At 43.5% G+C, this 144,179-nt stretch overlaps 2 protein-coding genes across 3 annotated transcripts; one reads left to right on the forward strand and one right to left on the reverse strand.

Annotated features, from left to right (window-relative positions):
• Window positions 1-3,288: 3,288 nt before the first annotated feature.
• On the reverse strand, window positions 3,289-98,975 carry TTC26 (tetratricopeptide repeat domain 26). 2 transcript variants are annotated; one of them, XM_044301857.1, is made up of 18 exons: window positions 98,861-98,975; window positions 68,963-69,100; window positions 68,165-68,257; window positions 56,690-56,804; window positions 47,075-47,124; window positions 43,255-43,400; window positions 42,866-43,037; window positions 37,584-37,658; window positions 37,389-37,491; window positions 21,424-21,479; window positions 18,496-18,549; window positions 15,318-15,381; window positions 13,939-14,027; window positions 11,735-11,818; window positions 9,366-9,435; window positions 7,275-7,381; window positions 6,566-6,699; window positions 3,289-4,405 (listed from the first exon to the last, which is right to left on the reverse strand). In XM_044301857.1, exons 1-18 carry the CDS (start codon window positions 98,861-98,863, stop codon window positions 4,294-4,296), a joined length of 1,665 nt encoding a protein of 554 aa, XP_044157792.1. In that variant the 5' UTR covers window positions 98,864-98,975; the 3' UTR covers window positions 3,289-4,293. The 2 variants fall into 2 exon arrangements, with proteins under 2 accessions (XP_044157792.1, XP_044157793.1); XM_044301858.1 differs by lacking the exons at window positions 56,690-56,804; window positions 68,165-68,257; window positions 68,963-69,100; window positions 98,861-98,975 and adding an exon at window positions 47,281-47,285.
• A 257-nt stretch (window positions 98,976-99,232) lies between these two features.
• SHLD2 (shieldin complex subunit 2) lies at window positions 99,233-101,694 on the forward strand. The gene has a single exon (XM_044301855.1). The coding sequence runs from the start codon at window positions 99,258-99,260 to the stop codon at window positions 101,583-101,585; it is 2,328 nt and encodes a 775-aa protein (XP_044157790.1). The 5' UTR covers window positions 99,233-99,257; the 3' UTR covers window positions 101,586-101,694.
• Window positions 101,695-144,179: the final 42,485 nt, after the last annotated feature.

The following is a 144,179-nucleotide window of genomic DNA, read 5'->3' on the forward strand; positions in this document are numbered from 1 at the left end:
ACTACATTTATCAAATAACTAAATTTTTATTACTGTTATTAATGACCTATAATACAAAAAATAATACAAATTTGCCACTGTACAAACCCAATCACAAAAATAAGAATGTAATTGGAAATATAATTCCAATTTCAATTTAAAGTAATTTCCACCGTTTGGCATCAATTTACAGTTTACACATACATCTGTAAGCAACCTAAAAGTACATTACTTAAAAACAAAATAAATACATTAACCCCTTAAAGGTCACAGCCTAGTTTGGTACGTAAATTGTAACATAGTTTTAGAGCGCCTCACAAATTAACTTCTGCTTTTGCTGGGGACAGTTTGAGGATCCATTCCAGCCTTGACTTCTAGCTGCCCCAGTATGCTGCTCCTGTATCCAGCAGTTCTTCTCATGCCTGGAGTTGTGTCCTAATACAGGCAGTCTGGCAGTACTATACTGGTCTAGACTTCCTTTTCTATACTTCTAGGCAAATTGGTGAGTCCTAGTCTAAATCCCTGCACTATTCTCAACGTACATGGTGTGTAACAGTTTATGCTCACAGCACAGAGGGGAAAGATCCAGATTATAAAAAATACTATTGATTATAGCAAAGATGGGCCAGGGATTATATAAACTAATGCAGAGTCAGTCCTGTGAGGGATGCTGACTAATAAGCAAATTAAAATCAACACATGCATAAATGAATTATATTATGATTTCAGTAACAAATGCACTTACTATGTACTGGAGGAAAGATATGGCTGTCATACACAGCAGTCTGAAATGCTGAGCACTCTGCAGTGTTCAAGCGCTGAGCCTTAGATGTGGTAGGGGCCTCTGCACTGAGCTCTGGAGCCAGTCAGTGAAGAAAGATACATCCACTTTGTACATTCATAGCTTCCCTTGTTGTTAAGGATGTGATTCACCTACTGTGTCCTTCTCCCCATACCATGTAGATTGTAGGCCCTCTCTCCTTCTGTACCAGTTTGTAACTCGTCTTTATGGTTAATGCAATTGTCTGTATTATGTATGTATACCCCTTTTCATATGTACAGCGCTATGTAATGAATGGCGCTTTAATAATAAATAATAATAAAATAACAATGAGTGGACAGCAACATTGATAGAATGGAGAACCCTAGTGACAGAGATTTAAAACGTTTTTTTTTTTTTTTTAGGGTGGATAACATGAACATTTTGAAGCAAAGCTATTTACAGATTTGTTCAGGATCACCTAAAGTGACCTTTGAAAAGAAGTACCGTATTTTTCGCTTTATGAGATGCACTTTTCACCCCTAAAAGTGGAGGGGAAAATGTCTGTGCGTCTTATAAAACGAATACTAGTGAGCGCTTCCTTTATGGAAGCGCTCACTAGAATGTATTATGAGAGGGGAGCGAAGCGCCGCAAGCGCAGGTAATATTACCCTCCCTGGTCTGCCCCGCAGCTCCTCTTCAGCTGTTGCGCTCTCATCTTCCCGGCCTGTGCTGCACTGTCCTGATTCCGTACAGTGTCAGGACGTAGTGCGCGCACTATGACCTGACGCTGCATGCAGTCATGTGACCGGGAAGATGGGAGCGCGACAGCTGAAGAGGAGCTGCGGCGCAGGACAGGTAAGATGATTTTTTTATTTTAGTCTGATGGGGGTACTGATGGGCTATTCTGAAGTCTGGGGGTACTGATGGGCTGGTCTGGGGGTGCTGATGGGCTAATCTGAGGTCTGGGGGTACTGATGGGCTAATCTGAGGTCTGATTGGGGTACTGATGGGCTAATCTGAGGTCTGATTGGGGTACTGATGGGCTAATCTGAGGTCTGATTGGGGGGGTACTGATGGGCTAATCTGGGGTCTGATGGGCTAATCTGAGGTCTGATAAGGCTCTGAGTGGGCTGATATGAGGTCTGATGGGGGCCTGAGTGGGCTGATATGAGGTCTGATGAAAAATATTTTTTTCTTATTTTCCTACTCTAAAATCTGGGGTGTGTCTAATCATCGAGTGCGCCTTATAAAGCGAAAAATACAGTCGTTTGAAATGTTAGTGGCCACTTAATGACACGATTGCCTTTTCCTGCTGGTCAATATGACTAGGGATATACCAAATTAATATACTTCTTGTTGAGTTTGCCTACTAAAATCACTAAACTTTCTTCTTTTTTTTTAAATTGCTTTGTGCCAACAAATTCTGACACCCATAACTTATTTTTCCACCAACAGAGCTGCGTGAGGGCTTGTCTTTTGTGGGACACACTCTAGTTTCTTTTGATACATGTGATACCAATTATGCTTATCTTTATATATATATATATATATATATATAATCGAAGAAACAGGACTGCACTCCAGATTGTGATGAAAAAATCAAAGTGGTTTTATTCACCCATATTAGGCATATCTTGCTTCATATGGGTGAATAAAACCACTTTGATTTTTTCATCACAATCTGGAGTGCAGTCCTGTTTCTTCGATTATATTATTGGGGATTGCCGTTATCCCCCTTGGATTTTGCACCCACTCTTCAGGCTGGTGCTCCCGCTGGACTTTTTTTCTTTATATATATATATATATATATATATATATATATATGTAGAGAGAGAGAGAGTGAGTGAGAGTGAGAGAGAAAAAGGATTTTTTTTATATGTTTAAAAATGTTATTCAACTATTTTCAAAGAAGCTATTTTTTTATTCTCTGAATGGTTAGAAAGGTAAATTATGTAAACTGAAGGTAATCTTCTTGCTATTGTCTGTATTTATGAGTTATAACCTCCCTTCTAATCCTCAGCTCTGTCATGTGACACTCTGATCTCCAAATAACATGGCATCTTGCAGGGGGCGGAAAGGAAGCCAGTATTTCTATGTATTCCTACGGGAGCCTCAATGTCGGTCTAAGGGTCCATTCACACGTCCGTTTTTTCTTTCCTGATCTGTTCCGTTTTTTCAGGAACAGATCAGGACCAGATCTGGACCCATTCATTTTCAATGGGTCCTGGAAAAAATCGGACAGCACAATGTGTGCTGTCCGTTTCCGTTGTTCCGTTCCGCATGTCCGTTTAAATATAAAACATGTCCTATTCTTGTCCTGAAAAATCGGATCCTGGTACAATACAAAGTCAATGGATCCGCAAAAAACGGATGACATTCGGATGTCATTCCGTATGTCATCCGTTTTTTGCGGATTCCGTTCCTGGAAACACATACATTTTTTTTATTTTTTTTTTTCTTTCTTCAATTTTTTTTCAAAGAAATCCAAACAACTATTTGATTATTGAAATGTATACATACGGAAACATTTTCAGGAACAACGGATCCGCAAAAAACGGACCGTTTTTCAGGATGAAAAAAAACAGGACGTGTGAATGGACCCTTAAAGAAATGAATACAGAAGTAACTGACTTCCCATACTGTGTCAGTTGGAGATCAGTGTTTACCTTTGTACAGTTTATATCACATACCTTTATAACCAGTCAGAGAGTGCTTCTTTTAAAAATAAAATAAAAAATTGTATACTTAGGGGACTTCAACCTTCGATAGCTTATACTATACCCTGTAATACTTCTGCATTACAGTGTATAGGGATTCTTCTAAGCAACCTACTACAAGCTACCATAAGCAAGGTGCAATAGGTGCTGTAACAGGGCAGACTTAGCACCCCATGATTGCATTTGCAGGGTGCCGACTGGAGGAAAGAGGAAGCTCCCTTCCGCAGCTACTGACTGCTACATCTGAGGGCTTAAAGGGGTTCTCAGGGAATAAGAACATTTTAGCAAGTGCTGTAGCCTTCCTCCCTAAGCTAAAAATTCATACTTACCTGTTCCCCAGCTGCTCCTGTCCTCAGCGGTGCCTAAGCTGTGTCCATTTTCCAGTTCCCGCAGTGTATACAGCCTTGTAAACTTTGTATGTTACCATGTTATACATCTGGCGCATCATGGGCAAGGTCACATGTTCCACTGCATCCAATGACTGGCTTCAGTGGTGATGTGCCCCTTGTGACAGCAGTAATTAGCTGTCCGGTGGTATTCGGAGAATAGTGGTGACCAGAGTGCTAGTGATGTTGAAATGACAGCGGTAACAGGTAAGTATTGGTTGTGTTTAAAGCTTTCATTTTTTATACTGTATACTGAACAACCCCTTTAATATATAATAGCGCTGCTATGAGGTGAATATATATGTTTCAATTAAGTAAACCTGTGAAATTTTTCATTCTTCAGTTTGTGGGTTGCATAAGAGAAATGGTGTCTTTAGTTCTTAACCTGAGAAAACATTTTACTAAATGTGAGATTTTGGTAAATTCAAATGGTGTTCGGCCAGAATGCTCAGACTGGTACACGATTGTCCTTGCCCCATTTTTTCATAATCCGGATGATGTATTCAACTTGTGTACTGCCAGTACTTCTCAGCAAATGAAGAACTTCTCTCAGAGTCTCTCTGTATTAAGAAAAAAACATAAGTTTTTTTGAGGACTAACAATTTTTTAAAGAAAAACATATTGATCTCCCCATGATAATGCCTCTTTAACTGCTTCCGGACCGCTCAGACTATAAACAGCTTTAGTGTGTATTGTCTGATGAAGGGACTAGTCCAGTCCTGAAACGTGTTGTCCTTTACACATTTAATAAATGGACTGAACTCGACATCAGTGCCTTTGAACTCCTACTGGGATTTCATTGCTTGTGCGAGTCAATTTTTGGCCTCTGACTATTTTCAGTTCCGTCTCTCTTTTCCAGCTGGATAACCATGCAGTAGCTTCCCACTATCTATGTCTCTGGAGCTTTGGGTTGGTGAGCAGTACTTACTCATACCCCTCTTCCAATGCACTAAAACATATTGCTCTATGTGCACTTTCTGTGTACTTTTACCAGACATTGTTTGAAGACTTGTAGAGTCTGTGGCCGCATAGACATTGTACCGCTGCTGGAGCAGGGATGTGGTTGTCAGTGTCAGCTGGGCCCCTCGCAGAGTTTATTATTGTCCCTGCCTTCCCCACTGCTGTATACACAGCACTCTATATGTGCTCTGTATACAAATCTGGAAGCAGCCATGATGCTTCTTTCTCCTGTCCCAGCAATCACTTGGCTAACTGCAGGAGCTGCAGACACAGATCGGCTCTGAAGGGGTGCATGCCCTGTCACTGGAGTTAATAACCCAGTTAAAGGAGAAATCAGCATTAAAAATAAAGGAATGGTTGGATCCAGGTTTCACAGCAACTGGAGTGCCGAAGGCTGCTGATCCCTGGGCTAGATTGTTCCCCCGGAGAAGGGGGCACAAACTGTAAAATAAAATAAATAATTACATAAATAAAGACAACAGAAAAAAAAAAAAAATAATAATAATAATATATATATATATATATATATATATATATCACGCTTAATGGGAAGGAGACAATTAAAAAAGTATTTTATTTGCACTTTGTGCTATTTAAAAAAAAAAAGGAAAAATGTAAACATTTTAAAGGGCTCTTTTTTTAACCACTTACCTTGTATATAAAAAAACTAGAACACAAACTGCATCAAAATAAAGTGCTAAATTATTTATAGCGCAATAAAAAAAGGTTATGGCTGTTGAAGCTACATGTGCCCTGATCCTGAAATGGTTAAAGGGGTTTTATCACTTCAGCAAGTGGCATTTATCAAGTAGAGAAAGTTAATACAAGACAATTACTATTGTGATTGTCCGTATTGCTTCCTTTGCTGGCTGGATTTATTTTTCCATCTCATTATACACTGCTCCTTTCCATGGTTACGACCACCCTGCAATCCATCAGCGGTGGTCGTGCTTGCACACTATAGGAAAAAATGCCAGCCTCTCTGGTCGCTGAGACCGTGGGAGTGTGCGTAGGCCACTGCTTTTTCCTATTGTGTACAAGCTCCACCACCACTGTTGGATTGCATAATATGATATAATATGATGAAAAATGAATCCAGCCAACAAAGGCGGCAATATGGACAATCACAATACATGAGTAAATTGCTTGTATTAACTTTCTCTACATAATATATGCTACTTGCTGAAGTAAGACAACCCCAGAGAGGACAAGCCCCCTGAAAAAGGACACGCATAATGAGCTAAATCTAGCGGAGTAATTAGAGCAACAAATGGGAGATCTCGGGGTCTGTGTGTGATACAGGGATGGTTCTAGCTTTGTTAGAAAGAAATTGTCATGTCCTATATGATGTCAGATTTTTTCATTAATCATGGGATAACCCCTTCAAGATTTCCTAATAAACTTTTTCCAGCATCAACGTTGTGCTCCAAATCGGTGCCCTGGAAGCCTTCTAGTCAATAAGCTTACTTACATGGTACATTTTCCCTAGCTGAGAGTTACAAACAAAAAAGCTGCTGCTGTAAATGCTGTACTATTGTGGTGAACCCAGTTCTAAATCATCTGACATAGTCATGGTAAGGTCTGTGACCTAAACGCAGAATGTAGTGATTGGAATGAACTGGAATACTCTTTTCTTAAATGAACTGCATATTTTAGGCACTTTTAAGGTGCATATAAGAGCCACTAAATTCTAACATCATTTACTTATAGCTAGAAACGCCAGTATTCCACATTTTAAGTTCACATCATGAGACACTTACTTGGGTTCTCGTCCTGCCAAAATCATCTGAAAAATACCAACACACGCTCCACGCTTTCCTTCCCAATATTCAGGACTTGGATCAAGTCTTTCCAATACATCAAATGCCTTGGCGGCATAGTAGAATTGACCCATCTATAGAAAAACAAGATTGAGTGTACTGAAAACTTACAGCGGAGGAAACAGTTTGGACAACCTAATTGCTTCCTTTACAAACATTATGACAATGGTGTATGTCTGTCAATGGATACACAAGGCAACCACAAAATAGAACTTTCTTTTTTTTAACTATTGCAAGTCAGTTGGCCATACGGCTAGCTCACCTAAACTTGACAAGAGGCGTACTGCTTGCCATCCCTTTGTTATGATCTTCTTAAAGGGAACCTGTTATAGTGCAGAAGGAACTGAGCGGATTGAGATATAATTTTGTGGGCAGAGATGCAATACAATCTCTGCTGCTTTGGAGTTGAGGGGTCACGTGGGTTGTCAGCTTTCTATATGCACACTCACCAGGGAAGACTGTCAATGACTGATAGAATGCCAACATAACTCCTTAGATTAGAATGCGCAGAGGTTTTATTATAGTACAAGTTTTACTGAATCTTTTCCCCCAATCTGCTCAGCTCCTGCTCTATTACTTTTCACTGCATTTTCATGATGACAATTTCCCTTTAAGCAAAAATACTACGGGTAAAAGAGAAAGTTCTTACTTTGTAACAGTCATTGGCAATAAGTTGCAGTAGGCTAAATGATTCACCAGATGTTTCCATTTTTAAATATAATTCCCATGCCAATCTTGGTTTCTTGTTCATGATATCTAAAAAATAAAAAGACAAAAATGTACTAAGAATATTATTCACCTTCCATCTCATCATGTAGCGGTATATAGCCATACATTTCTCCAAGTCCTAAAAGATATCCGAATTGTCTCACAAAGGTGGGTCCCAATTCTGCGACCTGCGCCGATCTCTAGGCTGCCCCTCAATCACTTCCACCCTGCTGCTGTAACCAGAGGTGTTGGGACTGCAGAAACGCTTTTTCTGTAACTTACATACAAGTTAAAGCTGTTTCCATAACTTGTGAGATGCGGAAACAGTGTAGTCTGTTGTGCTGCGCTATTTCCATAACTCTTATTAACTAATATGGCTGTTTCAGTTGGACTTGAAATTGCATTATTAAAGGGGTTTTCTGAGATTTTTTTAAGTGATGACCTATCCTATAGGTCATCAGTATCTGCTAAATGGGGTCTGTTTGAGAAGGCACTGGCGCTTGCAGTAGCGCTGAGGACTTCTCGCAGCTTTCACTAGACCAAGTGACATCACATTCATCGGTCACATAGCCCAGGCGCAGCCCCATTGAAGTGAATGGGGCTGATATGCGATATACAGCTCTCTTGCAGAAGTAGATTTAAAGGGATTTTGCCAGTTCAGCAAATAGCATTTATTATGCAGAGACAGTTTCCATGGTTACGACCACCCTGCAGTCCAACAGCATGGCTGTGCTTGTACACTATAGAAAAAAGCACCGGCATATGCGAGCTGCCACGGTCCCGGCCACCAGAGAGGCTGGCGTTTTTTCCTATAGTGTGCAAGCACTACCACCACTGCTAGATTATAGGGCCGTCGTAACCATGGAAACGAGCAGTGTATAATGTGAGGGAAAAATTAACCAAGCAATATGGACAATCACAGTACATTAGTAAGTGCCTTGTATGAACTTCCTCTACATGATAAATGGATGCGGACAGCACACATATGACATCCGTGTGCTTTCCACATTTTTTTGCGGCCCCATAGAAATGATTCTACCATCTGCATGAGGCCTAAGTGTGGATACATATGTACATAGCAGTCATAAAGGGGTTGTCTCACTTCAGCAAGTGGCCTTTATCATGTAGAAAAAGTTAATACAAGGCACTTATTAATGTATTGTTATTTTCCACATTGCCTCCTTTGCCAGCTTGGTTCATTTTTCTATCATATTGTACACTGCTCGTTTCCATGGTTACAACCACCCAGCAGCGGTGGCCGTGCTTGCACACTATAAGAAAAAACGCCAGCCTCTCTGGTGGCCAGGACTGTGGCAGCTCACATATGCCGGTGCTTTTTTCTATAGTGTACAAGCACAGCTACGCTGCTGGACTGCAGGGTGGTCGTTTAACTTTTTCTACATGATAAATGCCACTTGCTGAAGTGAGACAGCCCATTAAGACTGCCCCGGTCAACTACCAGTGACTGAGAGCTATCTACATACAGTCAGGTCCATAATATTGTGCAAGCAGTGGTGGTAGTGCTTGCACACTATAGGAAAAAACGCCAGCCTCTCTGGTGGCCGGGACCGTGGCAGCTCGCATATGCCGGTGCTTTTTTCTATAGTGTACAAGCACAGCCATGCTGTTGGACTACAGGGTGGTCGTAACCATGGAAACTGTCCTTGCATAATAAATGCTATTTGCTGAACTGGCAAAATCCCTTTAAGCCATGGCAAATGAGCCAGGCCTACTGGCCTGTCCTTTTCCCTGACTACACCATGCCCCCTTTTCTTGCCACTTCGGAAAGGTTGCATGAGCGGGGGAAAAAAAGTCACTGACTTTTCCCACAAAATCTGCAACTTTAATACGCCACTTTTGTAGAATATAGTCTTAAAACAATGATAGAATTATTGGAATTTGTTTACACATAGGATTTTTTCTCATTTTTCAGTACATTAAAAGTAAAAAGTTTTGAAAGGCCAGGAGGGAAAAAAAGGAGACACATTCGGAGGGAAGGGGCTAAATGTAGAATGGAGTTTCAGGTACTTACAACATCGTGCAAGCCAGCTCAGGTAAACATAATCATTTTTAATCTTCTCACTCTGAATTAATAAGAATACCTAAAATAGAAATGATCAAAAGTAAAATGGACAATACTTAGAGCTTTTGTATTTACGGTAAGTATGCATTTTATTTAATAGATTTTTTAGAAAATTGGGCATAAAATTGTTAGTGTTAATGTATGCTCAGCCTTTCCTGAAAACAAACTGACAATTTTTAGATATTGAAGAAAATGACGTATACTGTAACTGCAGACATATTTCTAAATGTCTCTGCAGAGTCTGCAGGAACTGGGTAGCTGACTTTATACATGGCACAGTCCACAAAGCAGCAATATGGTTTACTGCTGCAGTTACATGATGACCGGGTACCGGGAAGCTACATGAGGTTCTCAGCAGTCATTAGGCTGGATGACCCCTGTAACTGGGGCTAACATGATAGCCCAAGTTACAAGGGAAATTAGCAAAAAGCAAAGAACATCACCACTAGCATAAACTACCACACGGCTATAGCCCTGGCCTGCACAACCCAAAACTGTGAATGAATGGAAAGGGGGTCACAAATTAAACATGTATTTTAGTGGCACTTTGCACTATTAGTAAAAATCTGAGATGCAGATACTTATTTGGCTTTTTTTTAAATTTCCCCTGACATTACCATTTAAAAATCTAATCTAATAATATAAAAATGTCATGCAAATAACATGCAAATAAAACATTTTTTCCTATAGTTAGCCATAGAGTAATATGTAACGTTCTATGTTTAATTTATCCTTTCTCCGTGTTTTATTCTTATAAATTTATCTTTGTAAACCACTTGGGATTAAAGGTTATGAACAATGTGAGGGCATTTTTTATCATTGAATTTTACTCATTTTGGGATAAAAATCATGCTTTCAGTTAGTCTTTATTAAAAATGTGAACAGTTTTTGTTCTATAGCCTTCACGTTTAGTGTATTTGCAGACTCTCTTTTTTTTGTTTCACAGAGAATCTGTCAGTCAGCTGTCCTGACAGCTCCATGTGTAGCCCTTATTTCTGAACTCCTGACAACTCACGAACATTTACTTAAAGAAGGCCTGTCACCGCTCCTGACATGCCCGTTTTAATTCCCCATGTAATAGCAATTCTGGAACATCTATTCTTATGGCTCTATGTTGTGCCAATCCTTTATTATTTCTACTAGGAGTTATGAATGAATTGCTAGCAGTCTGCAGTAAGGGTACAGAGGGGAGATAACACAATTGGGGGGTGTACTTACTCAGTCTCACTCTATCCAATCAGTGCTGCTATTGTCAGACTGTGCAGGTACACCCCCCCCCCCCAACTGGTTACCTCCCCTCTGTACCTTTACTGAAGGCTGATAGCAATTCATTCATAACTTCTGTTAGGTAAAATAATACATGAATTGCACAACATAGAGCCATAAAAATAGTTGCTCCAGAATTGTTATTACATGGGGAATGCATGAAGCTATTAAAACAGGCATGTCAGGAGCGGTGACAGGTCCTCTTTAAACCATATTCCTATCAGTTTAATATACATTTAGCAATAATCAGTGTTTATGTTCTGTCAAAAGTTCAGAGATAAGGGCTATACATGGAGCGCTAAGAGCAAGTGCCTGACAGACAGGCTGCAGATACACTGAAAGTGAAGGCTGTAGAACAGATCTGCATCATTTTACATCTGAAATGAGTAAAATGCAATGATTTAAAAAGCAAAGGTTACAAATTGTGTGTAGTAGGTTTTATAGGATTTAAAAAAAATGCCCCGACTGCTAATGCAAGTTATTGGCCCTGAACAATTACATTGTGCAAGGTGCCAGTTGGTGGACAGAGGGAACCCATTCCCTCTGTCTAACCTCTCAGATGCTGTAGTTGCTATTTACAGTTGCATCTAAAGGGTTAAACATCCGGAACTGTTGTTGCCGGCCAATGTGGACAGTGTCATCTGTGTAATGCAGCCTACACCCACCGTGTATGGAGAAGGCACAGCCCAAGAATCTGCTAAACACAATCTCTGTCCACCTCGGCCATACAGTTACACCCAGGTGTGTAAAGAGGTTCATATGCAGTCTAATAAAGATGATAAATATTTGGGGGGTTTTGTTTGACTATGTGCAGGTTCATTTTTGGGTATAATTAACCCTATGCTCACGTGTTTGGTCAGAAGTCATTTGCAGCAGTTTAATAAGTATGTACCGTAATATTTTTTCTCTGTTTTATGTTGTACAAACCTGGGTGCATCCTAGAGTCAGAAGATGCTGCAATATTCTAAAGAGTCACAAAATGGCCTGCAGGTCATACAAGTTTTTTCACATCATACTGTATGAAAATGTAACAGGATTCCTTATGAACTCACCTCCTCAGCCTCCTTGTAATTTCCAGCTGCAGCCTTGGCTTGAGCGTAGTTAAAATTAAAGGTATCATCATTGTAGAAGTAACTCTGAATTAAAGATAAAAAATAAAAATACAATTTTTGTTACTATCTGGGAATTTTAACCCCTTAAGGACCCCCACTGTACATGTACGGCACTGTTGGACGTCACTTAAGGACCAGCACCGCACCTGTACGGCGGGTGGAACGGGCGGGTGCAGGAGCTGCGCCCGCCCGATCAGTGGCACGGAGCCGGCAGTCACTGACAGCCAGGCCCCTGCTGCATACGTCGGCATCAGTGAAAACACTGATGCCGGTATATTAAGCCCTTGTATGGTGCGGTCAAAGCTTACCTCGGCATCTCCATCGGGTCCCCACGCTGCAGTGGCAGGGACCAGATGGCAGAGAAGGCAAGCCCAATGCCTTCCATAGGCATCGGAGCTTGCCTTCTATGGAAGCCTGTGAGATCCAGCCCTTAGGCTGGGTCTCACAGTCAGGCTGTCAGCATAAAAGCTGACAGCCAATGCATTACAATACAGGTTGTATTGTAATGCATTGCAGAGGGGATCAGACCCCAGAAGTTGAAGTCCCATAGTGGGACAAAAAAAAAGTGTTTTTTATAATAAATAAAAAAATTAAGTTTCAATTAAAAAAACACATAAAATTGTAAAAGAAAATAGAACAAAAAAAATTAAAACTAGACATATTCGGTATTGCCACGTCCATAACGACCGGCTCTATAAAAAATTATCACATGATCCGCCCCCTCACCTGAACGCCGTAGAATAAAAAAAAAAAACTGTGCTAAAACTATTTTTTTTGTCACCTTACATCACAAAAAGTGTAATACCAAGCGATCAAAAAGTCATACGCACCCTAAAATAGTACCCAGTAGACCGTCATCTCATCCCGCAAAAAATGAGACTTAAGACAATCACCCAAAAACTATGTCTCTCTGAATATATGGAGAAACTGAAACATGATTTTTTTTGTTTCAAAAATGCTTTTCTTGTGTAAAGCTTAAATAAATGTTAAAAAAGTATACATATTAGGTATTGTCGCATCCGTAACAACCTGCTCTATAAAAATAGCACATGATCTAACCTGTCAGATGAACACTGTAAAAAACAATAAATGAAAATGGTGCGTTATTGTTTATTACCTTACCTCACAAAAAGTGTAATATAGAGCAACCAAAAATAATATGTACCCTAAAATAGTACCCAAAAAACTGCTACCTTATCCCAGAGTTTCTACTCTAGGGGTGCATCAGGGGGTCTTCAAATGTGACAAGGCAACTTAAAATTATCCCAGTGAAATCTGCCCTCCAAAAACCACCTGGCGCTCCTTTCCTTCTGCGCCCTGCCGTGTGCCTGTACAGCAGTTTACAATCACAAATGGGGTGTTTCTGTAAACTACAGAATCAGGGTAATAAATATTGAGTTTTGTTTGGCTGTAGTTTCTAAAACGGGGCCATTTATGGGTGGTTTCTATTATGTAAGCCCCACAAGGTGACTTCAGACGTGAACTGGTCCTTAAAGATTGGGTTTTGGAAATTTTCTTAAAAAAAGATTTGCTTCTAAACTTCTAAGCCTTCTAATGTTTCAAAAAAAGAAAAATGTAATTTACAAAATGATCCAAAGATGAAGTAGACATATGGGAAATGTAAAGTAAGAACTATTTTAGGAGATATCGCTATCTGTATTAAAAGCAGAGAAAGTGAAATGTAGAAAATTCTGAATTTTTCTAAATTCTTGGTAAATTTGGTATTTTTTATAAATAAAAATGAAATATTTTGACTCAAATTTACAACTGTCATGAAGTACAATATGTGACAAGAAAACAATCTTAAAATGGCTTGGATAAGTAAAAGCGTTTTAAAGTTATCACCACATAAAGTGACACATGTCAGATTTGCAAAAAATGGCCTGGTCCTTAAAGTGAAACATGGCAGGGTCCTGATTAATGACTTCTACAAATACATTTGGAAAACAATTCATATAAACATATACTTTGTGTGTACAGTATAATTCCATTAAACAAGAATCTGCATTGTCATCTGGGGAAAGAAACATTTACCGGTAACAACTGACCAAGCAAGGGGTTCTCCAAACATGTATTCAATGTGCTTGCATTTCATTAAAAATGCTCATCAATGATGTTTGCTAGGGAACCATAACTGAACTGACCTTGATGGAGTTAAGGTAAATCAGGACATCATCAAACTGACGGAGTAGAAAAAAGCAAGACGCCATACACTGTCTCCCGGGTATCGTATCTATGTATGAAATAATGATATTGTAATAATGAGATATTTCAAAGCTAGGTGTTCTGTACAACATTATTCCACAAGTGTATTTTAATTGAAAATTGTCATAAAATATTTTTGTTTGCGGCTAGGACTATCATTTTTATTGTTCCAAAGCACCCAAACAAAAAAATAGGAATCAGCTTTGCAAATAGTCTTGATTGAAAATATTATTTGGGATGCAACTTTTTTTTCTATACTGTAGCTTCTTTAGAGATGGTCTTTAAGGAGGCGAGAAGAGGGGGCAGGTGGAGTGGATTAACACAGGATGTCGGATCTGAACTGACAAAGGGGGCCCCTCCTCTGTGATCGGCACTGATCTCTGGGAACTTCTGCCACTATAACATTCTACAGCACTTTCTAGAAGATGCTATTTGTAGAGCCTAGGGCAATATATGGCCATCGATACCAATGTTATATGTTTTATTTAGATACTGTATGACAGCGTTATAGAGTAAGTGTATGGCAATATTTTTTAGTCACATACAGTGGTATTACTCAATCATTATTTGGTGACAGTATTAGTCAATCACTTCTGAGGCCATATCATTTTGCATTTTTATGGTGGCATTAAAAGGGTTTTCCAAGATTTTAATACTGATGACCTATCCTCTGGACCCCCACGATCAGCCGTTTGAGAAGACACTGTGCTACTCTGAGTGCTGCTGCCTTCTCAAACAGCTGATCGACAGAGGTCCCGGGTGTTGGACCCCCACCTATCGGATACTGATGACCTATCGGAATTAAAAACTGTGAAAACCTCTTTAACCTCCTGTTCTGCTAGAGTGCTCCAGCAGCAGGGGGAGGGGTGCTTTAGCTGCTCATATATCTGGATTGGTAGCAGATCGAGATATTCACTTTGTCTGGCTTGAAAGCTGGCATTATCACAGCATTATCCTCACTACATTGGAAGATATCATTGTTAAAAATTGGGATGGCAGTGTATGCAGCTGAAAGTGAAAGAAAATGCAGATTTTCCCTTATTTATTATCGACTCTATTTCTAACTATGTAGTGCTAATACTGTGATCCTGGTCTTGTATGAAAGCTTGGACTGCCAACAATCCTGAGATATGAGCAGCTAAAACAGACCCCCCCCCTCCGGCCCAAGCTATGGTCGGGCAGAACTGTTAGGTGGTTAAGGTATTGTAGACACTATTATCTACAGATCCAAGTATCTGTTATGGGATCTGGGTTATGTTGGTGTTTTACAGTTCTATTTTTCTGATATTGTGTAAAAGTTATAATGCACAAGACTTACCACATTCACTGGCTGATCCACCAACAAGCTGGAAGAACTGCTGCGCAATTTTGAGATGGTCTCTCTATACATAGATGAGAAACAATCATATAAGACAAAACATACAAAAAGAGATTCAGTGCTCATTACACATGCTTGTGTTGCAACTGAATTTGCCAATGGATGCATCAGCCACAAAAAAAAAAAATTATAATAGAAAATTAATTAGGGTATATTCACACGACAGGGAAAAATATGTCAGTTAAAAATGGATACACTGTAAAGTTTTTACGGCCATTTTGCATTAGTGAGTATATCCATTTTCTGCCAGTCTATGCATTTTTAATGACAGTTTTGCATCACTTTCTAACGGCCATTAAAAACGGATACATTTCATTGGCGTTTTTTTTTACATCCCAACCTCTGCAGTGCCCTCTGGACATTAAATGGCTTTCATAGTGCCCCCAGTATAAATAATGCCCCCATAATAACCCCAGTATAAATTATACCCCCCTTGCCCCCACCCAGCATATATAATTTACTCGCCTTAGTGCCCCCAATGTCTATATATATATATATATATATATATATATACACAGTACAGACCAAAAGTTTGGACACACCTTCTCATTCAAAGAGTTTTCTTTATTTTCATGACTATGAAAATTGTAGATTGACACTGAAGGCATCAAAACTATGAATTAACACATGTGGAATTATATACATAACAAAAAAGTGTGAAACAACTGAAAATATGTCATATTCTAGGTTCTTCAAAGTAGCCACCTTTTGCTTTGATTACTGCTTTGCACACTCTTGGCATTCTCTTGATGAGCTTCAAGAGGTAGTCACCTGAAATGGTCTTCCAACAGTCTTGAAGGAGTTCCCAGAGATGCTTAGCACTTGTTGGCCCTTTTGCCTTCACTCTGCGGTCCAGCTCACCCCAAACCATCTCGATTGGGTTCAGGTCCGGTGACTGTGGAGGCCAGGTCATCTGGCCCAGCACCCCATCACTCTCCTTCATGGTCAAATAGCCCTTACACAGCCCTGGAGGTGTGTTTAGGGTCATTGTCCTGTTGAAAAATAAATGATGGTCCAACTAAACGCAAACCAGATGGAATAGCATGCCGCTGCAAGATGCTGTGGTAGCCATGCTGGTTGAGTATGCCTTCAATTTTGAATAAATCCCCAACAGTGTCACCAGCAAAGCACCCCTGCACCATAACACCTCCTCCTCCATGCTTCACGGTGGGAACCAGGCATGTAGAGTCCATCCGTTCACCTTTTCTGCAGCGCACAAAGACACGGTGGTTGGAACCAAAGATCTCAAATTTGGACTCATCAGACCAAAGCACAGATTTCCACTGGTCTAATGTCCATTCCTTGTGTTCTTTAGCCCAAACAAGTCTCTTCTGCTTGTTGCCTGTCCTTAGCAGTGGTTTCCTAGCAGATATTCTACCATGAAGGCCTGATTCACACAGTCTCCTCTTAACAGTTGTTCTAGAGATGTGTCTGCTGCTAGAACTCTGTGTGGCATTGACCTGGTCTCTAATCTGAGCTGCTGTTAACCTGCGATTTCTGAAGCTGGTGACTCGGATGAACTTATCCTCCGCAGCAGAGGTGACTCTTGGTCTTCCTTTCCTGGGGCGGTCCGCATGCGAGCCAGTTTCTTTGTAGCGCTTGATGGTTTTTGTGACTGCACTTGGGGACACTTTCAAAGTTTTCCCAATTTTTCGGACTGACTGACCTTCATTTCTTAAAGTAATGATGGCCACTCGTTTTTCTTTACTTAGCTGCTTTTTTCTTGCCATAATACAAATTCTAACAGTCTATTCAGTAGGACTATCAGCTGTGTATCCACCTGACTTCTCCACAACACAACTGATGGTCCCAACCCCATTTATAAGGCAAGAAATCCCACTTATTAAACCTGACAGGGCACACCTGTGAAGTGAATGCCAAGAGTGTGCAAAGCAGTAATCAATGCAAAAGGTGGCTACTTTGAAGAACCTAGAATATGACATATTTTCAGTTGTTTCACACTTTTTTGTTATGTATATAATTCTACATGTGTTAATTCATAGTTTTGATGCCTTCAGTGTGAATCTACAATTTTCATAGTCATGAAAATAAAGAAAACTCTTTGAATGAGAAGGTGTGTCCAAACTTTTGGTCTGTACTGTATATATATATATATATATATATATATATATATACTCTCCATTGTGCCCCCAGGATATATAATGGTCCCCTTTCAGCCCCCCAACCCCATGTAGTGCCAACAGATGCTTAAAAAAAAAAAACTCACCTCATCCACCTGCACGTGAGGGAACATTGCTCTGCACTGGGGGCACCAGGATGTGATGCTGCAAAGGAACACTTAATCCCAGCTGACTCCAGTGCAGAGTAGGTGCTTCTTTGAATGCAAGTTGATGAGGTTTTTGTTTTTTTAAACCCCTGAAAGGCCTCCCCCCCCCACAGTTTACCTGTTTTTAATAGACGTTAATTCCAATGGGGCCCATCTGGCTGTGAAAATGCCAAAAATAGGACATATCCTATTTTATTTTACATCTGCTATTCATTGGATGTTCGAAAAACTGCCATGTGAATAGCCCATAGACTTTAATTGGTACTGAAACGGCTGTGTGTCATGTGAATGAGGCCTGAGTGACATAAAATTTCCTAATAAATAATTTACTGCTATTATTGGAATCTTTATCCCTTAGTGTAGAGTGCTGTTCGTGTCATCCGCGCAGGATACTCTGCACAAACTGTTGTACATGTACGCCATTCTGATTGTGCAGGGACATAAGCAAGATAATTTACTTGCTAAAAGTAAAAAAAAAAAACACACGTTATGGTTGTGATAGTAACAGCCCGAAGACCAAAGCTACCACTAGCTACCAATGTTTCATAATGCCATAATCATACCATGGGATAAAGGTGGCACATTATTTATACTACACAGTGAACACCACTGGATATAAAACACAAAAAAACAAGCACTCAAATAGCTGTGGACAAAACAATAAAAAAGTAGATGGGTTTGGAATGCAACAATAATAAAGTAGGCCTGGTTACTAAGTGGTTAAATGTGATGGCCTATGAAATAATTTAGGATGGCTTTAATTTTCTAGGAGACAAAAGAAAAAAAAGTGCAATGGACACAAAAGCTATAATGTACAAATGTTGAACTCACCGAGCCCAATTCTTGACCTAGTGCTGCATTCACAACACCCTTGAGGATATATTCCTGTATAATACAAACATAGTTGTAGGAATGATTCAAATTGCTTATTTTTATATTAGGTACCACTGCATGACAAAAACAAAAATGTTATCTGCTGCGTAACTCTAAGGCCTCTTTCACACAGGCGTCATGTTTTTGGCCCGGATAAGATGCGGGTGCGTAGCGGGAAAATGCATGATTTTTCTGCGCGAGTGCAAAACATTGCAATGCGTTTTGGATGCGCGTGAGAAAACTCGGCATGTTTGGTACCCAGACCCGAACCCGGACTTCTTCACAGAAGTTCGGGCTTGGGATTGGTGTTGTGTAGATTTTATTATTTTCGCTTATAACATGGTTATATGGGAAAATAATAGCATTCTTAAAGGGGTTGTCCGGGTTCAGAGCTGAACCCGGACATACCCTTATTTTCACCCCGGCAGCCCCCCTGAGCCTAGCATCGGAGCATCTCATGCTCCGATGCGCTCCAGTGCCCTGCGCTAGATCGCGCAGGGCACGGGCTCTTGTGTTTTCAATAACACACTGCCGGGCGGTAACTTCCGCCCAGCAGTGTGTTCGGTGACGTCACCGGCTCTGAGGGGCGGGCTTTAGCTCTGCCCTAGCCGTTTTACTGGCTAGGGCAGAGCCAAATCCCGCCCATCAGTGCCGGTGACGTCACCGGGCTGCCTGTCAGCCCCATAGAGAGCCCGGTATGTCACCGGAACTCAGAAAAATGCCTTTGCCCTGCGCGATTTAGCGCAGGGCAAAGGAGAGCATCGGAGCATGAACTGCTCCGCTGCTCATGTCAGGGGGGCTGCCGGGGTGAAAATGGAGGGATGTCCAGGTTCAGCTCTGAACCTGGACAACCCCTTTAATACACAATGCTTAGTACAATGGCTGGAGGGGTTAAAAAAAAAAAATTATATTTTTTTACTCGCGCAGCCCGGCTTCTTTTCTGTCTTCTTCTTTGAGGAATAGGACCTTTGATGGCGTCACTGCGCTCATCACATGGTCCATCACCATGTGACGGACATGTGATGACCGCAGTGAGTAAAAAAATAAATAAAAATTTAACCCCTCCAGCCCTATTGTACTATGCATTCAGTATGCTATTATTTCCCCTTATAACCATGTTATAAGGGAAAATAATAATGATCGGGTCTCCAACCCGATCGTCTCCTAACAATCGCACGTGAAAATCGCACCGCATCTGCACTTGCTTGCGGATGCTTGTGATTTTCACGCAGCCACATTCACTTCTATGGGGCCTGCGTTGCGTGGAAAACGCACAAAGAGGAGCATGCTGCCATTTTCACGCAAAGCACAAGTGATGCGTGAAAATCACTGCTCATGTTCACAGCCCAATAGAAGTGAATGGGTCCAGATTCAGTGCAGGTGCAATGTGTTCACCTGACGCATCGCACCCGCACGGAAATCTCGCCCGTGTGAAAGGGGCCTAACACTTCTTGAAGCCGGCACAATGATGGGCTAACTGATCAGTGAGGCCTCAACTTATCTTCATTACAACAGGAGTAGTGTCTGGTACTGTAGCTTATCTACACTGATAACATGGGGTTGAGTTGTGGCGGAATTGATGTACCAAACACATCTATACAGATGAGACGTCATTTTATCAGCTATTGCAATTAAACCTGGAAATCTTTATAACAATTTAATGTCAGATTGTTGCACATAGGGTACGACCACAAAGCATATTCGTGTTGTGGTTGCAATGCTGCTGTCCTGCGGTCGGGTATCATGTGGAAGTACATGCCACAGCAGGCTCTAGTTGTCTAATGAGGGCCGCACTCTTTAGACCGTCTGCGTTGTTAATGGCTGTGCAGCCTCCTAAATGCAGACCTCCTAAACAGTGCGATCCTCTTTAGTTTAACAGGAGACAGCTGCAGCTTGTACAGCAGCGTGGCCACATCGCCTCATGCACACGACCGTTGTTGTGTTCCGTTCCGCAAAATGGGGTTCCGTTGTTCTGTGATCCGTTTCCGTGTGTCTTCCTTTATTTTTGGAGGATCTCCAGATATGAAGGAAAGTAAAAAAAAAAATCTAAGTCAAGTTTGCCATGCAAATGATAGGAGAAAAACGGACGCGGATGACAATCTTGTGTGCCTCTGCGTTTTTTCAAGGTCCCCTTGACTTAAATGGGTCCGCGAACCGTTTTCCGTGAAAAAAATAGGACAGGTTATATTTTTTTTACGGACTGAAACCACGGATCATGGATGCGGATGACAAACGGTGCATTAGCTGAGTTTTCAACGGACCCATTAAAAGTCAATGGGTCTGCAGAAAATCACTAAAAGCTGAACAACGGACACGGAATGAAACAACGGTCGTGTGCATGAGGCCTAAAGGAGATGTGCAGTGAGTTACCAAATCAGAGTAAGGATGCAACTACTTGCTCTATATGGGCTGCGACCCCATTCACGTGACCACAAGATTCTGGTTTACAATAATGCGGCATGACGTCTTGTCTGCCAGTCATGTGATGTCCCTTCCCTGTTACCCTGCCATTGGAGACGATACATGCAGTCAAACTGTATTTTCTACCGCACTGGATCACTCCAATCAATGTTCATGACTATAGGGTGAAGAGGAGCGCCTATACATACAGTGTGCTCCTGCACTGAAGAAAACAAATGACTACATGCTAGAACAGCAAGGATAGGACATCACATGATCGGCCAATGGACGTCATGCTGCAGGACAGGTTCGCAGACCCAATAGAAAGCTGGGTGTAATTAGTAAGTAACTGTATTATGAGAACACTTTCATTACTGTGAAATAATGTTTCAGGTATCCGCAGAAGCAGCTGCACAATCACTTGTTAGGAAAATTACTTTTTCAGTCTTTATTCTCCAAAGGAAGTAGGAATTAACGTATTTATACCTGTGGGGTAGTCGGCTCCAGGTCTTTAATTAAGTTAAAAGCTTCCTGAACATCATCTAAAAATGAAGAAAATGATGCAATGTAACTCCTGTAATCTACCTAGCAGTATAGATTTCAATAAGAATTTAACAGCGATTAACCCCTTCCCATCATATACAATTTTTTTTTAATTTATTTTTTTACTTCTTGCCTTCCAAAAGCCATAAATGCTAAATTTTTCTATTCACGTAGCTATATTAGGGCTTGTTTGGACTGTGAATTTTTTTATTCGTATCACTATACTCTTCTGACACCCATAACTTGTTTGTATTTCTATCTATTGAGCTGTATAAGGGCTTGTTCACACGAACGCAATTTGCGGTGCCCAATGCACGGGGAACTTTTGTGTAGGCTCCAGGACGGATCCAGACCCATTTAACTTGAACGGGTCTGCATCCTTCCATTCCGCTAAAAGATAGAGCAAGTTCTATCTTTTTGCGGAATGAAAGTACGGAACGGAACCCCATGGAAGCACTCCGTAGTGCTTCCGTAGAGTTCCGCTCCATGCTTCTGGATTTGCGGACCCATTGAAGTGAATAAGTTTGCATATGTGATGTGGAATGCACACGGAACGGTGTCCGTGTATTGCGGATCCGCATATGCGGTCCGCAATACGGAAACGGAACACATATGTTTGTGTGAACAAGCCCTAAGGGCTCATTTTCTGCAGAGCAATCTATAGTTTTTATTGAGCATTTTGGGGATATGTATGACTTTTTGATCACTTTTTTTGCAAGGCTTTTTGGGAGGTGAAGCAACTAAAAGAAACCTGATTTGGCCATTTTTTTTTCTGTTACAGTGTTCACCATACAGGATAAATACTTTTGTATTTTAACCCCTTCCTGATGATCTGTAGTTTTTATTGATACCACTTGGAGTTTGTCTGACTTTTATCACTGTTTATTACGGGAGGGGAAGCATAAAAAAAAAAAAAAGGGAATTGGGCAGATTGATTTTTTTTTTTCCTGTTACACCATTTATATGGGATACTTTTTTTTATACATTTTAACATACTGTTATCCATACTGGATGTTTTCGCATGCAGCAATGCCTATGATGTTTATTTCTTATTGTTTATTTTTACTTTTTTTTTTGAGAAAAAGGGGGATGATTTGAATGTATATATATTTATATATAAAAATAAATGTTTTGCCTCTAACATGCAATCATTAGATTGCGATTTGTATAAAGTAATGGAATTTTATCAACTGCAGAATACAAAGATCGGTATATTCCAAATGCAGGGCTGCCACCTGCAGGCCTGAATTGGTATATATCAATAATAAGCTTATGTAACAGCAGCTGCTGTGCGCCGCTGTTCTCCTGCTTATCGCTGCGGTTCTGGGCGCCGTGTTCAGCGGTGATCTGCTGCCTGTGCTTCTCCATTCACCGCTGCAGTCCTGGGCTCTGTCCTTGCAGGTACTGTTTGTCATGGGATCTGCTCCACAGTTTCCTTTCAGCCCTGGCCACAGCATGCTTTCTGCTCGTTCCCGGCAGCACTTCTTTAATCCCTTAACCACTTCAGCCCCGCTAGGTGAAACCCCCTTCATGACCAGGCCACTTTTTACACTTCGGCACTACACTCCTTTCACCGTTTATCGCTCGGTCATGCAACTTACCACCCAAATGAATTTTACCTCCTTTTCTTCTCACTAATGGAGCTTTCATTTGGTGGTATTTTATTGCTGCTGACATTTTTACTTTTTTTGTTATTAATCAAAATATAACGATTTTTTTGCAAAAAAATGACATTTTTCACTTTCAGCTGTGAAATTTTGCAAAAAAAACGACATCCATATATAAATTTTTCGCTAAATTTATAGTTCTACATGTCTTTGATAAAAAAAAAATGTTTGGGCAAAAAAAAAATGGTTTGGGTAAAAGTTATAGCATTTACAAACTATGGTACAAAAATGTGAATTTCCGCTTTTTGAAACGGCTCTGATTTTCTGAGCACCTGTCATGTTTCCTGAGGTTCTACAATGCCCAAAATGTATAACTACCCCACAAATGACCCCATTTCGGAAAGTAGACACCCTAAGGTATTCGCTGATGGGCATAGTGAGTTCATAGAACTTTTTATTTTTTGTCACAAGTTAGCGGAAAATGATGATGTTTTTTTTTTTATTTTTTTTCTTACAAAGTCTCATTTTCCACTAACTTGTGACAAAAAATAAAAAATTCTAGGAACTCGCCATGCCCCTCACAGAATACCTTGGGGTGTCTTCTTTCCAAAATGGGGTCACTTGTGGGGTAGTTATACTGCCCTGGCAATTTAGGGGCCCAAATGTGTGAGAAGAACTTTGCAATCAAAATGTGTAAAAAATGACCGGTGAAATCCGAAAGGTGCACTTTGGAATATGCGCCCCTTTGCCCACCTTGGCAGCAAAAAAGTGTCACACATGTGGTATCGCCGTACTCAGGAGAAGTTGGGGAATGTGTTTTGGGGTGTCATTTTACATATACCCATGCTGGGTGAGAGAAATATCTTGGCAAAAGACAACTTTTCCCATTTTTTTATACAAAGTTGGCATTTGACCAAGATATTTTTCTCACCCAGCATGGGTATATGTAAAATGACCCCCCAAAACACATTCCCCAGCTTCTCCTGAGTACGGCGATACCAGATGTGTCACACTTTTTTGCTGCCAAGGTGGGCAAAGGGGCACATATTCCAAAGTGCACCTTTCGGATTTTGCAGGGCATTTTTTACACATTTTGATTGCAAGGTACTTCTCATACATTTGGGCCCCTAAATTGCCAGGGCAGTATAACTACGCCACAAGTGACCCCATTTTGGAAAGAAGACACCCCAAGGTATTCCGTGAGGGGCACGGCGAGTTCCTAGAATTTTTTATTTTTTGCCACAAGTTAGCGGAAAATGATGATTTTTTTTTTTTTCTCTTTTTTCCTTACAAAGTCTCATATTCCACTAACTTGCGACAAAAAATAAAAAATTCTAGGAACTCGCCATGCCCCTCACGGAATACCTTGGGGTGTCTTCTTTCCAAAATGGGGTCACTTGTGGCGTAGTTATACTGCCCTGGCAATTTAGGGGCCCAAATGTGTGAGAAGTACCTTGCAATCAAAATGTGTAAAAAATGACCGGTGAAATCCAAAAGGTGCACTTTGGAATATGCGCCCCTTTGCCCACCTTGGCATCAAAAAAGTGTCACACATCTGGTATCGCCGTACTCAGGAGAAGTTGGGGAATGTGTTTTGGGGTGTCATTTTACATATACCCATGCTGGGTGAGAGAAATATCTTGGCAAACGACAACTTTTCCCATTTTTTATACAAAGTTGGCATTTGACCAAGATATTTTTCTCACCCAGCATGGGTATATGTAAAATGACACCCCAAAACACATTCCCCAACTTCTCCTGAGTACGGCGATACCAGATGTGTCACACTTTTTTGCTGCCAAGGTGGGCAAAGGGGCACATATTCCAAAGTGCACCTTTCGGATTTTGCAGGGCATTTTTTACACATTTTGATTGCAAGGTACTTCTCACACATTTGGGCCCCTAAATTGCCAGGGCAGTATAACTACGCCACAAGTGACCCCATTTTGGAAAGAAGACACCCCAAGGTATTCCGTGAGGGGCATGGCGAGTTCCTAGAATTTTTTATTTTTTGCCGCAAGTTAGTGGAATATGAGACTTTGTAATGAAAAAAGAGAAAAAAAAAAAAATCATCATTTTCCGCTAACTTGTGACAAAAAATAAAAAATTCTAGGAACTCGCCGTGCCCCTCACGGAATACCTTGGGGTGTCTTCTTTCCAAAATGGGGTCACTTGTGGCGTAGTTATACTGCCCTGGCAATTTAGGGGCCCAAATGTGTGAGAAGTACCTTGCAATCAAAATGTGTAAAAAATGCCCTGCAAAATCCGAAAGGTGCACTTTGGAATATGTGCCCCTTTGCCCACCTTGGCAGCAAAAAAGTGTGACACATCTGGTATCGCCGTACTCAGGAGAAGTTGGGGAATGTGTTTTGGGGTGTCATTTTACATATACCCATGCTGGGTGAGAAAAATATCTTGGCAAACGACAACTTTTCCCATTTTTTTATACAAAGTTGGCATTTGACCAAGATATTTTTCTCACCCAGCATGGGTATATGTAAAATGACACCCCAAAACACATTCCCCAACTTCTCCTGAGTACGGCGATACCAGATGTGTCACACTTTTTTGCTGCCTAGATGCGCAAAGGGGCCCAAATTCCTTTTAGGAGGGCATTTTTAGACATTTGGATCCCAGACTTCTTCTCACGCTTTAGGGCCCCTAAAAAGCCAGGGCAGTATAAATACCCCACATGTGACCCCACTTTGGAAAGAAGACACCCCAAGGTATCCAATGAGGGGCCTGGCAAGTTCATAGAATTTTTTTTTTTTCGCATAAGTTAGCGGAAATTGATTTTTTTTTGTTTTTTCTCACAAAGTCTCACTTTCCGCTAACTTAGGACAAAAATTTCAATCTTTCATGGACTCAATATGCCCCTCAGCAAATACCTTGGGGTGTCTTCTTTCCAAAATGGGGTCAGTTGTGGGGTGTTTGTACTGCCCTGGCATTTGAGGGTCTCCGCAATCATTACATGTATGGCCAGCATTAGGAGTTTCTGCTATTCTCCTTATATTGAGCATACAGGTAATGAGATTTTTTTTTTCCGTTCAGCCTCTGGGCTGAAAGAAAAAAATGAACGGCACAGATTTCTTCATTCGCATTGATCAATGTGGATGAAAAAATCTCTGCCAAAAAAAAAAAATGGAGGGGAAAGGCGTCTGCCAGGACATAGGAGCTCCGCCCTACATCCATACCCACTTAGCTCGTATGCCCTGGCAAACCAGATTTCTCCATTCGCATCAATCGATGTGGATGAATAAATCATTGCCGGGATTTTTTTTTTTATATATATATATATATACATACAAAGTGCTTGCCAAAGCATAGGAACGCCGCCTCCTCCTCAGCTCGTATGCTTCGGCAAACGTATCTGTCACTGCAGAGGAGAAAATCCCGTCTTGCAGCGCCGCATACACCGACTTGCGTGTAATCTGACAGCAGCGCAATGCTTCTGTCAGAATGCACATCGGTGCTGCAGCTAGTTCATCGGTTGGTCCACCTGGAAGGTAAAAAGACAAAAAAAAAAAAAAAGAAAAAACCAGGCCGCAACGCAATAATTTTATTAACTTTGGAACAGAACATTTAACTTTAACTTTTGGAACTAAACATTAACCTGTTTGCTTACCTGTTTTTTTTTTTGTTTTTTTTTTTGTTTTTTTACCTTTATAGAACAAACCTCTCCTCCCCCATGGGTCAATGTGCAAAGCGCAAATCGCCCAAAGATGTGGCGAAGTGCGTTATGCACTTTGTCCCATGTGAAAGGAGACGTTTGCAGCAGCTGTGTGAGTGAATGGGCCCTAATAGCCCTGTGTGCCTATCCTGGTGAGATGATCCCTATGCTAGGTGTACCTGTGTGTGGTACTTTCGGAAACAATCCCCTAAGCATAGGGCAGGGTGGTCGGGACAGTCAGGACAGAAATACCGGGTGTCACGCCTTATTCCACTCCTGCTACAGACACGACATCTTTTTCGGGGTGACGGTTGGGTTGAGGTACCAGCAACGACATTGGGGAAATGTCGCTCGTGTAGACGGCTAACTACACTGGTGGATGGGGGCACGGAACCTTCTGGATACAGGAGGTTCTCAATGATCTCTTCCTGAAATTTGAGGAAGGATCCAGTTCTCCCAGCCTTACTGTAGAGAACAAAACTATTATACAGCGCCAATTGAATCAAATATACAGACACCTTCTTATACCAGCGTCTGGTTCTGCGGGAAACTAAATACGGAGACAACATCTGGTCATTGAAGTCGACCCCTCCCATGTGGAGGTTATAGTCGTGGACTGAGAGGGGCTTTTCAATGACACGGGTTGCTCGCTCAATTTGTATTGTCGTGTCTGCGTGAATGGAGGAGAGCATGTAAACGTCACGCTTGTCTCTCCATTTCACCGCGAGCAGTTCTTCGTTACACAGTGCGGCCCTCTGCCCCCTTGCAAGACGGGTGCTAACGAGCCGTTGGGGGAAGCCCGCGCGACTAGTTCGCGCGGTACCACAGGCGCCAATCCGTTCTAGAAACAAATGCCTAAAGAGGGCCACACTTGTGTAAAAATTGTCCACATAAAGATGGTACCCCTTGCCGAATAAGGGTGACACCAAGTCCCAAACTATCTTCCCACTGCTCCCCAGGTAGTCAGGGCAACCGACCGGCTCCAGGGTCTGATCTTTTCCCTCATAGACACGAAATTTGTGGGTATAGCCTGTGGCCCTTTCACAGAGCTTATACAATTTGACCCCATACCGGGCGCGCTTGCTTGGGATGTATTGCTTGAAGCCAAGGCGCCCGGTAAAATGTATTAGGGACTCGTCTACGCAGATGTTTTGCTCAGGGGTATACAAATCTGCAAATTTCTGGTTGAAATGGTCTATGAGGGGCCGAATTTTGTGGAGCCGGTCAAAAGCAGGGTGGCCTCTGGGACGGGAGGCGGTGTTGTCACTAAAGTGCAAGAAACGCAGGATGGTCTCAAATCGTGTCCTGGACATTGCACCAGAGAACATGGGCATGTGATGAATTGGGTTCGTGGACCAATATGACCGCAATTCATGTTTTTTTGTCAGGCCCATGTTGAGGAGGAGGCCCAGAAAAGTTTTAAATTCGGAAACTTGGACTGGTTTCCACCGGAAAGGCTGGGCATAAAAGCTTCCCGGGTTAGCGGTTATAAATTGTGTGGCATACCGGTTTGTCTCTGCCACGACTATGTCTAAGAGCTCCGCAGTCAAGAACAGCTCAAAAAATCCCAGGGCCGAACCGATCTGAGCCGTCTCAACCCGAACTCCAGACTGGGCGGTGAAAGGGGGAACTACAGGTGCGGCTGAAGTTGGGGGCTGCCAATCAGGGTTTGCCAGCACCTCTGGGATTCTAGGGGCTCTACGGGCACGTCTTTGCGGTGGCTGCGACGGGGTCACTACTGCTCGTGCCACCGTACCAGCTTCAACTGCCCTTCTGGTGCTCGCTACTTCACCAGGTTGTACGGCAGTGCTGGTACTAGGTCCAGGATGGGCTGGTCTGCTGGTGTATGCCTCACCACGTAATCCGGCAGCACCAGCCCCACTCTGATGCTCTTGAAGCGGATCCTGCGCAACCTGCGGTCTAGCAACACGGGGCCGGGTACGCCTGGTTCTATCAGGGACCTCAGCCTCCTCGTCCGAACTTTGGGTCAGAGAGCCGCTGCTTTCTACAGGTTCGTATTCTGACCCGCTGGATTCATCAGATGAGGGTTCCCACTCCTCATCCGACTGGGTCAGAAGCCTGTAGGCCTCTTCAGAGGAATACCCCCTGTTTGACATGGGGGCAACTAAATTTAGGGGTATTCCCTGAGACTACCCAGGTAAAAAAAGCAAGCCTGTCTTACAAAGGGGAGGCTAGCGAAGTACCGGAGGCCGCTGCGGTTGATAAAAAATATCAAAAGTGATTTTTTTATCGCCGCAGTGCGTGTAAAGTGGATGTGCAGCGATCAAAAAAAAATTTTTTTTTGTCACTGCGGTGGGGCGGGTGTGGGCGAACGCACGTGTGGGCGACCGATCAGGCCTGATCGGGCAAACACTGCGTTTTGGGTGGAGGGCGAACCTAAAGTGACACTAATACAGTTATAGATCTGACCGTGATCAGTTTTGATCACTTCCAGATACTATAAAAGTACAAATGCTGATTAGCGATACGCTAATCAGCGAATAACGGACTGCGGTGCGGTGGGCTGGGCGCTAACTGATCCCTAACTACCTAACCAAGGGACCTAAACTATACCTAAAACCTAACGGTCAATACCAGTGAAAAAAAAAAGTGACAGTTTGCACTGATCACTTTTTTTCCTTTCACTAGTGATTGACAGGGGCTAGAAGGGGTGATCAAAGGGTTAATAGGGGTTCAGGGGGGTGATCTGGGGCTAAGTATGTACTGTTGGTGTACTCACTGTGAAGCCTGCTCCTCTGCTGGATCCAACCGACGAAAAGAACCAGCAGAGGAGCAGGCAGCCATATAACAGATCATATTTACTAATATGATCTGCTATACTGCTCTGTGATTGGCTTTTTTGAAAATCAGCAACCTGCCAGCCAATGATCGCTGGCTGGCAGGTCCTGACGAAATGCTTCTCGAAGAAATGCCGGCCCGCGATGCGCATGTGCGGGCCGGCTGCGGCGAAATCTCGCGTCTCGCGAGATGACGCGCCGATGCGTCCAGGAGGAGAAAAGCAACCACCTTCCGGACGCATCGGCGCGTTAGGCGGTCCGGAGGTGGTTAAGGACCCTGCCATATTTCACCTTAAGGACTAGGCCATTTTTTACAAATCCGACATGTGTCACATGTGGTGACAACTTTAAAACGCTTTTTACTTATCCAGGCCATTCTGAAATAGTTTTCTCGTCGCATATTGTACTTCATGACAGTGGTAAAATGGAGTCATAAAAATATTTTTTATTTATAAAAAATACTAAATTTACAAATTTCAATACTTCTATAATACATAGTAATACCTCCTAAAATAGTTATTACTTTACATTACCCATATGTCTACTTCATGTTTGGATCATTTTGTGAATGCCATTTTATTTTTTGGGGACGTTAAAAGGCTTAGAAGTTTAGAAGCAAATCTTGAAATTTTTCTGAAAATTTCCAAAACCCACTTTTTAAGGACCAGTTCAGGTCTGAAGTCACTTTGTGAGGCTTAATAGAAACCACCCAAAAATGATTCCATTTTAGAAACTATACCCCTCGAGGTATTCAAAACGGATTTTACAAACTTTGTTAAACCTTTAGGTGTTACACAAGAATTAATGGAAAATGGAGATGAAATTTCCGAATTTCCCTTTTTTGGCAGATTTTCCATTTTAATATTTTTTTTCCCACTAACAAAGCAAGGGTTAACAGCCAAACAAACTCAATATTTATGGCCCTGAGTCTGTAGTTTACAGAAACACCCTATATGTGTTCGTAAACTGCTGTACGGGCACACAGCACGCGCAGAGGGAAAGGAACGCCCTATGGTTTTTGGAAAGCAGATTTCCCTGGGATAATTTTAAGTTGCCATGCCACACTTGAAGACCCCCTGATGCACCCCTAGAGTAGAAATTCCCAAAAAGTTACCCCATTTTAGAAACGACACCCCTCAATGTACACAAAACTGATTTTACAAACTTTGTTAACCCTTTCAGTGTTCCACAAGAATGAATGGAAAATGGAGATGAAATTTCAGAATTTCACTTTTTGGGCAGATTTTCCATTCAATCAATTTTTTCCCCCACTAACAAAGGAAGGGTTAACAGCCAAAGAAACACAATATTTATTGCCCTGATTCTGTAATTTACAGAAACACCCCATATGTGATCGTAAACTCCTGTACAGGCACAAGGCATATGGTTTTTGGAAGGCAGATTTTGCTGGACAGTTTTTTGGACATCATGTCCTATTTGAAGCCCCCCTGATGCACCCCTAGAGTAGAAACTCCCAAAAATTTACCCCATTTTGAAAACTACGGAATAAGGTGGCAGATTTATTGGTACTATTTTAGGGTACATATGATTTTTGGTTGCTCTATATTACACTTTTTGTGGTGCAAGGTGACAAAAAAATAGCTGTTTTGGCACCGTTTTAAATTTTTTTATTTTCAACATTCATCTGACAGGTTAGATCATGTGGTAGTTTTATAGAGCAGGTTGTTACGGACGCGACAATACCAAATGTGCCTACTTTTTTTGTTTGTTTGTTTCAGTTTTACATAACAAAGCATTTTAGCAAAAACTGCAGCATTCTGAAAGCCGTAGTTTTTATTAAATTTTTGGGCGACTGTCTTGTGTAGGGGCTAATTTTTTTGCGGGATGAGATGATGGTTTGATTGGTACTAATAAAGGGTGCATATGACTTTTTGATCGCTTGCTATTACACTTTTTGCGATGTAAGGTGACCCCCAAATTTTTTTTTACGGTATTTACCGGAGGGATTAGGTCATGAGATATTTTTATAGAGCAGGTTATTATAGACGTGGCGATACCTAATATGTCTACTTATTTTTATTTATGCAAGTTTTACACAATTATATCATTTTTTTAAACAAAAAAAATTATGTTTTAGTGTCTCAATAGTCTGAGAGCCATAGTTTTGAATTTTTGGGGCGATTGTCTTAGGTAGGGGCTCATTTTTTGTTGGATAAGGTGACAGTTAGATTGGTACTATTTTGTGGGGTATACGCCTTTTTGATCGCTTTTAGTGATGTAAAGTGACCACATTTTTTTTTATTTAGCACAGTTTTTATTTTTTATTTTTTTTGATGGTGTTCACCTGAGGGGTTAGGTCATGTGATATTTTTATAGAGCCGGTCGATACAGACGCGGCGATACCTAATATGTCTACTTTTCTTTTTTTCCCCTTTATTTTGGCAAAAGGATATACCATATAAACTAAATTTTTTTAACTTTTTTTTTTAACTTTACTTTTTTGTCCCACTCTGGTTCTTCAACTTTTGGGGGTCTGATCCCCTTTACAATGCATAACAATACTTCATTGGCTGTAAGTGTATTACACTGGATCTCACAGGCTCTCCCGGAAGGCAGCCACGATGCCTAAGAAAGGCATTGTGCTGCCTTCCATGCCATCGCGTCCCCATCACAGAAGCGCACGGATCCGATGTCAGCGCTGACCGTGGCTGTGCAGGGGTTAATGCGCCGGCATCAGTGATTTCACTGATGCCATTGCATGCAGCAGGTGTCCGGCTATCAGTGACTGCCGGAACCCTGCCACTGATCGGGCGGGCGCAGCTCCTGCACCCGCCCGATCACCATGACGTGCATGTACTTCTCTGGTCCTTAAGGCCCCTTTCACACGGGCGAGTATTCTGCGCGGGTGCAATGCGCGAGTTGAACGCATTGCACCCGCACTGAATCCTGACCCATTAATTTCTATGGGGCTGTGATTTTCATGCATCACTTGTGCGTTGCGTAAAAGTCGCAGCATGCTCTATATTCTGCGTTTTTCACGCAACGCAGGCCCCATAGAAGTGGGGCCGGGTGAAAATCGCAACCATGCACAAGCAAGTGCGGATGCGGTGCGATTTTCACGCATGGTTGCTAGGTGACGATCGGGCTGGGGACCCGATCTGTATTATTTTCCCTTATAACATGGTTATAAGGGAAAATAATAGCATTCTGAATACAGAATGCAAAGTAAAATAGTGATGGAGGGGTTAAAAAAATAATAATATTTAACTCACCGAGTCCACTTGATCGCGTAGTTGCGGATCTCTGTCTTCTTCTGTAATGTTGAGCTGCCGGCTAAGGACCTGTGGTGACATCACATCACATGATCCAATCACATGGTCCCTCACCATGGTGATGAACCATGTGATTGGACCATAGTGACGTCACCACAGGTCTTTTGCCAGGTCCTGAAGATAGAACAGAGAACGGCAGCTATAGAGCAGGTAAGCTAACTTTTTTATTTTTTATTTTTTATTTTTTAACCCCTCCATCCCTAATTTACTTTGCATTCTGTATTACGAATGCTATTATTTTCCCTTATAAAATCTACACAACACAAAACCCAAACCTGAACTTCAGTGATGAAGTCCGGGTTCGGGTGTGGGTACCAAAGATGGCGATTTTATTCACGTGCGTGCAAAACGCATTAAAACGTTTTGCACTCGCGCTGAAAAATCGCACATTTTACTGCAACGCACCCGCAACTTATCGGGCCCTCACACGCCACGCTCGTGTGAAAGAGGCCTAAGTCATGGCCAGAGATGACGTACATGTACCTCATGGGTCCTTAAGGGGTCAAGGGCAGGCGTGCGTCACTTCCTGTGCTTTATGAGTTAGATCCTATGACCTCGCTGACCAATCCCAGCCCTGCACGTATATAAGTTGCCGATCTGGATTGCCTGACCTGTACCTGTGCTGACTGCCCTGACTTATTGCTCGTTTGACTTTGTCTCTGCCTCATCCTTTAGTCCTGCACTGTTGCTCCTTGTTATGACTCGGCCTGCTGAGTATGTCTATACCTCTGGTACCTTGCTCAGGTACCTCCTGGACCAGCTGCCTCGCGTGCCAAACCTCCTCAAGAGGTTCCTCTTGGGAAAGCCTATCCCCACCATCAGGGGTACTGTGAAGAACGAGGGGTTCACTTAGACAACACCCTTAGAGGAGGTGGGACGCATGGCACAGTAGGTTCAGACCCGCTGGTTTGTGACAGCTTAGAAGCCTAGTACAGGCTCTGGCCTATTACTTCAATGGAACACCTTCGATGATCTCAGCTAGGGGGAGGAGTCCCTGCCTGGAAAATGCGCGTTTGCAGTTTTTTTGCCTTTCAGGTGCTGTGGTCACATTTGACCATGGCACCTGAGGGGTTAGATTTCCACGACTGGCATTACTGCCAATTGCAGACCTTAGCCCTGGGTTTCTGCTGTGCAACTCCAGAGCGGGCGCCATCTTTCAAGACATGTCATCCGCTCTAATAATATGGCGAATATTGGGACGGAGTTAATAGCTTGGGCAATTTTGGACATGGCGATACCAGATATCTTTGGTTTCTATTGTTTATATGCAATGTGGCAAGGGATTTGAAATTTTAACCCCTTCAGGACCCTGCAATTTTTCACCTTAACCACCTTCCTGTTCCGGCCCGGCGGTCATGTGATCGCCGGGACTGGAGAGTGCAGGAGCTGTGTGAGGTCTTTCAGAGACCTCGATCAGCCCTGCAGTGAGGCTGTACAGAGCTGTATTGCGCTGTACAGCCTCTCTGGGGGGTGCATTTCTCCTGTAACTGGGTCTACTATGTCAGCCCCAGTTATAGGAGAAATTAACAGTGCAAAAAAAAAAAAAGTGAAGTAAATGTCCCCCAGAGGTCTTGTATGACCTTATGGGGGACGGAAAGTGTAAAATAAAAAGAATAAAGTGTTAAAAATGAATAAAATAGACATATTTGGTATTGCCTCGTCCGTGACGGTCGGCTCTCTAAATTTATGACATGATCGACCCAGTCCGATAAACACCATAAAAAAATATATATACTGTGTCAAAAAAAGCCATTTTTGTCACCTTACATCACAAAACGTGCAACACCAAGTGATCAAAAAAGCGTATGTCCCACAAAATGGTACCAATAAAACCGTCACCTCATCCCATAAAAAATGAGCCCCTACATAAGAAAATCTCTCTCAAAAAAAAAATAATATAGCTCTCAGAACATGAAGACACTAAAACATCATTATTTTTGTTTCAAAAATGCTATTATTGTGTTAAAGTGAAATAAATAAAAAAAAGTAGACATATTAGGTATCGCCATGTCTGTAACAACCAGCTATATAAAAATATCACATGACCTAACCCCTCGGGTGAACAGCGTAAAAAAAAAAAAATGAAACTGTGTAAAAAAAAAATTTTTGGGTCACCTTACATCACGAAAAGTGCAACATTAAGTGATCAAAAAGGCGTATGTCCCACAAAATGGTACCAATAAAACCGTCACCTCATACCGCAAAAAATGAGCCCCTACACTAGAAAATCTCTCTCTCAAAAAAAATAAAAACTATAGCTCTCAGAACATGGACACATTAAAACATATTTTTGTTTCAAAAATGCTATTATTGTGCAAAACTTTAATAAATAAGAAAAAGTATACAGATTAGGTATCGCCACGTCCGTAACAATCTGCTCTATAAAAATGTCACTTGACTGAACCCCTCAAGTGAACGCTGTAAAAATAAATAAATAAAAACTGTGCTAAAACAACCAATTTTTTGGTCACCTTGCCCCATAAAGTGTTATAATGAATGATCAAAAAATCATGTACCCAAAAATAGTACCAATAAAACTGGCCTAGTTTCCAAAATGGGATCACTTCTTGGGAGTTTCTACTGTAAGGGTGCATCAGGGGGGCTTCAAATGGGACATGGGATCTAAAAACCATGTGGAGTTCCTTTTCTTCTGCGCCCTACCGTGTGCCCATACAGCAGTTTATGACCACATGTGGGGTGTTTCTGTAAACCGCAGAATCTGGGTAATAAATATTGAGTTTTGTTTGGCTGTTAACCATCAATGTGTTAAAGAAAAAATTGGATTAAAATGGAAAATCTGCCAAAAAAGTGAAATTTAAAAATTTGATCTCCATTTTCCTTTAATTCCTGTGGAACGCCTAAAGGGTTAACAAAGTTTGTAAAATCGGTTTTAAGTAACTTGAGGGGTGGAGTTTCTACAATGGGGTAATTTATGGGGGTATCCACTATGTAGGCCCCACAAGTGACTTCAGACCTGAACTGGTCCTTAAAAAGTGGGTTTTGGCAATTTTCTTAAAAATTTGAAGAATTGGTTCTAAACTTCTAAGCCGTCTAACGTCCTAAAAAACTAAAATGACATTTCCAAAATGATGCCAACATAAAGTAGACATATGGGGAATGTTAAGTAATAAATATTTTATGAGGTATCACTTGTGTCACGAGAAAATAATCTCTGAATGACTTGGATAAGTAAAAGCGTTCCAAAGTTATTAACACATAAAGTGAGATATGTCAGATTTGCAAAATTAGGTCTGGTCAGGAAGGAGGCAAATGTCCCAAATGGGAAGTGGTTAAGGACCAGGCCATTTTGTGCAAATCTGGATCCGTCTGACAAACGCATTGCAATACCGGATCCGTCTTTCCGGTTGTCATCCGGAAAAACGTATCTGGTATTTACTTTTTTCTCATTTTTTAAGGTCTGCGCATGCGCATTTCCAGAAAATCAAGGAAGACCCACGGACGAAAAAAATGGTCACGGATCACGGACCCCGTTTTTGCGGACCTTAAAAAAAACCGGTCGTGTGCATGAGGCCTAAAACTGATCAGTTTTTTTCCAGTATTGAGCCCCTAGGACAGAACTCAATACCAGAAAAGAAAAACAAGCCATTCTGAGATTGCTTTCTCATCACATATTGTATTTCATGACAGTGGTAAATTTGAGTCAAAATATTTCATTTTTATTTATAAAAAAAAAATACCAAATTTAACATGTGCATGAGGCCTTACACCTTTTTTTTTTTTTTTTTTTTTAAGGTGTTCACCTGAGGGGTTAGTCCATGTGATATTTTTATACAGCACATTGTTACGGATGCCACAATACTTAATATGCATACTTTTTTATTTTTACACAATAAAAGCATTTAAAAAAAATAAATCATGTTTTAGTGTCTCCATATTCTGAGAGCCATATTTTTTTTTTTTTGGACGATTGTCTTAGGTATATGAAAACCCCTTTATTTTTTTGTTAAGGTGTTCACCTGAGGGGTTAGTCCATGTGATATTTTTATACAGCACATTGTTACGGATGCCACAATACTTAATATGCATACTTTTTTATTTTTACACAATAAAAGCATTTAAAAAAAAAAAATCATGTTTTAGTGTCTCCATATTCTGAGAGCCATAGTTTTTTTTTTTTGGACGATTGTCTTAGGTATATGAAAACCCCTTTGTTTTTTTGTTATTTTTTTTTTTGTCCCACTATGGGACTTCAACCTCTGATCCCCTCTGCAATGCATTACAATACAACCTGTATTGTAATGCACTGGCTGTCAGCTTTTATGCTGACAGCCTGCCTGTGAGACCCAGCCTAAGGGCTGGATTTCACAGGCTTCCATAGAAGGCAAGCCCTGATGTCATCTGGTCCCCGCCACAGCAGCCCGGGGACCCGATTGGGTAGCGGAGGGCACCCGTCGCTGTGTGTAACCAGGAAGCCTATTAGTATTTCATTCTGCCCATGGATCGGGCAAGTGTTTTGCCCAGGATACCCATTGCTACTACACAGCAGAATAATAAACCAGAGTAGATTCACAAACTGTACCTTGTCTGAGATAATAGATAACCAAGTTCAGTCGCGCCTCTGGAATAACATCAACCAAGGGTGGAAGTACCTGCAAAGCACCCTCCCCAGCACGGAACACCACCTGACAAAATATATACAGATATATTTCTTTTTTATTATAGGACTTAAAAGTAAAAACACACACCATTACCAATTGTAATTAAAAGAACTTACAAGGTTGTGTTTAATTAGCTCCTTGGCAAATTCAAAGGAGGATAATGTATTGTCCATTAAACTTTTTAACTCTGCCTGTAAGAGAAATAAATGGAACATAAAAAGGCCAGTTACAGGTAAAACAATACAATAGTAGTAGCAGTAATATCAGCCACTGCCTCCTGAGCTGATCAACTCTAAATTCACTGGTAAATGTTGTCTTCAGAGAGGCAGAGAGAAGAGGGATAATCAGATCAATGTGGGAATCAGGTTACAGGTGCTGCCTATAGAAGTCTATGGTGAGTGGAAAACTGGCAATTAGAGATAGAGGCTGCACAGGTGAAAATGGCTGATAAACGCAGAAAATGCCAAATAATAATGTTATTCCTCATGTACATCTGAAAAGACAGGGATGTTTTAACCGTAGTTTTCAAGGAATACACTGATTGCCTAACTGTATTATAGGCCATGTAAAGTTGCCTGGTACTATTAGTTAGCAATATTCAGTCCCAGCGATCAGACTGATTACACACTTTTATACCCAGAGCTGAGTGATGGTCGCGAGCAACATTCAATGTGACCATTGTGTACATACTCTATTCTAATTAATAAGACCTGTGCATGGTACTTTTTATGTGTTGAACAGCCACCTCAGCAGCCGTCCCACCCATCGTGAGTCTCTCTGCGCCCCTCGTGGATTGGAAGGAAGAGAGCGGTACTAAAGGGGACATACAGGTAATTAGTGAAGCCACCACATTTCAACTAGAGGTGGAGATGGATGTATTACATAACATAACGTTCCTCTCTTTGGAAATCCTACATCCACACGTCCTTGTCATGTCCTTCAGTCTAAATGACAGGTTTCTGGATGGGCACATCAGTTCTGTAGCCCAGGAAGGGTGAGATGCTGAGGAGAAGGGCAGAACTATTTGTCTCCCTGATGCATGCACAGATGGGTTAGCCCATGCGCCAAGGTGAAGGATAGTTCTGGTCCCATTACCAGCACCTTCTCCACCCTGGGCTGGGGAAGTGATGTGCCCATCCATAAATCCAACTGGTAACCTGGTATTCCGACTGATGGACATGACATCATCAGGATTGCTGAGGAGAGGTTTTGTAAAATGATAAATATAACATATTACCTACAGTAGTCAGACTGCAAATGCCAGTGCTTTCAGTTTTAGCAGTTTTTTCTGCCTGCACATCTTGAGGCTCAGGATTAGGCTACATACACACGACCGTTGTGTGTTTTCCGGTCTACAAATTGCGGATCCGCAAAAAACGGATGGAGTCCGTGTGCGTTCCGCAATTTGCAGAACGGTGCGGACAGCCATTAATATAACTGCAAAACAGACAAGAATAGGACAGGTTATATTTTTTTGGGCGGGCCATGGAACTGCTGTATCCACCAGTCACATCTAATACATAAAGCTGAGTGTGTGTGTGTGTCCGCTAAAAGAATCCGCACCGTCGCATTTACAATCATGAAATTTGGCACACAGGTACATCAGGTGTTCGGGAAGGTTTTAGACCAGATCTCAGCTCTCTAGGACGTACCGTTCCTGAGATATTCCCAAAAAATGCATTAGCCAATAGAAGCTTGGTCACATGACCCTTATCAGCCAATAGAAGCTTGCAGGTCCTTCATTCTCCACATACACAGTTTTACTCAAGATTTCCATAACCACCCAGCCATTCATCTTCACTGCTGTAGGAGAGCTTTAAGGAAATCTGTCACCAGGATAATCGCTATTGCAGTAAAGCCATGGCCTAATAGCACTTAGTACCTTATTTCAAGATGTGCCTTTGTTCCAGCAATAGATGTTTTTATCCTCTGAAAATCCAGTTCATTTGGTATGCTAATGAGCCAGTATGGTGCCCAGAGCATCACTCTTGCAGGAAGGAGCCCAGACATGCCCCCCTGCCACAATGTGTCCACCCTCAAAAGACTTAAACCCCGCCCCCAGGTCCTGCTAAGCAACGCCCACTCCTGAGCCAACGGGGATTGAAAAAATGAAGGTAAAAATAAACTTCTGTCAGCTCCAGGGGTGGGAGGGTGGGTGACTTTCTCCCTGCAGCTTACATTTTAGAGTGATCTGTTCAAAAGGACATGCCCCCGATCCAGTTAGGCCATGCCCCCTCCCACTCCTCAGCCGACTGAGATTGAAAAAAATTACATTAAAAATCAACTTCTAGGTCCCTCTAAGCCACACCCTGATCTGGTTAGACCACGACCCCTCCCACTCCTCAGCCTACAGGGATTGAAAACATGAAGGTAAAAATCTACTTCTGTCAGCTGCAGAGGTGGGAGGGAGGGTGACTTTCTCCCTGAAGCTCACACTGAGACAGCAGTGCTGCTGTCTTAGAGTGAGCTGTTCAAAAGGACACGCCCTGGATCCAGTAAAGGCCACTGTTAAGGGGGCGGGCCCCTGTGGAGGTCACTGTCAAGGGGGTGGTATGCTGAGAAAGTCACTGTTAAAGGGGAAGGCTGCTGTAAAGGTCAGTGGTCACTATTTTGGGGGCAGGGTGCTGTAGATGTCACTATATAGATACAGATGTCACTAGATAGTGTTAATATCTTTTAACGACACACACAAACATTAAATGAAATAGATTAAATATACCCGAGCGAAGCCGGGTCCTTCAGCTAGTGTATTATAATGCTGTACATTATACTGCGGCTTCACTTCTCATATACAACAATGGATCTCCCACACAGTAGATTGTCCCCGTAGTAACTCGGCGCTCTGTCGGGTACCAGGCACCACTTTACTACTGCTGTATTCTGCTAGAACCTCATTTATTTAACATTTTATCTGGAAATCCGACATATCTGTGTCCTAGCTAGCAAGTCTCATGAGTAAGGCAGTACCCTATATACCTATATCTAATATTTGTTTCTAACTATCAATAGAATCTCATTTGTTTCATATTCCATCTGATAATCCGGCATGTCTACATCATTTGCATCTCTAATTTCACATACATACTGTTTCCACTCATAATATATCCTGCTATGCCCTAAACTATAAAATAGGCCTACTCAATCTGATAATTCGGGATCTTCTCGTATATTTTGTTAAATATAGTTCATTATAATCACGATGTCACCCCTATATATCTCAGTATCAACGCCATCATCCTAGACACCATTTTACTCAAATGTGAACTGCCTTGTACTCCATTTGATATTTACCATTACTCAAGACTTGCTAGGCAGGATGCAGATATGCTGAATTATCAGATAAAATATAAAATAAACAAGATTTGATTTATGAGGATATTAATTTATAAGAACTGTTATTTTATGATGCCAGAAATATGGGAATACCCAATCTGGGTTTACTATATGGTCTGAAGAGGTTATATATTATGTGCCAGACCTATAACCATAGATTCTACTTAAAGAGACTGCCCTGCCTGCCTGTTCATTCATAAAGTGAGATAAGCAGGCAGGTGGCGCATGAGGAGGAAGCTGTGGCAGGCAGGGCAGGCGGCGCATGACCAAAGGAGCTGCCGGTCTGCGCCACCTTAATGCTATACTTACGGTACTACAGTAAGTACCAAACAGTGCGGTATACATTTAGATATAGATCGGATTGAATGTATTTAACAGTTGCGGGGCCCGGTGTATTAGAGTAGAGTCACTGCACCGGGCCCCGCCATGAGTATCTCCGCCTCCTCCCTCCACACTGATGCATCTGATGGAGATCTGTAGATGACACTTATGGGGATCTGTGGATGACATAAGTGTCATCCACAGATCCCCCGTCAGTGTAATCCACAGATCCCCCGTCAGTGTAATCCACAGATCCCCCGTCAGTGTAATCCACAGATCCCCCGTCAGTGTAATCCACAGATCCCCCGTCAGTGTAATCCACAGATCCCCCATAACAGTGCGTCATCCACAAATCCCCCATAACAGTGCGTCATCCACAGATCCCCCATAACAGTGCGTCATCCACAGATCCCCCCCATAACAGTGCGTCATCCACAGATCCCCCCCATAACAGTGCGTCATCCACAGATCCCCCCCATAACAGTGCGTCATCCACAGATCCCCCCCATAACAGTGCGTCATCCACAGATCCCCCCATAACAGTGCGTCATCCACAGATCCCCCCATAACAGTGCGTCATCCACAGATCCCCCCATAACAGTGCGTCATCCACAGATCCCCCCATAACAGTGCGTCAGCCACAGATCCCCCCATAACAGTGCGTCAGCCACAGATCCCCCCATAACAGTGCGTCAGCCACAGATCCCCCCATAACAGTGTGTCATCCACAGATCCCCCATAACATTGCGTCATCCACAGATCCCCCCCATAACAGTGCGTCATCCACAGATCCCCCCCATAACAGTGCGTCATCCACAGATCCCCCCATAACAGTGCGTCATCCACAGATCCACCCATAACAGTGCGTCATCCACAGATCCCCCCATAACAGTGCATCATCCACAGATCCCCATAACAGTGCGTCATCCACAGATCCCCCCATAACAGCGTCATCCACAGATCCCCCATAACAGTGCGTCATCCACAGACCACCATTAGTTCAAAACCTACTAAAAGAACACCTTTTGGTTCAAAATATTTTTTTCCTGTTTTCCTCCTTAAAAACGTAGGTGCGTCTAATCACCTACGTAACGGTAATTACTATATTTATGAAATAGGGAGTGGTTATATGGTGGGATGCTATAACAAAGGACTACCGCTAGGGCCCAGAGAAGAGTTCTGTGAAAAATATTCCGGCCATTTGATTCATAATGGCACATTTGAATGGCACATGAACTTTGTACATTTTGATTTTAATTTCAGTTAGTTTTTATTCTGCCTATTCTGGTATTATTATATCCCTTAACTGTTTGACCTAGAGATCAGATCTAATTTATTCATTGTCATTTTAGATTCCCTGGAGGTGCCAAGGTTGATCTATACACTTGGTCATGCAGCTATTGGCATAGTTGAGCTGCCTACTTATTAAGTCTGATTTTATTCTACAATAACTGCAAAGTTAAAGGAGTATTCCCACCTACTGATCCACTGCACAAGTGGGGGCTCCAACTGCTGGGACCCTCACAGATCGATCACACATGCTTCCTTTAGTGCCATAAGCTTTGAATGGAGCAGCAACAGACAAGCATGAGTGTCGTTCCATTCAAGCACCTTTGTGCAGCTATGGGAGGATGGGGTGCCATCTCCAACAGTTGTGGGGGCCCCTGCGGTCAGACACATAGAAGGGTGCTGAATATCCATTTATTGTATATTCTACTAGACAGAAACCCATTTGCATCCTTACTTCAGCTGCTTTTCCATTGTAGAGACGAAAGTGATTACATGCTTTCAGATTGAGGGCGATCGTACTGTCAGGAACCTGTTGTAAATATACTGCAAGGACCTCTTGTGACACATCGTAATAATCAAGTTTATAGTAGCAAAGAGCAACATAGACATTCAATGCGAGGAAATCCCTGCAAAGGAAATAAAAATGAAATGCTTAATATACAGAAGCAAACAAGAATGTATGTCACCAGGACAATTAACCATGCTCATGCCACTGAAAAATGAAGCACACCATTATAAATCTGCAATACCTGCTAGTCCAAAGGGGTTCCAGGGTGGAAAAGACAAAGCTCGGAGTGGTGAAGTTATTATATACACAAGAAGCAATTGTGCTCCTGTTGTTACCTGTTTTCTAATAATATTCTCTTGTAGATATCTATTGCTTCCTGATAATGAGATCTCATGTAGTGTATGGAGGCCAGGCTCAGCTGATCCTCAATAATATCCTGCAAGTTCTGGTGAAAGACCATCAGCCTCTTCTCATCATTGAACTATTGGAAGAGAGAACATGTTTAGTTACAAAATAGACATGGAAGGAATTTGCTATAGCAATGGCTCATTTTCCAATCTGCAATACTGTTAAAAGTAGATCAATGTACACGAGGCTGGAATGACACAGACTTTGTATTTAGTATGATAAAAATACATGTACATGAAACACAATGGGAGAATTTATTAAGACTGGAGTAAAAATACGCCAAGTTTAGTGGCGCATCTCGTAATAATGTTGGCATATCTTGGGAGGTCCATGCATCAGAAACAGAAATCTACGCTAGCTATGAGTAATGTTAAATTGGTTACACCGTGTAGGAACGCCCACTCCGGCACCCTTTTTTAGACAGCATTAATAAATACTTGAAAGGCTTAAAGGCTATCTACAATTTTGGGGGCATTTTTATGATTGCATTTCACTCATTTTGGGCTAAAAATTTTTTTTTCAATTGGTCTTTATTAAAAATGTTCAGTTGTTTCTGAAAAACAAGAGTTAAAAAAAATATCAGTCTGTTTGCAAGCTTACTTTCTCTGTCGGCTCATGCAGAGCTCTTATCTCTGCCTTCATAACCTCATAAACACTCATTATAGATCACTGATAAGAATATGGCTATGGCTACTTTTTATATCTGCGTATTTGCTGGATCCGTCAGGCGATCAGCAAAAAATGCATCCGTTCAATAATACAGCCGTCTGCATCTGTTCAGAATGGATCCAGTTGTATGATTTCCAAAATCAACAAGACGGATGCATCACTAAAACCACTGTACGTCAATGGGGGACGGATCCAGTTTTTTTTTTGTGTCCGAAAAAAACTGATCCTTCTCCATTGACTTACATTGTGTTTCACAACGGATCCATCTTGCTCAGTATTCCATGACACACATAAAGACACTGCTTGCAGCATTTTTGTGTGTGCCATGGGAACGCAACAAAACTGAACGGAGTGCATTCTGATGCACTCCGTTCAAGTTCGTTCAGTTTTGTCCCCATTGAAAATGAATGGACAGAAAACGGAAGCGTTTTGTTGCGGTTTTGAGATCCTGTGACGGATCTCAAAATAGTTCAGCAAAACGCAGATGTGAAAGTAGCGTTAGGCTGAGTTCACATTACCGTTTAGCTTTCTGTTCTTCTGATCCATCCAAAAAAAGAGAGAGGAAAAAAATAAATAAACTGGATCCTGTAAAAAACGAAAAAAAAAAAAAAAAAAAAAACAGATCCTGTTGCATGCAGTACTTTTTTTCCCGTCTAAAAAAACGGATCTCAGGCAGAAATGCCTCAAAAGGAAGACAACTGATTCAACAGGATCAGTTTTTTTACAGGATCCTGTTGGGTCAGAACCCATTTAGTTTACCACAATACAAGATAGATACAGTGACTAGTGTGGTAAAGAAAAATGCTACAATGATGGACTGGTAATGGAAAAGGCAGCACATTGATGATAAACACCATGGGGTTGATTTTTCTGAGTAAAACAATACCTGTCTTATGATCCTTTGTTACGCTGTTTGTTTTACTAATAAACTGAGAGATGAAACGCAGAGTGTAAAAGTAAATACCTTATTAAAAGTGCCCTGTCTGACCCAGGAATAAGTGCAGCTTAAAAAGTCTTAAAAATATTAAAATAGACAAATCGCCGGAACCAGGTGGCATACACCCCCGTATCCTTAGAGAATTAAGTAATGTCATAGGCAGACCCTTATTTCTGATATTTAAAGGGGTTTTGCAACTTCAGCAATAGCATTTATTATACAGAGAATGTTTCCATGGTTATGACCACCCTGCAGTCCAGCAGCATGGCTTTACTTGCACACTATAGAAAAAAGTACCAGCCTACATGAGCTCCCACGGTCCCAGAGTTCAATTCACTTTTATGGGTCTGCTAGGCTCGGCTGAACAGTATAGAGTCATATGAATCTATACACAGATTGGAAAGCCAAGAAGAGTTGAGCAAAAGGGCACAGAGCTCAGCTGAGTGATTCTGCCCCTTCATTTTTAAAAATTGTGAGGATCTTAGCACCTGGACCCATACCGATAGGTACCCTTTCAAACAAGTGCATAGTGAGAAAGATTCTTAAAGGGGTTGTCCGGGTTCAGAGCTGAACCTGGACATACCCATATTTTCACCCATGCAGCCAGCCTTATCTTAGCATCGGAGCATCTCATACGATGATGCGCTCCCTTGCCCTGCACTAGATTGCACAGGACACGGGCTCTTTTGTATACAATGACACACTGCCGGATGGAGGCTTCCGCCCGGCAGTGTGTTCGGTGACGTCACCGGCTCTAATGGGCGTGCTTTAGCGCTGCCCTAGCCGTTTTAAGGAAACCCCTTTATGGTGTAAATGTTGTTTATTTTTAATATTGTGTAGGGATACGGATGCTAAACATTTTTGTAAGGTACTTTATTAGGGAAAGATGTTTCTTTCTACTAGAAAACATGGTGTAAAAAGTCTTCTTAGCAAAGCTCGAACAGCATTGCTAAGGAGAATCTTTAGACGGCTGTGTGTAACATGTAGAGGCTTCCAGCCACGTCGTCACTACCTCAGTCCCTGACTGTGGACATATGACATATCTATCACTGCCTATCACCCTGACTTGCTACACACAGGTGTCTTTAGTGCCAAGTAAAACGCTGAAGACAGACTCTTAAGGCTACTTTCACATCTGCGTTTTCACTGGATCCGTTATGGTTCAGCAAAAACGCTTCAGTCATGATAATACAACCGTCTGCATTATCCGGTTGTATTATGTCTAAAATGGCCATGACTGGTCAGTTACAAAATAAGTCAATGGGGAACAGATTTGCTTTCTTTTGTATCAGAGAAAACGGATCCGGCAACATTGACTTACATTATGTGTCATTACGGAGCCGTGTTGCGCCGCATCCCATGCCTGACAGAAAAACGATGCTTGCAGCGGTTTACTGTCTGTCATGTGTGGCAATGTGAATAGTGATGGGTGCAGTAAAGTCCCAGGGAAGCATAAAAAAAAGTGTGTTTGCTCCAGGAGCGTGTCACCAAGGGGCCCTGCCTTGGTGGAGTAAAGGCCCTAGATATAGGTGGCCACCAAGACAGTTAGCTTAGCTGGCTCCAGCTAGTCCAGGGTGGGCTTTTACTGAGAACAGGCAATGTGTTGGGTGGGTGCCTGTTCCCCATGCTCCAGTCTGGGGACAAACTGAAGCGTTTCCTCCGGTATTGAGATCCTCTGCCGGATCTCAATACTAGAAAGGAGAAACACAGATGTGAAAGTAAACTTAGTAATGTTCAGTCACAGCTTTGATAGGAAGCTCTTTAAACCGAAACAACAGATTCCCTTTAAAGCATCTTATGCCTGACAAAATGTAACAAAAAGGACGTATGATCTGTGTCCCAGAATTCTTAATGTAGGTGTGCAAGAAACAGTATATTAATGAGAAATGGTGCATTTTTAAGAATGGGTTGGAACAGGTGTAAACAATACACTGACAGAGTTTATCATACCAAAACGAAATCCTCACAAATTGTCACATCTATTTTTACACTTCCTAATTTCACACCATTTTTAAGAATCTCCCTTAGTATGTCCAGGTTGTGTGTGTGTATACCAGACTGTCACAATTGTAGATCACAACAAAAGAACAGCTATGATACATTCTGCATCTGTTAAGACAAAATAACATTAGATTTTATACCTTGTGAGCCAAGTGGAAAAGCAAGCGATTCTGCAGGTGGCTTTTTGGAGCTGAAAAACAATTGCGCACAAAAATTTCAATGGATTACGGTAATAGAACAAAATAAAATTACAAACATTATAAGTTACACTTGATAACATTCCTATTTTCATAAACACCATAAACTATTAAATGGTCTACTATGTGATGTTCTACAGAACAGGGACCTCTATTGGCATTTCTCCAAATAAACTCAGGCGCATACGGTTTCCTGCTACAGATACATAAGTAATATTTGGACATTTGGATTCCATGACCCACGCTAAACCACAACACACGTTTTATTTCACAGATATACAGTGAGGTCCATAAATATTGGGACATCGACACAATTCTAACATTTTTGGCTCTATACACCACCACAATGGATTTGAAATGAATGCTTTAACTGCAGACTGCCAGCTTTAATTTGAGGGTATTTACATCCAAATCAGGTGAACGGTGTAGGAATTACAGCAGTTTCCATATGTGCCTCCCACTTGTTAAGGAACAAAAAGCAATGGGACAGAATAATAATCATAAATCAAACTTTCCCTTTTTAATACTTGGTTGCAAATCCTTTGCAGTCAATTACAGCCTGAAGTCTGGAACGCATAGACATCACCAGATGCTGGGTTTCATCCCTGGTGATGCTCTGCCAGGTCTCTACTGCAACTGTCTTCAGTTCCTGCTTGTTCTTGGGGCATTTTCCCTTCAGTTTTGTCTTCAGCAAGTGAAATACATGCTCAATCGGATTCAGGTCAGGTGATTGACTTGGCCATTGCATAACATTCCACTTCTTTCCTTTAAAAAACTCTTTGGTTGCTTTTGCAGTATGCTTCGGGTCATTGTCCATCTGCACTGTGAAGCGCCGTCCATTGAGTTCTGAAGCATTTGGATGAATATGAGCAGATAATATTGTGCCCGAAACACTTCAGAATTCATCCTGCTGCTTTTGTCAGCAGTCACATCATCAATAAATACAAGAGAACCAGTTCCATTGGCAGCCATACATGCCCAAGACCATGACACTATCACCACCATGCTTCACTGATCAGGTGGTATGCTTAGGCTACTTTCACACCTGCGTTTAGGTGCGGATCCGTCTGGTATCTGCACAGACGGATCCGCACCCATAATGCAAACCCTTGTATCCGTTCAGAACGGATCTGTTTGCATTACCATGAAAAAAAAATAATTGAGAGGCGGATCCGTTTCCAAATGCACCATATTGTGTCAGTAAAAACGGATTCGTCCCCATTGACTTACATCAGTTCGGCTCAGTTTCGTAAGACAGACATCAAAACTCTGCAAGCAGCGTTTTGGTGTCCGCCTCCAGAGCGGAATGGAGGCTGAACGGAGGCAAACTGATACATTCTGAACGATCCTTATGCATTCAGAATGCATTGGGGCTGAACTGATCCGTTTTGGGCCGCTTGTGAGAGCCTTCACAGGCAAACACAGAAACGGCAGTGTGAAAGTAGCCTTAGGATCATGAGCAGTTCCTTTCCTTCTACATACCCTTCTCTTCCCATCTCTCTGGTACAAGTTGATCTTGGTCTCACATGTCCATAGGATGTTGTTCCAGAACTGTGAAGGCTTTTGTAGAAGTTTGGCAAACTCTAATCTGGCCTTTATGTTTTTGAGGCTCACCAATGGTTTACATCTTGTGGTGAACCCTCTGTAGTCACTCTGGTGAAGTCTTCTCTTGATTGTTGACTTTGTCACACATACACCTACCTCCTGGAGAGTGTTCTTGATTTGGACAACTGTTGTGAAGGGTGTTTTCTTCACCAGGGAAATAATTCTTCGGTCATCCACCACAGTTGTTTTCCGCGGTCTTCCGGGTCTTTTGGTGTTGCTGAGCTCACCGGTGCGTTCCTTCTTTTTAAGAATGTTCCAAAGAGTTGTTTTGGCCACACCTAATGTTTTTGCTATCTCTCTGATGGGTTTGTTGTGTTTTTTTCAGCCTAATGATGGCTTGCTTCAATGATAGTGACAGCTCTTTGGATCTCATCTTGAGAGTTGACAGCAACAGATTCCAAATACAAATAACACACTTGAAATGAACTCTGGACCTTTTATCTGCTCATTGTAATTGGGATAATGAGGTAATAACACACACCTGGCCATGGAACAGCTGGGAAGCCAATTGTCCCATTACTTTTGCTATGGTTCTATATATAAAAGAATTGTAAAAAAAATGTTTATAAAGTTTTTACAAATAAAAAAATATATAAAAGTTCAAATCACCCCCCACTTTCTCCAAAATGAGAATAAAAAAATGTAAAATAATACAAAGCATAGGTATCGCTGCGTGAGTAAATGCTCGAACTATCAAAATATCAAAGTATTAATCCTGTACAGAAAAAGCGAAATGAAAAAAAGGCAATTTTTTGGGTTCACTCCTCTTCCCACAATTTTTTATTTATTTTATAAAAAGTGATCAAAAAGCTGTACACATCCCAGAATGGTATCATTGAAAAGTACACATCGCCCCACAAAAAATGAGCCCTCATACAGCTCCGCACACATAACTACAAAAAACTGGCAAAATTTTATTTATTTTCCAATTCCACCAACTTTTTAATTTTTTTTCCCACTTCCCACTACATACTATGCAATATTAAATGGTGGCATTGGAAAGTACAACTTTTCCTGCAAAAAATAAGCCCTCATATGACTATGTTAAAAAAAAAAAAAAAGTTATGACTGGGAAGGCGGGGAGCGAAAACTGAAACCGCAAATGCAAAAAAACCTACAGGGTAGAAAGGGTTAAATAGGCTCTATCACCTAGCTCAACCCTACCCTACCAGGAATATAGCCTGGTAGGGTTGATGACGCTTATTAAAACTATACCCCTCTTATGTCTGTCAGTGGTATTGTTGCAGAGACAAATTAACTTTTTACATTATGCAAATTAACTACTGGAACACCAGGAGGCAGGCTTATGCGGTTCGAGCACCGCGGGTGCTCCTTAATGACGTCCCTCTGCTTTTCATCATGCCCTCCCCCCCTCCCCCGCCTTTAGATTGACAGTACTAGATCGCACTCATGTCCAGAACGGCGCATGCACACAACATCTTCGCTTGCCAGGATGAAGCTGAAGATGTTGTGCGCAGGGGCGTAGCTAAAAACTCATGGGCCCTGGTGTAAGAGTTCATCTTGAGCCTCCATCCCTCAGTGCTTGTTGGCAAGGGGCAGCGGAGCACATAGCCTTCCTGCTGCCTGAGGCAAACATTGAAAGGGCACCCCCTCATGCCAAATTCTTAGCCTAACCCCTTCCCTCCAGCCAGAGGTGTAAATTGACCAGTATGCACTTTCTATAATGCCAGTGTCTTTGGGAACCCTCAGGCTCCTGGACCCGGTAGCGACTGCTACCTCTGCACCCCTATAGCTACGCCCCTGGTTGTGCGCATGCAGCTACCTCTGTATCTGTGGTCATGCAGGAAGGGATGTTAGATGCAGCCTAAGAATAGAAAGAGCAGGGATTTAACCTTCCTGCGCTGGAGCATCCATTTCACATTATTTGGTTTTGCTGCTTTGCCATAGACGGCAGCAGTGAACATGAAGAGAGAAGGGAGACTGCACGTTCGCACTGCGCATGGCGTCTCCTCATACAGCTTATCGGAGAGCCTGGAGAACCTCTTTAATATTGTATATGATGTACAAAATAAATTCTAAATGGAGTGGAATTGGGGGAAAAAAAACACAATTCAGCCATAGTTTTATGGGTCTTGTTTTTATGGGGTTCCCTGTGTTGTAAAATTGACCTGTTACCTTTATTTTGTGGGTCAGTACAATTACAGCAATATCACTCTTTTAGTTTTTCTTGTGTTTGTCTTTAAAAAAAAAATAATAATAATTTGCACCTCCATATTCTGGATAGATCATCAGTATCTGATTGGTGAGGGTCCGACACCCGAGAACCCCCACCGATCAGTTGTTTGAGAAGCCACCAGCCCTCGCAGTTTTCTCTCTGTAAACCAAGAACAGTGCCGTACATTGTATAGCGGTTGTGCTTAGTATCGCAGTTCAGTCGCATTCACTTTAATATAAGTGACAGAAGGATAAGTACTGAGCAGACTATTGTTTTTCACAACAGCCCTTGTAGACTGTAAGCCCTCGCGGGCAGTGTCCTATCTCCTTCTGTACCGGTTTGTCTCGTCTTTTATCATGTATATATCCCCTTTTTCATATGTACAGCGCCATGGAGTAAATGGCGCTATAATAATAAGTAATAATTAAACATAACCTCCTTAAGTCGCCACATTCAGAGACCTATACGTTTTATTTTTAACTTTTCCACCAGTCTAGAAAAATCAGGATGAGTTGTATTCTTCTGTCACACCATTCTGGGTGCACATAAAACGGATTCATTTTTATCAACTTTCTTGGGGGAAAAAATGCAATTCTGATTTATACAGTTTTTAATTTATATCTTTCACACAGCAACATAAATATGCTTTAGATTTTTTCTCTGAGCTTTACGATTAGGGTGATACCAAATATGTGTATTTTATGTTTTACTACTTTTGCACCGTGATAGCAGTAACAATAGTTTTTATGTTACTTCATTCCAAGTGCCCTAACTTTTTTACCGTTTAGGACTCATGCACACGACCGTGCCGTTTTTTTGCGGTACGCAAACAATGGATCTGCAAAAAACGGAAGGCGCCCGGGTTGCCTTCCGCAATTTGCAGAACGAAACGGGCTTCGGCAATATAAATACCTATTCTTGCCCGCAAAACGCGAACAAGAATAGGACATGTTATATTTTTTTTGTGTGGGGCCGCGGAACAGAGCCACGTATGCGGACAGCACACGGAGTGCTGTGCGCATCTTTTGCGGCTCCATTGAAATGAATGGGTCCGCATACGAGCCACCAAAACGGCGGCTCGGATGCGGACCCAAACAACGGCCGTGTGCATGAAATCAATGTGGTTGTATGCAGCCTTGGTTTTGCAGAGTAAGGCCTCATGCACACGACCGTTGCTTGGGTCCGCATCCAAACTGCCATTTTGGCGGCTTGGATGCGAACCAATTCACTTCAATGGGGCCGCAAACGATGCGGACAGCACTCTGTGTGTCACCTCCATGGCTCCGTTCCGCGGCCCCGTTAAAAAAATATAACATGTCCTATTCTTGTCTGCACTTTGCATTTATATAGCTGGCACCAGTTCCATTCCGCAAATTGCGGAAGGCAACACGGGCGGCTTCCGTTTTTTTGCGGATCCGCGGACCGCAAAAAAACGGCACGGCCGTGTGCATGAGGCCTAAGTCATATCTTTTAAACTGTTCACTAACGCCTTGCGTATATATAAAAATAAATATGGCACCCGCTCGTGTGTGCAGCGGGTGCCATAACCGTTGGGTCCTGCTGTTTTAAATAGCAGGCACCCGGGGCTAGTATATGTGATTGACGATAACATTGATTGTACACATTTAACCCTTCAGATGCCGTGATCAAATGTGACCATGGGATCTGGGAAGATAAAACCCGGAAGCACGTGCTCTATCCCTGCGCCACAGTGTGTGTCGTACTGACTCTGAAAATGAAAATAACAGGGCAGTTTTACCACATATGAAACACTGTAAAAACCAAACCCATAAAACTATGGCGGAAGGGTGTTTATTTAACTTTTTTATAATTCCACCACATTTGCAATTTTATTTACGCTTCTCACTACATTGTATGCACCCTTAAATGGTGCCTATATACGTCTATTAAAAGGAAAAATTGCATTTTATATTTTTTCCTCAAAACAGTTTTTAAATTCTTTTTTACTGGATTTTTTTTACTGTGAATATATATATATATATATATATATATATATCTCTATCTACAGTACAGACCAAAAGTTTGGACACACCTTCTCATTCAAAGAGTTTTCTTTATTTTTATGACTATGAAAATTGTAGATTCACACTGAAGGCATCAAAACTATGGATTAACAACTGAAAATATGTCATATTCTAGATTCTTCAAAGTAGCCACCTTTTGCTTTGATTACTGCTTTGCACACTCTTGGCATTCTCTTCCAACAGTCGTGAAGGAGTTCCCAGAGATGCTTAGCACTTGTTGGCTCTTTTGCCTTCACCCTTGCGGTCCAGCTCACCCCAAACCATCTCCATTGGGTTCAGGTCCGGGGACTGTGGAGGCCAGGTCATCTGGCGCAGCACCCCATCACTCTTCTTCATGGTCAAATAGCCCTTACACAGCCTGGAGGTGTGTTCGGAGTCATTGTCCTGTTGAAAAATAAATGATGGTCCAACTAAACGCAAACCGGATGGAATAGCATGCCGCTGCAAGATGCTGTGGTAGCCATGCTGGTTCAGTATGCCTTCAATTTTGAATAAATCCCCAACAGTGTCACTAGCAAAGCACCCCCACACCATCACACCTCCTCCTCCATGCTTCACGGTGGGAACCAGGCATGTAGAGTCCATCCTTTCACCTTTTCTGCGTCGCACAAAGACACGGTGGGTGGAACCAAAGATCTCAAATTTAGACTCATCAGACCAAAGCACAGATTTCCACTGGTCTAATGTCCATTCCTTGTGTTCTTTAGCCCAAACAAGTCTCTTCTGCTTGTTGCCTGTCCTTAGCAGTGGTTTCACACAGTCTCCTCTTAACAGTTGTTCTAGAGATGTGTCTGCTGCTAGAACTCTGTGTGGCATTGACCTGGTCTCTAATCTGAGCTGCTGTTAACCTGCGATTTCTGAGGCTGGTGACTCGGATGAACTTATCCTCCGCAGCAGAGGTGACTCTTGGTCTTCCTTTCCTGGGGCGGTCCGCATGTGAGCCAGTTTCTTTGTAGCGCTTGATGGTTTTTGTGACTGCACTTGGGGACACTTTCAAAGTTTTCCCAATTTTTCGGACTGACTGACCTTCATTTCTTAAAGTAATGATGGCCACTCGTTTTTCTTTACTTAGCTGCTTTTTTTCTTGCCATAATACAAATTCTAACAGTCTATTCAGTAGGACTATCAGCTGTGTATCCACCTGACTTCTCCACAAGGCAACTGATGGTCCCAACCCCATTTATAAGGCAAGAAATCCCACTTATTAAACCTGACAGGGCACATCTGTGAAGTGAAAACCATTTCAGGTGACTACCTCTTGAAGCTCAAGAGAATGCCAAGAGTGTGCAAAGCAGTAATCAAAGCAAAAGGTGGCTACTTTGAAGAACCTAGAATATGACATATTTTCAGTTGTTTCACACTTTTTTGTTATGTATATAATTCCACATGTGTTAATTCATAGTTTTGATGCTTTCAGTGTGAATCTACAATTTTCATAGTGATGAAAATAGAGAAAACTCTTTGAATGAGAAGGTGTGTCCAAACTTTTGGTCTGTACTGTATATATATATATATATAATTTTTTTTTCTCCAAAATCGGATTGCTTCTATAGTCTGTAAATTAAAGCATTATTGCATGTCTATTAGATTGTCCCTTTGGAACATTCAAATAGGCATATAGCCTTTGCAGGCTTGGGGCCTTTGTTCATGACAATCATTGCCACCCAGTGATTGCATTGCAGAGGGGCAAATTGAGTGACAGCAGGAGCCCCTCCATCTAACTATTTAGATGCCACGTCGCAGAAGACAATGGTATCAAAGGGGTTAATGCAGCACAGTGGTCTTGCTCTGTCTTCCCTATGAACGATGCTGTATATTACAGGGGAGAGTTATGAAAACTTGTTTAAAGGAAAACTGGCTTAGTTGCCCATAGCAACCAATCAGATTCTACCTTTCAATTTCCAAAGGAGCTCTGAAAATGAAAGGTGGAATCTGACTGGTTGCCATGCACGACTAAGACCGTTTTCCTTTACACTGATAAATGATTTTGATAAATGTTCCTCGTAGTGCTTAGCAGCGCTATGCGGCCCTCCAACAGGTATTAAGGTAGTCCACAAGTGGTTAATAGAGAATTATGCAATAGTTAAAATATAGCAACGACTTTGTGGTTGAGTTCCACCTGAGCACCCTGCTACTCTGTACAAATGAGACGTTACACATATACACATAGGGGGTCATTTATCAAACTGGTGTAAAGTAGAAATGGCTTAGTTGCCCATAGCAACCAATCAGATTCCACCTTTCATTTTGGACAGCTCCTTCGGAAAATGATAAATGACCCCCATAGTAGGGTTGTTTCCGGTATAAAATTTTCAATACTTTTGCCTGGTATCGACCTCGATACCAGGATTTGCCTTTTTTCAATACTAGGCTGCGCTATTGCGCAGTCTGGTATCAGAGAATCAGCGTGCTCCGTGTTCTCCTCAGCAGCACAGGGGAGAAGGAAGCAGTCTCTCCCTCCCCCCGTGCCGCTGCCACCAATGAGGAGAGGGGCGGGAGCACTGCGCCACCAATGAAAGTTAATGTTTAAAGAGGACCTTTCATCTGGCAAAACATTCGGAACTAGGTATCATACAGCGGTGCGCAGGGATCTCAATGCATATACCATTAGCCACTCTGTCCTCCCGCTATGTCATCCGTTTTTTTCTGGGACTTGGTTATACTGGGCAGAGACTGCCCTTGTTCTCCTGGGCATCTCCTTTTCCCAGGCTGTAGCGCTGGCCAATCGCAGCGCAGAGCTCACAGCCTAGGAGAAGGAGATGCCCAGGAGAACAAGGGCAGTCTCCGCCCAGTATAACCAAGTCCCTGAAAAAAAACAGAGGACATAGCGGGAGAACGGATCGGCGCCCAGGGATAATAGTAAGTGCAGTAAGATCCCTGGGCACCGCTATACAATTTTTTGCCAGGTGAAAGGTCCTCTTTAATACAAATCCCGGAGGCGGGTGCTGGCAGGGAGCTGTGATTAGCGGCAGTTAACGCCGCCTCCTGTATTAAATGTTAATTACATTATAATTGGTGGCACAGTGCGCCCTCAACCCTCCTCCCCAGTATTAAAATCATGGGCTCCGATCGGTTACCATGGAAGCCAGGATGCTACTGAAACCCTGGCTGTCATGGTAGTCTCCCTGCTGCTGTGTGCACGAAGCACAGAGCAGCAGGGACATTGTGAAGTCCTATTCACCGTAATAGATCTCTATCAGGGTGAAAAAAACAAGGGATTAAAAGATCCCAGGTTCTAGCCCCTAAGGGGGAAAATAGTTATTAAATAAAAAGTGTGGGGGGGGGGGGGGGGGATGAAAAAAAAAAACAACAACATTTTAAGTATAAATCACCCCCTTTCCCAATTTTACATATAAAATATATAAGCAATACATAAATAAACATATTACATATCGCCACGTCTGAAAAGTCCAAACTATTAAAATATAAAAAAAATGTCCTATGCGGTTAACACCATAACAGAAAAAATAAATGCACGATTCGTCATTTTTTTTTTGTCACCTTGTCCCGCCAAAAAATAGGATCGGACTGTTCTATTATGGGCCGGACGTTCCATAAAATGCCGAATGCACACAGCTTTTTTTGGTGTTTTATTTTTTTCGCATGGTATCGAGTATTGCAATGCTTTCTTATGGTATCAAAACCGAATCAAAATTTTGGTATCGAAACAACCCTACCCCATAGTGCCAATTATATTATTTCCATGTTTCTGAAGTCTTTGGATGGCCTTACCTCTATTGGCAGCCTCATCTGCTTCTTTATACATGCCCAAAAAAAAGTATGTACAAGCCAAATTCACCCAAACATCAGGGTTGCATCCTTCTTGTTGACTTGCCTGCTTGAACACCTATTAATGACAAAATATCACCTTGTAAGTATTCTTCCTCCACATTGGCATTGTACTGTAAACTGCCTAATCTTTGTACTATTTGGTAGTAAACTAGTGGAGAGAGAGGGGATGTAAATGAGCAGATGTCCAGTCTGACAGATATCACTGTGAAAAGCATTCCGTGAAGCTGCAGAAAACAAAGAAAACTACATTTTTTATAAAAACTTATATTAGCCCAAAATACATCTAAATCAATAAAACAGTTTTTTTTTTATTTTTTTTATTCAGAACCAATAAGTCCCCAAATGGGATGAAAATAAGAAAAATAAGTAGAAGAACTTACTAACCTATCCACAGGATCAAAAGCACTAATGCAAAATCAGTAGGGATCTGTCTGTCTCTGCGCCACTGTGATTAGCTGTTTAACCCTTTCAGCGCCGGAAGACTTAACGTTTTACTCTCTGCCTTCCTGGACCCATAACTTTTTATTTTTTTTTCTGTTCACATATCTGTACGAGGGCTTGTTTTTTGTAACATTTTTGGCACCATTTAGTATTGAATATGATGAAGCGGGGAGCCGGAAAAAATAATGGGGTGGAATTGGAAAAGAAACACAATTCCAACACATTCTCCGGGTCTGTACAATTACAACAGTAATTTAATACATTTTTGGGGGAGTTTTTGTTATGGCGTTTAATGTACCGGATAAATACGTTTGTATTTTAATAGTTTGGGCATTATATTTATTTTTTATTGTTTTTATTTTAATTATAGAGAAAGGGGGTGATTTTAATTTCATGTTTTATATTTTTCAAACCTTTTTTTTTTTTTTTTTTTTTTAACTTTTTATGTCACCTTAGTTGGCCATAAGAAGCAATTATTAGATTGCAATAGTAATAGCAAGATTGCAGTATGGGTTTCTTCTGAGAGACCCAGGCTATCGCAGAAAATGAATGGCTCCCTCAATCGCCGCAAGGGGGAGGCGTTCAGATCCCAGGAGCGCAGCACTCCTGGGGTAACCTGCCTCAGATGTCTTGGTCACAATTGACCATGGTATCTGAGGGGTTAAATGTCTGCAATTGGCATTATCACCAATCGTGGACATTAGCTCAGGATGTCTGTTGTTTAAAACAGCAGAAACCTGGCAGCTATGGACCCTATGCCTTCGCTAGCAGGCTCCAACTTTAAAGACCCAATGGTTGGGAAGGGGTTAAATGGGCTGAGGTTCTCATTTGAACAATGTGGCCTTTTCATTGCCTATATTGGTGCATCTACCTGCATGTCCCCTACTTAGTAGAGCAGTACAGTACTCTGCAGATTCATCCCATTCAAGAGAGCAGGACAAAGCTGTAATACCCTTCATCACCAATACTAGGTACAAAGTGCACAAGTAGATGGACCGCTGAGCAGGAGTGCAGAGTCGGATCCCTGCTGATCGGATACTGATGGCCTATCCTGACAATCACTGAAAAAAGTGAAACACATCAGATTCTGCGCAGAACTGTGCCATGGTCAGTGTCTAGCACAGTCATATAAAAAGGGAGACAATCAGCCCTAAATAGTCCAAATCAGTCATTAGGTATCACTTTAGTTCAGTAAAGAGGATTCAAGGGAGGCCTTTGTTTTTGTTGTAGTTATTACACAGACATTCTTCCCTCCTCTGCCAATAGAAACCTTCTTCTGTAAAAGGGTGTTAATATGCTGCAGACATGTCTTTGCTCCTTTTTGTCTGCAAATAAGCAAAAAACATCATGTGAGAAAGACTGGCTCTCATTTATCAAGACTGGTGCGCAATGCTGGTCCTGATGGGGTCTGCCGGAGGAGGCACAGGCAGAATGAAGTCAGAGCTGCCGGAACTTTAATAGAGTTTCTTATGATGATGAATGGGCTGAGGCCAATGGTCCTACCATTGCCATGTCCCCTTTTTCAGAAACTGGTGATGGAAGTGTAAAAAAGCTAGTTGTGACAGAAAAAGTCTGAAGGGAGTTGAATGAAAAAAATAATAATCACAAAACTGAGGTTTTGTGACTTTTTAGCACTATAAAAAGTATAGAGGGAATGATATATTTCCCCATTTTTTTAACCATAATTTTAAAATGGTGAGAACCTTATATAAAGCAGTCTGTTAAACATGGCAGCTTTCCTTCCATGTGAAAACAGGACTTTTGTTTGTATCATAGTAGATCTTTAACAACATTAAGGCTCTGTTTCACCAAGGTTACCTCCCCCCGATCTTGGCAATTCCATGTGAGCTAAATACATCAGCAGCAGAGGTGTAAGTAACATGTCCAGTTTAGAGAGCAGATTGATATCTATTTTTGTGGGAAAAGATTCCGAAAAAACGGTGTTTTACATTTCTAACGGCTATTGGTACAGGAGGGAGGTGTTATGCACACTTATACACACACTGCTATCAATCACTGATAACCTGTCCCTCCTGTACAGGAAGTGAAAAAAGCTAAGATATAAATGTATAAATTACAGGTTTGACTGAACCTTTTCCCATAAAATTACCGTATTTTTCGCCCTATAAGACGCACCTAGGTTTTTGGGAAGGAAAATAAGAAAAAAAATGTTTTTTTACCAAAAGGTGTGCTTTTGGTGGGTTTGGAACTAATGGTGGTCTGTGGATGGCACTGTTACTGGGGATCTGTGAAGGACACTGTTATGGGGGGATCTGTGGATGACGGACACTGTTACGGGTGGGGGGGGGTTTGTGGATGACAGACACTGTTACGGGGGGATCTGTGGATGACAGACACTGTTACGGGGGGATCTGTGGATGACAGACACTGTTACGGGGGATCTGTGGATGACAGACACTGTTACGGGGGGATCTGTGGATGACAGACACTGTTACGGGGGGATCTGTGGATGACAGACACTGTTACGGGGGGATCTGTGGATGACAGACACTGTTACGGGGGGATCTGTGGATGACAGACACTGTTACGGGGGGATCTGTGGATGACAGACACTGTTACGGGGGGATCTGTGGATGACAGACACTGTTACGGGGGGATCTGTGGATGACAGACACTGTTACGGGGGGATCTGTGGATGACAGACACTGTTACAGGGGGGGGATCTGTGGATGACAGACACTGTTACAGGGGGGGGATCTGTGGATGACAGACACTGTTACAGGGGGGGGATCTGTGGATGACGGACACTGTTACAGGGGGGGGATCTGTGGATGACGGACACTGTTACAGGGGGGGGGGATCTGTGGATGACGGACACTGTTACAGGGGGGGGGATCTGTGGATGACGGACACTGTTACAGGGGGGGGATCTGTGGATGACGGACACTGTTACAGGGGGGGGATCTGTGGATGACGGACACTGTTACAGGGGGGGGATCTGTGGATGACGGACACTGTTACAGGGGGGGGATCTGTGGATGACGGACACTGTTACAGGGGGGGATCTGTGGATGACAGACACTGTTACAGGGGGGGATCTGTGGATGACGGACACTGTTACAGGGGGGGATCTGTGGATGACGGACACTGTTACAGGGGGGGATCTGTGGATGACGGACACTGTTACAGGGGGGGATCTGTGGATGACGGACACTGTTACAGGGGGGGGATCTGTGGATGACGGACACTGTTACAGGGGGGGATCTGTGGATGACGGACACTGTTACAGGGGGGGGATCTGTGGATGACGGACACTGTTACAGGGGGGGATCTGTGGATGACGGACACTGTTACAGGGGGGGGATCTGTGGATGACGGACACTGTTACAGGGGGGGGGATCTGTGGATGACGGACACTGTTACAGGGGGGGGATCTGTGGATGACGGACACTGTTACAGGGGGGGGATCTGTGGATGACGGACACTGTTACAGGGGGGGATCTGTGGATGACGGACACTGTTACAGGGGGGGATCTGTGGATGACGGACACTGTTACAGGGGGGGGATCTGTGGATGACGGACACTGTTACAGGGGGGGGATCTGTGGATGACGGACACTGTTACAGGGGGGGGGATCTGTGGATGACGGACACTGTTACAGGGGGGGGGGATCTGTGGATGACGGGCACTGTTACAGGGGGGGGATCTGTGGCTGGCACTGTTACGGGGGGATCTGTGGCTGGCACTGTTACAGGGGGGATCTGTGGCTGGCACTGTTACAGGGGGATCTGTGGCTGGCACTGTTACAGGGGGGATCTGTGGCTGGCACTGTTACAGGGGGGATCTGTGGCTGGCACTGTTACAGGGGGATCTGTGGCTGGCACTGTTACAGGGGGATCTGTGGCTGGCACTGTTACAGGGGGGATCTGTGGCTGGCACTGTTACGGGGGGGGGATCTGTGGCTGGCACTGTTACGGGGGGGGATCTGTGGCTGGCACTGTTACGGGGGGGGGGATCTGTGGCTGGCACTGTTACAGGGGGGATCTGTGGCTGGCACTGTTATATATGTGCCATCCACAGACCCCCCACCCCATAACAGTGCCATCCACAGACCCCCCCAGCCCATAACAGTGCCATCCACAGACCCCCCCCCCACCCCTTAACTGTGCCATCCACGGATCAGCCCCCCGCCGCCGCCCCCCCAGTATACAAATATAAATTGTCTTATTCAATTAAAATTTATTACATATGCCCCCTCACTCCTAAATTCCTAATAGTACCTTACATCCTATTCCTAATAGGTTCTGTAGAATGCAGGGCGCGTCACTCACTGACGTCACTTGCCTGCGCCGCCCGCTTCATTCATAAAGTAGGCGGCGCAGGCACGTGACATCAGGAAGTTACGCTGCCGCCCGCCCGGCCTGCCTGCCGAGTGCCGGCATTGTATAGAACCTATTAGGAATAGGATGTAAGGTATTATTAGGAATTTAGGAGTGAGGGGGCATATGTAATACATTTTAATTGAATAAGACATTTTATATTACTATACCGGAGCGGCGGGGCTATAGTACACTGACTGCATCGCCCCGCCGGCCCCCAGCTCCTCCTCCCAGTCCCTCCCCCAGTCCCCGCTCGCTCGTACATCGCATCCAGCGATGTTAAACTGTCAGCATTCGCCCCATAAGACGCAGGGGCATTTCCCCCCCATTTTTGGGGGCGAAAAATACGGTATATATCAATTTGTTCAGCTCCTCCTTCTTTATAAAATGGTGCTTTCAGATTGCATTGCATTTTGTGGCGTCAGATCCTTTTCAACCCCTTGAGTTCTAGAGGATTTTTTATTTTCCATTTTCGCTTTTTACTCGCTGCCTTCCCGGGCCCATAACCATTTTCTATTCACATAGCCATATAAGGGCTTGTTTTTTTTCAAGGCAAGTTGTATTTTCTAATGGTACCTTTTACTTTTGCATACTTTGTAGTGGGAAACTGGAAAAATATTCCAAATGGGGTGGGATTGGAAAAAACACAACTATGCCACAGTTTTATGGGTTTTGTTATTACTATCTAGTCATTAAATGCACCTTCTGGCCAGCATTGGAGTATATTAGCAATCGGCTTAGAAGCCTTGTACAGGCTCAGGCCTATTTAGTAGTATGGGCCGCCTTCCCCCATCTCAGCCAGGTAAAGGCAGCCCTGGATGGTAAGCGCGAGCCTCCGGTTTTAGTGTTCTTAAAGGCTGTGGTCACATTTCACAACGACATCTGCAGGGTAAAATGGCTGCATTTGGAATTATTGCTAGTTACAGACATTAGCCCCAGGTGTTTGCTGTTTAAAACAGAAGGCACCCGGCGGCTATGGTGCCTGTTGCGCTCAGGAGTGGGAACCATCTTTAAACCCCTTCCTTCCGCTGTACATGTATGGCGATGGGACTCAAGGGATTAAATAAAATATTCTTGGTAGCGCTGATCGGAGCTGACTGCGAAACAACAGACCAGAATACTCCCCACAAATATACTTTTCACTCGGATGCTGGTTACAAATACAGTCCTTCAAATTCGGATACTCGGGAGTGTGTAGAAACGTAGTAACTGATAAAAGTGTTCATAAACATTCATACTAAGTTTTAGATACTTTTTACTCCTCTACCTACAGTGTCTAGAGCCACATTTGCACCAATGTATCATTCACCATTTTGTAGCACTAAAGGAATACTGCTTACAATCAGACAGAAGTGACGTGAGCCTCGCTTTTGATGCCACCAGGCCGAGCAGTGTGACAAGAACACAGAGACAATTAAAACTACATGATGACATTTTTCATATTTGCCAACAATTTTTTTTTTTTTTTTTTTACACAGCCCATTATTATTATTATTTCTGCCAGGCTTGGCCGCATATAGTGAACTTTTTTGGGGGGTTATCACTCTCCCACCAATATGGGAGGACATATTCTCTAACTCTCCCATTTAGGCTACGTTCACTCCTCCGGCGTGAATTCCGGCAGGCTGTTCCTGCAGATAACAGCCTGCTGAAATTCACTGGATCAGGCACTGCCAGAAGCATGTATGCCAGCCCCATTAAGTATAACGGGGTCTGGGGGAGATCCATACGCTTTTCGGCAGAGAATAGGACGGACACAAACGACTGCATTCTGTGGATTGTGTCTGGCCGATTCTCCGCTAGTCTCCAGAACAGCCATGCCGAAGTTTCACACCAGAGGTATGAACTAGCCTTAGAGGGGATCTTTTTTTCAAGTAAGGCTGGACATCCAAGTTCAGATTTTGTGATGCAGCTTTTGGAGTCAAAACCAGGAGATGATTAAAAAAAGAGGTGAGATAGTATCTGTCCTTTAGGCCTCATGCACATGACAGTATTTTTTTACAGTCCGCAAAACGGGGTTCCGTTATTCTGTGTCCGTTTTTTCTTCCGTGATTTTTGGAGGATCACCAGACATGAAGGAAAGTTAAAAAAAAAAAAGTCGTTTTGGTGTCCGCCAGGCCGTGCGGAGCCAAACGGATCCGTCCTGACTTACAATGCAAGTCAATGGAGACGGATCCGTTTGACATTGACACAATATCGTGCAATTGCAAACGGATCCGTCCACCATTGACTTTCAATGTAAAGTCAGGAGTCCCTATTGGCGTTTTCTCCAATCCGATGGTATATTTTAACTTGAAGCATCCCAATCACCATAGGAACGCCTCTAAGTTAGAATATACCATCGGATTTGAGTTACACCGTGAAAACTCAGATCCGACAGTATATTCTAACACAGAACTGTGCACTTGACTGATCCGATCTCTTACAGGGGGCTGTGATCCGCACAATTAACCCCTCAGGTGCCGCACCCCCCTCCCTCCCCAGTTTTTAATTCATTGGTGGCCAGTGCGGCCCCCCTCCCTCCCCTGTATTAAATTCATTGGTGGCCAGTGCGGCCCCCCCCCATCATTGGTGGCACCGGAGAGTTCTGATCGGAGACCCAGTTTAATCGCTGGGTCTCCGATCGGTAACCATGGCAACCAGGACGCGACTGCAGTCCTGGCTGCCATGGTTACTTAGCAATATTAGAAGCATTATACTTATCTGCTGCGCGGTCTGTGACCGGCCGGGCGCTCCTCCTACTGGTAAGTGACAGGTCTGTGCGGCGCATTGCTTAAAGCACAGAGCTGTCACTTACCAGTAGGAGGAGCGCCCGGCCGGTCACAGACAGCGCAGCAGGTAAGTATAATGCTTCTAATATTGCTAAGTAACCATTGCAGCCAGGACTGCAGTAGCATCCTGGTTGCCATGGTTACCAATCGGAGCCCCAGCGATTAAACTGGGACTCCGATCGGAACGCTCCGCTGCCACCAATGATGGGGGGGGGGGGGGAGGCCGCACTGGCCACCATTGAAATTAATACAGTAGAGGAAGGGAGGGGGGGGGGCGCACTGGCCACCAATGAAATTAATACAGTAGAGGGAGGATGAATACAGTAGAGGGAGGGAGGGGGGCCGCACTGGCCACCAATGAATTTAAAACTGGGGAGGGAGGGGGGTCTGCCCCCTGCTGCCTGGCAGCCCCTGATCTCTTACAGGGGGCTATGATACGCACAACTCAGGTGTGGCACAGCCCCCTATAAGAGATTCAGTGATACCAGGCAGCAGGGGGCAGTCATGTACACAGTTCGTAGTATATTCTAACTTGAAGCATCTCCATCACTATGGGAACGCCTCTGTGTTAGAATATACTGTCGGATCTGAGTTTTCACGATCTTCGGATCCGTCTGCATGAAAGTAGCCTACGGACACGGATCACTGACGCGGATGACAATCTGGTGTGCATCCGTGTTTTTTCACGGACCCATTGACTTGAATGGGTCCGTGAACCGTTGTCCGTCAAAAAAATAGGACAGGTCATTTTTTTTGACGGACAGGAAACACAGATCACGGACGTGGATGAACAACGGTGCATTTTCAGAGTTTTCAACGGACCCATTAAAAGTCAATGGGTCCGCAGAAAATCACGGAAAACGGAACAACGGACACGGATGCACACAACGGTCGTGTGCATGAGGCCTTATACTTATACCTGGTTTTGGATTTGAAAACTGCAACAAAAAAACTTTTTCAAAAATGTATTGACTTTAGATCCTGGATATTTTTGGTCTCTTCTAGTGATCTTCTGGGGAAAAAAGGTGCATGCAGATATAAAAAGGTCATGTATAAACACTGCACATCTTGAACTTTTTTTTAGAAGTGGTAATGCGTTCCATGCTCTGCTTGGGTCACTTTATGCATAATTTTTATTTTATTTTTACAAGCCATTACACTTTCAGGCTTATTATGTAAGGTGGCAGTGTCTTATTGTGGAAGATGCCTACTTTCCAAAAATGTATTGGTATGGGGGTATAATATATATTTTTTTAATTTTGATAATTCAGGTTTTAATTGTGCCTTACAAATGTGTGAAAACTGTCCATGCAGCAAAAGGGTTTAGGCCCCCTGCACACGAACGTGTGTCCCCCGTGCCCGTACTGCGGGCCGCAAATTGCAGGCCACAATGCACGATCACCGGCCGTAGGTCAGCTGCATCGGATCGCGGACCCATTCACTTTAATGGGTCCGCGATCCGCCAGTTCTGCAAAAAGATAGGACATGTTCTATCTTTTTGCGAAACGGAAGTACGGGACGCAACCCCACGGAAGCACTCCGTAGTGCTTCCGAGGGGTCCCGTTCTGTGCGGCCGTTCCGAAATTCCGGATTTACGGACCCATTGAAGTGAATGGGTCCGCATCCGTGATGTGGAATGCACACGGAACTGTGGCCGTGTATTGCGGCCTGCAATACGGCCACGGATCGTGTGCAGGGGGCCTTATACTGATGGCGACATGGAAAATAAAAAGTAATAAAAAATAATAATCAAAAGCGTTTTCCAAGACTTTATAAATGAGGACCCATCCTCAGGAAAGAACTGAAAAATAGGGATTATACTAAATTAAAGTGGTATTTTACCTACTATAAATGGAAAAATTGAAGCTCTTTGCGCACATTTTTGATCAAATGTGTGTCCGGCCCATCTACCAGGTGTCAAGGTGGCTTCTGCAGATAGGTCCCTAACACTAACAGAACTGCCTCTCCTGGGTTTGACCTAAGTCTACAATGTTCAGGGCGGTGTAGGAACCAGCTATATTTAGGCCTCATTCACACATACGTGGACCATGGTTCGTGAAAACCCATCCTGCTGAGTGCACAAGCGCACGACGTCATTGGTTGCTATCGTGCACTCCACATATGTGTGAATGAGGCCTTATACTCTGCTCAGAAGCCCCAAGCAGATGGGCAGGGAGTTCTCAATCTAAAAGAGGCAGCTACCCTCAATATATACTACAAGAAAATTTAGACTAGCACATTCATAGTCACAGGTACACATCCATAAAGCTAGCATGCAGGAAGCAAACAAAAACCGGTATGGCAGCACAACATTTCTCATACAAACAATAAAACTGGGAAATAGGGATTACGTATACTAAATTAAAGTGGTAGTTCACCTACTATAAATGAAAAAATAGAAGCTCTTTGCGCACATTTTTTGATTAAACGTGTGTCGGGCCCATCTACCAGGTGTCAAGGTGGCTTCTGCAGATGGGTCTCTAAGGCCTCTTTCACACAGGCAAGTTTTCCGCGTGGGTGCAATGCGTGAGGTGAACGCATTGCACCCGCACTGAATCCGGACCCATTCATTTCTATAGGGCTGTGCACATGAGCGGTGATTTTCACGCATCACTTCTGCGTTGCGTGAAAATCGCACCATGCTCTAGATTGTGCATTTTTCATGCAACGCAGGCCCCATAGAAGTGAATGGGGCTGCGTGAAAATTGCAATCATGTGATTGACCATGTGATCAGTGCAGTGACGTCACCAAAGGTCCTTTTCCTCCAGGTCATCAAAGAAGAAGACCGAAGAGAAGTCGGACTGCACGAACAAGTGGATGAGGTGAGTTAAAAAAATGTATTTTTATTTTTAACCACTCCATCCCTATTTTACTAAGCATCCTATATTAAGAATGCTATTATTTACCCTTATAACCATGTTATAAGGGAAAATAATAAAACCTACACATCACTTATCCCAAACCTGAACTTCTGTGTTCGGGTCTGGGAAACAAACATGCTGATCTTTCTCACGCGCATGCAAAACACATTAAAATGCTTTGCACACGCGCGGAAAAAACACTCATTTCCTGCGACGCACCCACATCCTATCTGGCCCTCACACGCCCATTTGAAAGAGGCCTAACACTAACAGAACTGCCTCTCCTGGGCTTGAATTAAGCCTGCAATGTTCAGGACAGTGTAGGAACCAGCCACATTTACTGTATACTCTGCTCAGAAACTCTGGGCAGGTGGGTGGGGGAGTGCTCAATCGAAAAGAGGCAGCTACTACAAGAAAATTTTGAAAACTTTAAATTTAGTATAATCCCTATTTCCCAGCTTTATTGTTTGTAGGTAAAAATGTTGTTGTGCTGCCATACCTGTTTTTGTTTGCTTCCTGCATGCTAGCTTTATAGATGTGCACTTGCGACTATGAATGTGCTAGTCTAAATTTTCTTGTAGTACTATCCTCAGGATAGGTAATCAGTATCTCATCGGTGGGGGTCCGTCACACAGGACCCCCAACGATCAGCTATTTGAGAAGCACCGGCACCGCTGTGAGAGCTGTGGCCTTCTTGGTACTCACCAATCACAGTGCCGTGTCGTCACTTGCCTAAGAAAAGCTGAGGAAAGAGGTCCGCAGAACTACTACGAGGACCCACACATTCAGTCGGACCCCCACTGATCAGACACTGATGACCTATCCTGAGGATAGGCAATTAGTATTAAAGTCTCGGAAAACCACTTTATAGAATCTATTAAACATAAAAAGCGGACTTTGATGATAGGCTATTTTCTAATGATACATTCGCGTTACGATGTCTATATTTGCAAAGTTTGGCCAAGTTCATTTGGGCATCAGTCTACTAGACATGCATTACCTCCAGAGATTTTTTGTAGTCACCCAGGTGAAACGAACAGTACCCGATCCACAAGTCTGTGTCATCTTCACTCTCTCCAACATGGCGTTTAAACTATGAAGGAATGTCCATACAGACAGGTTACAAAGAGCCTCAGAGAGTGAGCAACAAAACATTAATCTTATTTAGACGGCGGAAACATATTCTGCAGCGATATATACTCTAGAGAACATTAATGAATATTCTCCCATGATACTAAGAGTGCTGCCACTATTCCAGGCTTTTTGACACAGTTTTTGGAGCCCAAACCAGGCGTGGATTGAATAAAGTGGAGATGTACTATGTGGCCTTAATATGATCCACATCTGATCAAAAAGCCTTAACGTGTGGCAGCGCCCCAAATGCCACGACACAAGACAGCTTTGACACTACTCTGATAAGGAAAAGCTGTGCAGTTCTTCCAGACACCCAAAGAATCCCATCTAGCTGCTGCGTTTTACACATTTGTTCATCTAGGGAGTACAGCGTTCAGACATCTGCAGGCCGCATCCACCAGGCTCTGCGCGGCTGTGACAACGCACTTTCCAGCGAACGTCAATATAGCAATCCTTTTAGGTCAAATAAAAGGCAGAAGACTGTACAAACTGGATGCTAACAGTGAATGGGTGCTGACACATTTTGGCCTAGTAAATCTGTAAAGGTCACGTGCATCATATAGAGACTATTGGGCTTGATGAGACAGCGAGGAAAAACAACATGCTTGTGATATGGCATCCAGGATATACAGTTAAAAAAAAGGTACAATAAGTAGGATCCTACCTCTAACAGGGTTATTGCGCCAGTGAAGTCCCGTTGGGCTAGCAACTCGTCCAGTTTGGGGACTTTCTTTCCCTTCTTTTTGTCTTTATCAGTCTGCTGTAGATCACTGCCTACAGCAGGTTTGGCTCTTGATAACATCTGTAAACAACATATTACTTTATTTGGTACTTTTGCATTGGATTATTCATTAATATAATAAAACCATTATACGTTCAATTTTTTTTTTACAGATCCGCACACCTGGATCTGCTGCCGGGTGCAGGTGGAAGCAGAAACAATGTAAGGAGGGACAACACCAGGTGTGAAGTGCACTGTGGCAAGTTGTTGTTTTTATTTACAATGAACCATGCCTCTAATCCCACCCAGTCGCTTTTGGGGCCCCCACACAGTAATGATGCTCTCTTTGTGCACCAACACAGTTAGGCTACTTTCACACTAGCGTTTCTTTCGGATCCGTCATGGATCTGCAAAACCGCTTCCATTACAATAATACAACCACATGCATCCGTCATGAACGGATCCGGTTGTATTAGGTCCTCTATAGCCATGACTGATCCGTCACGAACACCACTGAAAGTCAATGGGGGACGGATCTGTTTTCTATTGTGCCAGATTGTGTCAGAGAAAACGGATCCATCCCTATTGACTTACATTGTGTGCCAGGACGGATCCGTTTGGCTCCACTACGTCAGGCGGACAGCAAAACCCTGCAGGCAGAGTTTTGGTGTTCGCCTCCAGAGCGGAATGGTGACTGAATGGAGGTAAACTGATGGATTCTGAATGGATACTTTTCCATTCAGAATGTATTAGGCAAAACTGATCCGTTTTGGACCGCTTGTGAGAACCCTGAACAAATGTCTTATTACGGGCACGTGATGGGGGTAGGGTTGTTGCGGGTATCGAAATTTCGATACCCAATCGATACTTTTGTCCCGGTATCGATACGATACCGGGATTTCCGTTTTTTCGATACTGGGCTGCGCTTCTGCGCAGTCTAGTATCTCTGAACATGAGCGCGCTGCTATCGGCGCGCTCATGTTCTCTCTCAGCAGCACGGGGAGAAGGAAGCTGTCCTCCCTCCCCCTGTGCTGCTGCCGCTGCCACCAATGAGAAGCGAGGGGCGGAGGAGGGGCGGCAATGAGAAGAGAGGGGCGGAGGAGGGGCGGCAATGAGAAGAGAGGGGCGGAGGAGGGGCGGGCGCACTGCGCCACCAATGATAGGATTATTTCCACACAGAGCTGCGCCCAGCGATGCCCCAGCACTCACCATTAGTCCTGGGCGCCGCTCCGTTCGCCTGCAGTGCTCCATTACTGTCTCCTCTCCTGCTCCACATGCTGCTGATTACTATCGGAGCGATGGGAGGAGACATCAGCTTCACTAGTGGGCGTTCCTTCTCCCTGCGCTGCGATTGGACAGCGCTACAGCCAGGAAGAAGGAACGCCCACTAGTGAATCTGATGTCTCCTCCCATCGCTCCGATAGTAATCAGCAGCATGTGGAGCAGGAGAGGAGACAGTAATGGAGCACTGCAGGCGAACGGAGCGGCGCCCAGGACTAATGGTGAGTGCTGGGGCATCGCTGGGCGCAGCTCTGTGTGGAAATAATCCTATCATTGGTGGCGCAGTGCGCCCGCCCCTCTCTTCTCATTGCCGCCCCTCTCCCCCTGCTGTGAATTTCACACTGTAAATGGTAAAATCAGCGGTGGGTTTTGCTGCCGGTTTCCATGGGTTTCGCTGCAGAAATGCAGTAAGATTCACAGCAGACTTACCCTTGAGTGCGCCCAAAGCAGAGGAAATTGAGCAGATTTGCTTTTGGGTTTCGGCTCCAGCTCCTGGTGAACATGAAGCAGTATACCCCTCCTCTGTCACTACCTGACATACTGTACCAGGTCCTGTGCCAGTCTTTGTATAACCAGGCTGTCTGCAATGTCCTCTCAGGAAATCAGGTTGTACAGAGACTGGCATGGGATGAAGGGAGGGCAGTATAGCTATTTTTATTTATTTAGGACTTTTGCTCTGGCTGCATGGGTAATTCAGCAAAATGTGAAACATTTTAGGATTGCTGAGGATATGCCACCTACTTCTAAAACGGGGCTCACAAAATGAACGAAAGCGAAGCGGACAGGTGCAGCCACCCTCGATTCACTTCTGTGGAAGTTCCGAAAATATTTCCGGCAGTCCTATAGAGGTGAACGGAGGAGATGGGCATGCTTGGAGCACTCTGCTGTTCTTGGATCTCCCACAGAAGAGAGCGGAGAGCACGCCGCGCAGTGCGCTCTAGTTCTCTTTGGGGGTCCCGTTCCAGAGGACATTGGTTGTATATCCTAGTGACGTGCCACCCCTTCTAATGGAGAAAAATCTGCAACAATCCTGTCAGAAATGGACAGGCTGTGGATTTAAAAATGTATGCAGATGGCTTTGCATAAATCTTACTCACTTTCTCCTACTATAATCAGCTGCATATTTTTGTATGCAAATCCAAATGGAAAATCCGCAGCGCTTCAGTAAAAGGGGGTCCACAGCATATCCACCAGATCCTCAGCCATGTTTGTGGTTTTTAGCCATTGGTGGTGCAGTGGCAGCTTCTGATCGGAGCCCCAGCTGTGTAAGCCTGGGGCTCCGATCGGTTACCATGGCAGCCAGGACGCTACAGAAGCCCTGGTTGCCATGGTAACATCCCTGATGCTGTGTGCACAAGGCACAGAGCAGCAGGGACAGTGTGAAGTCCTATTCACCCTGATAGAGATCTATCAGGCTGAATAGGAAAAGGGATGAAAGATCCCAGGTTCTAGCCCCTAAGGGGGAAATAGTTATTAAATAAAAAGTGTAAAAAAAACAAACAAAAAACACTAAAATATGAAGTATAAATCACCCCCTTTTCCCAATTTCACATATAAAATATATAAATAAACATATTACATCGCCACGTCAGAAAAGTCCAAACTATTAAAATATATTAAAAAAATCTAGGTGGTGAATGCCGGAACAGAAAAAATAAAATAAAAACTGCGCGATTCGCCATTTTTAAAAATGAGGAATGCACGTGGCTTTTTTTGTTTATTTTTTTCGCGTGGTATCGAATGGTATCGAGTATCGCAATACTTTTTCATGGTATCGAAACCGAATCAAAAAATTGGTATCGCAACAACTCTAGATGGGGGGGCTCTTATTACGGGCACGTGATGGGGGGGCTCTTATTACTGGCACGTGATGGGGGGGCTCTTATTACTGGCACGTGATGGGGGGGCTCTTATTACTGGCACGTGATGGGGGGGCTCTTATTACTGGCACGTGATGGGGGGGCTCTTATTACTGGCACGTGATGGGGGGGCTCTTATTACTGGCACGTGATGGGGGGGCTCTTATTACTGGCACGTGATGGGGGGGCTCTTATTACTGGCACGTGATGGGGGGGCTCTTATTACTGGCACGTGATGGGGGGGCTCTTATTACTGGCACGTGATGGGGGGGCTCTTATTACTGGCACGTGATGGGGGGGCTCTTATTACTGGCACGTGATGGGGGGGCTCTTATTACTGGCACGTGATGGGGGGGCTCTTATTACTGGCACGTGATGGGGGGGCTCTTATTACTGGCACGTGATGGGGGGGCTCTTATTACTGGCACGTGATGGGGGGGCTCTTATTACTGGCACGTGATGGGGGGGCTCTTATTACTGGCACGTGATGGGGGGCTCTTATTACTGGCACGTGATGGGGGGGCTCTTATTACTGGCACGTGATGGGGGGGCTCTTATTACTGGCACGTGATGGGGGGGCTCTTATTACTGGCACGTGATGGGGGGCTCTTATTACTGGCACGTGACGGGGGGCTCTTATTACTGGCACGTGACGGGGGCACTTATTACTGGCACATTATTGGCGGGCACTATAGGGGCATCTACTGAGGCCACAAAGAAGGGGTATTTTATATGGGGGGCTCTGTACAGTAGCATTTTATAATGGGACACATTATGGTGGGTACTATGGGGAAGGGGGGAGAGGTGTCCTATGGGGTCATCTACGGGGGGCACTAAGAAGGGGTATTTTATACTTGCAAATTATGGGGGATGCTAAGGGCATATACTGGGGCATTTTATACTGGTTCATTATGGGGGGCACTAGGAGGAAGGGGGGAGAGGAGCACTATGGGGGCACTATATAAGGGTATTTTATACTGGCACATACTGGGGGCACTATGGGGACATTAGGTCAACTGGGGGCATTACAAGGGGGTATTTTTTGCACTGTCACATTATAAGGAAAATTATTAGAAGCATACATTAAAACAACACTTAGGTGGTATTATACCCCAGTCAGGTTACATGTGTTTTTCCCCAGTACCAGCGTACACTGTTGGAGAGGATGTGGCGAGCGTGAGACACTATATCACATTCTTTGGTCATGTCCGAGGGTTTGTTCCCTTTGGAGCCTGATGTTTACTGAGACATCTGGGATCGTTGGACATCGGATCACTCCAGAACCTGCCCTGGCTTTATTACTGATAGATCTCGACAAATTACCTGTTAGGTTTAGGGCTATTATAGCCCATTTATTGTTAGCCACCAAATTAGCAATAACAAGAAACTGGAAAAGTGCAAATATCCCTGATGTACAGGAAATAGTCAGGTCAGTGGACACAACTAGATCTTATATATGCTAGCACATCAATAGTTCCGAGTGAATCACCATCTTCAATCATGGGGGGACTGGAGGGGTCTGAATCCAACGATTCCGGAAAGATTGGGGTTAAATTGAGGGTCATATGTGTGTAATGGTGGGTGGGATACGTCTGCAATATCTGAGATGATCTAAGAAAATCTCAAAAATTTCTTAAAACATATTAACAGTGAACTGACACGTTGTAGACGTGACTTTGATTTGATTTGATTTTGTTATACATTACTTGCTGTATGAGCATTCTAGGATTCAATGATTTGTGTTATCATTTGGATTTTGTGAAAAAACATTGGAGACATGTGTTTATGTAAACCGTTGTACTTGTAAATTGTATACCTCGAATCTAAACACATTCTCTGATAATAAAAACTTATTGAAAGTATAAGGAGAATTATCATTACCTCTATACTGTGCCCCACAATATACAGTATACCTCTACACTGTGCCCCACAATGTACAGTATACCTCTATACTGTGCCCCACAATGTACAGTATACCTCTACACTGTGCCCCACAATATACAGTATACCTCTACACTGTGCCCCACAATATACAGTATACCTCTACACTGTGCCACACAATATACAGTATACCTCTACACTGTGCCACACAATATACAGTATGCCTCTACACTGTGCCACACAATATACAGTATACCTCTACACTGTGCCACACAATATACAGTATTCCTCTACACTGTGCCACACAATGTAAAGTATACCGCTACACTGTGCCACACAATATACAGTATACCGCTACACTGTGCCACACAATATACAGTATGCCTCTACACTGTGCCACACAATATACAGTATTCCTCTACACTGTGCCACACAATATACAGTATACCTCTACACTGTGCCACACAATGTACAGTATACCTCTACACTGTGCCCCACAATATACAGTATACCTCTACACTGTGCCACGCAGTATACAGTATACCTCTACACTGTGCCACGCAGTATACAGTATACCTCTACACTGTGCCACACAATATACAGTATACCTCTACACTGTGCCACGCAATATACAGTATACCTCTACACTGTGCCACGCAATATACAGTATACCGCTACACTGTGCCACACAATATACAGTATACCGCTACACTGTGCCACACAATATACAGTATACCGCTACACTGTGCCACACAATATACAGTATACCGCTACACTGTGCCACACAATGTACAGTATACCTCTACACTGTGCCACACAATGTACAGTATACCTCTACACTGTGCCACACAATGTACAGTATACCTCTACACTGTGCCACACAATGTACAGTATACCTCTACACTGTGCCACACAATGTACAGTATACCTCTACACTGTGCCACACAATGTACAGTATACCTCTACACTGTGCCACACAATGTACAGTATACCTCTACACTGTGCCACACAATGTACAGTATACCTCTACACTGTGCCACACAATGTACAGTATACCTCTACACTGTGCCACACAATGTACAGTATACCTCTACACTGTGCCACACAATGTACAGTATACCTCTACACTGTGCCACACAATGTACAGTATACCTCTATACTGTGTAGTCTTTTTGGCGGCGGACAGAAAATAATCTGGAAGTGCCCCTCCCAAGACCAGGCTCTGGTACACCACTGGTCTGGACTGCTCACAGGAGTGTACATTTCTTCTAAACTGTAATCCGTATCCCCTGACCTGCAGAAATCAGCGCTCGCTCGGTAACAACTCGGTAATAACAGGCAGTGCCTGTAGGCTGTAGCCTGGCCCTGTTACCGATGCTAGCCGAGTGGTGTAAGGTTAAGGTACTAGTAGAGATGAAGTTAAAGTTTCTGCAGGATATAGATTACAGTTTAGAAATGTTAAATGTACACTCCTGTGAGCTGTGGGGAGGGAGATCTGTGAATGACACCGTTATAGGGAGGGGGATCTGTGAATGACACCGTTATAGGGAGGGGGATCTGTGGATGACACCGTTATAGGGAGGGGGATCTGTGGATGACACCGTTATAGGGAGGGGGATCTGTGGATGACACCGTTATAGGGAGGGGGATCTGTGGATGACGCCGTTATAGGGAGGGGGATCTGTGGATGACGCCGTTATAGGGAGGGGGATCTGTGGATGACGCCGTTATAGGGAGGGGGATCTGTGGATGACGCCGTTATAGGGAGGGGGATCTGTGGATGACGCCGTTATAGGGAGGGGGATCTGTGGATGACGCCGTTATAGGGAGGGGGATCTGTGGATGACGCCGTTATAGGGAGGGGGATCTGTGGATGACGCCGTTATAGGGAGGGGGATCTGTGGATGACGCCGTTATAGGGAGGGGGATCTGTGGATGACGCCGTTATAGGGAGGGGGATCTGTGGATGACGCCGTTATAGGGAGGGGGATCTGTGGATGACGCCGTTATAGGGAGGGGGATCTGTGGATGACGCCGTTATAGGGAGGGAGATCTGTGGATGACGCTTCTATAGGGAGGGAGATCTGTGGATGACGCTTCTATAGGGAGGGAGATCTGTGGATGACGCTTCTATAGGGAGGGAGATCTGTGGATGACGCTTCTATAGGGAGGGAGATCTGTGGATGACGCTGTTATAGGGAGGGCGATCTGTGGATGACACTGTTATAGGGAGGGCGATCTGTGGATGACACTGTTATAGGGAGGGAGATCTGTGGATGAGACTGTCATGGGGTGGATCTGTGGATGACACATATAGTATAAGATGCTATATACGGTATGTGTCACCCACAGATCCCCCTCCATAGCAGTGTCATCCACAGATCCCCCTCCATAGCAGTGTCATCCACAGATCCCCCTCCATAGCAGTGTCATCCACATATCCCCCCCATAGCAGTGTCATCCACAGATCCCCCCCCATAGCAGTGTCATCCACAGAGCCCCCCCCCCCCATAGCAGTGTCATCCACAGAGCCCCCTCCCTATAACAGTGTCATCCACAGGCAACTAGGACATGTTGAAATCTGAGTTATTGTTTTATTTTTTAAAACCACAGACAGCAGGACTTTTCGTCCCTGTTGCGGTTTTAGGTATAGTATTGCAGCATTTCTAAGCATACCTGTGTAAATGTATCACTGTTATAGATGCCCCCCCCCCCTACTTTTGTCTTGGCCCCCAATGTACCCCCCCAAAACTTGAAAGTTACAGACGCCACTGGGCTCAGGAGGGAGGTTATAACTCACAAATGCAGTCACTGGTAAGAAAATTAACTTCGCTTATTTAAGCACTCCCACACATACTGTAGTGATCTCCTCTAAGTGCCCTCTCACAGCGTGAGGCCCCTTAAGTGTCCCCACACAGTATGATGTCCCCTTAAGTGGCCCTGCACACAGAGAGATGCTACCTTAAATACTATTTGTCAGAATGATTAACCCTATTAAACCAGACACAGTGCCTGGTAGGGTTGGCCATGCTAATTAAAAATGTCACCGTGCTTATGTCTGTATGATGCATCATCCTAGAGAATATGCTAATTAGCTAGTTGGAGCACTGAAGGGCTGGCAAGAGCCCTTAGAGCACCAGTTTGTGAACACCACTGCAGCATTAGCCATTCTCCATCACCAGAGATATCCAGCCATGTCAATCCAGGGGATGGGGGAAGTGGCTAAGGCTGCAGGGGTGTGCAGAAACTGGTGCTCCAAGGGCTGTGGCCGATACCTAAGTGCTCCAACTAGCTATTTAGCATATTGATAAAATGCAGCTTTTTCTGGAATGGTGCACTGCAAAGACATAAACAAGATATTATTTTAATCACCATGGTCAACCCTACCATGTAGTGTGCCTGGTTTAATATGATAAATCATGCTGACAGATGCTCTTTAAGTGCCCCCTACAGAGTAATGCCCCCCTATTGTCTCCATTTTGAATATTCACATAACCCACGTTCTCCCGGTGAACAGAGTAAAGCAGGTCTTCTTTGTTCACAGTGCATCAGGAATGATGACATAACTGCATAGTGCCTACCTGTGCTAAACCACTAATGGCATGAGAATGGTGAAGCAGGGAGCTGACGGTGCCCTGCTTCACCATTGTATTCAACTGTATTTGCAATCTGAGGCCACAGATACAGTTGAAAACAGTACATACACAGGCCCAGATTCAGTCTGCGGTCCACAGTAATACAAAAGGAGTTCTGTCACAAACACAACCCCTGTCCATAGAGAGCTGCTTACAAACAGCAGCTCAAACCCTGCCAGGCATAAGATGTTCATGTATCGTATGCTCAACATCATTTCAATAGCTGCATTTACCTACCCAGTGTACTGAAACAACCCCTGCAGTGGTCTCTGACATTAACTTCTTTCGCCAACATCAGCTGCTTGCCTTGGTGTGTGAAGCTTGATCTGATCAACTGATCGCTGCTTGTTTAACCTGGATAGGTCATCTGATCTGTGGGGGTCGGACACCTGGGACTCCTGCCAATAAGCGGTTTGAGGCACTGTGGCCTTCTCACAGCTTTTCCTAGGCCAGCAACATCACGTTCATCAGTCACATAGCCTAGGAGCAGCTCAGCCCATTCAAGTGAATGATTCGATAAAGAAGAAAGACAGCTCACCTTGTAAATTCGCTTGCACGGGAAGGGATTGCTGCCACTATAAAATCAAAATAAATCCCAGCAGGCGTATCGATTTTTCTTCAATGCTTTATTGATCACACAGATTGATCCATACACAGGACGCGTTTCGGCCCGTCCAGCCTTCCTCAGTTGAGGAAGGCTGGACGGGCCGAAACGTGTCCTGTGTATGGATCAATCTGTGTGATCAATAAAGCATTGAAGAGAAATCGATACGCCTGCTGGGATTTATTTTGACATTCAAGTGAATGAGGCTGAGCGCTATACCAAGCACAGTCGCTATATAATTTACTATGCTGTGCTTGGTAAGCTGCGAGAAGGCAACAGTGCTCACAAAACAGTTAATTGGCTGGGGTCCCAGGTGTCGGACCCCCACTGATCAAATACTGATGACCCATCGAAAGCTATCAGGCTTTTTAGTCATGTGTCCTAATGAATATGTATGGGGACGAGCAACTGCAATAGCAAACGCTCACCTCATATAATGGAGGTGATCCCTGCATGTAAATACAGGTCTCACTAACTCTGACAAGCAGGTCATTTTTGGGAAGAAACTATTCCTTCCTAATCATTGTCTGCTCAGTGGGTGCATGTAAGGATACCTCAGTACCAAATGTCACTTTGGATTTCTATTTTAAAATGTTTTTAAACACGTAGATAAGAATACCATAGTAATTCACTGAAGTTATATTACGTGACATCAGATTCAGGGACTTTAGGAGAGGACTACAGTAAGTCGGTTTCTTATTACTGCACTGTATTGTGTTTTTTCTCTTTTCTTGAGTAATCCCCATTTAGTATGTGTTCCTTTATTGACAGCGCAGTCCAGTGCACATCTTGTCTAATGAATGCAGTCCTGGAACAGCACACACTCCCCTATGGCCCGCCGGATGTTCTCGGCCGAGGAGGCATACACCCAGCTTGCCTTCGACTCCGAGAGTCCTAGTGAGGACAAGGATGACCCAACTTCTTGTTATCCGCGTCCTCCTCATCATATAGCGATGATTATGAGCCCCTAAGGCGGCGGAGCAAGGGGACCGCCATGCTAGGGACCCTGTGGCCCACCCTAGTACAAGCAGCTCTGGGGCTCGTACTAGTTTTCTGGCCCACCAGTTAAATCCACCGGAGCCCCCTGCCGGTGAACTTGTCTGGTGTACCCCAGAGCGATTTGAGCCTGCGATTCCTGATTTTGTAGGCCAACCAGGAATCCAGATTTCCACAGTGGGCTTCACTGAATACGATTATTTTAGTCTTTTTTTCAGTGACCACTTTGTAAATCTCATGGTGGAGCAGACGAACCTGTATGCCCAACAGTTCGTTGCTCAACACCAGGGCTCTTTTTTGGCTAGGCCCGGTGGCTGGACCCCGGTCAGTTCAGCCGAGATGAGGACATTTTGGGGCCTCGTGCTGCACATGGGCCTAGTCAAGAAACCTAGTGTCAGGCATTACTGGAGTGGGGACATCCTTTACCAGGCCCCACTTTACAGTACAGCCATGACACGCTCCCGGCCATCCGGAAATGCCTGCATTATTCATATAATGCAGCATGTCCCCCCGAGGTGATCCTGCCTAGGACCACCTGTACAAAATCAGGCCGGTCATCGATCACTTTGGGGCCAAATTTGTACAGGTCTATGTACAATCTGGAAGGGAGGTCGCGGTTGATGAGTCTCTCATTGCGTTCAAGGGGAGACTCATTTTCTGTCAGTATGTTCCCTCTAAGCGGTCGAGGTATGGCGTGAAGCTGTACAAACTTTGTGAGAGTACCTCAGGGTACACTTACAAGTTTCATGTGTACGAGGAGCGAGATTCCCGTATTCAACCCCCAGAATGTGGGACCTTATGCACCCACTGCTAGATAAGGGTTACCACCTGTACATGGATAACTTTTATACTAGTATCCCCTTGTTCCAATCCCTCGCAGCCAGATCCACGTCCGCTTGTGGGACCGTGCGAAAAATCAACGCTGCCTCCCTGCCCACCCCCTCCAGGTACCTATTCCAGGGGTGAGACCCGTGCCCTTACCACTGGAAACCTGTTGCTGGTCAGATATAAGGACAAGAGGGATGTCCTTGTACTGTCCACAATTCATGGTAAAGGTATCACCCCTGTCACTGTGCGAGGTATCACGGCAACGGTTCTCAAGCCCGATTGTATCGTCGACTACAATCGGTATATGGGAGGAGTTGATCTATCTGATCAAGTCCTCAAGCCATATAACGCCATGCGCAAAGCCCGGGCATGGTACAAAAAAGTTGCGGTCTACTTGGTGCAGGTTGCCTTGTACAACTCTTTTGTGCTGTCCCGGAGCGCTGGCAACACAGGGACATTCCTTCAGTTCTATGAGGCAGTCCTCAAGGACCTGATCTTTTCTGACCGTGAAAGAGCAGGCCGGAGTACCTCAGGAACTGTAGGCGCCCGGATCGTCCTTGGCCAACACTTTCCAGGTGTGGTCCCCCATTCTGGAAAGAAAGGACGGACCCAAAAAAGGTGCAGACTGTGTCACAGGAGGGGGATACGGAAGGACACCACTACTCAGTGTGACACGTGCCCCGATCATCCGGGCCTCTGCATTATCGGTTGCTTCAGGGAGTACCACACTTCCATGGAGTACTACATTTATATCCCAATTTAGCCACTGACAATCGGATAAAAAACTGGTTCTCAGACTTAAGACACTAGAACTAATAATTATAAAAAATACATAAATTATTTAGTAAAACTAAAATAAATAAATAAAAGTAGACATATAAGGTATTGCCGTGTCCATAAGAATCTGCTCTATAAAAATACCCCCCAACCCCTCAGATGAACACGGTACAAAAAAAAAAAAAAAAAAAAAAAAAAAAAAAAAAGGTATTTTTGGGGTCCATTTGCATCACTAAAATTGTAATAGCAAGCGATCAAGAAGTCATATGCCCCCCAAAATACTGCCAATAAAACCGTCCTCTCATCCCGCAAAAAACGAGCCCCTACCTAAGATAATCGGCTAAATACAAAAAACAAAAATGACTACTAGACTATGGAGATACTAAAATGTTTTTTTTTGTTTATAAAAAGACAATATAGTGTAAAACATAAATTGAAAAAAAAGGAGACATATTAGGTATCGCCGCGTCCGTAAGAATCTGCTCTATAAAAATACCCCCCCAACCCCTCAGATGAACACAAAAAAAAAAATCCAATAACAAAGCAAGGGTTAACAGCCAGACAAAACTTAATATTTATGACCCTCATACTGCAGTTTACAGAAACACCCCATATGTGGTTGTAAACTTCTGTATGACCAAACGGCAGGGCGCAGAAGGAAAGGAACGCTGTAGGGATTCTGGAAGGCAGATTTTGATGGCCTTTTTTGGGTGGGGGGGGGCACCATGTCCCATTTGAAGCCCCCTGATGCACCCCTAGAGTAAAAACTCCATAAAGGAGACCCCATCTAAGAAACTACACCCCTCAAAGTATTAAAAACTGATTTTACAAACGTCGTTAACCCTTTAGGTGTTCCACAAGAGTTATTGGCAAATGGAGATGAAATTTCAGAATTTCTATTTCTGGTATCCTTGCCTCACAAAAATGTAATATAGATAAACTAAAAATCATATGTACCCTAAAAATAGTCCCAACAAAACTGTCACCTTATCCCCTAGTTTCCAAAATGGGGTCACTTTTATGGAGTTTCTACTCTAGGGGTACATCAGGGGGGCTTCAAATGGGACATGGTGTAAATAAACCAGTCCAGCAAAATCTGCCTTCCAAAAACCATACGGCGCACCTTTCCCTCTACGCCCTACTGTGTGCCCGTACAGTAGTTTACGGCCACATATGGGGAGTTCCTGCAAACTAAAGAATCGGGGCAATAAATATAGCATTTTTTTGGCTGTTAACCCTTGCTTTGTTACTGGAAAAAATGGATTAAAATGGAAAATTTGCCCAAAAAATCTATATTCGGAAATGTTATCTCCATTTGCCATTAACTCTTGTGGAACACCTAAAGGGTTAACGACGTTTTTAAAATCAGTTTTGAATACATTGAGGGGTGTAGTTTCTAGAATGGGGTCATTTGGTGGTTTCTATTATGTAAGCCTCACAAAGTGACTTCAGACCTGAACTGGTCCCTAAAAATTGGGTTTTTGAAAATGTTTGAAAAATTTCAAGATTTCCTTCTAAACTTCTAAGCCTTGTAACATCCCCAAAAATTTAATATCATTCCCAAAATAATTCAAACATGAAGGAGACATATGGGAAATGTAAAGTAATAACTATTTTTGGAGGTATTACTATGTATTATACAAGTAGAGAAATTGAAACTTGGAAATTTGCAATTTTCTACAAATTTTGGGTAAATTTTGTATTTTTTTTATAAATAAAAATTATTATTTTTTACTTTATTTTACCATGAGGTACAATGTGTGACGAAAAAACTGTCTCAGAATGGCCTGGATAAGTCAAAGCGTTTTAAAGTTATCAGCACTTAAAGTGACACTGGTCAGATTTAAAAAAAAATGGTATGATCCTTAAGGTGAAATATGGCTGAAAAGGGGTTAAACTAGGGACTGGGGGGTAATTACGTTACAGGATGTGAAGATAGTGCAGATAGAGACCGGGGGCAAGGTAAGGTAATGAAACTGGGAGAGTAATGGAAGGAGGGACTAGAACAATTCAGAAGGAAAAGGTGTAGGGTAAAAAATATACATAAATCTCTTAAAGGGAACCTGTCACCAGGATTTTGGGTATAGAGCTGAGGACATGGGTTGCTAGATGGCCACTAGCACATCCACAATATCCAGTCCCCATAGCTCTGTGTGATTTTATTGTGTAAAAAAAAACTATTTGATACATATGCAAATGAACATGAAAGAGTCATATCTTACTTGTGTGACCAGAGAAGAGTCATATTTTCAAGCTCTGACTCATCTCAGGTTAATTTGCATATGTATCAAATCGGTTTTTATACACAATAAAAGCACACAGAGCTATGGGGACTGGGTATTGCGGATGTGCTAGTGGCCATCTAGCAACCTATGTCCTCAGCTATATACCCAAAATTCTGGTGACAGGTTCCCTTTAATTGGATGTATACTAATGCCAGAAGCCTGACTAATAAAACTGGTGAACTGTTATTAGTGATGTGTGAGGAGGACTGAGACATAGTGGGAATAACTGAGACATGGCTGGATGATAGCTATGACTGGGCAGTTAATGTACAGGGTTACAGTCTCAGACATCCCAACCTGCAAAAACTCATTTCAGGGAGGTGCACTTCTCATTTTCGGGAGGTTTTCTTTTTCTTTCACGAACGCGCTGATGACGGAAGCTTCGATTCACTTGCTGACTCGCTGAGTCGGCTCTTGGTCTGAGTCAGGAAGTTTATTCTTTAAAACCCTGTTTGTAAATGTGTAATTATCTACCCCACTGTAGGACAAAAAAACAAGCATCAAGGGGGGGTGAATTTAACACTGGGGTAAATAATATAATTAAAATGGAGGGTTAACCACCTCCCGACCGCTGTACGCACCGATGCGTCTGGGAGGTGGTTGATTTGTTCCTCCTGGACGCATCGGCGCGTCATCTAGCGAGACGCGAGATTACGTCACAGCCGGCCCGCGCATGCGCATCGCGGGCCGGCATTTCGAAGCAAAGTATTTCGTCAGCAGCCTGCCGGCCACGATCATTGGCTGGCAGGCTGCTGATTTTTTAAAAATCCAATCAGCAGCCATTTAACCCCACATATTAGTAAATATGATGGGGTTATATGGCTGCTGTGCTCCTCTGCTCCTTCTTTTGGTCGGTTGGTTCCAGCAGAGGAGCAGAGGAGCACACATCACTGTGAGTACCCACTACACCACACTTAGCCCCCAGATCACCCCAATTAACCCTTTGATCACCCCTTTGATCGCCCCTGTCAATCACTAGTGAAAGGAAAAAAGTGATCAGTGCAAACTGTCACTTTTTTTTTCACTGGTATTGACCGTTAGGTTTCAGTATAGTTTAGGCCCCTTGGTTAGGTAGTTTAGGGATCGGTTAGCGCCCAGCCCACCGCACCGCAGTCCGTTATTCGCTGATTAGCGTATCGCTAATCAGCATTTGTACTTTTATAGTATCTGGAAGTGATCAAAACTGATCACGGTCAGATCTATAATAGTACTAGTGTCACTTTAGTTCTCCCTCCACCCAAAACGCAGTGTTTGCCCGATCAGGCCTGATCGGTCGCCCACACGTGCGTACACCCACGCCCGCCCCACCGCAGTGACAAAAAAAAATGTTTTTTTTTGATCGCTGCACATTCACTTTACACGCACTGCGGCGATAAAAAAAATCAGTTTTGATATTTTTTATCAACCGCAGCGGCCTCCGGTACTTCGCTAGCCTCCCATTTGTAAGACAGGCTTGCTTTTTTTTTCTTGGGTAGTCTCAGGGAATACCCCGAAATTTAGTTGCCCACATGTCTAACAGGGGGTATTCTTCTGAAGAGGCCTACAGGCTTCTGACCCAGTCGGATGAGGAGTGGGAACCCTCATCTGATGAATCCAGCGGGTCAGAATATGAACCTGTAGAAAGCAGTGGCAGTCTGACCCAAAGTTCGGACGAGGAGGCTGAGGTCCCTGATACCACCAGGCGTACCCGGCCCCGTGTCGCTAGACCGCAGGATCCGCTTCAAGAGCAGCAGAGTGGGGCTGGTGCTGTCGGATTACGTGGTGAGGCATACACCAGCAGCCCAGCCCTTCCTGGACCTAGTACCAGCACTGCCGTACAACCTGGTGAAGTAGCGAGCACCAGAAGGGCAGTTGAAGCTGGTACGGTGGCACGTGCAGTAGTGACCCCGTCGCAGCCACCGCAAAGACGTGCCCGTAGAGCCCCTAGAATCCCAGAGGTGCTGGCAAACCCTGATTGGCAGTCCCCAACTTCAGCCGCACCCGTAGTTTTCCCTTTCACCGCCCAGTCTGGAGTTCGGGTTGAGACAGCTCAGATCGATTCGGCCCTGGGATTTTTTGAGCTGTTCTTGACTGCGGAGCTTTTAGACTTAGTCGTGGCAGAGACAAACAGGTATGCCACACAATTTATCACCGCTAACCCGGGAAGCTTTTATGCCCAGCCTTTCCGGTGGAAACCAGTCCAAGTTTCCGAATTTAAAACTTTTCTGGGCCTCCTCCTCAACATGGGCCTGACAAAAAAGCATGAATTGCGGTCATATTGGTCCACGAACCCGATTCATCACATGCCCATGTTCTCTGCTGCTATGTCCAGGACACGATTTGAGGTCATCCTGCGTTTCCTGCACTTTAGTGACAACACCGCCTCCTGTCCCAGGGGCCACCCTGCTTTTGACCGTCTCCACAAAATTCGGCCCCTCATAGACCATTTCAACCTGAAATTTGCAGATTTGTATACCCCTGAGCAAAACATCTGCATAGACGAGTCCCTAATACATTTTACCGGGCGCCTTGGCTTCAAACAATACATCCCAAGCAAGCGCGCCCGGTATGGGGTCAAATTGTATAAGCTCTGTGAAAGGGCCACAGGCTATACCCACAAATTTCGGGTCTATGAGGGAAAAGATCAGACCCTGGAGCCGGTCGGTTGCCCTGACTACCTGGGGAGCAGTGGGAAGACAGTTTGGGACTTGGTGTCACCCTTATTCGGCAAGGGGTACCATCTTTATGTGGACAATTTCTACACAAGTGTGGCCCTCTTTAGGCATTTGTTTCTAGAACGGATTGGCGCCTGTGGTACCGCGCGAACTAGTCGCGCGGGCTTCCCCCAACGGCTCGTTAGCACCCGTCTTGCAAGGGGGCAGAGGGCCGCACTGTGTAACGAAGAACTGCTCGCGGTGAAATGGAGAGACAAGCGTGACGTTTACATGCTCTCCTCCATTCACGCAGACACGACAATACAAATTGAGCGAGCAACCCGTGTCATTGAAAAGCCCCTCTCAGTCCACGACTATAACCTCCACATGGGAGGGGTCGACTTCAATGACCAGATGTTGGCTCCGTATTTAGTTTCCCGACGCACCAGACGCTGGTATAAGAAGGTGTCTGTATATTTAATTCAATTGGCTCTGTACAATAGTTTTGTTCTCTACAGTGTAGGCTGGGAGAACTGGATCCTTCCTCAAATTTCAGGAAGAGATCATCGCGAACCTCCTGTATCCAGGAGGTTCCGTGGCCCCATCCACCAGTGTAGTTAGCCGTCTACATGAGCGACACTTCCCCAGTGTCGTTGCTGGTACCTCAAACCGACCGCCACCCCGAAAAAAATGTCGTGTCTGTAGCAGGAGTGGAATAAGGCGTGACACCCGCTATTTCTGTCCTGACTGTCCCGACCACCCTGCCCTATGCTTAGGGGAGTGTTTCCGAAAGTACCACACACAGGTACACCTAGCATAGGGATCACATCTCACCAGGACAGGCACACAGGGCTATTAGGGCCCATTCACTCACAGCTGCTGCAAACGTCTCCTTTCACATGGGACAAAGTGCATAACGCACTTCGCCACATCTTTGGGCGATTTGCGCTTTGCACATTGACCCATGGGGAAGGAGAGGTTTGTTCTATAAAGGTAAAAAAAAAAAAAAAAAAAAAAAAACACCAGTAAGCAAACAGGTTAATGTTTAGTTCCAAAAGTTAAAGTTACATGTTCTGTTCCAAAGTTAATAAAATTATTGCGTTGTGGCCTGGTTTTTTCTTTTTTTTTGTTTTTTTGTTTTTTTTACCTTCCAGGTGGACCAACCGATCTACTAGCTGCAGCACCGATGTGCATTCTGACAAAAGCATTGTGCTGCTGTCAGATTACACGCAAGTCGGTGTATGCTGTGCTACAAGACGGGATTTTCTCCTCTGCAGTGACAGATACGTTTGCCGAGGCATACGAGCTGAGGAGGAGGCGGCGTTCCTATGCTTTGGCAAGCACTTTGTATATATATATATAAAAAAAAATCCCGGCAATGATTTATTCATCCACATCGATTGATGTGAACGGAGAAATCTGGTTTGCCAGGGCATACGAGCTAAGTGGGTATGGATGTAGGGCGGAGCTCCTATGTCCTGGCAGACGCCTTTCCCCTCCATTTTTTTTTGTTGGCAGAGATTTTTTCATCCACATTGATCGATGCGAATGAAGAAATCTGTGCCGTTCATTTTTTTCTTTCAGCCCAGAGGCTGAACGGAAAAAAAAAATCTCATTACCTGTATGCTCAATATAAGGAGAATAGCAGAAACTCCTAATGCTGGCCATACATGTAATGATTGCGGAGACCCTCAAATGCCAGGGCAGTACAAACACCCCACAACTGACCCCATTTTGGAAAGAAGACACCCCAAGGTATTTGCTGAGGGGCATATTGAGTCCATGAAAGATTTTAATTTTTGTCCTAAGTTAGCGGAAAGTGAGACTTTGTGAGAAAAAACAAAAAAAAAATCAATTTCCGCTAACTTATGCGAAAAAAAAAAAAATTCTATGAACTTGCCAGGCCCCTCATTGGATACCTTGGGGTGTCTTCTTTCCAAAGTGGGGTCACATGTGGGGTATTTATACTGCCCTGGCTTTTTAGGGGCCCTAAAGCGTGAGAAGAAGTCTGGGATCCAAATGTCTAAAAATGCCCTCCTAAAAGGAATTTGGGCACCTTTGCGCATCTAGGCTGCAAAAAAGTGTCACACATCTGGTATCGCCGTACTCAGAAGAACTTGGGGAATGTGTTTTGGGGTGTCATTTTACATATACCCATGCTGGGTGAGAGAAATATCTTGGCAAACGACAACTTTTCCCATTTTTTTTATACAAAGTTGGCATTTGACCAAGATATTTTTCTCAGCCAGCATGGGTATATGTAAAATGACACCCCAAAACACATTCCCCAACTTCTCCTGAGTACGGCGATACCAGATGTGTCACACTTTTTTGCTGCCAAGGTGGGCAAAGGGGCGCATATTCCAAAGTGCACCTTTCGGATTTCACCGGTCATTTTTTACAGATTTTGATTGCAAAGTACTTCTCACACATTTGGGCCCCTAAATTGCCAGGGCAGTATAACTACGCCACAAGTGACCCCATTTTGGAAAGAAGACACCCCAAGGTATTCTGTGAGGGGCACTGCGAGTTCCTAGAATTTTTTATTTTTTGTCGCAAGTTAGTGCAATATGAGACTTTGTAAGAAAAAAAAAAAAAAAATCATCATTTTCCGCTAACTTGTGACAAAAAAATAATAATTCTAGGAACTCGCAGTGCCCCTCACGGAATACCTTAGGGTGTCTTCTTTCCAAAATGGGGTCACTTGTGGGGTAGTTATACTGCCCTGGCAATTTAGGGGCCCAAATGTGTGAGAAGAACTTTGCAATCAAAATGTGTAAAAAATGGCCTGCAAAATCCGAAAGGTGCACTTTGGAATATGTGCCCCTTTGCCCACCTTGGCAGCAAAAAAGTGTGACACATCTGGTATCGCCGTACTCAGGAGAAGTTGGGGAATGTGTTTTGGGGTGTCATTTTACATATACCCATGCTGGCTGAGAAAAATATCTTGGTCAAATGCCAACTTTGTATAAAAAAAATGGGAAAAGTTGTCGTTTGCCAAGATATTTCTCTCACCCAGCATGGGTATATGTAAAATGACACCCCAAAACACATTCCCCAACTTCTCCTGAGTACGGCGATACCAGATGTGTCACACTTTTTTGCTGCCAAGGTGGGCAAAGGGGCGCATATTCCAAAGTGCACCTTTCGGATTTCACCGGTCATTTTTTACAGATTTTGATTGCAAAGTACTTCTCACACATTTGGGCCCCTAAATTGCCAGGGCAGTATAACTACGCCACAAGTGACCCCATTTTGGAAAGAAGACACCCCAAGGTATTCCGTGAGGGGCATGGCGAGTTCCTAGAATTTTTTATTTTTTGTCGCAAGTTAGTGGAATATGAGACTTTGTAAGGAAAAAAGAGAAAAAAAAAATCATCATTTTCCGCTAACTTGTGACAAAAAAAATTCTAGAAACTCACCATGCCCCTCGCGGAATACCTTGGGGTGTCTTCTTTCCAAAATGGGGTCACTTGTGGCGTAGTTATACTGCCCTGGCAATTTAGGGGCCCAAATGTGTGAGAAGTACCTTGCAATCAAAATGTGTAAAAAATGGCCTGCGAAATCCGAAAGGTGCACTTTGGAATATGTGCCCCTTTGCCCACCTAGGATGCAATAAAGTGTCACACATGTGGTATCGCCGTACTCAGGAGAAGTTGGGGAATGTGTTTTGGGGTGTCATTTTACATATACCCATGCTGGGTGAGAAAAATATCTTGGTCAAATGCCAACTTTGTATAAAAAAATGGGAAAAGTTGTCGTTTGCCAAGATATTTCTCTCACCCAGCATGGGTATATGTAAAATGACACCCCAAAACACATTCCCCAACTTCTCCTGAGTACGGCGATACCACATGTGTGACACTTTTTTGCTGCCAAGGTGGGCAAAGGGGCACATATTCCAAAGTGCACCTTTCGGATTTCACAGGTCATTTTTTACACATTTTGATTGCAAAGTTCTTCTCACACATTTGGGCCCCTAAATTGCCAGGGCAGTATAACTACCCCACAAGTGACCCCATTTTGGAAAGAAGACACCCCAAGGTATTCTGTGAGGGGCATGGTGAGTTCCTAGAATTTTTTATTTTTTGTCGCAAGTTAGTGGAATATGAGACTTTGTAAGAAAAATAAAAAAAATTAAAAATCATCATCATTTTCCGCTAACTTGTGACAAAAAATAAAAAGTTCTATGAACTCACTATGCCCATCAGCGAATACCTTAGGGTGTCTACTTTCCGAAATGGGGTCATTTGTGGGGTTTTTCTACTGTTTGGGCATTGTAGAACCTCAGGAAACATGACAGGTGCTCAGAAAATCAGAGCCGTTTCAAAAAGCGGAAATTCACATTTTTGTACCATAGTTTGTAAACGCTATAACTTTTACCCAAACCATTTTTTTTTTTATCAAAGGCATGTAGAACTATAAATTTAGCGAAAAATTTATATATGGATGTCGTTTTTTTTGCAAAATTTCACAGCTGAAAGTGAAAAATGTCATTTTTTTGCAAAAAAATCGTTACATTTTGATTAATAACAAAAAAAGTAAAAATGTCAGCAGCAATAAAATACCACCAAATGAAAGCTCTATTAGTGAGAAGAAAAGGAGGTAAAATTCATTTGGGTGGTAAGTTGCATGACCGAGCGATAAACGGTGAAAGGAGTGTAGTGCCGAAGTGTAAAAAGTGCTCTGGTCATGAAGGGGGTTTCACCTAGCGAGGCTGAAGTGGTTAAATGTTTAAATGTATTTTAAAAAAAATACATCTCTCTCAATAGTTATATAGCTACTGAATGAGACAGAAGAAGGGATTCCTTTAACATATATATCTCCTTGAGAAGCCAATTTGACTCTAAAGGGTTAATTCAACCTGTAATCTAAACTGTGTCCTGTCAGGTCTCTTATCTCTCTGCTGACTGTCTGTCCCTTAACCTCATCACTGCTGCAGCCTGGTCATCAGCCTCAGTGTAAACTGTTCGAGTGACTCACGGTTCTTTTAACTCAAAGAATCGAATAAGTCTCTAACTAAGTCGGATCTTTAGATTCTTTTAACCTGTGACTGATTCGATTCTTAGACTCCCTGTACTGTGTGACTCAGAGCTGCTTGCCTGAGCTCTGATTGGTTGCAGGCCGGGGTGGGCGGGGAGGGGAGGGGCTGGCTTCCACTCTAGGATCACATTATGCTCCTCCCTGCTGCGGCGTCTCTCTGCTCTGCTGCCCCACTGAGCGGCTTCACACGATCAGCTCAGTCAGAGGAATCGACTCCTCCGGTTCAGTGAACTGAATCGGTTCAAAAGAACGATTTGTTCATGAACCGGACATCACTATCCGGGATATATTGTTTCACATGCGGGCGTCAGGGAGCCGCTATCTAATAGCGGGAGACTCCCTGAACGTCCGGGAGACTTGTGATCCCTGCAGTCTGTTTAGAAAGGATCGTCAAAACCGGAGAGGGGGAGGGGTCTGCCTTTATGTAAAGACCTGTCTAAAGCCCACAGTCCGAGAAGATATAAGTGAGGGACATGAACATGTGGAGTCACTGTGGGTAGAGCTACATGGAGCTAAAAACAACAATAAATTACTAATAGGAGTTTACTATAAACCACCTAATATACCAGAGTCCACAGAAAATCTACTACTAAACGAGATAGACGAGGCGGCAAATCATAATGAGGTGGTTATTATGGGGGACTTCAACTACCCAGATATAGACTGGGAAACTGAAACTTGTATATCTCATAAAGGAAACAGGTTCTTGGCAATAACCAAAGACAATTACCTCTCCCAACTGGTTCAGGACCCGACTAGAGGGACGGCCATACTGGACTCAGTATTAACCAATAGACCTGACAGAACAACAGACGTGCAGGTTGGGGGACACCTGGGAAATAGTGACCACAAAGTAATAATCTTCCAATTATCCTTCAAAAGACCGTTCCTACAGGGAGGAACAAAAATACCAAACTTTAAAAAAAAAAGCTAAATTTAGCCAACTAAGAGAGGCCATAGGCCTAACTACCTGGGACAAAGTCCTCAAAAATAAAAATACAGCCACAAAATGGGATATTTTTAAAAGCATCCTAAAATCTCATTGTGAGAGGTACATACCGTATGGGAATAAAAGGTTAAGGAACAAGAAAAAAAAAACGTGGAAAACTAGAAATGTAAAGAAAGCAATAAATGACAAAAAGAAAGCATGTAAATCACTAAAACAGGAAGGTAGCACTGAAAAACTAAGGAAAAAAATAGAACATGTAAAACATAAATAAAAGAAGTCGAACTAGAGACCGAGAGATTAATTGCCAAAGAGAGCAAAACTAACCGTAAAATGTTTTTCAATTATATAAATGGTAAAAAGTATAAATCTAAATGTGTCGGCCCTTTACAGAGTAATTGGGGGGGGGGGGGGGGGGGGTTGCAGAGAGCGATGAGGAGAAAGCAAACTGTCAGATGAAATGCAGAATGTAAAAGTAAATTCCCCATTAAAAGTGTCCTGTCTGACCCAGGAAGAAGTACATCAGCGACTTAAAAAGATTAAAATAGACAAATCGCAGGAACCAGATAAAAGGTTAGTATATAAAATGAGAATGCTTGGACTGGGAGAAAACGTCTGTATGTGGGTAAGTAACTGGCCGAGTGATAGAAAACAGAGGGTGGTTATTAACGGTACACACTCAGATTGGGTCACTGTCACTAGTGGGGTACCTCAGGGGTCAGTATTGGGCCCTATTCTCTTCAATATATTTATTAATGATCTTGTAGAAGGCTTGCATAGTAAAGTATCAATTTTCGCAGATGACACTAAACTGTGTAAAGTAATTTACACTGATGAGGACAGTATACTACTACAGAGGGATCTGGATAGATTGGAGGCTTGGGCAGATAAGTGGCAGATGAGGTTTAACACTGATAAATGTAAAGTTATGCACATGGGAAGGAATAATGCAAATCACCCGTACATACTAAATGGTAAAACACTGGGTAACACTGACATGGAAAAGGATCTAGGAATTTTAGTGAACAGCAAACTAAGCTGCAAAAACCAGTGTCAGGCAGCTGCTGCCAAGGCCAATAAGATAATGGGTTACATTAAAAGGGGCATAGATTCCCGTGATGAGAACATAGTCCTACCACTTTACAAATCGCTAGTCAGACCACACATGGAGTACTGTGTACAGTTCTGGGCTCCAGTGAACAAAGCAGACATAGCAGAGCTGGAGAGGGTCCAGAGGAGGGCAACTAAAGTAATAACTGGAATGGGGCAACTACAGTACCCTGAAAGGGGTCAGTACAGAGATCTCTCCCATCCCTCTGCGTCTGGAGGAAAGAAGGTTTGTACACAAACATAGAGGAGGGTTCTTTACGGTAAGAGCAGTGAGAATATGGAACTCTCTGCCTGAGGAGGTGGTGATGGTGAGTACAATAAGGGAATTCAAGAGGAGCCTGGATGTATTTCTGGAGTGTAATAATATTAGAGGTTATAGCTACTAGCAGGGTTGTTGCGGGTATCGAAATTTCAATACCCAATCGATACTTTTGTCCCGGTATCAATACGATACCTGGATTTCCATTTTTTCAAAACTGGGCTGCGCTGTCTAGTATGACAGATCATGAGCGCGCTGCTGTCAGCACGCTCATGTTCTCTCAGCAGCACAGGGGAGAAGGAAGCAGTCTTTCCCTCCCCCTGTGCTGCTGCTGCCACCAATGAGAAGAGAGGGGCAGGCGCACTGCGCCACCAATGATAGGACTTTTCCTGGGTCCAGACTTTAAGTTACCAGGCTACATTCGCCCGCTGTGCCCCATATGCTAATTACTATCAGAGCAATGAGGAGGAGACATCAGCTTCTCTCCTGGACGTTCCTTCTCCCTGTGCTGTGATTGGACAGCGCTACTGCCGGAACGCCGACTAGAGAAACTGATGTTTCCTCCCCATTGCTCTGATAGTAATTAGCATATGGAGCAGGAGACAGTAATGGGGAACAGCGGGCGAACAGAGCGGCCCCATTAGGAATAATAGTAAGTGCTGGGACATCTCTGGGCGCCGCTCTGTGTAGTCTAATACTTAAAGTCTGGACCCATGTAAGGTCGTCTTTAACACATAATACAGGAGGCAGGTGCCAGCAGCAAAATCGCATAGCCGGCACCCTGCCTCTGACAGGGAGCTGCGATCAGCGGCAGTTAACCCCTCAGGTGCGGCACCTGAGGGATTAACTGCCACTGATCTGCTGCCAGTACCTGCCTCATGTATTAAGGGTTATCATTGGTGACACAGTGCGCCCGCCCCTCTCAACCCCCCAGTATTAAAATCATTGGTGGCAGTGGCCACAGCGTCCCCTCCACTTCATTGGTGGTACAGTGGCAGCTTCTGGTCGGAGCCCCAGCAGTGTAATCCTGGGGCTCCGATCATTTACCATGGCAGCCAGGACACTACTGAAGCCCTGGCTGCCATAGTCAGCTCCCTGCTTCCCTGTGCACAAAGCACAGAGCAGCAGGGACAGTGTGAGGTTCTATTCACCCTGATAGATCTCTATCAGCAGGGCCGGACTGGCCATAGGGCAGACCGGGCCGCCTCAGGGCTCGAGTGGGTGTGCCGTGACTGCCGGGTATGGCCTAATCACACCCCTGTCACTGTGACTGCTCCGCCTCCTGTGACACAAAGAAGACAGACACATAGAGATACTGACTGTGTGAGACTGAGTCCACCCCCACTGCTCCGCCTCCTTTGCTCCGCCTCCTGTGCTCCGCCTCCCATCTTCCGGCGGCCGGCAGCGTAATGTCGCTCACTCCGACGTCACGCGCCTGCTCCGCCTTCAGTGTGGGAGGAGCAGCGCGTGCGCCATAACGTAGTGGGAGGAGCAGCGCGTGCGACGTAACGTAGTGAGTGACGTCACGTTATGCTGCCGCCGGCCGCCTAGTTTGAATGTTGAAGAGCGGGACTGGAGCACTGCCACGCCACCAGCTTCTGCCTGCCCGCCCCTGCGCCCCAGTAGTGCCCAACTGGCTGTCATTGTCGCGACAATTTGGAGTCCTCCTGACTGTCCCAGGCTGTAAGTTAGTGATGATAGTGATAGATTATATTAGATAAGATAGTAACTTATGTAAGTGAGCTATTGAGCTTGTAAATAAACTTGTGCAAACTGCAAACTATATGAGTAGTTACTAACTACTCATATACTTTGCACAAGTTTATTTACAAGCTCAATAGCTCACTTACATAAGGAACGGACGTCTTACTATAGGGTGGGACACTGTCAGGGACACTGTTATGGGGGGGAGAGATGTGATATGTGGATGATGACACATTTATATATCACAAGATGCTTGCGCTGCCATATATGTGTGTCATCCACAGATCCCCCCCGGCCACCCATAACAGTGTCATCCACAGATGCCCCCCGCATCTGTGTCAGATTCCATCATTCCACAATCCACACAGATGCCGCCATGCCAGTGTCATCCACAGATGCCCATACCAGTGCGTCATCCACAGATGCCCCCATAACAGTGCGTCATCCACAGATGCCCCCATAACAGTGCGTCATCCACAGATGCCCCCATAACAGTGCGTCATCCACAGATGCCCCCATAACAGTGCGTCATCCACAGATGCCCCCATAACAGTGCGTCATCCACAGATGCCCCCATAACAGTGCGTCATCCACAGATGCCCCCATAACAGTGCGTCATCCACAGATGCCCCCATAACAGTGCGTCATCCACAGATGCCCCCATAACAGTGCGTCATCCACAGATGCCCCCATAACAGTGCGTCATCCACAGATGCCCCCATAACAGTGCGTCATCCACAGATGCCCCCATAACAGTGCGTCATCCACAGATGCCCCCATAACAGTGCGTCATCCACAGATGCCCCCATAACAGTGCGTCATCCACAGATGCCCCCATAACAGTGCGTCATCCACAGATGCCCCCATAACAGTGCGTCATCCACAGATGCCCCCATAACAGTGCGTCATCCACAGATGCCCCCATAACAGTGCGTCATCCACAGATGCCCCCATAACAGTGCGTCATCCACAGATGCCCCCATAACAGTGCGTCATCCACAGATGCCCCCATAACAGTGCGTCATCCACAGATGCCCCCATAACAGTGCGTCATCCACAGATGCCCCCATAACAGTGCGTCATCCACAGATGCCCCCATAACAGTGCGTCATCCACAGATGCCCCCATAACAGTGCGTCATCCACAGATGCCCCCATAACAGTGTGTCATCCACAGATGTCCATAACAGTGTGTCATCCACAGATGTCCATAACAGTGTGTCATCCACAGATGTCCATAACAGTGTGTCATCCACAGATGTCCATAACAGTGTGTCATCCACAGATGTCCATAACAGTGCGTCATCCACAGATCCCCCATAACAGTGCGTCATCCACAGATCCCCCATAACAGTGTGTCATCCACAGATCCCCCATAACAGTGTGTTATCCACAGATGTCCATAACAGTGCGTCATCCACAGATGCCCATAACAGTGTGTCATCCACAGATGCCCCCATAACAGTGCGTCATCCACAGATGCCCCCATAACAGTTCGTCATCCACAGATGCCCCCATAACAGTTCGTCATCCACAGGTCCCCCATAACAGTGTGTTATCCACAGGTCCCCCATAACAGTGCGTCGTCCACAGATCCCCCATGACAGTGCGTCATCCACAGATGCCCCCATAACAGTGAGTCATCCACAGATGCCCCCATAACAGTGTGTCATCCACAGATGCCCATAACAGTGTGTCATCCACAGATGCCCATAACAGTGTGTCATCCACAGATGCCCATAACAGTGTGTCATCCACAGGTCCCCCATAACAGTGCGTCATCCACAGATGCCCCCATAACAGTGCGTCATCCACAGATGCCCCCATAACAGTGTGTCATCCACAGATCCCCCATAACAGTGCGTCATCCACAGGTCCCCCATAACAGTGTGTTATACTGTCATCCACAGGTCCCCCATAACAGTGTGTTATCCACAGGTCCCCCATAACAGTGCGTCGTCCACAGATCCCCCATAACAGTGCGCCTGCGCACTGAGGAGAGACAGAAAGGAGGGCAAATAATCAGTGGAAGCAAGCAGAGGACGGCACAGCAGTCGACTGAATAGCTTCTTTTGTAAGTAAATTGTTTTATTATAAATGTAGTTTAATGTTTTTTTCTTTTATTATATTCTGGCTTTTGCTTGGTTATGTATGATGCTTTTTGATAATAAGTAAATGTAGTGGTGCTATAATGTGGACCCCAGGCCTCTCTGATGTCCTGCAGGCTGGGCTGGCGCTGTGGCAGCATACAGTTGGTCAGGCAGCAGAAAGGCTCTGGGGCTGTCATTGTGTGCTCTGGAACTTTCCCCTTCACAGCCACTGCTATCTCTCTCTCGTACAGTGCAGACTCTGCAAGAGGCTTTCCGTTTGCTCTACAGGTTGGCTGAAGCCCTCCTATCTTACTGGTGGCTGGCCCTGCCCCTCAATTGTGCTTCCGGTGTTGGCTCCGCCCCTAGACTGAAAGGGGGTGGGGCCTGTTGGGGGTCATGTGATTGGGCTGCTCAGTCAAAAATGCCCGGGCCTATTTTTTGTCTCAGTCCGGCCCTGTCTATCAGGGTGAATAGGACAAGGGATTAGAAGATCCCAGGTTCTGGCCCCTAAGGGGTGAAATAGTTATTAAATAAAAAGTGTAAAAAAACTGGTGAAATAGTTATTAAATACAAATATTAAGTATAAATCACCCCCTTTCCCAATTTCACATATAAAATATATAAACAATAAATAAATAAAAATATCAAATCGCCACGTCAGAAAAGTCCAAACTATTAAAATATTTTTAAAAAATCTATGCGGTGAACGCCGGAACAGAAAAAATAAATAAAAACTGCGCGATTCGCCATTTTTTAAAATGTGGAATGCATGTGGCTTTTTATTTTTTATTTTTTTGCATGGTTTTGAATAGTATTGAGTATCGCAATACTGTTTTATGGTATCGAAATCGAATCAAAAATTTGGTATCGCAACAACTCTAGCTACTCTAGTGATCCAGGGAGTTATTTGACTCCCCGATTGGAGTCGGGAAGGATTTTTTTCCCCCTAAAGTGCCTTCCTCTGGATCAACTTGCAGGATAACAGGCTGAACTGGATGGACAGATGTCTTTTTTCAGCCTTATATGCTATGTTACTATGAGACAAGGTTTGCCTACACAGAGACAATACATTTTATATACGGAAACATCATTAATGACAAAGGGGGAGATTTCTCAAACTGGTGTGAAGTAGAACTGGCTAAGTTGCCCAAATTAACCAATCAGATTCCACCTTTCATTTTCCAAAGAAGCTGTGAAAAATTAAAGGTGGAATCTGATTGGTTGCTATGGACAACTAAGCTAATTCTACTATTCACCAGTTTCCTAAATATCCTCTAAAGTTTGTGAACAAATCAACTTTGGATCTATGATCTGAAGCTCGATTCGCTCAAGCCTACTGATGACCCATCTACAGAATAGGTCATCAGTATCTGATCAGTGGTGGTCCAACACTTGGGACCCCCCTCCCCAATCAGCTGTTTGAGAAGGCTTTCTCCACACTCACCAAGCACCCCACATTGTATAGCGGCTGTGCATGGTACTGCAGCTCAGCCCCATTCACTTCTACGAGGCCGAACTGCGCATAGGCCATGTGACTGATGAACGTGAAGTCACTGACCTAGGGAAAGCGGCAAGAAATACATAGCAGCCTTCTCAAACAGCTGATCAGCAGGGGTCCCACATGTCGGACCCCCACCAATCACATACTGATGACCTATCCAGAGCATAAACCCCTTTAATAATGCAGATTGCCTGTCATTATTTCAGCCTGTGAGCCTGCTGCTGGACGGTACTCAACCGTATTGCAACCACAACTGCACAGAGCGGTTGTACCCGAAAGGCGCCATAACAAGGGTAGAGTATGCCCAGCGCTGTGTGACACTACTGTGTGCAGGGAGAACTCGAAACGTAGCACAATGGCTGCCAGCATTAACCCCAGACACCAGTCGCACTGTCACTGCCATGCCTCACCATTTTCGCCGTCCCTGGAGCACAAACCGATAGGAAAACAGCGTGAAGATCTCCTGCTCCACGAAAGGCGTCGGACACCCGAAACGACTCTGTCACCAAGGCAACTGTCACCAGCCACTGCGCCTGCGCAAAGCACGTTCAGTGCGCATGGTCGAGCTGCCGAGAACGGGTTATATGATATGTTAGCATTAAAAGGTGTTTCTAGTAACGCTAACTAGACCTTCATTAACCAAACAGCGCGACTTTTCTCCACAGTTATTATGTACCAACCAGATACCTCCGCTGCCAACGTCCGGTTTTGGTTTCGGCTTTAGAACGAGGCTTGGAACGCACACGTTTACACCGCAGAAGCCAGAAGTTGTAAGAACGCCTGGAAGTGGGACTTGCCGCAGAAAGGATGTGCACTAGAGGTGCGATTCACGTTTATATCGGAGCCCCCATCATAGCCCCGGCTGCGCCATGTGGAATAGAGGGACCCGTTTCAGAAGGCCACGCAGCAGTTTGGGAAGACATCCCATTTACTCAGAAGATGCAGGATGCGGCCTTACAAAGTGGCCACCTAATATCTTCACACCAGGTGCTGAATGGAGGTCACACTGGAAAGGCTGAGCCTGTAAGACATGCGTGTGATGGTCACCCAGTACTGGCGGAGCAGTTTGGCAGAACTTGTAACCAAGAGTGTGATTTTGGGCACAAAGTGGTTACGGATGACATAGCAATTGTTTCAGATTTGGTTTCTAGCACAGAACTCTGTCATATAACACATGCTGTACAGAAACCTGTAGGAAAGGAGGGCGAGGATCAAAATGAATACCAAGACCCTAATGTCATCGAAAGTGATGTCTGCCGTACAATATCTGCTGAAACTGAGTTCCTCGCCGTCCTGACATCTAGTCAACTTGCTGTAAAATGTCCAGACAACAACGGAACAAAAGGCGCCAATCATACTGAACTGAGTAGGTCAGAATTGATGGCACCAGATATCTTAGTGGAGGACCTCACCACAGGATCTGAATCTCAGGGAAGTTTTACCTGCTCCTCTGATCTCTTCACAACCACATCTGATGAATTGCTTAACAAAAAGTCATTTGACTCTCAGACAAAGGAGGAGGAGGGATTGTTACTAATCAAAGATGAGTCCGCTGCACTGCTAGGTAATCATGCGGATTATCTTGGGAGTGCAAGCAGCAAAAGGAAGAAAGATTTCACCGCTTCCTCGGCACCTTCTAACCATAAACAGCAATCTAAGAAATCGAAACAATCCACATCACCAGTAAAGTATACTATGGAAAGGCATGAACGTGGCCAGCCGACTCCTGGAAAGCCATTGACTCTTCTGAATCATTGCTCTGAAAAGAACAAAGACTACAGTATCATGGTGGTGGTGTTGCAGCCCTGTCATGTAAAAGAAATCAAGGTCAAAAGTGGGCCAAGTATTGGTTCCACTCTTCCATTAGCAACAATTGTTGTTATGGACCAGTCTGAGGTTAAACAGAAAGTGTTGATGTGGAGAACTGCTGCATTTTGGAGTTTAGCTTTACTTCCCGGTGAAATAATTGTGCTGACAGATGTATCCGTTTGTGAAGATAGGTGGACGGGAGAGATTTTTCTTCAGTCTAGCTATAGAAGTAAACTAATTAATTTTGGAAGCTGTTCTTCTCTCCTCTCGGGAGAAAGCTCTCATCCTGTAGAGCGTTCTACTGTGAAGGAGTTACTAGACTACCTTCAGAAAAAGCATTCCTATTTAAGTGAGCTTTCTCCACGACAGCCCCAGAGGCTAGAACACATACACCACGTAAGCCTTGCTGATCTTCAGCCAGAATTATTAGTCCATGCCATTTTGAAGGTGAATAACATTTCCATTCTTAAGGAATCTACATATCATTTTAAAGGATTGCTGCAAAATAAAATCATTCTTACTGTTGAACAAGTCAAAGGGCAAGCAAGTACATTGGTACTGTGGGGAACGTGTGTCACATGGAGTGATCAGATCCACCTTAAAAAAGATCATATCTGGATCTTTAAATACTTACTCTGTAAGAAGAACATCATTTCAGGAGATCTGGAATTACACACTACCCCTTGGTCATCCTGTGAATGTTTGTTTGATGATGACCAAAGGGCTCTAGATTTTCGGAAGAGGTACAATATATCCTCAGCAAAGCATATGAGCCTTTTGACCATGATTGATGACAGGTATTCAGGAGAAATCCAAGTTAGAGGTAGTATAATGCAAATAGAATTTAACATTTCAGACAAGCACAAAATATTAATAAAGCATGAAACTTCCATTTCTGACATTCTGAAGTCTCTGCCTGATATTATATACACAGGGTGTGGGAAATGCAGAAGAGAGCTAAGGATTGATGACAACAATGTGTATGAGCAGTGTTACGTGTGCCTACCCTTCAACCATGTAAGAAGTTTCTATAGATCAGCACACATGACTGTGGTGGGTGACGACTGTTGTGTACGCGTCCAAGTGCCACCAGATATTCTTGAGATTGTGTTTTTAAACATCTCCCCTAACCTATTAGACAAGGTTTTTTCCAGCTGTACAGATGTCACATATGGGACAGTGGTGGCAGATCTGTGCTGCTCCCTGTTAGCACAGACTGGAGAATCTTTTGTGTTTACTATAAGAAGTCAGTTCATGCTTGATGAAAACAGCATAACATTGGAGGCGGACTTTCACCTTTCAGATTTCCATCTTGACTGTATATAAACCTTGTTAGATGACGTGATTACACACATGTACAAATACGATTGTAGCATTTGTAAAGCTGAAGATTTATTTTTATAAATATAAGCAATAAAATATGTATTTTCAGGCAGGTGGTTTGTCTGGTCATTATATGTATTGTGAGGGATGAGAATCCACATCTATAAACATGTCCTCCATCTTGTGTATATGGGAGATTTAGGTCAAGTCCTAAATGGAGCTTTCAGGGTCAAATAGACAGATGATAATAATGTCTAAAAACAAGGTCAAAGAGTTAGTTTATGTGTGTGATAGAACCCACCCCCACCCCACAGTTTCCTCTCAAGCAGAGCTATCTGAGCCTCACAAAGTGCGGGGAGGGGGGAGGAATGGAAACCTACATATGGTCTGGTATGGTCACATGATCTATATCTTATAACCGCAAATGTCATGTGATGCATTTTTTTTCTGTTTGAAGCATATATTATTGTGATCTTGTCTTTTAATTAAAGGGAACCTGTCACCAGGATTTTGTGCATAGAGCTGGGGACATGGGCTGCTAGATGGCCGCTAGCACATCCGCAATACCCAGTCCCCGTAGCTCGCTGTGCTTTTATTGTGTTAAAAAACAGTTTTGATCCATATGCAAATGACCTGATATGAGTCCTGTATCTCCTCCTTTCTGGCTGACGTCACAGAGCTGGAGCGCCGAAATCTCGCGATGCGCAAGCTAGCGCATGCGTAGTTCGTTCCCTGTGCTGATGCCAGTACAGGGAATGAACATGATGCCGACACTGCGCATGCGCTAGCTCACGCATCGCGAGATTTCGGCGCTCCAGCTCTGTGACGTCAGCCAGCAAGGAGGAGATTTGGAGGACGCGGGGCGGTGCTGGGCTCCTTTCCGCTTAACTCATCTCCAGATACAGGACTCATATCAGGTCATTTGCATATGGATCAAAACAGTTTTTTTAACACAATAAAAGCACAGCGAGCTATGGGGACTGGATATTGCAGATGTGCTAGTGGCCATCTAGCAGCCCATGTCCCCAGCTCTATGCGCAAAATCCTGGTGACAGGTTCCCTTTAAAGAGAAAAATCAGATATATCCAATGCTTGTGTCCGTTTCCCAAGCGCTCAAATCCCATTTTAATTTGGATTCCAACAATCATAGTTAAAGGGATATTTCCCTAACAGTAGAAGAAAGCAATCTCAAGTTGACATTTCCTGTGTGTTGAGAGGCACCAGAGAGCGTTGGAACAGAAGCAGCAGGGATCCGTAGCTTATGATAAAAACCTACAACCACCTCATATTATCCAAGTTGTCCCCAGATCAAAAACAGCACAAATCCCAACCCCCAAAAAGGATCAATGGGACTATAACTATAAAATATGTAATAATCTTTATTAATCAAAATATATAATTTAAATTCAATTGTAAGGAGAAAAAGGCACGATGGAAAATGATCCAGAAAAAATACATGGGATACATAGATCAGATATAACACTTATGTCACAGGTGTAATATTTCGGAAACAAACCCCAAGCTCTTATATCAAACTACATAAAACCAAGTACATAAAAGATACCAAAAAACCCTAATAATTGCACTCCACCAGGGAAACAGTTAAACCCCCCCCCCCCCAAAAAAAAAATATATAACAGGCTAGACATATCAACATATCAAGCACTCCACCAGGGAAACAAAAGATAGAGGCCGAAGGTAGTATATCAGACTAAATATATAAATGAATATTGCACGGAGCTATAGATACTCCACTTAGCTTCCAGCTAAATATACAGTCAAGTCCGTAAATATTGGGACATCGACACATCCCCCCCAAGTAGTAAAGGTATTTATGGCAATAATACCAAACCATGAAAGGTCCTCTTTAAATCCTTCTGTCTCTTCATGTAATCCCAAAACAAATAGTATGGTGTTGAGATCAGGGCTCTGTGGGGGTCATACATATCATCTCTTCCAAAAATACATTTTCATCTTTTATGCTAAAGATAGTTCTTAATGACATTGGCTGTACGTTTGTTAGTTTTTTGTTTAGTGTATGTGAAGCTATTCTGGGTCTCTTTTTTTTTGCCAGATAAAATTAGACATCTGCCTGTGGATTTTTAGTAGAAACCGTTTAGGGATTGATATTGGTAAGACTCTGAAAATATACAGAATTTTTGGAAGGATGAACATTTTGTATAGGGTGAGTCTACCAAACCAGCTCCAACTTGTCTTTAAATAGCTATTCATTTCATTTTTTGTATTTTCTAGCAATACTGGTATGTTTTCCGAAATAATTGTTTTATAATCTTGAGATAATTTTACCCCTAGATATGTGATTGACTTGTTGCTCCAAACATATGGAAATTTTTTTGTAAGTTTGTCTCTGATTTTCTGAGAAACATTAATTCCGTAAATGTGTGATTTAGTTGGGTTAATCTTGTGGTACGAAACTTTGCTGTATTTCTCCAACTCAGTTTGGAGGTTTGACAAAGACCTTTCTGGTTTTTTGAGAGTCAGAAGTACATCATCTGCGAACAAGTTTATTTTGTTTTCCATGTCCGCTGATTTAATGCCTATGATGTTTTTGTTATTCCTAATACGTTCAGCTAGAGGCTCTATAGATAAAATAAAGAGTAGAGGTGACAATGGGCATCCTTGCCTTGTACCGTTTGTTATGTTGAAACAATCTGAGTAGATGTCGTTACATAACACTCTAGCTGAAGGTGTTGAGTACATTGACATCACGGCTGTGATGAATGTTTCGGGGATGCCAAATTTCTTTAACACTTCTTTCATGTACTCCCAGTTGACATGATCGAAGGCCTTTTCCGCATCTAGAGATAGTAGCAGAAAAGGACTCTGATCGCGCTTGGCTTTGGTCATTAGATTTAAAACCTTCCTGGTGCCATCTTGGGCATGTCTACCCGGCGTGAATCCAATTTGATCCTGGTTGGTCAGACTGGGGATATGTTTTTTTAGTCTGTCTGCTAGGATTTTTGCGAATATTTTAATATCTGTATTTAACAGTGATATTGGGCATAAGTTTCCTGGACTGTCTGGTTCTTTACCTGGTTTGGGGAGTGTGATTATATTTGCTAATAGCATTTCTTTCAGAAAAATTCTGGTTTCATAAGCCTTATTGTAAGCTAAGGTAAGATATGGGGTTAGCTGTTCACTGAAGTGTTGGTAAAATTCTGATGTAAATCCATCCGGTCCCGGTGATTTCTTTGTTTTGAGTTTCTTTATAACTTGGCTAACTTCGGCTATTGTGATAGGCTCTGTAAGTTTAGATTTATCTATTTCATTAATGTGAGGTAATGAGCATTCGTTTAAGTATTTTATAATCCCTTCTTGGGTTGGTTTGGTGGTTTCGCTGTCTAGTTCTAGGTTATACAATGACTCGTAATATTTAGAAATTTTATTCACTATTTCGATTGGGTTGGTTGCGATAGTCCCATTTTTGTCATTTTTTAGATTATGGATCCTATGTTTTGTTCAGTAGCCTTTTGCTGTCGTTGACATCAGTTTAGTTGGTTTATCGAAGTTCGAATAGTAGTTAATTTTGGTTTTTAAAGATTGTTTGATAAATTGACCAACCAGGAGCTCATGTAGTTAAATTTTTTCTTCCCGTAGAGTAATCTGTACTGCTAGTGATGTGTTAGTCTTATGTTGTTTTTCAAGCTTTTGGATATTTCTTTGTACATCGTTTAGTTTTGTGTTGTTTTGCTTGTTATACCGTGCTGATTATTGCATAAGGATGCCCCTTAAATATGCTTTGGCTGCCGTCCATAAAGTCAGTGTATTATCTACCGAGCTAGCCTTTATTTTAAAGAATTCTTCAATTTCCTCCTCAATTTTTTTCTTATTATCCGAATGTGTCATTATAAATGTGTTGTTCCTACAGGTATATTGCTTTGATGGGTAGAGAGGATTTTTTAGCTTAATTGTTACCGGGGCGTGATCTGACCAGGTTATGGTTCCTATCTCGCATGATGTAATATCCCGCAATGTTGCTGCCTCAGTAAAAAACATGTCTATTCTCGAATATGAGTTTCTGCTAGCCGAATAATGCGTGTAATCTCTTTCTTGGTCATGAAAACAACGGCAGACATCGTAGAGATTTTCCTGGTTAAGCAATTGGTTTATGGTAAATTCTCATTTTTTTTTGGAGTAGTTTGATGCGTCTGATTTGGGATTATTTACTGCGTTAATATCCCTGCATACTATTAGTGTGCCTTTCTTAACTTTGGATACCTGCTTATTAACTTTCCTTAGGAAATTAATTTGTCCTGAGTTGGGAACATATAGGTTGGCGATGGTCAATAGTTTATTATTTACTTCGCAGACTAGGATTACAAATCTCCCTTTTTGTATGTATGATAGATTCTATCACTTTGAAGGTTACAGAGTTTCTTATAATAATAAAAACCCCTACCGTTTTTTTTACTATTTGTTGCATTATATAAGTGCTTATAGTTTGGTATTTTAATTTACGGATGATTTTGTTTTTTAAAGTGGGTTTCTTGGACACATAATATGTCTGGTTTCAGTAACTTTATTTCTTTTCTCAAGAAGGATCTTTTGTGAGGGCAATTTAATCCTCTGACATTCATACTTGATATAGTGAGTGACATTTTGGTTTTCAAATGCTGGAGAGCGGATCCCGGTAGAGCAGCCCTTCAGCGAGTGGAAGTTGTGGTGTGGTAGAGCATCAGAAATATAAGGGGATTCTTACCGTAGGTCGTAAATATGAGATAGATGCAGTAGAAGCCGAGGAGAACCGAATCCCTGGCTCACCCTACTAGGACAAACACAAATATGTTATAACAATTACAGAAAGAAAAAAAAAAAAAAGTAAATTAACTTATTAGTAGAAAGTAGAGTGAAACAAATGGTGTAGCGCAATGCTACTCAATCTGAGGGGTCAGAGAGGTAAAGAGAAGTATTGAAGTTTCAATAATAATAAGCTATGTAATCAATACTTAAGCTTGATAACAAAACCCTTAGAGTCTCTTTTAAACTGACTATGTAGGGATCAGTGTTTTCAGTACTCTTGAGGACTGCCGACATCATCGTTGGTTCCTCCAGATAATGTAGGTTCTAGGTCAATGTTTGGAAGAATGTTGAATGGCGTTTCTCCTATTGTCCCTTTTCCTGTCGTTGTCTCAGTGTTGTGATTCCGGTGTGATGGTTAGGTTCCACTCCTTAATCAGTTCCTGGCCTTGTTCAATTGTTACAATGCTTATAATTTTCCCCTCGTTGGGAATCAGAATTTTAACAGGGTATCCCCATCTGTATGGTACATTGTTGTCTCTTAAAGTTGATGTTATTTGTGAGAAATTTCTCCTGGCTTGTATAGTTGCTTTAGATAAGTCTGTGTATACAGTGATATCTTTGTATTCTTCAGGTAATTTGTTAGGATTCCTCATTTCCTGAAGGATCCTTTCTTTAATTGTAAAAAAATGGATTCTCGCTATGACATCTCTAGGGTTTGAAGGGTGAATGGACTTGGGTCTTGGCAGTCTATGGGCTCTGTCTATTTCTGTGTCTCTCTCAGAGCAATTTGGGATCAATTTTTTGATAAATTCTTTTAAATATCCTGCAAGGTTATTGTTTGGTACACTCTCAGGTATTCCGCAGAATTTTAAGTTGTTTCTCCTGCTTCTGTCTTCTAAGTCCGCTATTTTTAATTTCAGCTGGTGTATTTCGTCAGTGTGTTCATTTACTTCATCTGCTATTGCATTTTGGACCTCATAGAATTCCGACATTTTAGTTTCCATGTGAGTAACTCTTTTGGTCGTATCTTTTAGTTTAATATCTATTGGCAAGATGACTTGAGATATGTCCTGGAGGAATGTTTTCCTTAATAACATTAAACATTCTTTAATAAATGCCTCTGAAGCTGATTTCTTTGAAGAAGGTAGAGTGTCAAGTATCATTTCTGGGTTAGATACCGTCTCTGAGTTATCTGCATTTGGAACTTGAGTCTGCGTTGTGAGTGAGTCAGATGATGACAGTTCGTTAATTAAAGTTTTGTCGTGGAATATTTGTGGAGCAGTAGTTTCTTCTTCTGCAGGGTCTGAGGTGATTTTTAATTTTGCCATTTTTGTCTTTTGTTTTTGCGAATTTGTGATGTTGCTATAGTAGTGAGAGCTTTCTTTATCTTGAAATGCTGAGTTCTCCTTTTCTTTCTTTTTTTTTTGTGGAGTGCCTATTGTATTAGTTGGAATGATATTGCCACGTGTGTTGTATGAAATTCTTTGGCTCTGCATTTTCAGGTTTTTGCGTGTTTCTCGCTGGTCCAATTTGTTCAGGTTAAATTGTATTAAGCCCCCTTTTTTTATTTTATAATAATGTATTGCTTCTGTTGTCTGCGGTTTTCTGTGGCTGTTGAGGTTGATTGTAGTCTACAGAGTTAAATGAAGTAAATAGTCACTTTGCCAAGTGTGCACTTTGCCTTTAATACGATGTGAGCTATGTCCCTTTTCGTTACTCAGAGTTCAGGATTGTTCCCGTATGAGTTATGCGCTGTTTATTGTCACAGATTTTTATATCTGCAGGTTCTTAGGTTGAATTTAAGCCTTTGGTAATATAAGTACTGTCACTTTAAGGCACTTTTCAGTTCTGTTAGTGAATATTTCACTGTAGTCAAGACCTGTGTTGTATAGATAGTCGTTTTGCACTGTGCGTACTGTGCTTTAATTCGGTATAGACCTTGTTTCTTTGCGCTACTCAGTAATCAGGAGCTTTCCTGTATGAGTTATGCGCTCTTAGCTATTCCAAATTTTCTATATCCACTGGTTCCTAGGTTGATTTTGAACCTTAGGTTACAAGGGTACTGTCCCTTTAAGGCACTTTTCAATCTTTTAGCGGATAGTTCACTGTAGTCAAGCCTTATATTGTATAAGTTTTCGCTTAACACTATGAGCGCTACGCCTTTAATGTATTATAGGCTATGTTTGCTATGCGCTTTTCAGTGGTTAGGAACTTTCGTGTGTGCGTTTTGCGTTATTTTTGTCACAGAATTTCTATATTTGTAGGTTCTTGGGTTATTTCTTGAACCTTTAGTTATGGGTGTTGTCCCTTTAAGGCACTTTCAAACCTGTTAGTGAATATTTCACTGAAGTTATGTCCTATATTGCATAGGTTATCACTTTGCTTGGTGTGTGTGTTCTGTGCATTTGATGCGGTTTATATATTGCCCTTTACCGTTTCTCAGTGGTCAGTGGCCTTTCTATGCGATTTGTATGCGATTTGTTGTCGCAGCTTTTTTTTTATCTGTATGGTCTTAGGTTAATTTTGAAACTTCAGCTTTGGGGCTGCTGTCCCTTTAGGGCACTTTTTCAGTTCTGCTCGTATGATTCTCTATAGTTGACTCTTACAATGTACATATAAACAGATTTCTTTCATTAAATGCTCTCTGTATGTTAGTTCTCCGATATAGCAGTTAATGTCTGACCTGTAAATGTCAATTAATGGAGGTTTAATCCACCGCTGTTCTTGGTTCTTTTTTTTTACTATAATATCAATTGTTTAATGCGGTGCTTGTGCCCCTAGTTATCTTATATAGTCGTGGTTTACTCTTTAGGGAGCAGACTCTGGTATTCTGTGTTGGAGTATCTGTTATAGTAGCGCCGGCTTGTATAATGGCGCTTGTTCGCGCCTTTCCACCCTTTCACTTCCAGTTTCGTCCGTTTCTTTAAGATCTATTTTGCTTCTATTTCTGTAGTTTTTATACAATTTCTAGAGGAATTCTCCTATCGGTGGGCACTTAGTCACGTCTATATGGCTTTCTACTCACTGTGACCTGTTTGGCGATTTCCTCTGGGTTTAAACAGCACGGCTGTCCTGTGTCCACAATGGTGCAGCGACTCGATCTATTCCGGCGGTCGTAAGTCCAGCAGACTGGGGAATGTGCCAGATGCTTGAAATAAAGTTGTTAGTCCTTCTTTGTCCCGGTCTCGACCGTCTAGAGCTGTAGCAAGAACCAGCTATGTGGACGCAGCCGGCAGCTATGTCCTCCAGAGCGGTTGTTCCTTTGATGTTGCCGCCTTCACAGTGTGATATTTTCAGCAAGCTCTATCTTCTTCAATTTTGGGCAAAGACACCCGAATCTCTCCCACATAGCCAGTTCTTGAGAGTAAGGAGGATTGTGAGTGAGGAGAGTAAAGTACAGATGAGATTGGATGACATGGGCCATAAATTTATGGAAAGAGGTTATCCATCTAACCTAATTAAGAAACATCTTAAACGCAGCAGGGAAACTACGAGACAAGAAGTACTAACTAAAAAGGGACCTAAGAAAGGTAATAGCAGAATTCCCTTTGTTACTAGCTATTCATCTATGAGTACGAGACTAGCATCTGTTGTGAGAAAGAACTGGGGGATTCTGACGCAGGCGTTTCCGGACGTTCCTGAATTTCGGATCCCACCTCTTCTTTCATACAGAACTGCGAACTTTAAAGATAAGTTGGTCCGTGCAGATCAGGTCTTAGCACCAACAAAAACTCAGAAGACTGGGTGCTTCCCCTGTCTGAGTTGTTGCCATTGCAACAGCATGATCAGGGGAAATACTTTTGTACATCCCCATACAGGGGTTAGGTATCGCATTGGGGGCATTACACTTGCACTTCCTCATACGTGATATATGTTCTCCAGTGCTACTGTGGTCTGCTTTTTCTAGGGGAGACTACCCAGGAAACCAAAAAAAGAATAATGCAACATAAGTCTAAAATACGCAAGTCTGTTCTGGAGTTACCAGTCTCTGAGCATTTTGTTAAATACAAGCATAACATTTCCCAGTTGAAATTTCTGATCATAGATGGAGTCCCACAACTCAGTCAGGGTGGCAATCGTGAGGTAATGCTGAAAAAACTTGAATTACAATGGATTTACAAACTGGATACTCTAGAACTTAGGGGTTTGAACAGGGATTTTGAACATCTTCTTATAGGTGTATTGCCCGGTGTACTTGACTCTTTCTCTTCTGTATAGTTTATAACTACACAAGTTATGTGCCCAACTATATTAGTTGTGTTTTTAATATATTTGTTTATTACACTTTTTCACTTATTTCACCTTTTTATTATTTTATATGTATATACACTCACCTAAAGAATTATTAGGAACACCTGTTTTATTTCTCATTAATGTGATTATCTAGTCAACCAATCACATGTTGCTTCAATGCATATAGGGTTGTGGTCCTGGTCAAGACAATCTCCTGAACTCCAAACTGAATGTCAGAATGGGAAAGAAAGGTGATTTAAGCAATTTTGAGCGTGGCATGGTTGTTGGTGCCAGATGGACCAGTCTGAGTATTGCACAATCTGCTCAGTTACTGCGATTTTCACGCACAACCCTTCCTAGGGTTTACAAAGAATGGTGTGAAAAGGGAAAAACATCCAGTATGCGGCAGTCCTGTGGGCGAAAATGCCTTGTTGATGCTAGAGGTCAGAGGAGAATGGGCCGACTGATTCAAGCTGATAGAAGAGCAATGTTGACTGAAATAACCACTCGTTACAACCGAGGTATGCAGCAAAGCATTTGTGAAGCCACAACACGCACAACCGTGAGGCGGATGGGCTAAAACAGCAGAAGACCCCACCCGGTACCACTCATCACCGCTACAAATAGGAAAAAGGGGCTACAATTTGCACGAGCTCACCAAAATTGGACTGTTGAAGACTGGAAAAATGTTGCCTGGTCTGATGAGTTTTGATTTCTGTTGAGACATGTATCCATCATGCCTTGTTACCACTGTGCAGGCTGGTGGTGGTGCTGTAATGGTGTGGGGGATGTTTTCTGGGCACACTTTAGGCCCCTTAGTGCCAATTGTCCATTGTTTAAATGCCACGGGCTACCTGAGCATTGTTTCTGACCATGGTAGTCCCTTCATGACCACCTGATGGCTACTTCCAGCAGGATAATGCACCATGTCACAAAGTTCAAATAATTTCAAATTGGTTTCTTGAACATGACAATGAGTTCACTGTACTAAAATGGCCGCCAAAGTCACCAGATCTCAACCCAATAGAGCATCTTTGGGATGTGGTGGAACGGGAGCTTCGTGCCCTGGATGTGCATCCCTCAAATCTCCATCAACTGCAAGATTCTATACTATCAATATGGGCCAACATTTCTAAAGAATGCTATCAGCACCTTGTTGGATCAATGCCACGTAGAATTAAGGCAGTTCTGAAGGCAAGAGGGGGTCCAACACCATATTAGTATGGTGTTCCTAATAATTCTTTAGGTGAGTGTATATACATGTCATTGCAGATGGCCTTCTGTGTGGACATCGGGATCTTTAGGATTCATTTTGTCCCCCTTTCTGGGGGTTCCAGTTTGGCTGCGTGGACTCACTGGTGATTCTTAGGACATTATCTTTGCCAATTGATTTGTACCTCTAGATGGAGATTCCAGTGGCCATAAGGCCAGCAAAGGGGTGAGTTTGCAGATTTCTTGATGAGGAGCGATGGTCAGAATTGGAATTGAATGTAAGGGTCAATTGCCTATAGATATAGTTGGGAGGGCTTATGTCCCCCTGAGAAGATAAGACCCGAAACTCTTGTTGAGGCAACTTGGGGGTTGGGCCCTTGAATTGGGTTACCTCCCCATTAGCCTATAAAATAGTGGAATGAATGGTCCCTGGATGTGTTCGAAACATACTGGGGTCTTCTGACGGTGACTTCCAGGTCTGGGATACACACCTGGGTGGATGAATATTTGGACCATCCATCTGGTGGATCGTTGTCCTATGGTTAAGGAACGCCGGACTGCTTGGGAGGTCTGTGAGGGTCAGTGGATGTCTGTTGAGGGGATTAGGAGCCACCAAAATAGGTGACTCCACCCTTAGGCATATTCTGGCCTGAATAATAATATCTCTGACTATAGTACCCCTTCTTTTGAGTTACCTCTTACCACCCTCCGGTCTCATGTGGCCAGGGAATTCTCCATCTATGTTAATTGGTAAAGATAGATACGTTCGAGTATCCATTGGGAATGTTCATTTAGTTTCCTTATGGTATAGTGAAATAGAGATATATTGAGTCCCAGATAGATCGGTTTGAATATGGGCAGTTATGTGAATATATGTACCGATCCCTGGCATGAGAAGTCCCGATCATGTGATTGGATAACTGGCGTATGCATAACTACCAGTCGAGTCAGGTGACGTTGATAGGGTATAAGACAGCTGACCATTTTGGTCACTTGGCCCGATGAAGTAGCCACCGCTTGGTGATGATGTTGACGTAGCCGCCGTTTGGTGATGACGTTTGGGTTGCGCGGTGGTCAGCTGACTTGGTCATGTGATTGGGATCTGATTATGCTGTGGGAGGCGCATGCGCAGTCACAATGGAAGGACACCGAGTGAGGATGGCGGCGCAGCCACACTGGAACATGTTATGTATGGTGGACCTACAGTTTAGGATGAGGACGCCTGATGATCGCACAGACGGCCACCTGATGTGAGTACACTATGATTATGATTTATGTGAATTAATGGTGTTTTTAATCTAGAAACACACCCCTAAGTGGGGGAGGCACCTATCACTTTGCACTCGTGGTTATTTAAAGATGATATTGTTCACTTTTGTATTGCTTGATAGACTTGCTTAAGTCGAAACGTTGCATTTATTGTTTGCTGCTGGACAAATAAAATAAAAGATTTTTTGGCTATGGAAGAGTGCTGTGGATTCTCTTTGAATTACTAGTACATTAAGGAATCCCTGGCCTGGATAGCAATCCATGAGCACCACTTTTTGGACCATTGGGTACCAAGAAAATTGGAGGTTTGCCCTAAAGGAGGGTATGTTGTGCTGCTGATTATGTTTGTTTTCAGCATACGCACTGGACATGTCACTCATTGAGCATGTTTGGGATCCTCTGGATCTGCGTATACGACAGCGTGTTCCAGTTCATTCCAATATTCTGCAACTTTGCACAGCTAGTGAAGAGGATTGGACCAACATTCCACAGGCCACAACCAACAACCTAATCAACGTTATGCGACGGAGATGTGTTGCACTGCGTGAGGCAAATGGTGGCCACACCAGATACTGACTGTTTTTTTGACCCCCGCCTCCCCCAGTAAGGCAAAACTGTGCACATTTCAGAGTGTCCTTTTATTGTGAGCAGTCAGAGGCATACCTGTGCAATATTCATGCTGTCTAATCAGCACATCGATATGCCACACCTGTGAGGTGGAATGGATTATCTTGGCAAGGGAGAAGTGTTCACTAACACAGATTTAGACAGGTTTGTGAATAATATTTGAGAGTAATGGGTCTTTTGTGTATGTAGAAAATGTTTCACATCTTTGAGTTCAGCTCATGCAAAATGGGCGACTACCTGACCGTAAAAGGTGAGATCCTGGCGAGACTGGGGGTGAATATGTTGGTCCGGGCCCAGCGTGTGCATCAGTGGGAATTTAACCTGGCTGAACGCGCCAGACCACAGTATTTTCACCTGTTACACCATTTTCAAAAATGGCTGCAGCCTGACGTACTGCCCCCCCCCCACTGCTATGCTGGACCGTCTCTTGGCGGAGTTGTTCTGGAGGGCTTTGACGTACCCCCTCCAGCACTGGATCGGCCAGGTGTCTCCGGGAAATGCCTTGGAGATTGTCAACCTGGTGGACCGCTACAAGGCCACCTGAAATCTACAGGGGGTTATTTTGGGAGGAGCCCAGGCAAACCATGTAAATCTCCACCCCAGACCGCTGCCAGCCAAACCCTCCCGGTGGTCTGCTGGCAATGTCAGGAGCCTGGACACATAAGGGCCGACTATCCCCATCGGGGTGAACCCATGGATGTCAACTATGGCTACCGTCACTCATTATATGCCAGGAAGTTGTGTGCCAGAGGAACCGCAGAGACTATAGACAATAGCCACCTGTGCCAGGTGAAAGTGAGGGACACTCTGTCAGTGGCTCTGCTGAATTCAGGGAGCCTAGTGTCCCTGGTAAGAGCTGCCCTGGTATGCCCCGCCAGCGTAGTGTGTATTCATGGAGACTATCCCACCGCCCTGGTCTCTCCATCAATGGTGGCCGACAGGTGGACTCATGAGGTGGCCGTCACCACAAAATTACAGTATGAACTCATAATTGGGAGAGACTTCCCCGATATCTCGTCACTATGACTGGATACGAAAGTTAACGATACCCGGGAGACAGACGTAACCCTAGCAGAGTGGAGAAGGGCTCAGGATGGAGACGGGCCAGCAGTAGAGGTGACCACTAGAGATGTCGCGAACATAAAATTTTCCGTTCACAAACGGCGAACGCAAATTTTTGCAGATGTTCGCGACACCCATATAGATTCCCTGATCACCCCCTGTCATTGATCACCCCCCTGTCATTGATCACCCCCCTGTAAGACTCCATTCAGACGTCCGTATGATTTTTACGGATCCATGGATACATGGATCGGATCCGCAAAACACATGCGGACATCTGAATGGAGCCTTACAGGGGGGTGATCATCCCATATACACTCCCTGATCACCCCCTGTCATTGATCACCCCCCTGTAAGGCTCCATTCAGACGTCCGCATGTGTTTTGCGGATCCGTTCCATGGATCCGTAAAAATCATACGGACGTCTGAATGGAGCCTTACAGGGGGGTGATCAATGATAGGAGGGTGATCACCCATATACACTCCCTGATCACCCCCTGTTATTGATCACCCCCCTGTAAGGCTCCATTCAGACGTCCGCATGTGTTTTGCGGATCCGATCCATGTATCCATGGATCCGTAAAAATCATACGGACGTCTGAATGGAGCCTTACCAGGGGGGTGATCAATGACAGGGGGGTGATCACCCATATACACTCCCTGATCACCCCCTGTCATTGATCACCCCCCTGTAAGGCTCCATTCAGACGTCCGCATGTGTTTTGCGGATCCGATCCATGTATCCATGGATCCGTAAAAATCATACGGACGTCTGAATGGAGCCTTACCAGGGGGGTGATCAATGACAGGGGGGTGATCAGGAAGTCTATATGGGTGATCACCCCCTGTTATTGATCACCCCCCTGTAAGGCTCCATTCAGACGTCCGCATGTGTTTTGCGGATCCGATCCATGTATCCATGGATCCGATCCATGTATCCATGTATCCGTAAAAATCATACGGACGTCTGAATGGAGCCTTACCAGGGGGGTGATCAATGACAGGGGGGTGATCAGGGAGTCTATATGGGTGATCAAAGTATAATGTCCAGCAGTATTGATCCCTTTAAAACATAACTTTTACTCTTCGAATTATAAAAAAATACCACCGTAGTGGTTCACCAGTGAATAAGTGAAAAGACAGACAACAATAATAATAGATACGGAGATGTGTCTGGGAGCTAATCATCAATACACTTAAAGAGGAATGAGTGAACACAGGGCAGCTGAGGGGAGCAGTGGGCAAACCTGTACTCTCCCTATGCTCGCCCTAACTATAGCCTCAGCCCAGGGACGTCCCCTTGTGGTGGAGACTCCCTGTCCTCGTTCCTGGGCTGACCGCCCTGCGTTTACCCTCCTCTCAAAAAATAACAAAATATGCTGCTTTTGTGGAACCAGCCTGGGAACGCACCGGTTTGATGCCCCAGCGTCCGGTTCCATAGGTTTAAAGGTGATATTTATCCAATTCACCCTTTCATTGTATTGGTCTTTATCCATTCCAGTGGCCCTGCAAGTAATTGATTACCAGGGACACATGATTACACCCATCAGCGTCTTGGGCAGCATATTTTGTTATTTTTTGAGAGGAGGGTAAACGCAGGGCGGTCAGCCCAGGAACGAGGACAGGGAGTCTCCACCACAAGGGGACGTCCCTGGGCTGAGGCTATAATTAGGGCGAGCATAGGGAGAGTACAGGTTTGCCCACTGCTCCCCTCAGCTGCCCTGTGTTCACTCATTCCTCTTTAAGTGTATTGATGATTAGCTCCCAGACACATCTCCGTATCTATTATTATTGTTGTCTGTCTTTTCACTTATTCACTGGTGAACCACTACGGTGGTATTTTTTTATAATTCGAAGAGTAAAAGTTATGTTTTAAAGGGATCAATACTGCTGGACATTATACTTTGACTTTCAGATCCTTTGCATTGATTTACATTGATTAAGCTGGACATTTATATGGGTGATCACCCCCCTGTCATTGATCACCCCCCTGTCATTGATCAACCCCCCTGTAAGGCTCCATTCAGACATTTTTTTGGCCCAAGTTAGCGGAAATATATATTTTTTTGTTTGTTTTTTCTTACAAAGTCTCATATTCCACTAACTTGTGTCAAAAAATAAAATCTCACATGAACTCACCATACCCCTCACGGAATCCAAATGCGTAAACATTTTTAGACATTTATATTCCAGACTTCTTCTCACACTTTCGGGCCCCTAAAAAGCCAGGGCAGTATAAATACCCCACATGTGACCCCATTTCGGAAAGAAGACACCCCAAGGTATTCTGTGAGGGGCATATTGAGTCCATGAAAGATTGACATTTTTGTCCTAAGTTAGCGGAAAGTGAGACTTTGTGAGAAAAAAACAAAAAAAAAAAACAATTTCCGCTAACTTATGCAAAAAAAAAAAAAATTCTATGAACTCGCCAGGCCCCTCATTGAATACCTCGGGTGTCTTCTTTCCAAAATGGGGTCACATGTGGGGTATTTATACTGCCCTGGCTTTTTAGGGGCCCAAAAGTGTGAGAAGAAGTCTGGGATCCAAATGTCTAAAAATGCCCTCCTAAAAGGAATTTGGGCACCTTTGCGCATCTAGGCTGCAAAAAAGTGTCACACATCTGGTATCGCCGTACTCAGGAGAAGCTGGGGAATGTGTTTTGGGGTGTCATTTTACATATACCCATGCTGGGTGAGAAAAATATCTTGGTCAAATGCCAACTTTGTATAAAAAAAATGGAAAAGTTGTCTTTTGTCAAGATATTTCTCTCACCCAGCATGGGTATATGTAAAATGACACATGTAAAACACATTCCCCAACTTCTCCTGAGTACGGCGATACCAGATGTGTGACACTTTTTTGCTGCCAAGGTGGGCAAAGGGGCACATATTCCAAAGTGCACCTTTCGGATTTTGCAGGCCATTTTTTACACATTTTGATTGCAAAGTACTTCTCACACATTTGGGCCCCTAAGTTGCCAGGGCAGGGCAGTATAACTACCCCACAAGTGACCCCATTTTGGAAAGAAGACACCCCAAGGTATTCTGTGAGGGGCATGGCGAGTTCCTAGAATTTTTTATTTTTCGTCGCAAGTTAGTGGAATATGAGACTTTGTAAGAAAAAAATAAAATAAAATAAAAATCATCATTTTCCGCTAACTTGTGACAAAAAATAAAAAGTTCTATGAACTCACTATGCCCATCAGTGAATACCTTAGGGTGTCTACTTTCCGAAATGGGGTCATTTGTGGGGTTTTTCTACTGTCTGGGCATTGTAGAACCTCAGGAATCATGACAGGTGCTCAGAAAGTCAGAGCTGCTTCAAAAAGCGGAAATTCACATTTTTGTACCATAGTTTGTAAACACTATAACTTTTACCCAAACCATTTTTTTTTTTTTGCCCAAACATTTTTTTTTTATCAAAGACATGTAGAACTATAAATTTAGCGAAAAATGTATATATGGATGTAGTTTTTTTTGCAAAATTTTACAGCTGAAAGTGAAAAATTTCATTTTTTTGCAAAAAAATCGTTACATTTTGATTAATAACAAAAAAAGTAAAAATGTCAGCAGCAATAAAATACCACCAAATGAAATCTCTATTAGTGAGAAGAAAAGGAGGTAAAATTCATTTGGGTGGTAAGTTGCATGACCGAGCTATAAAAGGTGAAAGTAGTGTAGTGCCGAAGTGTAAAAAGTGCTCTGGTCATGAAGGGGGTTTCAGCTAGCGGGGCTGAAGTGGTTAATACACCGCATACAACCGCAACTCCCCATTTGCACAAGGTTGGATACCAAGCTAGCCATGTCCCGTTGATGTCAATGAAGGTTTCTTCCTCCACCCAGCCACATACAACACCAAGGGTCCCCGAAAGGTGAATTGAATTGATTTTTCAAACGGGGAGATGGTTAAAAAAACGCTGGCTTCTTCCCCTTTGTTTGTATCCACGGGCACTGCGTCTGCGCCGTGCAATTTACTGTCACACCCGATATGAGTGATATTTTCTGTAGTACTATTCTCATCAGTTTAATCCCTGTTGCGTCCCCAATCTGGGGTCCATTTATTGATTGATTTTTCGAACGGGGAGATGGTTAAAAAAACGCTGGCTCCCTCCCCTTTGTTTTAATCCATGGTCACTGCATCTGCGCCGTGCAATTTACTGTCGCACCCGATATGAGTGGTATTTTCTGTAGTACTATTCTCATCAGTTTAATTTCTGTTACGTCACCAATCTGGGGTCCATTTATTGAATTGATTTTTCGAACGGGGAGATGGTTAAAAAAAACGCTGGCTCCCTCCCCTTTGTTTTAATCCATGGTCACTGCGTCTGCGCCGTGCAATTTACTGTCACATCCGATATGAGTGGTATTTTCTGTAGTTCTCTTCTCATTAGTTTAATCCCTGTTACGTCCCATATCAGGTATTGCCTTTTGTGAAAAAAAATTTAGGCCGGGTACCTTCGACTGCCTTCACAGTGACAGACCAAACTGAATAGATTTTAGGAACTGGGAGATGGAAAAAGCAGCTTGGTCGGTCCTCTTACTCCCAAGTTGGGGCACTGCGTGTGCACGGAGCAATGTGCTGTGACACCCTATATGAGTGGTGTCTTAACTAGTACTATTCCTATCAGTTTAATCCCTGTTACGTCCCCTATCCGGGGACGTGTGTCAAATTGATTAACCATTGTCGAATTAACCAACCATTACGACATCCTGAAATAATTTAGTTCTGAGCTTTGTACTTGCTTTGTATTGGAATTGATGGGGATTTTTTTTAATTAAAAACCAACCAAGTGGAGTATTGTATCAAAAAATATCATTTATTATAAAATATAAAAGATAAAATTATATTTTATAATAAATGATATTTTTTGATACAATACTCCACTTGGTTGGTTTTTAGTTTACTCTGAATTGGTGCAAGTGGTCATTATAGCTGTCTTAATTGACAGAGCTGCCTTGTTGTAGGTTAACGATTTTTTTTAATTGTCTACATTTTTTCTAATAAACTATTAAGAGACTTTATTATGATTTTTTCATTTTATGTATTAAAAACCCATACAATTTAAAAAAAAAAAAGTATGTTTTTTCTATGAAAAATTTTCCAGCCCATCGCTTTTGGTCTGAACATAATGAAGCAACGGCCTTATCATCTGGGGTGTGGCAACATTGCCAACATACTCATAGAGGTGATAATCGCGTCATTGTGATACGCAAGCCCCTTCACCACAACAAGGTAACGATCACGAAAGGGAATTGACACTTGTATGTGCCTTTTTTTTGTTTTGTTTTTGCAGCCACAGTGCAGCACCAGAGGCCAGAAATATTAGGCATGTACACATGCCTGAAAAATAATGGTATTGTTGCAGCCGCTGTTGTAGCAGCGGCCGTAAAAATTGATGTTTTCCAGGCAGAAAGGTGACTAAAACATTGCAGCTTGAACCCTAGTTGGTGGCGGAGAATTCACGAAAGTCATCCAGTATGCAGACATTAAATATAGCAGCGTGGGGACCATTTTGAGGCCAAGGCATGTCATCAGGCCTTTTGTTAGTCAAACGTATCCCCCACTGTCAGTCCCTTCGGGATCCATGCCTCATTCATCTTAATGAAGGTGTGGTAATCAACACTTTTTTGTCCGAGGTGACTTCTTTTGTCAGTGACAATGCCTCCTGCTGCACTGAAGGTCCTTTCTGACAGGACACTTGAAGCGGGGCAGAAGTTCTATCGCAAACTGGGATAGCTCAGGCCACAGGTCAAGCCTGCACACCCAGTAGTCAAGGGGTTCATCGCTCCTCCGAGTGTCGATATCTGCAGTTAAGGCAAGGTTGTAGGCCACCTGTCGGTCGAGTCGTTCTCTAAGGCTGGATCCTGAAGGGCGATGTGTAGGACTGAAAAAGCTCTGCATGTCCTCCATCAACAACACATCTGTAAAGCGTCCTGTCCTTGCCGCCGTGGTGGTGGTAGGAGGAGGATTACTTTCACCTCTTCCCCAGTTAGATTCTCGTTGTGCTGTGACATCCCCCTTATAAGCTGTGTAAAGCATATTTTTTAGTTTGGCTTTGAACTGCTGCATCCTTTCTGACTGTCAGTAATTTGGTAACATTTCCGCCACTTTCTGCTTATACCGGGGGTCTAGTAGCATGGCCACCCAGTACAGGTCGTTCTCCTTCATCCTTTTTATACGAGGGTCCCTCAACAGACATGACAGCATGAAAGACCCCATTTGCACAAGGTTGGATGCCGAGCTACTCATTTCCCGTTCCTCGTCCTCACTGATGTCATTGACGGTCTGTTCCCCCCCCCCAGCCACGTACAACACCACGGGTCCCAGATAGGTGACAACAACGAGCACCCTGGGATGCCTGCTGTGGTTGGTCTTCCTCCTCCTCAAAGCCACATTCCTCCTCTGACTCCTCTTCCTCATACTCCTCTTGCAGCGTTGCCACAGGTCCGGCAAGCGATGATGACAAGGCTGTTTCTGGTGGTGATGGTGACCACAACTCTTCCTCTTCACGCTCATCTACAGCCTGATCCAGCACTCTTCGCAGGGCACGCGCCAGGAAGAAAACAAACGGGATGATGTCGCTGATGCCTTCGGTCTGACTGACTAGGTTTGTCACCTCCTCAAAAGGACGCATGAGCCTACAGGCATTGCGCATGAGCGTCCAGTGACGTGGCAAAAAAATTCCCAGCTCTGCATAGGCTGTTCTAGCACCCTGGTCATACAAATACTCGTTGACGGCTTTTTCTTGTTGGAGCAGGTGGTCGAACATTAGGAGTGTTTAATTCCAACGTGTCGGGCTGTCGCAAATCAAGCGCCTCACTGGCATGTTGTTTCAGCGCTGAATGTCTGAAAAGAGCGCCATGGCCGTGTTGGAACGCCTGAAATGGCCACATACCTTCCTGGCCTGCCTGAGGACGTCCTGTAAGCCTGGGTACTTAGACACAAAGCGTTGTACGATGAGATTCAACACATGTGCCATGCACGGCACATGTGACAACTTGCCCAAATTTAATGCCGCCAACAAATTGCTTCCATTGTCACACACCACTTTGCCAATCTCCAGTTGGTGCGGGGTCAGCCACTGATCCACCTTTGCGTTCAGGGCGGACAGGAGTGCTGGTCCGGTGTGGCTCTCTGCTTTCAGGCAAGTCAACCCCAAGACAGCGTGACACTGTCGTATCCGGGATGTTGAATAGCCCCTGGGGAGCTGGGGGGATTCAGTTGATGTGCAGCCAGACGCCGCAGCAGAAGAGGACTCAGCCGAGGAGTTTATCGAAGAGGATGGAGTAGAGGAGGTGGCAGTAGGCCTGCCTGCAAGTCGTGGCGGTGTCACCAACTCCGCTGCAGAGCCACGCATTCCATGCTTGGCAGCCGTCAGCAGGTTGACCCAATGCGCAGTATATGTGATATACCTACCCTGACCGTGCTTTGTAGACCAGGTATCAGTGGTCAGATGGACCCTTGCCCCAACACTGTATGCCAGAGATGCCATGACTTCCTTTTCAATCACTGAGTAGAGGTTTAGGATTGCCTTTTGGGAAAAAAAAATTCATCTGGGTACCTTCCACTGTGGTGTCCCAATAGCGACAAATTTTTTAAATTTTTTGAATTACCCGAAGGACGCCGGGCAAGGGGGTGACTCTGTGACATTGGCTTCTTACGCTCAAACATTTCCTTTACAGACACCTAACTGTGGGCAGATAAGATGGAACTGCTGAAGGTGAGAGGCGGAGTGGTGGGTGGTTGAGAGGAGGCAAGGAGGACAGCAGTGGTTGACATGGCTGAAGATGCTGGACCAGGAGGAGGATGGTGGCTTTGAGTCTGTGTGCTGCTTGTACTCATGTGTTGATCCCATTGGCGTTTGTGATGTGAGATCATGTGCCTTCGCAAAGCAGTTGTACCAAGGTGGGTGTTGGACTTCCCTTGACTCAGTTTCTTTTGGCCCTGGTTGCAAATGGCATCACTGCTATCAGAGGCAGACACAAAAAAAATGCCACACTGCTGAGCTTTGCAATGATGGCATTCTGGTGGTGGCAACAACATGCGTTGATTGGTGTGCTGTCTGGCTGACCCCGGGTGCCGATACATGCTGTCTGACTGTGCCACTAGCTCCTTGCGACGACCTCCCCCTGGTTCCAACTCGTCTCCTCCTCTCTGTCTCCCCTTCAGAACTTTCCCCCTCTTCTTCTCTTCGAGCAGGCATCCACGTGGCATCCACGGACACATCGTCATCATCAACCACTTCACTTGTATCTGACACCTCAGCAAAGGAAGCAGCAGCGGGTACAACATCATCATCATCATCACACTGTACGTCCATGTGTGTAATGCTGCCTGATAGTGTTGAGCGGCAGGGGTCATATTCAAATTCGCGATATTTCGCGAATATTTAGTAGAATATTCGTTGAATATTTGCTAATTCGAATATTCGTTATATTCTATGATTTTTTTTTACTCTAAAAATCGGCAAGGTAATGATTGTGTAATATGCGAATTTTCGTAATTTGAATTTTTTATTGCGAATTTTTCAACTTACAACTATTAGACAAAAAAGATTATAGCACTATATTAGCAAAATTGCTCTTTTGATTTTTTTTTCCGAATATTCGCCATATTGCCATAACTCAGTTTTTTCGAATATTCTTCTTTGTCTAATAGTTGTAATTTTTTTCTCATCTGAAGTTCATATTGGAAAAAAATTGCGACTATAAAAAAAATATTATAGCACTATATTAGCTAAATTTCTCTATATTAGTTTTTTTCGAATATTCGCTATATTGCTATAACTTAGTTTTTTCGAGTATTCCTAATATTCTTTAACTAGAATATATAGCAATATAGCGAATATTCGGAAAAAAACGAATATAGAGAATTTTAGCTAATATATTCGCGATATACCAATATTAGCGATAAAAATTCAAAATTTTAATATTCGTGATCAACACTACTGCCTAACTGAGACATATCCCTGTTATCTACATCCTCTGACAATAATGGTTGCGCATCACTAATTTCATCCAACCAATGTGTAAATAACTCCTCTGAGGGATCAAGTGAAGCGGCTGTGGTGGTAGTGGTGGTGGTGACGGCAGGCAGGAGAGTGGTAACTTGAGAGCAGGTGACCAAAGCTGAGCTGGAGGAGGATGGTGCGTCAAGGTTCTTAGCGGAAGCTTTTGAAGATTGGGCGTCCTGTGTAAGCCAGTCAACTATTTTCTCTGAATTTTTGGGGTTCACGGTGCGTGCCCTCTTATCACTGGGCATCATTCCAGGGCCAGTGGAAATCACAGCACCACGACCACGACGGCCCCTGCGGGGTGGCCTGCCTCTGCCTGTAATTTTTTGTTTAGATAAGTGGTACTATGCGTGCAAGGTACTGTGCCATCTTATATGGTGGGCAGTGGGCACAGTACAGTCTGTGTGGGCCTGACACACACTGGCTTGCAACTGCGATTATATCACAGAGAAATAATATAAATTGAATTATTTTTATATGCAAGGTATTGTCTGTGACACCCTGTATGGTTGGTGTGCACACAGTACTGTCTGAGGGCCACACAGTCACTCACTGGCTTGCAAATGTGATTATATCACAGAGAAATCATATAAATATAATTTTTTTTATCTGCAAGGTATTGTCTGTGACACCCTGTATGGATGGTGTGCACACAGTACTGTCTGTGGGCCACACAGTCACTCACTGGCTTGCAAATGCGATTATATCACAGAGAAATAATATAAATTGAATTATTTTTATCTGCAAGGTATTGTCTGTGACACCCTGTATGGATGATGTGCACACAGTACTGTCTGTGGGCCACACAGTCACTCACTGGCTTGCAAATGCGATTATATCACAGAGAAATAATATAAATTGAATTGTTTTTATCTGCAAGGTATTGTCTGTGACACCCTGTATGGATGATGTGCACACAGTACTGTCTGTGGGCCACACAGTCACTCACTGGCTTTCAAATGCGATTATATCATAGAGAAATAATATAAATGGAATTATTTTTATCTGCAAGATATTGTCTGTGACACCCTGTATGAATGGTGTGCACACAGTACTGTCTGTGGGCCACACAGTTACTCACTGGCTTGCAAATGCGATTATATCACAGAGAAATAATATAAATTTAATTATTTTTTTCTGCAAGGTATTGTCATGGCTGGAGGTGGGGGAAACCCCCAGCCGTGCGGTGCCAGGAGATGGTAGGGTTACCACTTGGCCAAACAACACAGAATTAGGGAGCAGGTCACCTCCTGTTGCGTCCATAACTCTGACCCGTCTCCTACCTGCATGGGCCGACCTTGATGGTAGGAGGGCCCATACTCAGGAACCTCGGATCCCTGCTGACCCTCCGCAGATCCCTGACCTAGGAGCTGGGTGAGACGACCTACTCCTCCTTGGCACGGAGGAGCAGGAGTCTCAATGGCCAAGCAACAAGGGGAAACAGAAAACACCTTATGGCAGTGACAGGCAAACGCAATCAACACAACACTCACCTGCCACAGAACAGCACAACCAGGAACCCATGTGCAGGTGCTGTTTGTTCAGGACACCAACAATGACAGCACACACAGACATCACACAGGGACCCGGACCATAAGCTGCAATGATACAGAAACCCCACACACACCTAGATAACACCGAATAACAAAGTTTTATGACCAGAAGGGAGGCCCCCACTGGTAGATGGTAATATACAGGAGGCTGCTCCAGCTATGCCTGGCTGAAAGCAACCTACTGAGCCAAGCCAGAGACAGAGGCTTTATAAGCCTAAGTGGCTACACCCACCGGTCAGAACACACCCAGTGACATCACACACACTGGGAAGAGAATTAACCCTTCCAGCACCACCGGAAAGGAAAAAAAACACACATAAAGGGGAAAGCACACAAACTCACTCACCTGTTACCGCCAGCAACGGCATGCGTGGCAAACATGTTCTGGGGAACAGCCAGCAGGCCGAGACCCTGCCACCACATGCACACAACAACAACGTTGCCGCGGACAACCGCAGGTGAAGGGAGGTGTCTACGTGCATACAAAACATGAACTCGTGCACAACAAACAGACAAAGGAAGTGCACACAAAAACACGTTGCCAAGGGCAACACACAAAGTGCACACTGATAAACAACACACTGTGCACACCAATAAAAGGCACACCTATAGGAGAGGTTGCCAGGAGCAACCGCATGCCTACGCAGCAAGCTGCCTAACACCACTCAGGCTGCACTGCTGCCAAATACCCAATGTTGCCAGCGGCAACCACAGGTGAGGCAACATAGTATAGCCCTCACCTGTGATTGACAACAACACCAAGACCGCAGGCAACTGCATGCGGCCACAAGAGTCACGACCAATGACCAAGGGTCGTGACAGGTATTGTCTGTGACACCCTGTATGAATGGTGTGCACACAGTACTGTCTGTGGGCCACACAGTCACTTACTGGCTTGCAAATGTGATTATATAACATCGAATAATATAAATGGAATTATTTTTATCTGCAAGGTATTGTCTGTGACACCCTGTATGGATGGTATGCACACAGTACTGTCAGTGGGCCACACCGTCACTCACTGGCTTGCAAATGCGATTATATCACAGATAAATAATGTAAATTTAATTATTTTTATCTGCAAGGTATTGTCTGTGACACCCTGTATGGATGGTGTGCACACAGTACTGTCTGTGGGCCAAACAGTCACTCACTGGCTTTCAAATGCGATTATATCATAGAGAAATAATATAAATGTAATTATTTTTATCTGCAAGATATTGTCTGTGACACCCTGTATGGATGGTGTGCACACAGTGCTGTCTGTGGGCCACACAGTTACTCACTGGCTTGCAAATGCGATTATATCGGTGCTCGACTGGTTGGTCTGTCGGTCATGTGACGCTGGCCACGTCACATGACCCTCACTCCCCACTATAAATACAGGCAGCCTGCTGGCCACAGGTTGCCTGTTAATTTAGGTTCCACCTGTGATTTTGTCTTCCTGGTGTACTTACCTCCTGCTGAATTCCTGACCATCCTCTGCCTGCTCCTTGTGTACTTTGCTGCTCTCCTGGTATTCTGACCCAGGCTTCCTCCTGACGATCCTCTGCTGACTCCTTTGGCACTTCACGTCTCTCCTGGTATTTACGACCCCGGCTTCTCCTGACTATTCTCTGCTTGCTCCATTTGTACTTTGTAGCTTTCCTGGTATTGACTCGGTCCGTTCACGTTCTGTTGTTTGTCTGTCTGTCATCCCTGCACTTATTCTAAGCCAGGGATTGCCGTCCAGTTGTCCCCTGTCATTAGGACTTGCGAGGCAAGTAGGCAGGGCCAGGGGTAAGGGTGAAGCGCAGTGGTCACTGCCCTTCCCCCTGTGTGTGTGTGTACACGACCGTTACAGATTAACAGGCCCAATAACCACAGTATAATGAATCCTCTGGTGACCCTGACTGACCATGTCTCTCATATGACGCAGATGGTGCAGGAGTTAGGGGAAAGATTCAGTTCTTTTGAGTTAGGGCAAGGTTCTTCCACTCCTCAGGCCTCCAGTCCGCATTTTGAGCCCCAGATTCAGCTCACAGAATATAAAATCAGTGATACAGTCCTAACCTCAGTATCTGAGGAAAGGGATTTAGGGATCATTACTTCAGAAGACTTAAAGGTAGGCAGACAATGTCACAGAGCAGCAGGAAATGCTAGCAGAATGCTTGGGTGTATAGCGAGAGGAATTGCCAGTAGAAAGAGGGAGGTGCTCATGCCGCTCTACAGAGCACTAGTGAGACCTCATTTGGAGTATTGTGCTCAGTACTGGAGACCATATCTCCAGAAGGATATTGATACTTTGGAAAGAGTTCAGAGAAGAGCTACTAAACTGGTACATGGATTGCAGGATAAAACTTACCAGGAAAGATTAAAGGACCTTAACATGTATAGCTTGGAAGAAAGACGAGACAGAGGGGATATGATAGAAACCTTTAAATACATAAAGGGAATCAACAAGGTAAAAGAGGAAAGAATATTTAAAAGAAGAAAAACTGCTACAAGAGGACATAGTTTTAAATTAGAGGGGCAAAGGTTTAAAAGTAATATCAGGAAGTATTACTTTACTGAGAGAGTAGTGGATGCATGGAATAGCCTTCCTGCAGAAGTGGTAGCTGCAAATACAGTGAAGGAGTTTAAGCATGCATGGAATAGGCATAAGGCCATCCTTGATATAAGATAGGGCCAGGGGCTATCCATAGTATTTAGTATATTGGGCATACTAGATGGGCCAAATGGTTCTTATCTGCCGACACATTCTATGTTTATATGTTTCTATGTTTTCTGGAGACCGGAAGAAGTTTCTCTCTTTTAAGGAGAATTGCAAACTTTACTTCCGTTTACGTCCCGTGTCCACTGGCCCCGAGAGTCAACGCGTGGGCATTATCATTTCCCGACTGAAGGGTGATCCCCAGGACTGGGCGTTCTATTTACCTGGTGCGACAGTTGTTTATCTTCTGTGGAGGGGTTCTTTCAGGCCCTGGGTACCCTCTGTGATGAACCAGAAAGGGCTCTAGTAGCTGAGACGGCTCTAAAGGCACTGGTTCAGGGCAATCTACCTGCGGAGGATTATTGCACCCAATTCAGAAGGTGGTGTGTCCCCTCAGGATGGAACGAACCAGCCCTGAAGAGTCAGTTCAGGTCAGGTCTGTCTGATAATTTACAGGATCTTCTGGTCAGTTATCAACTTCCAGAGACCTTAGAGGAGATGATGACCCTTATTGTCCGACTTGACCGACGGGTTAGAGAGAGACGACAGGAACAACAGTTCTCTTCTCAGATGGTGGTCCAGCCAGAGGCCTATCCCAGAGACAATGCTGAGGTCTCCACCGAGGAACCCATGCAGGTTGGGATGACCCGAGGGAATCTTCGCCACAGACGTGGAGAATGCTTTTACTGTGGAGATCCTGACCATTGGATTAACCAGTGTCCTAAGAAGGCCCTCTCTCTCAAGTCTCCTAAGGCAAGGCAACCTAAAGACCAGGTACACCCTGAATTTTCTAAATGTAAGCTTTTGGTACCCATTATGATTTCTCTGGGAGTAGATAAATGGCCGGGCAAGGCCTTTATTGATTCTGGCTCAGCGACTAGCTTTATTGACTCAGAGTATGCTGTAATATTGGGTATTCCTATGTTTGCCTTACCAACTCCTATCCATGTCATGGCTATTGATGCTACTCCTCTTATTGGTGGTACGATGAGCTCGGAGATTTCTCTAACCGTGGGTGTATGCCACTCCGAGAGATGTTCCCTTTTAGTCCTGGAGAACCTACCGGCTGAGGTGATACTAGGGTTGCCTTGGCTCCGACTACATAACCCCACTATAGATTGGTCCAATGGGGAGTTGGTGAGATGGGGGCCTAAGTGTGATTTGTGTTTGTCCGTGGTACATAGAGATACAGATAACACAATACATAGAGGACACCACCACACACAGCCACCTCAGTTCCTGCGCACCGTGGATGCTAAGCAAATGTGGTTAATAATGTGTATGTATATACAGTATATCCAGAGTCCACCAATATACCGTCTACTGGATCTACTCTTCCAACTAACTCACATCCAGTACCTGACCATTAGTACATGTACTGCATAAACAGCATATATAATCTAACTGGTAATGCAATTGCCGACTACAAATATCTATATGTACACATATAAAGTCTACTGGATTATTATACTTATATACATACCCACAAACGCACACATATAACTTAGCTTGCTCCTGAAGTGCTGTTGTTCCAGTGGGTGGCAGGAAGAGAGAGAGCCTGCCTCCCTCCCAACTTTCACCTATATCTTGCTGTGACCCAGCCCCCTACCATAGACTCCACCCTGTGACCACCCAAATATCTTCCCCCCATCTCTTGGTCAAGGGGATGTTGTTCAACTGCCTTAGATATGCTAACAAGGGACACAATGCTACTGGCCATACTGAATGGGTGAATACCACTGGCTCCAATTATTAGGCATATTTGTGTGGTCATCAGGATGAGGTTCTGGCTGAAAGACATATTTCCCTTAACAGTGGTCGTTAAAAAAACATCAGCGCCAGGGACTGGAGGCGAGATAAACCGGGCCGTACCAGGTTCTACTTACATCACCAACCTCCCTCAAGGTCAAGGAATGTGACGAATGGATCCACCCCAGCCATTGCAAGAAACTATTGGACCACAAAGCGCAATGATCAGGTACCTCGTATTCCTTTATTCTTTCTGTCTAATGCACTTTGGAAAATGTTATGAGGAGTCACATCCGAATTTGTTATTCAGAATGCATTTGCAGTTAGCAAAGACGGCAAATAGATCCAACTGCTGGGTGTGCTCCAAACCACCTCCGGGTCAGAGTCTCCCGGCCATGGCGGCAGTTCATGCCCTTTATAACATCAGGGTGGGCATGAGAAAAATCAACCCTTTAGGTAAATCTATGGAGCGTCACCTATCCATAGAGTTCAACCATACATTCTTAGATGGTAACGTAACTTATGGTCTTGATTTCAGCCCTGAGACTTGTAGTAGGCTTAATAGACCCGTGTGGGTATCCGGTCAATTAGGGCGACCCCTGATTTGTTTTAATATCAGCTCTGGATTTGGAGCTAAGTCCATGGGTCGGACCAAATGCCCTTCTGGGATCACTGTCCAGATCGACCATAGATGCCCTGACAGTAACAACCTAACCACCAGACACGACTATATCTGCTGGGGGGGAGGGTGTGACATTCAGGACGGTGCAGCAATCCCTTTATCCATCCAGCTGTTGCTCAACTCCAGTAACCTGAACCCTAATGACCTTTGTGTCTCTCTAACTGGGCCCTATTACTTCTTGTGTGGGTAGACTGCTTACATTGTCATTCCCACGAATGCTAGAGGGTCATGCTCCTTAGTCAGGTTAGTCCCCGCCTCCTACATTGCTGATGGCCACGAGGATCTGATGGTGCAGAGGAGGGTGAGTATGGGAAGAAGGACTAGAAGGGAGCTGTTCTCTGCAGGGGACCGTGCTTGGGCATGGTTTCCGGCATGGAGCGGATGGGGTATAGAACTTATGAAGTGGCTGAACAAATTTTCTACCATAGTGGATGAGATGTTCAGCGAGACAGTCGAAGCCATGAGATAAGTCTCCTCCGAACAGCGACAGTTAAAAGCTCTTCTCCTCCAGGAGAAGATGGCTTGCGACTATCTTTTAGCTGAAAAGGGGGGTTTCTGTGAATTCATTGGGGAGGATTGCTGCACCTGGGTGGAAGATACTGGTGACAAGGTTCAGGCCCATCTAGACAGAATTAAGGCTGTTACAGGGGCAAGCACGTGTGATTGCAGATGAAGGTTGGAACCCCTTTAAAGGTCTGGGGGGCTTCAGTGATATGATGTTCTCTATAGGATCATGGCCTAAGGAAATAGGAGTGTCCTGTTACTGCTGTGCTTTCTATTTATTTTTTATGTGGAGATGAGAATGACCTGCTGCTTGATGAATCGAGTCGCGAGAAGCCGTTCAGAGGACCACGTTATGATCGCAGAGAACCATCACCTGGAGCAACCCGATGCTTACTCCAGGAGGACCAACCCAAGAAGAACCACCGCATTTTAACCCCTTAGGGACCCATCACGTACTGGTATGGCATGGATCCCGAGTCCTTAAGGACCCATGACGTACTGGTATGTCATGGGCTGTTCCGATCACTGCTGCCCGGTGGGCGGTGATCGGAACGAGATGTCCGTTCAAATCATTGAGCAGGCACCTCGGCTAAATGCGTGGGGGGGTCCCGTGACCCCCCCCCCCGTGTCGGCGATCGCCGCAAACCGCAGGTCAATTCAGACCCGCGGTTTGCGGCTTTCTATAGTGCGGCGGAGGTGCCATCGAGTCCCCATGGGGCTGTGGGGGGGACCCGATGGCATGGAAGGCAGTGCGATGCCTTCCTGAGGCATCTGTACTGCCTTCCGTTGAAGAGCCTGTAAGATCCAGCCCCCTGGATCTCACAGGCCCCGGAAGCTGTATGAGTAATACACTGTATTACTCATACAGCCAATGCATTCCAATACAGAAGTATTGGAATGCATTGTAAAGGAATATACCCCCAAAAGTTCAAGTCCCAAGGTGGGACAAAAAATAAGCCCCTACCTGAGACAATCGCCCAAAAAATAAAAAAAATATGGCTCAGAATATGGAGACACAAAAACATTTTTTTTTTGTTTGAAAAAATCTGTTATTGTGTAAAACTTACATAAATAAAATAAAAGTATACATATTTGGTATAGCCACATTCGTATTGACCAGCTCTATAAAATATCACATGACCTAACCTCTCAGATGAACACCATAAAAAATAAAAAATAAGAACTGTGCTAAATAAACAATTTTTTGTCACCTTACATCACAAAAAGTGTAATAGCAAGCGATCAAAAAGTCATATGCACCCCAAAATAGTGCCAATCAAACCGTCATCTCATCCTGCAAAAAATGAGACCCTACCTAAGATAATCGCCAAAAACTGAATAAACTATGGCTCTCAGAATATGGAGACACCAAAACATGATTTTTTTTTGTTTTAAAAATTATATTATTGTGTAAAACTTACATAAATAAATAAAAAGTATACATATTAGGTATCGCCGCCTCCGTATCAACCGGCTCTATAAAAATATCACATGACCTAACCCCTCAGATGAACACTGTAGAAAATTTAAAATAAAAATTGTGCTAAATAAACTATTTTTGTCACCTTACATCACAAAAAGTGTAATAGCAAGCGATTAAAAAGTCACATGCACCCCAAAATAGTGCCAATAAAGCCGTCATCTCATCCCACAAAAATCATACCCTACCCAAGGTGATCGCCCAAAAACTGAAAAAATTATGACTCTCAGTCTATGGAAACACTAAAACATGATTTTTTTTGCTTCAAAAATGAAATCATTGTGTAAAACTTAAATTAATAAAAAAGTATACATATTAGGTATCACCACGTCCGTATCAACCGGCTCTTTAAAATATCACATGACCTAACCCCTCAGAGGAGCACCGTAAAAAATGTAAAATAAAAACTGTGCTAAATAAACAATTTTTTGTCACCTTACATTCACATAAAGTGTAATAGCAAGCGATCAAAAAGTCCCACGCACCCCAAAATAGTGCCAATAAAACCGTAATTTCATCCCACAAAAATCATACCCTACCCAAGGTAATTGCCCAAAAACTGAAAACATTATGTCTCTCAGACTATGGAAACACTAAAACATGATTTTTTTTGCTTCAAAAATGAAATCATTGTGTAAAACTTACATTAAAAAAAATATATATATACATATTTGGTATCGACGCATCCGTGACAACCTGGTCTATAAAAATATCACATAATCTAACCTGTCATATGAATGTTGTAAATAACAAAAAATAAAAACGGTGCCAAAACAGCTATTTCTTGTTATCTTGCCTCACAAAAAGTGTAATATAGAGCAACCAAAAATGTACCCTAAACTAGTACCAACAATACTGCCACCCTATCCCGTAGTTTCTAAAATGATGCCACTTTTTTGGAGTTTCTACTCTAGGGGTGCATCAGGGGGGCTTCAAATGGGACATGCTGTAAAAAAAACAACAGTCCAGCAAAACCTGCCTTCCAAAAACCGTATGGCATTCCTTTCCTTCTGAGCCCTGCCCCAAAAGTTCAAGTCCCAAAGTGGGATTGGCAGAGGGGAGAGGCAGAGGAGTAATAGGGTGATAGGTGAATTAGTCGGGTAGCAGAGTTGAGGATAGATTGGAGGCGTGTGAGAGTGCTAGATGGAAGGCCACAGAGGAGAGTGTTGCAGTAGTCTAAGCGGGAGATGATGAGGGTATGTACAAGCATTTTTTATAGATTCAAAGTTAAGGAAAGCGCGGATGCTGGAGAAGTTTTTGAGTTGGAGGCGGCAAGTGGTGGAAAGGGCTTGGATGTTCGGTCAGAAGGAAAGGGCAGAATCCAAGGTCACTCCAAAGCAGTAGACTTGGTTGAGGATAGATTGGAGGCGTGTGAGAGTGCTAGATGGAAGGCCACAGAGGAGAGTGTTGCAGTAGTCTAAGCGGGAGATGATGAGGGTATGTACAAGCATTTTTTATAGATTCAAAGTTAAGGAAAGCGCGGATGCTGGAGAAGTTTTTGAGTTGGAGGCGGCAAGTGGTGGAAAGGGCTTGGATGTTCGGTCAGAAGGAAAGGGCAGAATCCAAGGTCACTCCAAAGCAGTAGACTTGGTTGACTTGGTTGAGTGGGGATAGTGTGCAGCCATTGATCATGATAGATATGTCTGTTGGGGGGGGTTGAGCAAGATGGGGGAAAGATGATGAATTCTGTTTTATCCAAGTTAAGTTTTAGAAAGCGAAAGGTGAAGAAGGATGATATAGAACAGGCATGGCCAACCTGCGGCTCTCCAGCTGTTGTAAAACTACAACTCCCACCATGCCCTGCTGTAGGCTGATAGCTGTAGACTGTCCGGGAATGATGGGAGTTGTAGTTTTGCAACATCTGGAGAGCCTCAGGTTGGCCATCCCTGATATAGAAGATAGACATTGTGGGATTCTTGATAGTAAGGTGGGGATGTCTGGACCAGAGAGGTAGATTTGTGTGTCGTCAGCATAGGAATGATACTGAAAGCCATGGGACTCTATGATCTGTCCCATGCCAAAAGTGTAGATAGAGAAGAAAAGGGGTCCTAGGACAGAACCTTGCGGGACACCAACAGAGAGGGAATGAGACGAGGAAGTGGTGCGGGAGTGGGAGACACAAAATGTCCGTTCTGTGAGGTATGATGTGATCCAGGAGAGGGCCAGGTCAGTGATGCCAAGAGATGAGAGAGTTTGCAACAGAAGGGAGTGGTCAACAGTGTCAAAGGCCGAGGACAGGTCAAGGAGAAGGAGGACAGAGTATTGTTTATTGGTTTTGGCTGTTAGGAGGTCATTGGTGACTTTGATAAAGGCAGTCTCATTCGAGTGGTGGGGTCGGAAGCCAGATTGTAGGCGGTCAAAGAGGGAGCAGGAGGAGAGGTGAGAGGACAGTTTTGAATGGACATGTTGTTCAAGTAGCTTTGAGGCATACAGAAGAAGTGATATGGGTCGATAACTGGACAAAGCAGATGGGTCAAGTGAAAGCTTTTTGAGGATGGGTGTAATGGTAGCATGTTTAAAAGCAGAGGGGAAGACACCAGAGGTTAGTGATAGGTTGAAGAGATGAGTTAGGGCTGGGATAAACACTGTGGTGAGGTTAGGGATGAGGTGGGATGGGATTGGGTCAAGTGCGCAGGTGGTCAAATGAGATCTGGAGAGTAGAGTGTAGAGTTTTTCTTCTGTAATGGTGGAGAAGCGGGTTTTGGGAGAAGAGGACCGAGCTGTTGTGTAGAGGGTCCATGGAGACTGTGTACTGAAGCTTTCTCTGATGTCGATTATCTTTTGTTTGAAGTACTTGGCAAAGTCTTCAGCTGAGATGAGAGGAGAGGGTGGGGGTGCTGGGGGACGGAGAAGGGAGTTAAAAGTGTTAAAAAGTTATTTAGGGCTGTAAGCGAGGGAAGATATGAGAGATGAGAAGTAGGCCCTGGAAGCTTGTCTGAGTTTTTTGGTCAGGTTGGTGTGCCAGGGTTGTCTGTTAATTTTTCAGGTTTTGTTGTGTGTGAGGGGGGCAACAGTGTCCAGAGCTGTACTTATTGTGGTGTTATACAGGGTGGTGGCCGCATCTGGGTCTTGGAGGGAACAGATGGTAGAGAGTGGGAGAAGAGAGTCAGAAAGCAAGCAAAAGTCGAGATGTTTAAGGTTCCTGCGGGGGGGTGCTAGTGTAACCGGGGGAGCTGCAGAAGAGACTAGTGAAGAGAAGGTGAGTAGGTTGTGGTCAGATAGGGGAAGAGGCGAATTAGAAAGGTTAGATAGGGAGCAGAGGCAGGTAAAGATAAGATCCAGAGTGTGACAATCTCTGTGGATGGGAGCGGAAGACCACTGTGATAGGCCGAAGGAGGAAGAGAGTGATAGAAGTTAAGAGGCGGCCGAGTGGCTGATGTCAATAGGGATGTTGAAGTCACCCATGATGATAGTGGGGATGTCAGCAGAAAGAAAGTGTAGTAGCCAGGTGTTAAAGTGATCAAGAAAATTGTCAAGAAATAGTGGGCAAATGTTAAAAAAAAGTATGTGTGTCACATTGCACTGCTTCAGGGAACCTAACTTATGTAATCATTCAAAAGCAGATAAGTATGGTGTGTGAATCTATGTTTTTATAAGGCTAGTTTCACACTAGCATTTTGGCTTTCCGTTTGTGAGATCCGTTCGGGGCTCTCAGAAGCGGTCCAAAACGGATCAGTTTTGCCCTAATGCATTCTGAATAGAAAAGGATTTGTTCAAAATGCATCAGTTTGCCTCCGTTCAGTCACCATTTTGCCTGCAGCAGTTGACTGTCCGCCTGACGAAGCGGCGCCAAACGGATCACAATCTGGCACAATAGAAAACGGATCTGTCCCCCATTGACTTTCAAAGGTGTTCAAGACGGACCCGTCATGGCTATAGAAGACGTAATACAAACGGATCCGTTCATGATGGATGCATGCGGTTGTATTATTGTAATGGAAGGGTTTTTGCAGATCCATGATGGATCCGTAAAACACGCTAGTGTGAAAGTAGCCTAAGCCGTAAATCTGTATGTTTTATGTGAGTATACCTCTATAACTGAAAATCCATATGGGTTTATGGCCCTTTAACATAGCCCAATGATTGGGAACAAAAACTCTTTTCCCCATCATTTTCCCTTGTAATCATGCTGTTCATTACCCAACAAATGAGTAAATGCTTGTTTTTTGTGCACTCATCCTTTACATAGCACCAAAAATCATTTGTTAGCACACATTGCATATGTAAACAGAGGATGTCCTGCCGATAATATCCAAAATAAATGAGGCCCCTTATGAGAGCCACGTCTTAAAGGGAACCTGTCACCGGGATTTTGTGTATAGAGCTGAGGACATAGGTTGCTAGATGGCCACTAGCACAACCACAATACCCAGTCCCCATAGCACTGTGTGCTTTTATTGTGGAAAAAAACCGATTTGATACATATGCAAATTACCCTGAGATGAGTCCTGTATGTGAGATGAGTCAGGGACAGGACTCATCTCAGGTTAATTTGCATATGTATCAAATCGGTTTTTTTCCACAATAAAAGCACACAGAGCTATGTGGACTGGGTATTGCGGAAGTGCTAGCGGCCATCTAGCAACCCATGTCCTCAGCTCTATACACAAAATCCCGGTGACAGGTTCCCTTTAAGTTTGTTATAAGCTAATACATTTGGTAGCTACAGTTAGTAGCATTGTCATTATATTCTTATTGGCAAATTGTAGTACACAGTACAGGGTGGGGCCAAGGGTTGAGATATTTAATGGGGGCAATGTTCATGCAAATGCTTATTCTTCTCCTATTTATATAGGTGCCACCACTATAGGCACCTAAAGCCAGCAAGCACATTGCACTGTGTATGGTCAGCACCTACATTTCATTATGATGGAAAGAAGGTTGTGAATATTTCTCATCAATTCTGTGATTGATGTTTATAACAAAATACATTTCTAACATTAGGGATTTGGTGGAACGAAATATATCAATAAATGACTTGAGTAAATTTAGTAGCTGTGATATAGTTTTATTGTAGCTCACATATCTGCCATGACCAGTGTTGTGTATTTGCTCAGAGTTGCTCACACAGAGATAGGAAAAGAGAGGAACTTCTTTATCAGATAATTGAGGAAGTGAAGACAGGTCATGGGAAAAACAACCTATAAAGATAGGACACTAAAGCGTTGCCTTGTGTACAGGACATCTGCATCATAAAACATTCTCATGTATAACTAATTACTTTTCTTTACTCAGATGATAGCTAATTTTCTGTCAAATATTGGATTTGTAATCCTACTTCTTGTTATTGACTCTACATATGCAAAGAAATAGAGTTATTAAAGGTCAATTCTACATACAAAAATGTGTATTAATTCTGTAAGAGACCTGACATGATATTACAACCCACTAACCAATATGTGCTGGTGTTCTAGTACTAGAAAACAAATATGTTACCTCAAGCTTAATGGGGGTTGTAGAAATCTTATGTGCATGCTGCGTGAACAGTCTTAATCATAGATATGGAATGGATTTCTGCCACAAATCTGGTTTCTGTAAAAACCCCTTTTACAGAATGGGTTATTAAACTCTGCATAAGTAGCGCAGTAATATAGTCTACTGGTTCTACCCCCTGTAGTAACAGAAAAATACTGTACATACTTTACATATGTAAAGTGCAGTGTCGACTGTACCAGGGAAATATACCACCTACTGGTTCCACCTCTCTATACTACATAGTATACAGAAAGTTGGGTTAATTGGGTATATAATACATGTATTTAATCAGATAAAGGTGGAAGGGGCTGAATACAGAACCCAGATGCACTTATAATTAGAATTGTTTCAGCAAGGTTATAACTCAAAAACAACATTACAGAAGAATATGAACAAAGACAAAAAACAATAATTAGTAACCTACAGTAATGACATAATACAAGTAAATGGACCTTAAATAGTTTTTCTATCTGACAGATGTTTTTCCAGTTGGGGTCTGCAGCCTAGGAATCCAGAACATTCATGATTCCTTAAGGTAAGCTTATGGTCAGTTTCTTATCTAGATACAGGAATTAGTTCTAAAACCTGGAAATAAAGATGTCTGATCCTGGCCTAGATTTAGACAGGTGGTGGATACATTGAAGTTATGTAGAGGCCGGCGCCTCTACATAAATCAGACGAATCTACCGTCAACAAAAAGGGGTATTGAAAAATGCTGGGCTTACAAATGACCCCCATTATGTGCAATTCAAATATACATATGTCTTTACTGCTGCTAATGTCAGTTGACGGGGGAAAGTCTAAAGCTACCCACATCTGCTTTACTTAGAGAGTTCTGTAGGCTCCTGGACTGTTTGTAAATGGTAACATACCCATACCAGATTCTTGAACCTGGGTATGATTTGGTTAACAGGAGCCAATTTTTTCATAGTATCATTTTGATCTTTGGCATTATTGGATGATATATTTTAATGGTGGTGGGGGTACTGGTACCTAGCTCCCTGCCAGAACGTGTATGTACTTGTGTATGTCCATGCTCTTCCACAGACACTCAGTGGTACTTGTCTGGCAGATTCCCAGCATTTTATGGCAGAACAGCCTACCTGAACAGGATGCTGGCAGTGTGAAGCAAGCCTAAGCCCATTGTCATGATCTGTGTTATCCTTTTGAACTTTAATCATTTTTGAGAATTCTCAGTAGCCCTTGGATGGTTACTCAAGTATAATAAAAGCCCTCTGTGGTCAGTTGGTTTACAGTTAGTTTATCTGTGGACAGTTTACTCATTGTGTTTTTCAGAACAAGTGTATCAAGGAAGCTGTTACTATGAAAGTAACAGTGTGCCGAGGTCTGGATCAATTTTATTTAGTCACCCACCACCCTCAACAAATACATAAGACATCATCAATAGAACACACATAATGGCATGTTTGTGTAAGATTAGAATATACAGTATATTGGTATATGTTAGCCTCACCTTTTTTTGTATGTGATAATTGTACTTAACCCCATAGGGACACAGCCTTATTTCACCTTAAGGACCAGGCCATTTTTTGCAAATCTGACCAGTGTCACTTTAAGTGCTGATAACTTTAAAACGCTTTGACTTATCCAGGCCATTCTGAGATTGTTTTTTCGTCACATATTGTACTTCATGACACTGGTAAAATGATGTCAAAAATATTATTTTTTTTGCACAAAAAAATACCTAATTTACCAAACATTTTGAAAAATGTGCAAATTTCAAAGTTTCAGTTTCTCTACTTCTGTAATACATAGTAAGACCCCCAAAAATTGTGATGACTTTACATTCCCCATATGTTTACTTCATGTTTGAATTATTTTGGGAATGATATTTTATTTTTTGGGGATGTTACAAGGCTTAGAAGTTTAGAAGCAAATCTTGAAATTTTTCAGAAATTTACAAAAGCCCAATTTTTAGGGACCAGTTCAGGTCTGAAGTCACTTTGCGAGGCTTACATAATAGAAACCACCCAAAAATGACCCCATCTAAGAAACGACACCCCTCAAGGTATTCAAAACTTTACATTACATATTTTACATATGCTGTTAACCCTTTAGGTGTTGCACAAGAGTTATTGGCAAATGGGGATGAAATTTAAGAATTTCATTTTTTTGCCTAATTTTCAATTTTAGCCCATTTTTTCCACTAACAAGGCAAGGGTTAACCGCCAAACAAGACTGTAGCTTTATTGTCCTGACTTTGCCGTTTACAGAAACACCGCTGATGCACCCTTAGAGTAGCCCCCCTGATGCACCCCTAGAGTAGAAACTCCCTAAAAGTGACCCCATCTAAGAAACTACATGCATCAAGGTATTCAAAACTGATTTTGCATACGTCGGTAGCCCTTTAGGTGTTGCACAAGAGTTATTGGCAAATGGGGATGAAATTTGAGGATTTCATTTTTTTGCCTAATTTTCCATATTAACCCATTTTTTCCACTAACAAAGCAAGGGTTAACAGCCAAACAAGACTGTATCTTTATTGCCCTGACTCTGTCGTTTACAGAAACACCCAATATGTGGCCATACACTACTGTACAGCCACACAGCGGGGCGTAGAGTGAAAGGTGCGCCGTTTGGTTTTTGGAGGGCAGATTTTTATGGACCGGTTTATTTACACTGTGTCCTGTTTCAACCCCCCTGATGCACCCCTGGAGAAGAAACTCCCTAAAAGTGACCCCATCTAAGAAACTACACCCCTCAAGGTATTCCAAACTGATATTACATTTGTCGTTAACCCTTTAGGTGTTGCACAAGAGTTATTGGCAAATGGGGATGAAATTAGAAAATGTCATTGTTTTGCCTAATTTTCCATTTTAACCCATTTTTTCCACTAACAAAGCAAGGGTTAACAGCCAAACAAGACTGTATCTTTATTGCCCTGACTCTGCCGTTTACAGAAACACCCAATGTGTGGCCGTAAACTACTGTATGGCCACACAGCAGGAGTAAAAGGTGCGCCGTTTGGTTTTTGGATGGCTGATTTTTATGGACCGGTTTATTTACACCATGTCCTGTTTCAACCCCCCTGATGCACCCCTGGAGTAGAAACTCCCTAAAAGTGACCCCATTTTGGAAACTAAGGGATAAGGTGGCATTTTTTGGGGGACTATTTTTAGGGTACATATGATTTTTGGGTCAGGTCATGGGATATTTTTATAGAGGAGAGTCTTACGGACGCGGCCATACCTAATAAGTCGGTTTTATTGGCACTATTTTGGGGGCTATATGACTTTTTGATCGCTTGCTATTAAACTTTTTATTATGTAAGGTGACAAAAAAAAACTTTTTTTGCACCGTTAATTTTTTTTTCTTCTGGACCGTGTTAATCTGGGGGGTTAGATCATGGGGTATTTTTATAGAGGACATTATTACCGATGCGGCGATACCTAATATGTCTACTTTTAATAAATTATTTTAGTTTCTTTTGGGTCTGAGAACCATTTTTTTTAACCAATGTCAGTGCTAAATTGGGATATAAATTTAGTACTCCATGGAAGTGTGATACTCCCTGAAGCAACCAATAATGCAGGGGCTCGGATGATCGGGGCACGTGTCAAATTGAGTTGTGGTGTCCTTCCGTATCCCCCTCCTGTGACACACTCTGCACCTTTTTTGTTTTCGTCCATTCTTTCAAGTATGGGGGACCACACCTGGAAAGTGTTGGCCAGGGACGATCCGGGCGCCTACAGTTCCCGAGGTACTACGGCCTGCTCTTTCCCGGTCCGAAAAGATTAAGGCTTTGAGGACTGCCTCATAGAACTGGAGGAATGTCCCTGTGTTGCCAGTGCTCCGGGACAGCACAAAAGAGTTGTACATGGTGTTGTGGAAATTTTATTATATGGACATTTTACTTTAGGATGTGTATTTAATATATTGTGTACTGTCATCATGTCTCTCAGTGTCAGGGTAAACCATTGGAGTGGATATCTTCCTGTGTATGTCCTGTAAAGGAACGTGCGCTTGTTGTCTCTAGTGCGCCTGATCAGCCGCTAGAGATAATGACGCTGTACTGTAAATAAACATGCATGTGGATCATAGTAACTTTATCTGGCATTGATCACTGAGCAAGGCTGGATAGAGTTCGCTCCAGTAGTATTGTATACATGTGTTTGTTAGCTGGCTATGTTTCCTGTATGTCATCACTTCCTGTATCCTTGTCTTGGGCCAGCCCTTTTTACACCTTTCTATGTACAGTTTGATTTTGTTTTGATAAGTTTTGTGCCTGATATCGGTTGAGTGTTCGCTTATGTTATAGCTCAGTGACCAGTCTGATACAGGAATCATTGTGTGAACACTAGTGGCAGTTTAGTGGTGAAATCATCCTATAGTTGATGATTCTGCTTAATGTTTGTATATCTGTGGCTGTTACACTGAATTGTAGACTTGTTTGGCATAATTAATGCGGGTACTACAGTGTAGAAAGGAGGTGCTTGTAGTTCTGTGCCAAAAGTATTGGGACAACTCCTAGAAATTGGTACTAGTGTTTTGTTTTTTGTAGCAACCATTGTGGTGTTTGTTTTCTGGTAACAATGGAAAGTATTTTTAAAGAAGTAGCAAAGTTGAAGGACACGGCCATTCTTCAGGCTATGCAGGGATCTACTGATCCACGGCTGCAGGCCCAGAATTGTGTAGCAAACCTGAAGAGTACAAAAAAATGGCGCAAAAGGAAAGGCAAGTATGCTCTGATTTTTGCTGCTGGGTGGATAGCGGATAAATATCAGGAGTCTTGTAAGCCGAAGCTGAGTTTGGAAGGAGAAGTGGAAGATTTAAAAGTGGAAATTGTTAAATTGAGATCTCTTGTCCAGCAGGCAGCTGAAGCTAGCCCTGAGTCTGAATGTGCTGTGAGGTGTAATACTGAGCTGTGCAAGGAGAATGAAAGTTTATCTGAAAGCCTGATGAAACAACCGTTGGAGAGTAATGTGTCTGGGATTAGAGGCAATGTATGGCCTGTAAGCATGGATAAGTCTGAGGATTGTGGGTCGCATGGTGGATCTGACTCAGGGATGGAGATGGATAATATGTCTGACCCTGGAGTTGGAAGTGTTAACACAATGCCAGAAGATTCCTCAGATAAGTCTGTGGTAAGTGGACTCAATACAGATAGTAGTGTGCGAGCTACTCATGCTAGGATGGTTAATGTTGTGCGCCAAGTCAAATCGCCTTGTGCAGGGAGGCGAGCTATTCTTTGTTTCGCATGCAGGGAATACGGGCACATTGCACGATATTGTAACGTTGCCAATGGTAACAGACACAGGTTTGTTAAGTACCCCAGAACCACACCTAGAAGTAAAGTGGCTTATTCTGCAAGGTGGGGTAATGGTCCGAGTCATGCTTCTTTGCAAAGGCAGAGAACCCAGGGACAGCCAAGGTCTTGGATCAATGAAGCGGATTTTAAATCACAATATGAACGGTTAAAATGTGAAAGAAACCAGTTCTGGGACCTTGTGATGTTAAATCCTGCTTCTCTGGTCAAATGAATCTGAAGCTGTTTGGGGCTGGGCAAATTAACGTTTCAATTACTGGGTGGGTAGGAATTTCTCCTGTACGGTTTCAGGGGAACCCTCCAGGACATTGATTTGTTAATTCAGTCCTATACAATTGTATGTGTTCCTAAGGTTTTAGTTTTTGTATGCGTTTTGGGTTAAGGTAACATTAATTTTTTACTGAAGCTCAATGTACATAATCAAGTGTTTTTTTCCTTTTTTATTTTTCAGTTATATTTGTCTATTTTTGTTTGGGTATTTCTTTGATTAATTTATATTTACATTTTTCTTCTTTTACTCATTTTTATTTTTTAGGTTTTTATTGCATATTTGGTACTTTTCTCTCTCTCCCTCTCTTTTCTCTGTAGATTTGGTTAGGAGTACTGGGGGTCTCGTGATATTGTGTGGGAACTACTGTCTGAATTCAAGGGCTGCTGCTGAGCGAGAGGTTTTTGATCAGTCACTGCAAAAAGGGCTTTGTGTGCCGTTCAGCTTGACTATATAAAATCATATCGGCAAAGGAAAGTGAGTTGATGAGCATTTTTTTAAGGAGACAAGGTGATGTATATCACCTGGGCATATCAATAGCTGTGTGAGTAACCCCATTCCCCACAGGAGTACTGTGTGTTTGTTTCCTGTGCACCCCTCGTCCCCACAGAAGGTACTGTGTGTTCTCTGTGTACCCCTCGTCCCCACAGAAGGTACTGTGTGTTCTCTGTGCACCCCTTTTTCCACTCCAGGTCAACTGGAAGCCCTATCCTGTGGTCAGGTCACTATT

This window comes from Bufo gargarizans, chromosome 7 (assembly GCF_014858855.1).
Source record: "Bufo gargarizans isolate SCDJY-AF-19 chromosome 7, ASM1485885v1, whole genome shotgun sequence".
In the NCBI taxonomy this organism is placed as follows: Eukaryota; Metazoa; Chordata; class Amphibia; order Anura; family Bufonidae; genus Bufo; species Bufo gargarizans.

Bases quoted from the DNA above. Each gene is read 5' to 3' on its own strand.
- TTC26 (XM_044301857.1), bottom strand. The intron at 56,805-68,164 runs GTAATGCATGTC...TGTCATTAATAG, and splicing joins ACTACAAAAAATCTCTGGAG to GTGTTCAAGCAGGCAAGTCA. The intron at 7,382-9,365 runs GTAAGTACCTGA...TTTATTTTTTAG, and splicing joins GAGCTGGCTTGCACGATGTT to ATATCATGAACAAGAAACCA.
- SHLD2 (XM_044301855.1), top strand. From the start codon at position 99,258: ATGTGCACTAGAGGTGCGATTCACGTTTATATCGGAGCCCCCATCATA.